This window comes from Oncorhynchus nerka, linkage group LG2 (assembly GCF_034236695.1).
Source record: "Oncorhynchus nerka isolate Pitt River linkage group LG2, Oner_Uvic_2.0, whole genome shotgun sequence".
Classification (NCBI taxonomy): domain Eukaryota; kingdom Metazoa; phylum Chordata; class Actinopteri; order Salmoniformes; family Salmonidae; genus Oncorhynchus; species Oncorhynchus nerka.
Window position 1 is genome coordinate 57,815,238 of NC_088397.1, and position 121,896 is coordinate 57,937,133.

Here is a 121,896-nt window from a genome sequence, read left to right on the forward strand (position 1 = left end):
CCTGTTGACCATGATGCAAACTTCACTTGATCAGCCTAATGCAGTTCAGGATAAACACATGCAGATGGCAGAAAAACCCCAACCCCAAAGACAACATCCAGAGTGTCAGTAGAGTTGCTGCAAGTGGTTGTTAATGCTGGTACCAACCTTTTATTGATCGTCACATTACTGTGCTGCAACCTATCCTTCTTGTGGAACCTCTGTCATCAGTTAGGCCTGAAAGACAACCTTTTTAGAGATACCTACAGTAGCAACATAAGCGTAGGAACAGAAACCTGAATGATGGGGGTAACAGTTCTGTTGGTGATCTGCTCGCACCATGTGTCCTCGGTTCCTCACTGTCTTGATGAGCCTTATGGTGGACAGCAGGAGATGGGCCAGATTTTGGCCGGGTTTTGGGCTCACCATGACCACCACAGGGCTGATGCCGGTCCTAACCATGACCAGAGGCTGGCCCAGGGAGAAGTAGAGGAAATAAATCCTGCCCCTGACAAGAGAGAGAAACACAGGGAACATGGATATTAGACAAGTACTGTCTGTACCTAATATATAGTTTAGACAGAAACACAGAGCAGAAACTATAATATTCTGATCACTATACAACATTTGAAATACCTATGCCTAGGTTTCTGCTATTGTTTGAGCCAAGACAGTTGGCATTCATTGGGGTTGCAAAGAAATAGTTTGTATATACTGCATCGTTCTGTATATGCTAGGCCTTACCTGTTCAGTGCCACCTCGTGAGGATAGGTGAGCAGGTAATAATGGTTTGGATTTATATAGCACCTTTAGGGCTGGGTGATATGGCCAAAATATCATATCACAGTACTTTATGTTTTTGATACGGTATTTGACAGTATTTTATGTTTTTGAATAATTCTAAGTAGTTCTAAATTTGCTTTATGGTCTTATGATAGCAATATATACATTCTAAGTGATTCCAATGGGTCTTTCTCCATTCTGATTGGTTTATTCTGTTCATTTCAACCCAAAAAATGTTTGTGCATTTGAGATCATTTCTCATTTGAAATCATTTTCACAATGCCACGTAGGTATGGGCAAAAAAACTAGGCCTTATTTTTAACCAAATGTTGCAATTATGATTTGACTTGCCATTTAGATGAAAACATTTGGGTGAACTGTTAGAATCATGGAAATAGAATGATTATTATAATTCTATAGTTAGAATATAATAGTGGGCACATTGAATACAGTGTTGACATGACAACAAATTAAAATGCTAGGGAGGAGTTATTGTGACAGTTTAGGGTCCAAAGTGTTTCTTAGGTGAACCTATAATCTTTGGCTACATGAAATGTTTCTTACTTGTAGCCAACATATTCATGCTTTGTCTATTCGTCTTTGAATCAGAAGATACTGTTGCACAAGCACCATGCTCATTAAGGCCTACACCAACACTGGCATCAGGCTGTGTTAGCTAGCTGACTCAGTACATTTATTAGCTAGCCAACGAATAGCAATTAGCATTAGCGTATGTTCCCAGTTTGCTGGGACTAGCCAGATTGCCTTCAGAATATAGCCACAGAAGATTTGGGTTTCCAATCATACAAGACAACAGTAATAAAGCACAGTTTCTCTGATTAAAACAGATAAAAACTCCATTCCAATTATTGTGTTTTTTAAGGCGTGTAAAAACCCACTTTAGACAGTGACCTTAGGATTTGATTCAATGTAATTATTCACCATTAGGTACCTCTTTTCTAACATAATAAAGGTCTTATGAAAAATTTTACCAATGCTAAAGTTTAGTTTATTGTATCCAACTGGTAGTAAAAACAGCACTACTGTGTGAATTCTTGGCTTTAGTTTAAGTATTACAAACTACTCTACGTTTTTTTTTTACCATAGTTCTAATGGGTCTTAAACAAGTGTTCACATCTCAAGGTGCTACATTACACTGCATTAAAACATCAAACTCCATTTGAATAACACTTTGTTTTTTGACATTTTATTAAACACTAGTAGAAATAGCGCTAGGTTATCAAGGAGCCAAATCGCTGTCTGGACAAGTTGGATTCCTACAAGCGTAGATGCCATAAAGGCAAATCCAGACTCGTATTTTACCCTTAGCGTCTCTCAGCGCCTCAGGTCATCCATCATTCCCAACACACCCATGGTGATTGGGTTTGGTGTGAAAGGAAGACCGGGGGAGAGGCAGTTTTTCATCCCTTAGCAGAATACTATTATGATGATGAAATGGGATGTTGCTGTTGACCTACACCTCTGTCACTCTGCTTTAGTCATCCCCTCACTCTCCAACACTATTTATGGCTTTTACAGACACTGTCCTCCAATCCATTCCCAAATGGTTTGTGCAGTACTATGCACTGTACCGTATACTGAAAGGAAGACTGCAGCAAGAGTAATGGAGTGTGTGTGTGTTTATTTTTGGAAATAGGCACACACAGAGGTTAAATAAAATTAGATGTTTATTAAAGTGAAAGTTTATCTAAAATCTTAAATGTTCTAAGTGATTCCATACATTGAAACTAGTTTGCCTTCTCCCACTCTCTCTCCCTACAGTCTAGAACTGGAAATCTGCACAAAAAAACGGGCTTGGCTCCATTGTCAGTCAAAGAGCGATTGAGAAATCCGCAATTTGTTAACACATTTTTAGTTGTTTTGAAAGCGTACGGCCGAATTAGCTGTTTTTATCGCACATACTCGGAGTCAGGAAATGTGTACTTTTCCACCTAAAACGATTGCGATTATTTTGTTATCATTATTTTATGTGGCCGACTGTAACAACAGCAGAAATAGGGCTAAAAGTAATTATATTGTTAGGATACTCATGACCATTATTGACAGTAGGGGGGACCAGACTACATGCAACCAAATAGGCCTACCCCAGGAGGTTCCTGGGGCCATGTGACTCACGCAAGGCTATATAGTTGTTATAAGCATGCAAGGCTGGAGCCTGGTTCCCATCTGAGGGTGAGGCACAGCAGGGGCTGGCCATGGCGCTAAAATAAAGTAAATGCCACTGCCGCCCACTACAAAGGAAAATGAAAGAGGGCAGTGGCACTTTGATGGTGTGACTGAAGACGAAGGCTATTGGAGGGGGCAGGGTGGAAGGACTACAGACCTATCACAGGGATCACACTACGCACAGGGGCCGTTCCACTAATGTACTGTCCATACCTTCAGCAATACAGCTGTCATTGAAAAGCATCAGGTTCATGATCTGGGAAATAGTCAGGGATAATCCCTACCACTAGACTAACATGTGTTTTGTTTGTGAGTGTGTGTGTGCGTGTGCGTGTGTGTGTGTGTGTGTGTGATTTAAAGAGACCTACACAGTCCTTGGTGCTGAAACACACTCCAGCCATAGAAACAATAGAGGCCATTGTTTAGCAAAACCCAAAGAGTGGTGTGTTGCCAGGGAACAGCACCTGTCATTCTTCCAAAAGCTCACAGTGAGATCAGTCCTTTTGAAGCAGTATTATTTTCAGCCTCTCCTTTTCCGTGTGGTCTGATCCACTATTGCTAGTGTAAGTCGCTCTGGATAAGAGCATCTGCTAAGTGACTAAAATGTTTCCAGGGATTCAGTTGGCATTTTGTGGAAGTTCTGTAGTTGATTGCTTTTTCATTATGATTTTCAAAATGTATGTGAGGCTGTTGCATTAGGTATAAGCAGCTCAAGGTTGTAAAAATATCTTAATTCATTAATAACGCAGTGAGAGCTAGTAGGCAAGCCTGTGTTATTTCAATAAAGCAGTGTGATGAGACATCCCCACTGTGTCTGTCCCTCTCTGTGTCTGTCCCTCGCCTCTGGATAAATGAAAATAGGTCTCAAACTGTGTCCTTCAAGTCTCTGTGTTTGCACAGTCATTAACCCAGGCTTGTGGTTGCTCTCCCTAGTTGAGCTGAAAGAAAAATCAGCTCTGGTCTTTTCTCTCCCTATTCCTCCCTTCATATCTCTCTGTTGTTTATCCTAGAGGCCTCTGCCTCTCAGTATTCACCTCAGAGAATGTGTTGCGTGTGGTGTGTATGTGTTATACTGTAGTGTCTGTGTGGGTTGGTCCAGTTGAGAGACAGGCAGGCGGGGATTCTGTCCATGTCTCTCTGCAGTATTGCTATAAAAGATTATGCCATATTCCACGTGCCCTGCTGGTGAGAGGTGAGAGGAGGAGAGAGCATGGATGCGAGAAGGAATACAAAGTGGCTGTGTGTTTACACGTGATCAGGGGTTATTAATTCCGCCAATTTTGTTAAAAAACGTTTCTTAAATGGAACAAAACAGGCGTAAACATACTTGAATTTGTCCAATAGAACTTTTGTTTGCAACTGTTGGACTAATGGCTACATCCTATATCAGCTAGATGCAGGCAAGAGTGTGCAAGGCGTTATTGAATGTCACTGTCTATCCAAACTTGTCTCTCGACCTGAGTGCACCTACATTGTAAACTTTCATTCACAGGCTATGTTGTAGCAACCTCATGATGGGTATAGGGAAAATTTGAGTATCATGTAGTAGCCTAAACCTATCGATGTTGCATTGAACTGGGTGAATGGAATATGAATGACAGTCATCCAATATGCTGTAATAGAAAGAAAAGGAAAGAAAAAGGAAAGAAATCATCCTTTCTCATCTTAAACGGCACTGACCGCCACTGATTTCTTCCTACTGGAAACTGTCTGCTTTGATGACAGGATTATTCAATATCTTTCTGTTAATCTGTGTTTTACAATTTGAGACAGGCAATAATAAAATAGCTACTATTTGAATATCATTTTCATCTCTGGCTTTGTCAATTAATGGGATATATTTTCTCAAGATGTTTTCCTTCACCTGGATCATTATTCTAATTCTCCTCTTGTCACGTTTGTTATAATGAGTGGACCAAAGCGCAGCGTGAGTAGAGTTCCACATATTTATTGAGGTCAAACAACAAATAAATAAACGATCGTGCAGTTCGTAGCGCACATAGCACTAAACAAAAACAATATCCCACAACGTAGGTTGGAAAAGGACCACACTAAGTATGATCCCCAATTAGAGGCAACGATTATCAGCTGCCTCTAATTGGGAACCACACTCACACCAACATAGAAATTAAAGACTGGAACACCCCCTAGTCACACCCTGACCTAAAACACCATAGAGAACCCTGAGAGCTCTCTATGGTCAGGGCGTGACAGTACCCCCAAAGGTGCGGACTGCGACCGCAAAACCTGAACCTGGATGGGGAGGGTTAGGGTGGGCAACTAGCGTTGGTGGCGGCTTCGGTGTGGGACGTAGCACCCACTCAGACTGCGGATCCGGCCATGAAGTTGGGATGAACGCCGTGCCCGGACTGGGCACCGGAGCAGAGGAAGGCTCCAGCCATGGAGCGGGACTGGACGCCGTGCCTGGACGGCACCGGCGCAGAGGAAGGCTCCGGCCATGGAGCGGGACTGGACGCCGTGCCTGGACTGGGCACCGGCGCAGAGGAAGGCTCCGGCCATGGAGCGGGATGGATGCCGTGCCTGGACTGGGCACCGGCGCAGAGGAAGGCTCCGGCCATGGAGCGGGACTGGTGACACACTCTTCAGGGCAAGTGCGGGGAGCCGGCACAGGACGTACCGGGCTGAGAAGGTGCACTGGAGGCCTGGTGCATGGAGCCGGCACAGTTTTCACCGGACTGATGACACACTCTTCAGAGTGAGTGCGGGGAGCCGGGCACAGGACGTACCAGGCTGGGGAGTCGCACTGGAGGCCTGGTGCGTGGAGCCAGCACAGGGTTCACCGGACTGATGACATGCTCTTCGGGACGAGGGCGAGGAGCCGGCACAGGACGTACCGTGCTGAGGAGGCGCTCTTCAGGGCACCAACATAGAAATGAAAGACTAGAACACCCCCTAGTCACACCCTGACCTAAAACACCATAGAGAACCCAGAGGGCTCTCTATGTTCAGGGCGTGACACTTCTGTTGGTATGGGGTGTGTCGGGGCCTCTGACAGCATCTGTTAAAGCAACGTTAAGAAATCTATTGCAGTTTTGGAGTTTCTCGCAAGATCTTTTTGTTAAAAGACAACAAAGAACTGTAGCTTGCAAGTGACTCATCACATAGTGCATGAAATATGGCTCAACACAGCTTTTGAAATAGCCTCTAATACGATCGTCTCCGTTGCACATCTGAAATGGAAAGTAGTTCCTCTTCTGAACAGAGGGGGTGATGGTGCTCTAAGAGGACTGCATTAGTCCACTCCTTGACTGGTAGTGAATGCAACTTCCAAAAATGAACACTCGGATTATAATAATATTATTTTTGATCTCGCAAACAATGTAAAGTATGTTTAGATAGGTGTAATCTAGAACAGTTTAGTGTTGCTGCCTGCACTGATGCTGTTGTACATCCTGTGTGTAGTTGAGAAATCCTGCAAGACAGACGTTGTACTGCAAGACAGACGTTGTCCAACCATGATGTATGGCGATTCTGTGTCAGTTATCAGACCTTTCAGATTGCATCATGGGTGTAGTTGTGTGGACAGAGTAAATATATATATTTTTTAATAATAATTAAATCTATCTTTTTCTTTGTTTTCCTTTAACCCCATCTCCCTTCCACAAATTGGAGTAAACTAATGGACAACAACATTTAGGCTTCTACTTCCAGCTTATACACACTATATACATTTTATGGACACAGTATATTTTACATAAGTTATCTTTTGTTTGTTTTTAGTCCCATCCTTCAGCTCCACTCAATTCCCTCCCTTTTATCTCTGAACACCATCCAGTATTTGCCATATATGTGCTGTAATGTTTCTCAAGGGTTCTGAACCTTTCCATTCTCATAGTTTCTACACATTGTAAATTAAAGATAAACATTTTCGCTAAGAGTATAAATATATTATTGATTAATTGACTATGACTTTTCAAATCACTCAGCAGTGCTATTTGTAGAATTAGCTCCAGGTAAATGTTGCAATTCTTCAGCCATTCCTGAACCTGCAATCAAAAACAAGCTACGTATGGACAGTACCAAAACACATTTTCTAATGATTCTGTCTCTTTGCAGCAACATCTGCAGAGGTGGGATGGTTGTATTACCCACATACAGTTGATGTCAGAAGTTTACATACACCTTAGCCAAATACATTTAAACTCAGTTTTTCACAGTTCCTGACATTTCATCCTAGTAAATATTCCCTGTCTTAAGTCAGTTAGGATCACCACTTTATTTTAAGAATGTGAAATGTCAGAAAAATAGTAGAGATTATTATTATTTCTTTCAGCTTTTATTTCTTTCATCACATTCCCAGTGGGTCAGAAGTTTACATACACTCAATTAGTATTTGGTAGCGTTGCCCTTAAATTGTTTAACTTGGGTCAAACGTGTCGGGTAGCCTTCCACAAGCTTCCCACAATAAGTTGGGTGAATTTTGTCCCATTCCTCCTGACAGAGCTGGTGTAACTGAATCAGGTTTGTAGGCCTCCTTGCTCGCACATGCTTTTTCAGTTCTGCCCACACATTTTCTATGGGATTGAGGTCAGGGCTTTGTGATGGCCACTCCAATACCTTGACTTTTGTTGTCCTTAAGCCATTTTGCCACAACTTTGGAAGTATGCTTGGGGTCATTGTCCATTTAGAAGACCCATTTGCGACCAAGCTTTAACTTCTTAACTTATGTCTTGAGATGTTGCTTCAATATATCCTCATCATTTTATTTCCTCATGATGCAAATCTATTTTGTGAAGTACACCAGTCCCTCCTGCAGCAAAGTACACCCACAACATGATGCTGCCACCCCCGTGCTTCACGGTTGGGATGGTGTTCTTTGGCTTGCAAGCCTCCCCCTTTTTCCTCCAAACATAACGATGGTCATTATGGCCATACAGTTCTATTTTTGTTTCATCAGACCAGAGGGCATTTCTCCAAAAAGTACGATCTTTGTCCCCATGTGCAGTTGCAAACCGTAGTCTAGCTTTTTTATGGCGGTTTTGGGAGCAGTGGCTTCTTCCTTCCTGAGTGGCCTCTCAAGTAATGTTGATATAGGACTTGTTATACTGTGGATCTAGATACTTTTATACCTGTTTCCTCCAGCGTCTTCACAAGGTCCTTTGTTGTTGTTCTGGGAAATACAGGTGTGCCAAGCATGTAGCGTCATACATAAGAAGACTTGAGGCTGTAATCGCTGCCAAAGGTGCTTCAACAAAGTACTGAATAATGGGTCTAAATACTTTTTTAAATGTGATATTTAAGTTTTTAACATTTGCAAAGTGTTGTAAAAAAATATTTTTTGCTTTGTCATTATGGGGTATTGTGTGTAGATTGAGGAGAAAAGGCGATTTAATCCATTTTAGAATAAGGCTGTAACCAAACAAAATGTGGAAAAGTCAAGGGGTCTGAATAATTTCCGAAGGCACTGTATATACAGTTGAAGTCGGAAGTTTATATGCACTTATGTTGGAGTCATAAAAACTTGTTTTTCAACCACTCCACAAATTTCTTGTTAACAAACAATAGTTTTGGCAAGTCGGCAAGGACATCTACTTTGTGCATAACACAAGTTATTTTTCCAAAAATGGTTTACAGACAGATTAATTCACTTATAATTTACTGGATCACAATTCCAGTGGGTCAGAAGTTTACATATACTAAGTTGACTGTGCCTATAAACAGCTTGGAAAATTCCAGAAAACGATGTCATGGCTTTAGAAGCTTCTGATAGGCTAATTGATATCAATTGAGTCAATTGGAAGTGTACCTGTGGATGCATTTTCAGGTGTACCTTCAAACTCAGTGCCTCTTTACTTGACATCATGGGAAAATCAAAATCAGCCAAGACCTCAGAAAAAAATTGGAGACCTCCACAACTCTGGTTCATCCTTGGGAGCAATTTCCAAATGCCTGAACGTACCATGTTCATCTGTGTAAACAATAGTACGCAAGTATAAACACCATGGGACCACGCAACTGTCATACCGCTCATGAAGGAGACGCATTCTGTCTCCTAGAGATGAGCGTACTTTGGGGCGAAAAGTGCAAATCATTCCCAGAACAACAGCAGAGGACCTTGTGAAGATGCTGGAGGAAACAGATACAAAAGTATCTATATCCACAGTAAACCAAGTCCTATATCAACATAACCTGAAAGGCCGCTCAGCACGGAAATTATAACAATTATAAAAAAATATTTAAAGAAATCTTGCATATCTTTAATTTAGTTCCACAATTAACTAATAATATGCGCAATAATGTTGGCAGTTCATACGAAGGGTTGTTACCTGTCACCAGGAATGGCATTACAAAAAATACATTTTTGGCAAGGAATTATTAATTTGGCAAACAATTATTATGATTCATCCTATTGTCCCTAACATCATTACGCTATAGCAACAGATGTGGGATACACACACACACACACACACACACACACACACACACACACACACACACACACACACACACACAGACATACTGTACACACTCCCCACTCTTCCACCACAAACAACCCCAAGCTCAGATGTTCAACAGTTGTTCCATCCCTGAGCCCAACTCAAGAGAAGACTTGTTGTGCAAGTTTATATACAGTTGGAGCTGTTTGAGAAGGCATGCAAAATTCAGCAAGATTAGGGAGATTTGATTAACCAATGTCAAGTCCTAGCTGATGGAGCTCAGATACACCCCTTTCCCCTGAACCACACACACGCTGGTCCCCCGTTGGGACCATTTTCCCAAGCATCTCTGTGCAGTCAGACCTTTTGATTCTTTTGTGCCACCAGGGCCACAGTAATTTGCCCCCTCTCTGATTCTCTGTGTGACCCCCTCCCAATGGGTTACTGCAGCTTGTGTTGCCAGCACTTCCACTACCTGGGTGGAGGCACCCCACCGGAATTCCCACTGGCTAGGTACAATATTTTCAAGGTTCTCATTAGCAGCTTTGAAAAATTCCTTGATTTGTTGTGCAAGTTTATATACAGTTGGAGCTGTACACCTAGGTGTCTGTAAAGTCCATGGAGAATAAGAGCACCTCCTCCCAGCTGCCCACTGCACTGAGGCTAGGAAACAATGTCACCACTGATAAATATATGATAATCAAGAATTTCAATTAGCATTTTTCTATGGCTGGCCATGCTTTCCACCTGGCTACCCCTACCTCGTTCAACAGCTCTGCACCCCCCACAGCAACTTGCCCAAGCCTCCCCCATTTCTCCTTCACCCATATCCAGACAGCTGATGTTCTGAAATAGCGGCAAAATCTTGACCCTTACAAATCAGCTGGGCTAGACAATCTGGACCCTCTCTTTCTAAAATTATCCGCCGCAATTGTTGCAACCCCTATTTCTAGCCTGTTCAACCTCTCTTTTGTATCGTCTGAGACCCCCAAAGATTGGAAAGCAGACGCGGTCATCTCCCTCTTCAAAGGGGGAGACACTCTAGACCCTAACTGTTACAGACCTATATCTATCCTACCCTGCCTTTCCAAGGTCTTCGAAAGCCAAGTTAACAAACAGATCACCGACCATTTTGAATCCCACCGTACCTTCTCCACTGTGCAATCGGGTTCCGAGCTGGTCATGGGTGCACCTCAGCCACGCTCAAGGTCCTAAACGATATTATAACCGCCATCGATAGAAGACAATTCTGTGCAGCCGTATTCATCGACCTTGCCAAGGCTTTTGACTGTCAATCACCACATTGTTATCGGCAGACTCAACAGCCTTGGTTTCTAAAATGACTGCCTTGCCTGGTTCACCATCTACTTCTCATACAGAGTTCAGTGTGTCAAATCGGAGGGCCTGTTGTCTGAACCTCTGGCAGTCTCAATGGGGGTGCCACAGGGTTCAATTCTCGGGCCAACTCTTTTCTCTGTATACTTCAATGATGTCGCTCTTGCTGTAGGTGATTCTCTGATCTACCTATACGCAGACGACACCATTCTGTATATTTCTGTCTCTTCTTTGGACACTGTGTCAACAAACCTCCAGATGACCTTCAATACCATACAACTTTCCTTCCGTGGCCTCCAACTGCTCTTAAATGCAAGTCAAACTAAATGCATGCTCTTCAACTGATCGCTGCCCGCACCTGCCTGCCCGTCTAGCATCACTACTCTGGACGGTTCTGACTTAGAATATGTGGACAACTACAAATACCTAGGTGTCTGGTAAGCCTGTAAACTCTCCTTCCAGACTCACATTAAGCATCTCCAAGTCAAAATTAAATCTAGAATCAGCTTCCTATTTTGCAACAAAGCATCCTTCACTCATGCTGCCAAACATAACCTAAAACTGACTATCCTACTGATCCTTGACTTTGGCGGCGATGTCATTTACAAAATAGCCTCCAACACTTTACTCAGCAAATTGGGTGCAGTCTATCACAGTGCCATCTGTTTTGTCACCAAATCCCCATACACTACCCACCACTGCAACCTGTATGCTCTTGTTGGCTGGCCCTCGCTTCGTATTCGCCGGCAAACCCACTGGCTCCAGGTCATCTATAAGTCTTTGCTATGCAAAGCCTCGCCTTATCTCAGCTCACTAGTCACCATAGCAACAACAACCCGTAGCACGCGCTCCAGCAGGTATATTTCACTGGTCACCCCCAAAGCCAACTTCTCCTTTGAACTCCTTTCTTTCCAGGTCTCTGCTGCCAATGTCTGGAACGAATTGCAAAAATCACTGAATCTGGAGACTTATATCTCCCTCTCTAACTTTAAGCATCAGCTGTCACAGCAGCTTACAGATCATTGCACCTATACATAGCCCATCTGTAAATAGCCCACCCAACTACCTCATCCCCATATAGTTTTTTTTTTGTTGCTCCTTTGCACCCCAGTATCTCTACTTGCACATTCATCTTCTGCACATCTATCACTCCAGTGTTTAATTGCTAAATTGTAGTTATTTTGCCACTATGGTCTATTTATTGCCTTACCTCCCTAATCTTACTTCATTTGCACACACTGTATATAGACTTTTCTTGTCACGTTCTGACCTTTATTTCCTTTGTTTTGTATTTATTTAGGATGGTCAGGGCGTGAGTTGGGGTGGGCAGTCTATGTTTGTTTTTCTATGATTTGGGGATTTGTATGTTTCGGCCTAGTATGGTTCTCAATCAGAGGCAGGTGTCATTAGTTGTCTCTGATTGAGAATCATACTTAGGTAGCCTGGGTTTCACTGTTTGTTTGTGGGTGATTGTCTATGTTAGTTGCTTGTGTCAGCACAGGTCTCATTTATAGCTTCACGGTCGTTATTTGTTTATTGTTTTTGTATTCAGTGTTCAGTACTTTCTTTAATTAAATATTCATCATGAACACATAACACGCCGCATTTTGGTCCTCCGATCCTTCTCGCCTCTCCTCTTCAGATGAAGAGGAGGACGACCGTGACATTTCTACTGTGTTATTGACTGTATGTTTGTTTATTCCATGTGTAACTCTGTGTTGTTTGTGTCGCACTGCTTTGCTTTATCTTGGCCAGGTTGCAGTTGTAAATGAGAACTTATTCTCAACTGGCCTACCTGGTTAAATAAAGGTGAAATAAATAAAATAAAATAAAAAAAGGTGGACTGGGACAACATTCCACAGACAACAATCAACATGTATTTCCATTGACTGCTTTCCTTCTAGAAACTGTAACTCTTTGCATTTATATTTTTAAGGCTTTTCTCTCGGCATGTCCAACCACTCCATTATCTCAGCCAATCAGGACTAGCCAGGGACGATCCTGTCTTTTTCCTTGTTTAGGTCGTTGCTTTCTCCTTGGCTAAACTAGGCTACTAATTCAAAATGTTTATTCATATTTACGGATCTCTTGCAATTTTTTTATAGATTTTTTTATCAAACGATCCTACTGTGGAGTAGGAACTAGCGTCAAATGCCTCATATCATGTAACCGGTCACAAATGACATTTCACTAGCTATGGTTATCAGACACAGCACACAGACAGCATAGCTGGAATCAAGGCTATATTCCCCCAGAGCAACATGTGTTTTCCTATCAGTTTAATCTTGTAAATATGATCGATTATGCAAATACTTTATCATGTTTTTCTGTCTTTAGCTAGTTCATACAGGACATATTAACACTGGTCAAGTTAGATGAAGACAAAGAGGATAATCATCAGTTGTCAAATGAAATACTTTTTTTATTCCCCATTTTTCTCCCCAATTTCATGCTATCCAATTGGTAGTTACTATCTTGTCCAATCGCTGCAACTCCCATACGGACTCGGAGGAGGCGAAGGTCGAGAGCCGTGCGTCCTCCGAAACACAACCCAACCAAGCTGCACTGCTTCTTGACACAATGCCCACTTAACCTGGAAAAACTGTACACCTGGCGACCGTGTCAGCGTGCGCTGCACCCGGCCCGCCACAGGAGTTGGACAGGAGTTGGGACAAGGTAATCCCTGCCGGCAATGAAAGACTTTCTAACATGGCTAACTAAAATCCAACACAGCGCCTGGGTATTCTTCTTTTTATTACCTCAGTCCACTTTAGATAGATACTACTGAATACGGCCCATTGCTCTGTGGCCCAGCTGTGGAGAAGACACGTCCTAAAGTCATATCTCCCTTGGAGGTTGTCTGATGAATCTCCACTCAATGACAAGAGCAAGCATTTGCAAGCGTCAGGCAGGCGAGTGGAGGGAGCAGACTGGTGCGGGCAGAACACTCCTATTCTGTGCATGTTTGTGATTTGATTAAGAACCTATGTCTAGCCTCAGTCCATTCTGGCCTAATTGAATAAGAGAAGGTGCGACAGGCACCAGGGCACCCCAACACCACAGCTGATAGATGGAGAACAGAGGAGTAGAGGTCACCCTGTACCACTAGATGTTCCTGGACAGGACACTTTGACCATGGTACAGAGGGCAGGTAGGAGGGGAATCCACTTATATAGAGGGCAGAGCAGAGGAAGGGAGAGGAAAAACGTGGGGTGGCCCATCCCTCATCCTTGGTTGACCTTAGGACAGGCTTAGGACCCACTCTGTCAGCAGATCAACTGACATACTCCACCAGCACCACGCCCTTTTCCAGCTTTCTGTATGATCAACATTTCTGCAAGAGATGCAAGTGTGTTTGTTTGGGTTTGACCTCTTTAACCTTTTGGTGTACTGGGTTACTTTTATATAGACTCATCTGACTTGACTGTAGGATAGGAAAAGGTCAATGGGATTCCAATAGGGGTAAGCTGATAAGTACAAGGTCAATACAGGTCATTATCTTACTTACACTGTTCAAACTTTTTGTCAGAGCCTTGAATCTGTCTGCTCCTGCTAAGGAATACAACATTTCCCTTGTGCAATATTAAGACTACTTGAGTAAAGGACATATTCTATTGAATAACTCAGTGAGAATACAACTGAGGATTTAAGCTGGCACAAGAAGTTACCTATTTAGGTTGGGGATTGAAATTGAGGACATCCCACTGGGCACACACTGGTTGAATGAATGTTTTTTCCACGTAATTTCAATAAAATTACATTGAACCAACATGGAATAGAAGTTGAATTGACGTCTGTGCCCAGTGGGATGTGGGTTCTTTCTTTCTGATAGCCTGGAAATTAATTTAGAATCAGTATAAGTGAGGAAGAGGAGCACCTGCTCGTTACCTGGGCAACGGAATGGTCGGACGCACCTTTCTCTTAATCTGAGGGAGATATGACGTACTGAGAGAGCGGAGTAGAGAAGTGAGGAGGAAAGGAAGGAGAGAGGGAGGTGGAGGGCAGGGATGTTTACAGATGGAAATGTACTCTTGCAAAACACATGCACCCTCCGTCAGCCTAGAGGGTTTAAAGAAAATAACTGAGGGAGGGAGGGAGGAAGAGAAAGGAAGGGAGGGAGGGAGGGGAGATGACTGCTCCCATTTCTTACTTGCTGTTGAACTCCGCTGATGTGGACAGTCTCCCCAGAAAGCCTCAGCAGCCCCTAGCTAGCAGGATGTCACAAAGAAAGAGGAGCTTCACTTTCGGAGCATACGGAGGGTAAGGTTGAAGCCCATTCGGACAAAAGATAACATTTACTCATGTCTGTCTCTCTGCATGCTAGAAATAGCCGGTGGGGGATAGTAATGGGGAGATGTTACAGACAGTAATACCTGGTATGGAATTCACTCCATCACTGAAGAATTGATGACTACTTAGGCCTGAGATCTAATGAGATCCCCTGTGGAATCATGCTTTACATCTTCAGCAGGCTAGCAGTGAAAGGATAATAACAAGGTCAGACAACAGTGTCTGCTCTAAACTACAGCTTGTTAGCGTCTATAGCTTGTTAGCGTCTATGATAAGTGCTGGAAGTTAATGAAGTGGTCTCATAAGGAGGTCAATGAAACCAAAACATCATTAGCTCTTAAATGACTTTGTCAATGTTTTGGTCAAGCTGCCCCCTTTCCTAGGTTTTAAAGACAAGGTCAACTTTACCAAAACAAAATAGTCATGTGTAGAAGAATCTGTTTAATTTATGACCAACTAGTGAGTTTTATTGTTTTTATTCTCAGCACCACAAAGATAGGAATGGTGGAGGTGTGTAATGTTTATTAGTTTGCCTTTGAGAGGTTCATGATAGGTTTTAGATTTGATTGTTTATTTGGAGAAATAAGTGCACTTCAACCTGTTGCTTTGGCTCTTTGGGGTAGAAGGATGCTTGGAATTTGTTGCATTGATGAGGTCAAGAGGACGCTGTAAAATGGGTCTATATGTTATGTACGGTTTCTGTGTAAAACACACTCTGATGTTACAATGAATTCAATGTTATTGTGGTCTGTGGATAGGAAACAGTATGGTGTATGAAGAGGTTAGCTAGACAGTGAATGTGGCTCATGCATTATACAGGTCTATTTCTACTGTAGATGTGTAAATGATACACTTCAGCACAGCACTGATGTGCATTCAATGAATGCAATGTATGATGCTGTGTAGACTAGTTGCATCGAAAACCCCTTGGGACTGGAATAACTATAACTTCCATCATTATGTTGACCCTGGCCTTGGGCACTAACAGCTACACTCAGGAAAACATCTCACTCACGAAACAGAGTACAACCTCACCACTTTGGCTGACCCTTAGGCACTGTGTGAATAGAACAGTACAGTGTGCGTCGAGTTCCATGGACACTGTTTGATTCAGAGTTGGATCATCAAAGCTGATAATCCTCCAGACCAGCATCAACCGATTGTTTAGGCTCTACATGCTATGGTTGGCACTGTAGTGAATTCTATGGAGAGAGGGAGATTCTTAGGATGTTTAGTTTATACAGCTATAGACGTGGGGGAGGAACCACATTCACATGATGTGTTCGCCCACATACACACACACACACACACACACACACACACACACACACACACACACAGTGAGGATGTGCTCTGAACTATGGAGCACATTAGATGACCGCCATATGCACTCTGAGAAATGGACCTTGTCTCCTCCAAATTAACATTTTATTCTTCTCTTTCATTTTTCTGTCACATCTTTATAACTGCATGCATCTTTTCATACACAGCATCCCCGAGCACATAAATGTTTAATGGAACTCAGGACATAGGAGAAGAACAATACATAGGGACATTATTTTTTTTATTTTTTTATTTCACCTTTATTTAACCAGGTAGGCTAGTTGAGAACAAGTTCTCATTTGCAACTGCGACCTGGCCAAGATAAAGCATAGCAGTGTGAACAGACAACACAGAGTTACACATGGAGTAAACAATTAACAAGTCAATAACACAGTAGAAAAAAAATGGGCAGTCTATATACAATGTGTGCAAAAGGCATGAGGAGGTAGGCGAATAATACAATTTTGCAGATTAACACTGGAGTGATAAATGATCAGATGGTCATGTACAGGTAGAGATATTGGTGTGCAAAAGAGCAGAAAAGTAAATAAATAAAAAATAAAAAAAACAGTATAAAAACAGTATGGGAATGAGGTAGGTGAAAATGGGTGGGCTATTTACCAATAGACTATGTACAGCTGCAGCGATCGGTTAGCTGCTCGGATAGCTGATGTTTGAAGTTGGTGAGGGAGATAAAAGTCTCCAACTTCAGCGATTTTTGCAGTTCGTTCCAGTCACAGGCAGCAGAGTACTGGAACGAAAGGCGGCCAAATGAGGTGTTGGCTTTAGGGATAATACTAATACAAAGAAATGTTGTCTATAAACAAGACATAAAACACAACAACACTGTTTAGGGCCTCTTTTCTCAGAGCCTTCGAAGCGTTAAGATCATCATTAGAACCTTCTTACGATGTATCTTTAGTAGCCAAGGTGTTTTCCAGAGCCTTGGTTAGTAATGTGGCTCTTAAAAACCTTTGCCGTCTACAAGTGATCCAGACCACTCGAAGAGCAGCCAAACGGCATCATTAGAATCCTTTTTTCTCTTCCACATCACTTTATTCAGATCTCCGCTAAATGTAGAGTCAAGATGTTTAGGCTTTCTGTCTGACTGTGACTGCCGATCTCCTCAGAATGAGGTTTACTCCAAATACAAAGTTGCCAAATTATTTGCAATTGTTACAAACAAGTGAAGCATAAAATGATGCTTCAAATGAAAACAGAGATGACGGCATTAAAAGATGCAAAGGCTACGTGGGTCTATATAGGCCATTTCAATTATATTTAAATCGATGTCATGTTCAATCAATTGAGTTATATTTTGGGATTTGCAGCAATATGTTTCAACGCATGCGCAATGATGTACCCAATCTATGATTTAGTGCAATATTATTGGGTAAGCATAATAAACCGCCTCAATAACCTATTTCAGCCATAGGTGGTAATATCTCTCTAGGAGCTGATCCGTCATCAGTATTGTGGAATAAGTCTAATGTTAAGGTACAATTTGAATGGAGAAAGCTGATCCGAGAGCTGCGCTGCTTTTCTTACGATCCTATGCGTATGGACACATGGTTTAACAATGCACCTAGCGAACGTTCTCTATGCGTGTTTCTTTGGGAAACACTCTTAAAAAGTTAGTGGGTAAATAACGATGCATCTGATACGACGATCATTGTACTGCTTAAGTTACATCGCAACTGGTAAACGAGACCCAGTTCAGTCTCATGGTTCAAAAGCCTATACTCCACCCTTTTGCGTACACAGTGTGGGCCTCAGGTAAAAATAAGGAATACTGTATGTCATGGTGAAAAGCCATGCTGTCATAACTGTACTGTATGTACTTGTTCAGGCTGGACAAGGTTTTCTGTTTGTTTTCTTTGACTGTATGCTTTTAGTATCAAGAGAAATCCTTGAGAGGAGAAAGGCCCTGAAAATTCAACCACGGACATCTCAACCTTCAGTTTAGTCAATAGCTGTATTGGACTCCATTCTACAGAGAAGTGAAAAGACCTGCAGGGATTGTTTTTTTATTAATTAGAAATCCTTTGAACATCACTTAATTGACACTTAATATTGAGAAACTATATGAAGTAATAAGCATAGTCACTTTGCTTTAGGGATTGTCCATTCCTAACATAGACATAGGCTACACATTGAAAGGTTTGTTTGTGTCTTTGTTTGTGACTGCACATATTTCAATTAGATCTTTAGTTTTATTCAAGGAGAAAATATGAAGACTGTTGCCGTGACAATGCCCCAACTTTCAAAAGAAGCTGTGAAAGGAAATTACAATAAATAGCCTAGGCGACAAATGCATTGCTGTCAGGAATAGAATTCAGGCCACAAAATCACTTATCTTTATGTGTTCTGTCTTTGCGGAAATTACTTTGTCACACGTACACAAAAAATAGAAATTGCCATTAGTAGATAATGCTTCCTACAGCATGTTCAATACTATAATACATGCCGTAATTTCAAACCGGAAGATTTAATCAATGAGAAACTAGAAATGCATGACATCTATTTGGGCCACGCAAAATACAATTTTTCATATGGCATTTTATGCTCTGTTTTGAGGGTATAATTTAGCACAGGCCATAATTTTGGGTAGATGAAGATGTAAAAGAAAATGATCCATATTTTAAATGGGAGGAACCGCATAAACACCTAGTATATTTAAGGAGTGTCAAAAAAACTCATCTTACCGAAAACTATCCTTTCATCTCTGACATTTGAATGTTATTGTCGGTTTACACTTTATAGTACCACACCCTCTCAACACAGAGAGGTTAGAGGGGAGAAGATGAGGACATTGACCTCTTGCACATACAGAAAATAGCTATTTGATGCAGGTTAGGTGTGTATTCTCCATTCAGTGAATAGGGCTGGAGTTGTGTTTGTAAACTGAACATTTGGACAAGTACACTAAATACTGGTGTGTGTTGACATCACTGTGTAAGCTGTTGGCTACTGAAAACGGTCATTGTCTAGCCAAGTGCAATTACACACACACACACACACACACACACACACACATGCATGCATGCATAAACACGCATGCACGGACACATACAGTTGAAGTCGGAAGTTTACATATACCTTAGCCAAATATATTCAAACTCAGTTTTTCACAATTCCTGACATTTAATCCTAGTAAAGATTCCCTGTCTTAGGTCAGTTAGGATCACCACTTTATTTTAAGAATGTGAAATGTCAGAATAATAGTAGAGAGAATGATTTCTTTCAGCTTTTATTTCTTTCATCACATTCCCAATGGGTCAGAAGTTTACATACACTCAATTATTATTTGGTAGCATTGCTTTTAAATTGTTTAACTTGGGTCAAACGTTTCAGGTAGCCTTCCACAAGCTTCCCACTATAAGTTGGGTGAATATTGGCCCATTCCTCCTGACAGAGCTGGTGTAACTGAGTCAGGTTTGTAGGCCTCCTTGCTCGCACACGCATTTTCAGATCTGCCCACAAATTTTCTATGGGATTGAGGTCAGAGCTTTGTGATGGCCACTCCAATACCTTCACTTTGTTGTCCTTAAGCCATTTTGCCACAACTTTGGAAGTATGCTTGGGGTCATTGTCCATTTGGAAGACCCGTTTGTGACCAAGCTTTAACTTCCTGACTGATATCTTGAGATGTTGCTTCAATATATCCACGTAATTTTCCTGCCTCGTGATGCAAATCTATTTTGTGAAGTGCACCAGTCCCTCCTGCAGCAAAGTACACCCACAACATGATGCTGCCACCCCCATGCTTCACGGTTGGGATGTTGTTCTTCAGCTTGCAAGCCTGGTTATAGATACTTTGTAGCTGTTACCTCCAGCATCTTCACAAGGTCCTTTGCTGTTCTGGGATTGATTTGCACTTTTCGCACCAAAATACATTCATCTCTAGGAGACAGAACGATGTCTCCTTCCTGAGCAGTATGATGGCTGTGTGGTTCCATGGTGTTTATACTTGCGTACTATTGTTTGTACAGATGAACGTGGTACCTTCAGGCGTTTGGAAATTGCTCCCAAAGATGAACCAGACTTATGGAGATCTACCATTGTTTTTTCTGAGGTCTTGGCTGATTTCTTTTGATTTTCCCATTATGTCAAGCAAAGAGGCAATGAGTTTGAAGGTAGGCCTTGAAATACATCCACAGGTACATCTCCAATTGACTCAAATGAGGTCAATTAGCCTATCAGAAGCTTCTGAAGCCATGACATCGTTTTCTGGAATTTTCCAAGCTGTTAAAAGGCACAGTCAACTTAGTGTATGTAAACTTCTGACCCACTGGAATTATGATACAGTGAATTATACGTGAAATAATCTGTCTGTAAACAATTGTTGGAAAAATAACTTGTGTCATGCACAAAATAGCTGTCCTAACCGACTTGCCCAAACTATAGTTTGTTAACAAGAAATGTGTGGAGTGGTTGAAAAACGTGTTTTAATGACTCCAACCTAAATGTATGTAAACTTCCGACTTCAACTATATACTGTTTACATGCAATTTTGCACACGCTCACGTTTTATCCATACATTTACAGATAACAACACGCTAACATTTAAACAAGGTCATTTGCATAGAAATACATGCTCCCAATGCCAGTGAACACACACACACACAGAGTGAACACACACACACACACACACACACACACACACACACACACACACAAAGATAAAAGTGTCATGCAAGACACAGTTTGATTCCCTAGACGAACCTCTAGGCTTTGCAGGCTTTAGATATCACTGTCTAAGACATGCTCGTTGCCATTTATTTGATGAGACATAAATAAATATGTTTTTTACTCTTATGGTTGGTTTGATACCATGTTCTGTATTTTTATTGTTGTTTAGATCTTTTATTGTTATGGTGCCTGCCCGGTAACATTTACAGCCAGTGTGTTATGGTTTATTATTTTGCCATTCAGTAATATTAGTGTATTTAAAAAGGGTTGACTGTTCATAGTATATGAGTAGGCCTACATGCGAGTCCCGTGGTAGAATGTTGTGACATTGTTTTTGTGTAGGTGTGTTTTCCACTGTGGAATGTTAACACCAAAACAGAGGTTATTCCTCAATCAGCAGAAAGTAGAGCAGAGATACCCCTGAAAGACAACCTGATATTTTTATTCCTATCAGTCAAACACAAAACGGGAGAAAGAGCATGGCCATTTCCTGTTGTCACACACGACGAGGTGGGACGACTTGTTCGTATGATCAACTAATGGTACGATCCTGCGAGGTTTGTTTAAGAAATTACACAGTTGGTACTGGTTATTGGATTGTTAAGCAAATGTTGAATTTTTTCACATTACTTATCTCATACTAGAAGTCTCTCGGTAGTTCCTCTTCTCCTCAGCCATAGTTACTCATATCTTCAGCCATTTAGAGACCAAAAAGAGATCCCAAGGGAAACCATGGCTCTTCTCTACAGACTGAACCTTCAGCTCTACTGAGCCATCCAGTAGCACCAATACATCTAAAGCATGTTGCACCACTCAGGATTTCTCTGATTCTTTCCGTCAGAGACTGCTGGGTATTTGATTGCCTGTTTGTTATTTTCCATGATGGATGGCTTTCATTTGAGTTTGATTTGCTATGAATGACAATGTAATTTGTTTGATTGGCTTAGTATTCAGGGGGGCAGGGATAAGTGGTGATTAGCAGTTGATCGATTGACCCATTTTTAGCATTTATTCAGCATCAACCCCACGACGGCTCCTGTGATTGATCCAGGCAGAGCATTTGCCAGTTTGATTTGTATGCAGCGCTGTAAATGTAGTCAGAATTTAAACCGCTCTTTTCCTACGTGCAAACACCACAAACAAATCCATGGAAAATTTGCCAAGATGATAAAACGGGATGTTGCTCCCTCTATCTCATCAACCCTATTTGCTATGGTTTTTCTCATATCTTGGCTGGGTGGGCTACGGCTGAAAACACTTTCATTTGAAGTGTGCCGGTATTACTGAGTGGGTTTGTGTAATGATGTGCCAGCCTTGTCAGGGTATTACAGTGGGCTCTGACTGTCTGACTGGCACCTCAACCAGTCTGCCTACTCACCTAGGAGACTGTGTCAGCCTCGGCCTGAGAGCGTGCCCATCGGCTGGTTGGCAGGCAGAGGAGGGAGGGAGGTAGAGATGGAGGGAGAGAGAGAGGAGAAGTGGTGAGAGGAAATTATAGACTCATTCATCTGGTGCCATAGGGGTCCATGGAGGTTGATTCTGTTTTAAATACACACTATGATTAAAAGTCCATTCTGAATTATGATTTTTACAGGTATATTAATGTTGTAGATTTTATTTTCAGCCAAAATTGTCCCAGATGCTTTCACCTCATAGTTTCACCTAAAACTCTGTTTTGATATTGTAGTCTTTGGTTAATGCGGTGTTCTAGACACTTCATCAGTCTTAGATGACCTTACACACTCAGTGGGACCCCGTTGATTAAACCAGACCAGGTGAAGTGGGAGTGGGACAGAAAACTGATCTACTATCTCTCTTTGTTCTCTCTCTTTCTAGTGTCGACAAGACCTTTTCCAGGACCAGAAGTCTATGGTGAGTTTACTCTCCTCTTTGACATTAAGAAATTTGGTTAATGTTGTGTGGGATAACTTAATTGTATGCATAGTTGGTTCTAGATCACTCTTAAAAGTACTGTAGATTACCATAGAGTTTTTAAAGATAGAGGTCACCTCATAGCTTCCTTTTTCCAGTGATGCTGTCCACCCCTGGTTAAGTACTGATTACAGTCAGAATAACAGGGCATGAAACATCACATGGATGTCAGCCAATGTCTTTATTTACTGTTTATATTGTACCAAATATGTCTATGCTCAATGTTCCATCCTGCTGTTGTAGCCACGCTTGGGTTTCCTTAGTGAAGTGCTACATCAGACAGTTACATACACTGAGAGTATACAACATTAGGAACACCTTCCTAATATTGAGTTGCACCCCTTTCTGCCCTCATAACAGCCTCAATTTGTCGGGGCATGGACTCTACAAGGTGTCGAAAGCGTTCCACAGGGATGCTGGCCCATGTGGACTCCAATGCTTCCCACAGTTGTGTCAAGATGGCTAGATGTACTTTGGGTGGTGGTCCATTCTTGATACACACGGGAAACTGTTGTGCATGACCCAGCAGCTTTGCAGTTCTTGACACAAACAAGCTGGTGCACCTGGAACCTACTACCATACCCCTTTCAAATGCACTTCAATCTTTTGTCTTGGCCATTCACCCTCTGAATACACAATCTATGTCTCAATTGTCTCAAGGTATAAAAATTCTTATTTAACCTGTCTCCTCCCCTTCATCTGCACAGATTTTAGGTGGATTTGACAAATGACATCAATAAGGGATCATATTTCTCACTTGGATTCACCTGGTCAGTCTATGTCATGGAATGTTTTGTATATTCGCTGTATATTGACAGTGAGGAAGTCTAATGTCATGGCTGTGGATCAGGGCATCTGGTAACAAAATTAATATTGAGAAGGAGGGCCATGTAATATTCCGTCCTTGGCAGTATGAGAAAAAGACGTGTGAATGCAGCAGGAGAGGGGTGTAGATGGGGGGGGGGGGAATAGATGAGCAGAATGATTCTGCAGAATCATCAGACGGTAAAATTTAGCCCGTACTTCTGCTGAACTGAATTAAGAGGGGACTGGGGGTTAATTCTGTGCCGTGTTCCAAACAGGTCTGTAGCGCATGCTAATGTAGCGGGAGACCAAAGGGAAGGAACGCCTTCTAGCCACTGAACAGTGCAGCTCTGAACAGGGCTCTCGCTGCACTCAGTAAGTCATTATGTACTGGTGAATACTATCAGCCTCTACGTACAGGCAGATGAAAATCCCAAAGTCATGAAAGCCTTGTTTTTTTAGGTTTGTTTGTGAGAATTTCTCTTATTTCTTAAAAATGAAACTAACATTGATCTGCATTTATTAAATTCATTCATCACTGCTATCAATCATTTAGAAGGGCATGTATGACTTACTAAGAAGGGGTTTAATCCTCAAGTCATAGGAAGGATGTCCGGACTCCATCTACATTATACAGGTCTGATAGGTGTCACTGTGTAAGACTAGCAGCTTTTCGGTCAGAATTACGATAGCAGGTCTAAATCAGACACAGTATGCCATCGCATCCCTCTTGAATCCATCATAGCCTCAGTCATCCTCTCTCTCAGCAGCCGGCGAGGTGTGTGTGTGTGTGTGTGTGTGTGTGTGTGTGTGTGTGTGTGTGTGTGTGTGTGTGTGTGTGTGTGTGTGTGTGTGTGTGTGTGTGTGTGTGTGTGTGTGTGTGTGTGTGTGTACACGTGACAAGGGGACTATGTCCAAACACTCAGTCACTGTCTCTCTTGCTTTCGTTATTATGGCAGCAGTGATATTGGTGGATCGTTCTGCAAAATGAGTGCCTTTTTGCGTCCCTTTGATATTGTACGGTGAAATTGTGCACAAATATTGCACTTTAAAAGCCTGTTATATTAAAAGAAGTGCCCTTTAATATTAAATGAAGTGCCCTTTAATATACCACATGAAAATTCAATAAATCAGATTTATTTATATGAATAAAGACTTGCTAAAGTGCCAAAGAAAATTATCCAAATGTAGATTTTGCTATAGCCTTGTTCTGTTCAATGTCCTCTACATACACTACAATGTCCAAACGTATGTGGACACCTGCTTGTCAAACATCTCATTCCAAAATCATGAGCATTAGCATGGAGTTCAACCCCTCTTTACTTCTATAACAGCCCCACTCTTCTGGGAAGGCTTTCCACTAGATGTTGGAACATGTCTGTGGAGACTTGCTTCCATTCAGCCAAAAGAGCATTAGTGAGGTCGGGCACTGTTGGGCGATTAGGCCTGGCTCACAGTCGGCTTTCCAATTCATCCCAGAAGTGTTTGATGGGGTTGAGGTCAAGGCTCTGTGCAGATCAGTCAAGGTCTTTCACACAGATCTTGACAAACTATTTCTGTATGGACCTCGCTTTGTGCATGGGGGCATTGTCATGAAAGAGGAAAGGGCCTTCCCCAAACTGTTGCCACAAAGTTGGAAGCACAGAATTGTCTAGAATGTCATTGTATGCTCTGGTGTTAAGATTTCCCTTCACTGGAAATAAGGGGCCTAGCCCGTACCATGATAAACAGCCCCAGACCATTATTCCTCCTCCACCAGACTTTACAGTCTGATTTTTCCATCGGACTGGTGATTGATTCATCACTCCACAGAACGCATTTCCACTTCTCCAGAGCCCAATGGCAGCGAGCTTCACACCACTCCAGCCGACGATTGGCATTGCGCACTGTGATCTTAGGCTTGTATGCGGCTGCTCGGCCATGGAAACCCCTTTCATGAAGCTCCCAGGGAATAGTTATTGTGCTGACGTTGCTTCCAGAGGCAGTTTGGAACATGGTAATGAGTAATGCAACCAAGGACAGACTATTTTTACGAGCAACACACTTCAGCACTCGGAGGTCCAGTTCTGTGAGCTTGTGTGGCCTACCATTTTGCGGCTGAGCCGTTGTTGCTCCTTGACATTTCCACTTCACAATAACAGCACTTACAGTTGATCGGGGAAGCTCTAGCAGTGCAGAAATGTTATGAACTGACTTGTTGGAAAGGTGGCATCCTGTGACAGTGCCACATTGAAAGTCACTGAGCTCTTCAGTAAGACTATTCTTCTGCTAATGTTTGTCAATGGTCATGGATTGCATGGCTGTGTGCTCACTTTTACACACATGTCAGCAACGGGTGTGGCTCAAATAGCTGAATCCACAAATTTGAAAGGGTGTCCACATACTTTCAATTGTGTGTATACAGTGCATTCGAAAAGTATTAAGACCCCATGGCTTTTTTCAAATGTTGTTACATTACAGCCTTAGTCTAAAATGGATTAAATGAAACATTTTCCTCATCAATCTACACACAATACCCCATAATGATGAAGCGAAAACAGTTTATTAGAAATGTATGCACAGATGTGGGGAAGGGTACAAAAACATTTCTTCAGCAAAAACACAGTGGCTTCCATCATTCTAAAAATGGAAGATGTTTGGAACCACCAAGACTCCTCCTAGAGCTGGTCGCCTGGCCAAACTGAGCAATCGGGAGAGAAGGGCCTTGGTCAGGGAGGTGACCAAGAACCCAATGATCACTGACAGAGCTCCATAGTTCCTCTGTGGAGGTGGGAGAACCTTCCAGAAGGACAACCATCTCTGCAGCACTCCACCAATCAGGCCAGATGGAAGTCACTCCTCAGTAAAAGGCACATGACAGCCCACTTGGAGTTTGCCAAAAGGCACCTTAAGGACACTCAGACCATGAGAAACAAGATTGTCTGGTCTGATGAATCCACGATTGAACTCCAAGATTGAATTCAAAGTGCCCTGGATGGTGCCCTGGCAATATATCCACATAATTTTCCTGCCTCATGATGCCATATATTTTGTGAAGTGCACCAGTCCCTCCTGCAGCAAAGCACCCCCACAACATGATGCTGCCACCCCTGTGCTTCACGGTTGGGATGGTGTTCTTCAGCTTGCAAGCCTCCCCCTTTTTCCTCCAAACATAATGATGGTCATTATGACCAAACAGTTCTATTTTTGTTTCATCAGACCAGAGGACATTTCTCCAAAAAGTATGCTCTTTGTCCCCATGTGCAGTTGCAAACCGTAGTCTGGCTTTTTTATGGCGGTTTTGGAGCAGTGGCTTCTTCCTTGCTGAGCGGCATTTCAGGTTATGTCGATATAGGACTCGTTTTACTGTGGATATAAATACTTTTGTACCTGTTTCCTCTAGCATCTTCACAAGGTCCTTTGCTGTTGTTCTGGGATTGATTTCCACTTTTCGCACCAAAGTACGTTCATCTCTAGGAGACAGAACACGTCTCCTTCCTGAACGGTATGATGGCTGTGTGGTCCCATGGTATTTATACTTGCATGCTATTGTTTGTACAGATGAACGTGGTACCTTCAGGTGTTTGGATATTGCTCCCAAAGATGAACCAGACTTGTGGAGGTCTACAATTTTTTTTCTGAGGTCTTGGCTGATTTCTTTTGATCTTCCCATGATGTCAAGCAAAGAGGCACTGAGTTTGATGGTAGGCCTTGAAATACATCCACAGGTACCACTTCAATTGACTCAAAATGTCAATTAGCCTATCAGAAGCTTCTAAAGCCATGACATAATTTTCTGGAATTTTCCAAGCTGTTAAAAGGCAAGTCAACTTAGTGTATGTAAACTTCTGACCCACTGGAATTGTGATACAGTGAATTCGAAGTGAAATAATCTGTCTGTAAACAATTGTTGGAAAAATAACTTGTGTCATGCACAAAGGTGATGTCCTAACCAACTTGCCAAAACTATAGTTTGTTAACAAGAACTTTGTGGAGTGGTTTAAAAACGTGTTTTAATGACTCCAACCTAAATGTATGTAAACTTCTGACTTAAACTGTATATATTTACATACACATACATACATACATACATACATACATACATACATACATACATACATACATATACACCTTTTTATATACCTTTATTATTCCCCGCAAACCCTACCACCCCTCCAAAACAAGCTACATATGGACAGTACCAAAGTAAATGATCCAATGACTCTGCCTCCTCCTCGTAGAAAAATCTGCAGAGCTGGGAAGATTGTTTCCCTCATATAAATAAAATTATATTGGTTGCAAGAATTTTTTGAATCCGGTGTCGTTTTGCTTTTCAATTCACAAAAATCTCTTGCCAACTATTTTGAAATTTATTTGGCCCAGCTGTCAGTATTTTGGTCCTTAAATGAAACTGGTATATATTTTTATTTATCACAATTTTCTTTAACCATTTTTGGTCTTTAATGCAGGGCCGACGGACAAGTTCCTTACTTTTCCCACCTTCCACTTCCATTTTTCTGGTAATGCTTCAATTAGTTAGTTGTAATTTTGGGTAGAGCAGACATTTCCACATGTCTGAGTTAGCTGCATGTGTGACATAACTCCACCAGTTCGATGTATGATACAATTTCCAAAGATTATTCCTTTTATTTATTTTTTTTATCGAAAAAATAATGTTGTTAAGTTCAAAAGAATACTAGATAGAAAATATCTACCACCCTTCAAACCAATTAGGGTTCAGAACTTAAAAGCTTAATTATCTCAGAATCATCTTTTTGCAGGTAAAACCTTAAGGTCCCAAGCTCTCAATGTCCTCCTGTGGATCCTCTGTGACTTCTAGGAAGATTTTAACCCTCAAAAATTTCTCCAAGTTTTCACCATCACTGTAAAGCCATAGTTATTTTGTTGCTTTGACAATGTCATTTCTGAAGATTATTATTTATTTCATGTTACTAGTGATTATTTTTAATCTAAAAAATACACTCTCCCTTATTTTAAGGTCAACCCGGTTACTGATCTCTCGTTTTAAAGGGATACTTCAGGATTTTGGCAATGAAGACCTTTATCTACTTCCCCAGAGTCAGTTGAACTATTTGGTTACCATTTTTATGTTTCTGCGTGCAGTTTGAAGGAAGTTGCTAACTAACATTAGCGCAATGACTGGAAGACTGTGGGTATCTGCTAGCATTGGCTCACAAAACGACCTCTAACGTCCTTCATACTGGACACAGAGGCATAAAAATGGTATCCACAAGTTCATCTGACACTTTGCAAGTAAAATATCCCGAAGTATCCCTTTAATATGGTGAAACTATTCTCTTTTAAATATTGTTTTCAAACGAGACATTGGACATCTAATAGTCAAATCATAGCATAAAAGCAGTTGAGCTGGTTCCAGACTTTATGGCCATTTTCTGGTGTTTTGTGGTAGAAAACTGAGTGGGTCAAGCATAACACATCAAACCTGTTACCCATAGATAGACAGGCTAGAAATGTTTTAACAATTGAAATATGTTTGTGAAGCTTGCATTCAAATGCTCATCACTATTGCACATAACAAGCTTACATTCCCTCTGTCACAAGAGGATTTATGTCTGATTTAAGATGAAGTCGTCAACCCTGGTACTTTATTTGGCACTTAATAGACACTATAGGTTTTTAACAAAGTTACACAACTCAAAAGGCACCTAATTGGTGGAATGACCCTGGTAACCTGACACTCACTACCCACTTACATTTAATTGAGTTGTCAACTAATGTGAATTCAACCCAAAATCATTGGATTTAGGTTTAAAGTTGTGGGGGGAAAAAGTTCCTTTACGTTGATATGACATGTACCATTTAGCAGATGCTTTTATCCAAAGCGACTTACAGTCATGTGTGCATACCTTTTACATATGGGTCCCTGGCGGAAATCAAACCCACGAGCCCTGGCGTTGCAAGCACGATGCTCAACCGACTGAGCCACACAGTACACGTTGATGACTTTTTGCATATCCTGTCAGTTTTCCACATCGATTCAACATCACATACATTTTTTTTGTTGAATTGAAATGCAAACAATGTTGATTCAACCAGTTTGTTCCCAGTGGGTAAACCCAATCCAGTAAACCCAATCCACCTCGGTTCATCCCTCAGTGTATGTGTGGCAAGTGCCCTCTAGTGGTTCATTATCAATCATCTCCATCTCAGACCGTCTACCCCTCAATAACTGTTTTGGGGTAAGCCAACATACTGTATATCTTACAAAATCCTTTCAAGATGTTGAAATTCTAACAACATAATGTTCTGTAATGAAACAGTTGTAAACTTTATTACTCTTGATTATGGAACCGCTTACCCTCTAAATCTTTTTCACTGCCATGCTGAAAATATAACCATCTCGACTCTTCTGAATGTCATGACATTTTTAGAGTTAGTCTTAGCTGTGCTTTTGGAAATAACACTTCCCCAAGGACATAACCCAGCTATAAGCAATGGCAAGAACTTTGTCCTCAGTGTGTGTGTGTGTGTGTGTGTGTGTGTGTGTGTGTGTGTGTGTGTGTGTGTGTGTGTGTGTGTGTGTGTGTGTGTGTGTGTGTGTGTGTGTGTGTGTGTGTGCATGCTTGTGTGTATTTGCAAGTCAATGAGCCCAATGGGTATCACCTCTGACTGCTGCCAAAGCCTTGTTCCCGTTCAGACCCCAGAGCGCTGTGTCATGAAGTCATGAAGTACTTGTCTGTGGTGAGTGATGAGGAGGACTTCATTAACAGGATGTTCCCCCACTCCACCCTACCGCATGCTGGTAGTAGCAGCAGCATGTCGTGAGGGAAAAGCTGAACTGTGTCACAGTGTGTCTCACCTGTTAAACTGCTCTCTGTAGTCCCCTTGGCATCTCTAATGGCACAGAATGAAGAGGAGGACGGAATTTGCTCATTCAATTGCTAATGGGAGTGCTTAGGATCCTGATTACTTGACTGATTCTGATTATGCATTGGAATGGGGTCTGGTTATTTTGGGTACTGTAAGTCACTGAGCATGTACTCTTGGCCTCATGAGGACAACAGAGAAAGCTGAACATTCATTAAGCATTCCGTTTGTCTAAGTGGTGATCCAGACGGGTGTCGTGTCTACACAAGTTAGATCGAACCCATTCTACTGTATGACCTCCATTACCACGAGGGGACACTGGTGGAGATTGTACACGCTTAGAAAAAAAGGTTTCCAAAAGGCTCATTTGCCTCGCCCCATAGGAGAACCCTTTTTGGTTCCAGGGAGAACTTTTTGTAGTTCTAGATAGCACCTTTTTTACTATGTGTAGATGTCTTTACACTTCACTTTTAGTCAAAGTGCCTTTTCTGTTTAATGCATAGTAGAGAGCAGGCAGCTGTAGGCACACACACACATCCACCCATTTCCAGATTTGTAATTTACACCAATCATACCCTGTTAAAATAATGTCCCACCCCCACATTACCACTCAAGTATGAAATATTATATGACCAACTTGATATCCCCCATCTTCCCTGCTATAGTTGTATAGGCTAATGTAGATACTATAGGGGAAAACTCCCCTGTCCTCAGTATTTGTCTCCACCGTAACACTTACCTTAATCATTGCAATAAGAGAAATTAGAATTGAATTGAAATCATCATCTACTTACATCATCACATCTTTAGGAAGATGATGTGTTGAAGGGTGACAAAGGAAGGGAGCTGTCTAATGTGATTTCCCTCCCCATTCCTTTTAATGACTCAATGCCAATCCATCACATTACCTCTCCAGTTTCCCCCTCATATCCGATGACATGATAATGCATGGGACTGTGAATACCATCCAATCATGCAGGTAAATGTTTCTCAGTGATACCACATACACCACATGGCCAAAAGTAGGTGGAAACCCCTTCACATTTGGATTTGGCTATTTCAGCCACAGCCGTTGCTGACAGGTGTATAAAATCCAGCACACAGCCACGAAATCTCCATAGACATTGGCAGTGACTTTCAATGTGGCATAGAATGCCACCTTTCCAACGAGTCACTTCGTCCTACTAGAGCTTCCCCCGTCAACTGTAAGTGCTGTTATTGTGAAGTGGAACTTCTAGGCGCAACAACGGCTCAGCCACAAAGTGGTAGGCCACACAAGCTTGAAAATAAAAGAGAGCCGCACACTCTAGGAGCTCAGATGCAAAAATGTAATTACCAACGTTTCGACAGCCAAGCTGTCTTCATCAGAATGGGACTCACAGAATGGGACCACTGAATGCCAAGCGTCGGCTGGAGTGGTGTAAAGCTCGCCGCCATTGGACATTGGAGCAGTGGAAACGCGTTCTCTGGAGTGATGAATCACACTTTAACATCTAGCAAGCCGACTGATGAATCTGTTTTTTAAAATTGTAGTTAACTAGGCAAGTCAGTTAAGAACAAATTCTTATTTTCAATGACGGCCTAGGAACAGTGGGTAAACTACCTGTTCAGGGGCAGAACGACAGATTTGTACCTTGTCAGCTCAGGGGTTTGAACTTCCAACCTTCCGGTTACTAGTCCAACGCTCCAACCACTAGGCTACCCTGCCACCCCACTTTAGCAGATGCCAGGAGAACACTACCTGCCCAAATGCACAGTGCCAACTGTAAAGTTTGGTGAAGGAGGAATAATGGTCTGGGGCTGTGTTTCATGGTTCGGACTAGGCCCCTTAGTTCCAGTGAGCCAGGCCTAATCGCTCAACATCAGTGCCCGACCTCACTAGTGCTCTTGTGCCCGCAGCGATGTTCCAACATCTAGTGGAAAGCCTTCCCAGAAGAGAGTAGGCTGTTATAGCAGCAAAGGGGTGACCAACTCCATATTAATGCCAATGATTTTGGAATGAGATGTTCAACTAGCAGGTGTCCACATACTTTTGGCCATGCAGTGTATGACTAAGAAATGCTTCCTTCGCGTGTCTAGTTGAGTGGATTGAAGAGGAAACTCATTTCGCGCATCAGTGTTTTCTGTCCTCTTCACCACCTCCCTTCCATCCGTAGAGGCTTGTTATGAATTGTGTTGATTTGCGGCATCTTTCTGCATTAGCATGTGAGAGTGCATTCACTTAGCTGTGATCTAGTTAATCAGTCAGAGTCCCTCCACTAAGGTTCCATACATTCATGCAATTAATCGATTAGATGAAACTCATTGAGGGAGTAATGTCCCCTGCAGTTGTGAGCCTTCCCTATAGTCATTCTCATCTAATCAAGGGTTGTTGTAATCTGTTTAGTATGAGCTCAGGGGATTGGCTAAAGGAGCTACCGCTAGATGAATTGAAGTGTGTAGGCTACCTCGATGAAGATACAAAGGGAATGTCAATTTCAACTTGTTATTAGTGCGTTGTCATGCCTTTGTCATTCACAGACTAATTAATGCGTCAGTCAGAAGGATCTGGCCTGGTTTGACGCAGTTTGAAGAATATTGTCCACCCACTTGGAACAATGAAATTAAACTATTCACAGTTCTTATATTGTTCTTATTCAAATCCCAGTGCTTTGGGCATTGTGTGCATCAGCATAACAATACCTGAATGATTCAGATCCATCTCCAACAGTTCTTTTGAAGCCAGTTTCTATATTTAACTCTGCTGCTTTCATCTGGTGGTATATTCATTGTAGAATAGCGTATGGCTGGCCTTGCTGTTTGCTGCTGCTGTTGGAGTATAATGCACTTCAGTCAGCCACTGAGGTCCACCTGGAGCACCTGCTGAGACCACTGGCTGTCCACTTAATGACAGTAATCACCCAATTAGTCACCTTGTCAGCAGAGGAAAAGCCACATAGCGAAACGTCTGAGCGTAGCTCCCCCTGGACCAAGACCAGTGAAGAGCAGAGCAGAACAGAACAGTACACTGAAGCACACGGACAAAGGATCACCTGGGTTAGGCTGGGGCTCATTACGGAGCAGAGCAGCCTCGCTTCATCCCCAGAGGTCCGGGTGACTGGAGCTGACACTGTGAAATGAACCAGGATGCTGCTGCCTGCCTGTGTGTAATCACGTTGAGCTGCAGGGAACTGGGGAAAGGGGCAGCATTCTGGTCTGACTCCACACTGTGTTTCCAGCACAGGGCTGCCAAAATCAATGGAGGTAGAGTTCCAAACACAATGTAATTATGAGAAGCAGAGGAGGGAGGCAGGGTTGACAGAGTTCTCGTTTGCTGTGCGGCAAGCCATATGTAGTCCTAGTCCCAGCAGACTCAGAGGGAACGATGAGTCAGAATTCCACAGCCCCAGGACAGGCCAGACAGGACTTACTTATTCTGATGAAGTTACTCCTTCAGTCACACTCAGTGAGGAGGCCATTGCCCCTCTCCTCACCGCTCTCTGCAACATACTCAATATAGTGTCTGTGCCTCCGGCAACAATTTATTTGAATAAATCAAATCAAATTGTATTTGTCACATGCTTTGTAAACAACATTTGTAGACTAACAGTGAAATACTTACTTATGGGCCCTTCCCAACAATGCAGAGTGAAAGAAAATAGAGAAATAGTAAAAAAGTAAAACATGTAATAATAAATACACAATGAGTAACAACAACGTGGCAATATACACGGGGTACCAGTACAAAGTCGATGTGCAGGGGTACGAGCTCATCTGGAGATGCTTCTACAGACTATCATTAACATTTCGACTAACTATCAACTAACCCAAGCCCCTTATCCTAACCGTAAATTAAACCTACCTTAACCCCTACCCTAAACCTTATTCTCACCCTTTTGTAGGATCAATCCCCCACAATCTTTTTTTAAAGATTTATAAAATTGCTAAATCTTCTCTCCATCCCATGGGAAAATGTGTAGAATTGCAGAAAAATGTACTCTAAAACATCAATTGTTTTCTTTCCGCTGTCAAATTATTTTGCCTGCAAGGTAGAGTAGCAACACATTTTCTTTTAAGGCCCTGTCATGCCAAATAGTGTCCCCCTGCCAAAAATTATGCAAACAAAGCTGATTTCCGTGACAATTTCATGTTTAAACAAGTTTTTTGTTCAGCTAATATCATGAAAACATTACGTCAAGCTACTTGTGGGTACCTTGTTATTATTTTAACAACATGAAATACATGTCTTAAACGTTGCTACATTTCGGAAATAGCAAAGAAAACGTGTAATCAGCTTGACACATTGTTACTTACCTTACAGATCACAAAGTCAGTGAGTTTCCACGCCATCCATATGCAAATACATTTCATTCATACACTGGCGTGTCTGGCTAGCATGTTTTTATTTTAAGCTGCCCTTCCCTTATCTACACTGAAATAGTATTATTTCAGTACTCCTCTATTATGCTGCATTTTCTTTCAATCTCTCCTATCTCATTAGTACCCCCTTGTGGTTGAATATGTGCATTCGGAAAGACCCCTTGACTTTTTCCACATTTTGTTACCTTATAGCCATATTCTAAAATTGTTTAACAAAAACGTTTCTCCTCATCAATCTACACACAATACCCCAAAATGACAAAGCAAAAACAGATTTTTAGAAATGTTCGTAAATGTATGAAGAATTAAAAACAGAAATACCTTATTTAGATAAGTATTCAGACCCATTTTTATGAGACTCGAAATTGAGCTCAGGTGCATCCTGTTTCCATTGATCATCCTTGAGATGTTTCTACAACTTGAACTAAATTGAGTCAACATGATTTGGAAAGGCTTACACCTGTCTATATAAGATGGCGCCGGAGAAGAAGGCTGCCGTTTTACGTGTCCCCAACCGCTACTGTTTCTTATGAATGAAAATAACTTCAGGACTGCGATTACTCACCACGGACTGGCAGAATCCTTTTTTTCCTTTAACGAGTCTGACGAGCCCGATGTGAATGATATACTGCTCTTCCGGGACAGTCCCAGATGCCTGTGATTTGCGTGAAGAGAAGGCGGAGATAAAGGGGCCAAAGGGTGGGCTGCCTTCTGAGAATTCGTAGGCGATTGAATAAACTCCCACTTCCTTCCATTCTGCTAGCAAACGTGCAATCTTTGGAAAATAAAATAGATGACCTACGCGGAAGACATTCAAAACTGTAATATCTTATGCTTCATGGAGCCGTGGCTGAATGACGACACTATCAACATAATGCTGGCTGGTTATACGCTGTACCGGCAGGATAGAACAGTGTCATCTGGTAAGACAAGGGGCGGCGGACTATGTATTTTGTAAATAACAACTGGTGCACGATATCTAAGGACGTCTCGAGCTATTGCTCATCTGAGGTAGAGTATCTCATGATAAGCTGTAGACCACACTATCTACCTAGAGAGTTTTCATCTGTATTTTTCATAGCTGTTTTACATACCACCACAGACTGAGGCTGGCACTAAGACCACATGAGTTGTATTCCGCCATAAGCAAACAAGAAAACGCTCACCCAGAGGCGGCACTCCTAGTAGCAGGGGACTTTAATGCAGAGAAACCAAATTTCTATCAGCGAGTTAAATGTGCAACCAGACGGGGAAAAAACTCAGGACCTCCTTTACTCCACACACAGAGGCGCATACAAAGCTCTCCCTCGCCCTCCATTTGGCAAATCTGACCATAATTCTATCCTCCTGATTCCTGCTTACAAGCAAAAATTAAAGCAGGAAGCACCAGTGACTCGATCAATAATAAAGTGGTCAGATGAAGCAGATGCTAAGCTACAGGACTGTTTTGCTATCACAGACTGGAATATGTTCCGAGATTCCTCCGATGGCATTGAGGAGTACCACTTCATCAATAAGTGCATCGATGACGTCTTCCCCACAGTGACCGTATGTGCATACCCCAACCAGAAGCCATGGATTACAGCCAACATCCGCACTGAGCTAAAGGCTAGAGCTGCCGCTTTCAAGGAGCGGGACCCGGAAGCTTATAATAAATCCCGCTATGCCCTCCGAAGAACCATCAAACAGCCAAAGCGCCAATACATGGCTAAGATTGAATCGTACTACAATTGCTCTAGCGCTCATCGGATGTTGCAGGTCTTGCAAACCATTACAGACTACAAAGGGAAGCACAGCCGAGAGCTGCCCAGTGACACGAGTCTACCAGAAAAATTAAATAACTTCTATGCTCGCTTCGAGTCAAGTAACACTGAAGCATGCATGAGAGCACCAGCTGTTCCCGGAAGACTGTGTGATGACACTCTCCGCAGCCGATGTGAGGAAGACCTTTAAACAGGTCAATATTCACAAGGCCGCAGGGCCAGACGGATTACCAGGACGTGTACTGCGAGAATGTGCTGACCAACTGGCAAGTGTCTTCACTGACATTTCAACCTCTCACCATCACCTCTCACTACTCCACCATCATTAAGTTTTCCGATGACACAGCAGTGATAGGCCTGATCACCGACAATGACGAGACAGCCTATAGGGAGGAGGTCAGAGATCTGGCTGTGTGGTGCCAGGAGAACATCCTCTCCCTCAACGTGATCAAGACAAAGGAGATGATTGTGGACTACAGGAAAAAGGAGGACCAAGCACGCCCCCATTCTCATCGGTGGGTCTGTAGTGGAGCAGGTTGAGAGCTTCAAGTTCCTTGGTGTCCACATCAGCAATAAACTAACATGGTCCAAGCACACCAATACAGTGGTGAAGAGGGCACGACAAAACCTATTCCCCCTCAGGAGACTGAAAAGATTTGGCATGGGTGCTTAGATCCTCAAAAGGTTCCACAGCTGCACCATCGAGAGCATCCTAACTGGTTGCATTACTGCCTGGTATGGCAACTGCTCGGCCTCCGACCGCGAGGCACTACAGGGGGTAGTGCGAACGGCTCAGTACATCACTGGGGCCAAGCTTCCTGCCATCCAGGACCTCTATACCAGGCGGTGTCAGAGGAAGGCCCAAAAAATTGTGAAAGACTCCAGCCACCCTATTCATAGACTCTCTCTGCTACTGGATGGCAAGTGGTACCGGAGTGCCAAGTCTAGGTCCAAGAGGCTTCTAAACAGCTTCTACCCCCAAGCCATAAGACTCCTGAACATCTAATCAAATGGCAACCCAGACTGTTTGCATTGTCCCCCTCCCCCTTTTCACCGCTGCTACTCTCTGTTGTTATCATCTATGCATAGTCATTTTAATAACTCCATGTACATGTACATATTACCTCATCTAGTCGGTGCCCCCGCACATTGACTCTGTACCAGTACCCCCCTGAATATATTGTTATTTTACTGCTGATATTTAATTACTTGTTACTTCTATTTCTTATTTTTATCCATATTTTTTTAAACTGCATTGTTGGTCAGGGGCTCGTAAGGAAGCATTTCACTGTAGATTTACACCTGTTGTATTCGGTGCATGTGGCTAATACCATTTGATTTGATGAGGTGGAAGGAATTGTCCGTAGAGCTCCGAGACGCGATTGTGTTAGCACATATCTGGGGAAGGGTACCAAAAGATTTCTGCAGCATTGAAGGTCCCTAAGAACACAATGGCCTCCATCATTCTTAAATGGAAGAAGTTTGGAACCACAAAGACTCTTCCTAGAGCTGGCTGTCTGGCCAAACTAAGCAATTGGGGGAGAAGGGCCTTGCTCAGGGAAGTGACCAAGAACCCAATGGTCACTCTGACAGCACTCCAGATTTCCTTTGTGGAGATGGGAGAACCTTCCAGAAGGACAACCATCTCTGCAGCACTTCACCAATCAGGCTTTTATGGTGAGTGGCCAGACAGCAGCCACTCCTCAGTAAAAGGCACATGACAGCCCGCTTGGAGTTTGCAAAAAGGCGCCTAAAGGACTCTCATATTCTCTGATCTGATGAAACCAGGATTGAACTCTTTGGCCTGAATGCCAGCGTCACATCTGGAGGAAACCTGGCACCACCCCTACGGTGAAGCATGGTGGTTGCAGCATCATGCTGTTGGGATGTTTTTCAGTGGCAGGAATTGGGAGAGTGGTCAGTACAGAGAGATCCTTGATGAAAACCTGCTCCAGAGGGCTCAGGACCTAACAGGACAACGACCCTAAGCACACAGCCAACACAACGCAGGAGTGGCTTCGAGACAAGTCTCTGAATGTCCTTGAGTGGCCCAGCCAGAGCCCAAACTTGAACCCAATCGAACATCTCTGCAGAGACCTGAAAATAGCTGTGCAGTGATGCTCCCCATCCAACCTGACAAAACTTGAGCGGATCTGCAGAGAAGAATGGGAGAAATTACCCTATTACAGTTGTGCCAAGCTTGTTGCGTCATAACCAATAAGACTCAAGGCTGTAATCACTGCCAAAGGTGCTTCATCAAAGTATTGAGTAAAGGGTCTGAATTCTTATGTAAGTGTGATATTTTGTGTTTTTAATAAATTTGCTAAAATGTCTAAAAACCTGCTTTTGCTTTTTCATTATGGTGTATTGTGTGTAGATTGACTAGGGGGAAAAAGGCTGTAACTTAACAAAATGTGGAAAAAGTCAAGGGGTCTGAATACTTTCTGAATGTACCATACGTATCTATTGTAGGTGTTAGGATACAACAATGTATCATTTTGAACTAACAAATACCATCAAGGGATACCTTATAATTTGCAACAATGAACACCATCTGAAACAGCTGTGAAAACCAACCTGGCAATATTTAAGATTTAAATATATAAACATTGATATTTTTTTGGTTCAGGTGTGTCATTATTTTATGTTCACAGATTTTTTTGAACACTTGCATGGCAAACAGAGACTGAAACACTGAATTATGGTGTGTGGAATAGAGAGGAGGGTTGGTGCTGTGTGGGTGGGAGGTTCTGCCTGTCATTTGTTCTCGGAGACTGCGAAGTCCAGGCACTGCTGCTCCCTTTGTTCTGAGTGTTTGCAATGCTAGTGTTTTTGTTCATCTTTTTATCTCTCATATTATGTGCCCATTATGATAGACCAAGAAATGTTACAAGCAGATAATGACAACATGACAACAACAGTAGCTGTAGATGATGTAATGAAAAGTTGGAGGGTGGTTGGTAATGGAGGACATCAGGTGGATCCACGTCTGGGTGTTAGGCAGAAAACCTAGGTCCTGGAGAACAGGAGCAGAGTTAAAGGGAGTTAAAGGGAACCGGTTAGGAGACAGAGACATAAGATCAGGTGTGTAAAAATACAGTTATTGAATTATTGAATTTAAATTAAATGTTAGATTAAACTCTGGGGTGGTGTCATGATCACTGGAATCATACACCATAACAGTACTTACCTGGCAGCGGAGGTTACTTAACGTGACCCAGTGGTTAGCCTTTAGATTCACTATCTGGACAAACCCCTGGGCCAGTGTTGGTACTGCTGATGGCATGGCCATGCCTTCCACCTCCAGTCTGACACAAGTCACCTGTGAGAAAATTTGATGGATTAGTGCAGTGTTATAACTGGGAGATATGTACTTTTTAACAGTTTTTGAAGGTATAGCCTACCTCAAGCTGGTCCTCCTCCGGCTCTTAGCTCAGAGAATCAGACTAATCTTAACTCACTGGCTCTGATGGATGGGATACCACATGGGGGGTTTGGACACCCGATGGTCCTAAAGTCAATTGAAGAGTTAAATTGAAGAGGTACATAATGGATGGTGACCCCAGCTTGGAGTGAAAGAGCAGCGAGGTTTCCTAGGTCTTGCCTTCCTTTCGTCCTTCTTCCAAACCGTCATTCGCCCGGATGTGGAAGCACTTGGTCCCCATCTTGATTCTCCTCTGGTATCTCTTCTGTTTCTCCTGCACCTTGTCGATGTTCAGTCTCACCTTGATTGATAACAGAAATAAATGCAATTATATTTAATATTATAAATATCTTTCATATCTCTTGGAGATAATAAATTAATAGCGGACAATCATTTTTACCTGCTCCAAAACCTCCACATCCTTCTTAGCCCATGCCTGAAGATGGTTCTTGAAGGCGTTCTGATCTGGTTCGACAACCTTGAGCACCACCGGTGGAGTTTCAGTGATCTGAAACTATTTTATACAAAAATAGCAATAGACAAACAACAACAATAATTCAGTAAATCACAAATTACAGATGGCTAATTCTGATTACTAATAAAATGACAAATTACTAATTCAGTAGTTCACAAATTTGAAAGACAACAGAGACGATATACAATAATTGTATATACAATTGCATTGTTTACCTCAGTCAACAGCTGCGGCTCCCGTCCATACAGCAGGCGATAGGGCGAGTACTTGGTGGAGGCCTGGACGCTGCTGCTGAGTGCAAAGAGAATTACCTTCAGTTTGTCTTCCTGGTACCCATCAAGGGACTCGCTCCATGGTATTCGTGAGGGTTTGGTTGGGCCGTTCATCCAAACCTGGAGGAGGGGGTAGGAAAGGGATATCTATTGACACTTTTTAATTTTTTTAATTTAACTTTTATTTAACTAGGCAAGTCAGTTAAATTTGTGTTTACAATGACGGCCTACCGGGGAACAGTGGTTTAACTGCCTTGTTCAGGGGCAGAATGACAGATTTTTACCTTGTCAGCTCGGGGATTTGATCCAGCAACCTTTTGATAACTGGCCCAACACTCTAACCAACCAAATATGTCTGACTAACGGAAAAACTAAAACAAATTGTGACAAAAAAAACACTCCCCAAAAAACATTGGTGACAGAATATGACCTACAGTTGAAGTCGGAACTTTACATACACCTTAGCCAAATACATTTAAACTCAGTTTTTCACAATTCCTGACATTTAATCCTAGTAGAAATTCCCTGTTTTAGGTCAGTTAGGATCGCTACTTCATTTTAAGAATGTGAAATATCAGAATAATAGCAGAGAGAATGCTTTTATTTCTTTCACCACATTCCCAGTGTCAGTTTACATACATACACTCAATTAGTATTTGGTAGCATTGCCTTTAAATTGTTTAACTTGGGTCAAACGTTTCGGGTAGCCTTCCACAAGCTTCCCACAATAAGTTGGTTGAATTTTGGCCCGTTCCTCCTGACAGAGCTGGTGTAACTGGGTCGGGTTTGTAGGCCTCCTTGCTTGCACACGCTTTTTCAGTTCTGTCCATACATTTTCTATGGGATTGAGGTCAGGGCTTTGTGATGGCCACTCCAATACCTTGACTTTGTTGGCCATTTTGCCACAACTTTGGAAGCATGCTTGGGGTCATTGTCCATTTGGAAGACCCATTTGCGACTAAGCTTTAACTTCCTGAGTGATGTCTTGAGATGTTGCTTCAATATATCCACATACTGTTCCTGCCTCATGATGCCATCTATTTTGTGAAGTGCACCAGTCCCTACTGCAGCAAAGCACCCCACAACATGATGCTGCCACCCCCGTGCTTCACGGTTGGGATGGTGTTTTTCCGCTTGCAAGCCTCCCCCTTTTTCCTCCAAACATAACGAAGTCATTATGGCCAAACAGTTCTTTTTTTGTTTCATCAGACCAGAGGACAAAAAGTATGATCTTTGTCCCCATGTGCAGTTGCAAACCGTAGTCTGGCTTTTGTCTTGCCGTTTTGGAGCAGTGGCTTCTTCCTAGCTGAGCGGCCTTTCAGGTTATGTAGATATAGGACTTGTTTTACTGTGAATATAGATAATTTTGTACCTGTTTCCTCTAGCATCTTCACAAGGTCCTTTGCCATTACATAATTTTTGGGAATTTTCCAAGCTGTTTAAAGGCACAGTCAACTTAGTGTATGTAAACCTCTGACCCATTGGAATTGTGATACAGTGAATTATAAGTGAAATAATCTGTCTGTAAACAATTGTTGTAAAAATGACTTGTGTCATGCAAAAGGTAGATGTCCTAACTGACTTTCCAAAACTATAATTGTTAACAAGAAATGGTGGTTGAAAAACGAGTTTTAATAATTCCAACATAAGTTTATGTAAACTTCCGACTTCAACTGTATAACATCCGTACCTTGTTCTATAGTTCACGACATCGGTCACTCAAGATGACCTCAGCTTCAACCGTGGGTGTTGAAGATGTCCATCATCATCTTGAAGGTGGCCTCGCCAGTCTTGTCCTTGATGGGTATTACAAAATGAAGATACATTTTTTTGTTCCAAGCACCCTTTTAATGGGTTACAGAATGGAATTTCAGAGTTAAGCTTACTGACCTTAATGGATATTGCCTCCACCCACTTGGTAAAATAATCGGTCGCTGTCAGACACCAGCTGCTGTCATTCCTGGATTTCGTGAAGGGTCCGATGAGGTCCACTCCTAACAAATAAAGTGTTAGAGAGAAGATTTCTTCATTCTTATCCGTATCTGTCATATAGTATGGTGATTTTCATATTTGTAAGGATACTGACACACACACACACGCACACACACACACACACACACACACACACACACACACACACACAAAAGCAAAACAAAATCTAGTCCTTAGGAAACTATGCAGTACTTCATTTTTTTATGTATTATTTCTTACATTGTTATCCCAGAAAATCTTAAGTGTTATTACATACAGTCAGGAAGAACTATTGGCTATCAGAGCGACGTCAACTTACCAGCACTATGACCAGGAATATGATTTTCCCAAAGCGGATCCTTTGTTCGAACCACCCAAGGCAATCAAACTGTTTCCAGAGGCTGACCCAAAACAACATTGCCGCAGGAGAGGTAGACAGAGCGGCCTTCTAGGCAGATTTTGGAGGCGCACACACCACCCACCGCTTCCAAGTATTTTACTCGCTAATGTCCAGTCTCTAGTTAACAAGGTAGACGAAATTAGGGCTAGGGTTGCTTTCCAGAGAGACATTCGGAATTGTAACATACTTTGTTTCATGGAAACATAGCTCTCTGGAGACATGCTGTCAGAGTTTGTACAGTCACCTGGATTCTTTGTGCGTCACGCCGACAGGAATAAACATCTCTCAGGGAAGAAGAAAGGCGGGGGTGTATGTTTCATGATTAAGGACTCATGGTGTAATTGTAACAACATACAGGAACTCAAGTCCTTCTGTTCACCGGACCTATAATTCCTCACAATCAAATGCCGTCATTATTATCTCCCAAGAGATACTCGTCGGTTATTGTCACTGCGGTGTATATCCCCCCCTAGCTGACACCACGACGGCCCTCAAGGAACTCCACTAGACTCTATGCAAACTGGAAACCATATATCCGAAGGGTGCATTTATTGTATTTGGGGATTTTAACAAAGCAAATTTGAGAACAAGGCTACCTAAATTCTATCAGCATATCAATTGTAGTACCCGGGCTGGCAAAACTCTGGATCACTGCTACTCTAACTTTCACGATGCATACAAGGCCCTCCCCCGCCCTCCGTTCGGCAAATCCGACCACAACTCCATTTTTCTTCTCCCCCACATAGGCAGAAACTCAAACAGGACGTACCCATGACTAGGACCATTCAACGCTGGTCTGACCAATCAGAATGCTTCAAGATTGTTTTGATCACGCGGACTGGGGCGTGTTCCGGGTAGCCTCAGAGAATAATATAGATTTGTACGCTGATTCAGTGAGTGAGTTTATAAGGAAGTGCACAGGAGATGTTGTTCCCACTGTGACTATTAAAACCTACCCTAACCAGAAACCGTGGATAGATGGCGGCAGTCGAGCAAAACTGAAAGCGCGAACCACCGCATTTAACCACAGAAAGATGACCAGGAATATGGCAGAATACAAACAGTGTAGTTATTCCCTCCGCAAGGCATTCAAACAAGCAAAACGTCAGTATAGGGACAAAGTGGAGTCACAATTCAACGGCTCAGACACAAGACGTATGTGGCAGGGTCTACAGGCAATCACAGACTACAAAAAGAAAACCAGCCACATTAAAGACACCGACGTCTTGCTTCCAGACAAACTAAACACCTTCTTTGCCCGCTTTGAGAATTATACAGTACCACCGACACGGCCTGCTACCAAGGACTGCATACCCCCTCTCCTGTTAACCCTCGCAAGGCTGCCGGCCCAGACGGCATCCCTAGCTGCGTCCTCAGAGCATGCACAGACCATTTGGCTGGTGTGTTTACGAACATATTCAATCTCTCCCTATCCCAGTCTGCTGTCCCCACATGCTTCAAGATGGCCGTTGTTCCTGTACCCAAGAAGGCAAAGGTAACTGAACTTAATGACTATCGCCCCATAGCATTCACTTCTGTCATCATTAAGTGCTTTGAGAGACTAGTCAAGGATCACATCACCTCCACCTTAGCTGTCACCCTAGACCCACTGCAACTTGCATAAGGCCCCAATAGGTCCACAGATGATACACAATCTCCATCACACTGCACACTGCTCTATCCCATCTGGACAAGAGCTATGTAAGAATGCTGTTCATTGAATACAGCTCAGCATTCAACACCATAGTATCCTCCAAGCTCATCATTAAGCTTGAGGCCCTGGGTCTCAACCCCGCCCTGTGCGATTGAGTCCTGGGCTTCCTGACGGGCCGCCTCCACTTCGCTGATCCTCCACACTGGGGCCCCACAAGGATGTGTGCTTAGCCCCCTCCTGTACTCTCTGTTTACACATGACTGCGTGGCCATGCACGCCGCCAACTCGATCATCAAGTTTGCAGACGACTCAAGAGTAATAGGCTTGATCTCCGACAACGACGAGACGGCCTACAGGGAGGAGGTGAGGGCTCTGTGAGTGTGGTGTCAGGAAAAAAACCTCTCATTCAATGTCAACAAAACAAAGGAGATGATTGTGGACTTCAGGAAACAGCAGAGGGAGCACCATCCAATCCACATCGACGGAACAGCATTGGAGAAGGTGGAAAGTTTCAAGTTCCTCAGTGTACACATCTCGGACAAACTAAAATGGTCCACCCACACAGACAGTGTGGTGAAGAAGGCGCAACAGCTGAAGAAATGTAGCTTGTCACCTAAAACCCTCACAAAGTTCTACAGATGCACAATTGAGAGCATCCTGTTGGGCTGTTGCCTAGTACGGCAACTGCACCGCCCAGCACCCGATGTCACAGGAAGGCCAAAATGATCATCAAGGACAACAACCAACTGAACCACTGCCTGTTCACCCCGCTACCATCCAGAAGGCAAGGTCAGTACAGGTGCATCAAAGCTGGGACCAAGAGACTGAAAAATAGCTTCTATCTCAAGGCCATCAGACTGTTAAACAGCCATCACTAACACAGAGTGGTTGCTGCCTACATACAGACTTGAAATCATTGTCCACTCTAACAAAATTATCACTAGCTAACCTGCTAACCATCTGTATGTAACCAATAAAATATGATTTGATTTGACATTCTATAATATTTAACTCTGCTGTGGTCAAATAAAGCAACCATTACAACAAAAAAATGTATTAGGGCGAAATATGAATTGTGACACTTTTTGATGGGCTTCAACTACAGCGCCACAGTCTTCACTCACTCAAACTTCTAGCAGGCTAGAGAGGTACCGACCTTTAGCCACAGTGACAAATTTAAACATTGTGTGCTTTCTGATATGAAATCAAATAATTTCAGATAAAATGCAATGTGATTGATAAACAAAAGGCTATTTCACTTTCCCAGCTATCCACATCCTTGACAATCCCACACCAGAAGATGCGTAGGTTGATTTTGGCAATCATGTGCTTCACTCCCAAATGGCCAGCATGCTTCTCGGTCAGCACGGCCTCCTTCTCTTCAGTGAAAATCACCCTCCTGTGTGGCTGGGTATCCTTTCCAAGGTAGATGTGATTTCCTAACAAGTTCAAAGACAAGCGTTTTCTAAATACTCAAGTCTAAGTACATTTGCACGGATTTTTCTCTCTGTTTCTCTCTCTCTATCTTTCACTCTTCACACACCTCTCTCTCCCTCTCATCCTTTCTTTCTCTCTTTCTTCCTCCTCCCCCCTCTCTCTGTCGGTGTCTGTCTAGCCAATATACCTAGTTAAATGATGTTGGAATTACCATAATTGCTTACACCTATCCATTTGATTGATCGGGGTTAACTTATAGCTAGATACAAGTACCTCAATATGACATACATATAACTAAATGCAGAGCTAGCAACATGTAGATGTTGGGTGGTGAGTGGTGGGACACAATGCAGATAGTCCGGGTAGCCAATGTGCGGGGGCACCAGTTAGTCGGGCTATTTGAGGTATTATGTACAATGTATTGTGTACATGAATGTATATTTAAAGTGTCCATGCATATATGATTAACAGAGAGTAGCAGCAGCATAAAAGAGGGTTTGACCCAATGCAAATGGTCCAGGTAGCCATTTGATTACCTGTTCAGGAATCTTATTGCTTGGGGGTAAAAGCTGTTGAGAAGCCTTTTGGTCCTAGACTTGGCACTCCGGTACCACTTGCCATGCGGTAGTAGAGAGAACAGTCTATGACTGGGGTAGGTGGGGTCCTTTTTAGGGCCTTCCTCTGACACCACCTGGTGTAGAGATCCTGGATAGCAGGCAGCTGAGCCCCAGTGATGTACTGGACCGTACGAACTATCCTCTGTAGTGCCTTACGGCCTTCAGAGGGCATAGCAAGATTTCTTATAAGCTTCCGGGTTAGATTCCTGCACCTTGAAATCGGCAGCTCTACCCTTTAGCTCAGTGCGAATGTTGCCTGTAATCCATGGCTTCTGGTTGGGGTATGTACATACAGTCATTGTGGGGACAACGTCCTAGAGGCACTTATTGATGAAGCCAGTGACTGATGTAGTGTACTCCACAATGCAATCGGAAGAATCCTGGAACATGTTCCAGTCTGTGATAGCAAAACAGGCCTGTAGTTTAGCATCTGCTTCATCTGACCACTTTTTTATAGACCGAGTCACTGGTGCTTCCTGTTTTAATTTTTGCCTGTAAGCAGGAATCAGGAGGATTGAATTATGGTCAGATTTTCCAAATGGAGGGCGAGAGAGAGCTTTGTATGCGGCTCTGTGTGTGGATTAAAGGTGATCTTAATTTTTTTTTCTTTGGTTGCGCATTTAACATATTGATAGAAATAAGGTTACACGGATTTAAGTTTCCCTGCATTAAAGTCTCTGGGCCACGAGGAGCGCCACCTCTGGGTGAGCGGTTTCCTGTTAGCTTTCCCACTCGCCTTCTCCGGATCCTTACGAGGGACCCCACTCTGTGTCCTCTGTATCTGCGTCTCTTTCTCTTGCCAATAACGGGGATGTCGACCTTGTCGGGTGTTCGCAGTGTATCCTGTGCTTCCTGCTTGTTGAAGAAAAAATCTTTGTCTAATTCGAGGTGAGTGATCGCTGTCCTGATATCCAAAAGTAATTTTTTTGCTGTAAGATACGGTGGCAGAAACATTGTGTACAAAATAAGTTACAAATAACTCGCAAAAAAAACACATAATAGCACAATTGGTTAGGCACCCGTAAAACTGCCTAAATGACTATCGACCCGTAGCACTCATGCCTGTAGCCATGAAGTGCTTTGAAAGGCTTGACATGGCTCACATCAACACCATTTTCCTAGAAAACCTAGACCCACTCCAATTTGAATTCGCCCCAACAGATCCACAGATGATGCAATCTCTATTACACTGCCCTTTCCCACCTGGACACCTATGTGAGAATGCAATTAATTGACTACAGCGGAGCATTCAACACCATAGTGTCTTCAAAGCTCATAAGATAAGGACCCTGGGACTAAACACCTCCCTCTGCAACTGGATCCTGGACTTCCTGACGGGCTGCCCCCAGGTGGTGAGGGTAGGTAACAACAAATCCTCCACTCTGATCCTCAACACAGGGGCCCCTCAGGGGTGCGTGCTCAGCCTCCTCCTGTACTCGCTGCAGACCCATGACTGCGTGGCCAAGGACGCCTCCAACTCATTCATCAATTTTACCGATGACACAACAGTAGTAGGCTTGAATACCAACAGTAAAGAGACAGCCTACAGGGAGGAGGTGAGGGCTCTGGGAGTGTTGTGCCAAAAAAAGTACCTCTCACTCAAAGTCATCAAAACAAAGGAGATCATTGTGGACTTGAGGAAGCACCCCCTTATCCACATCGCCATCAGTGGAGAAGGTGGAAAGCTTCAAGTTCCTTGGCGTACACATCACTGACAACCTGAAATGGTCCACCAACACAGACAGTGTGGTAAAAAAGGCGTAACAGAAATGTTGCTTGTCACCTAAAACCCTCACAAACTTTTACTGATGCACAATTGAGCATCCCGTCGGGCTGTATCACTGCCTGCTATGACAACTGCACCACCCGCAACCACAGGGCTCTCCAGGAGGGTGGTGCGGTATGGTCAACGTATCACCGGGGGCAAACTACCTGCCCTCCAGGAAACCTACATCACCCGATGTCACAGGAAGGCCAAAAAGATCATCAAGGATAACAACCACCCGAGCCCTTACCTGGTCACTCTGATATCATCCAGAAGGCGAGGTCAGTACAGGTACATCAAAGCTGAGAGACTGGAAAACATATTCTATCTCAAGGCCATCAGACTGTTAAATTGCCATAACTAGCACATTAGAGGCTGCTGCCTATATAAATAGAATTGAAATCACTGGCCACTTTAATAATGTTTACATATCCTGCATTACTCATCTCATTAAAAGTAGTTTTTCAACCACTCCACAAATGTCTTGTTAACAAACTATAGTTTGGGCAAGTCGGTTAGGACATCTACTTTGTGCATGACACAAGTTATTTTTCCAACAATTGTTTACAGACAGATTATTTCACTTATAATTCACTGTATCACAATTCCAGTGGGTCAGAAGTTTACATACACTAAATTGACTGTGCCTTTAAACAGCTTGAAAATTATAGAAAATGATGTCATGGCTTTAGAAGCTTCTAATAGGCTAAATGACATCATCTGAGTCAATTGGAGGTGTACCCGTGAATGTATTTCAAGGCCTACCTTCAAATTCAGTGCATCTTTGCTTGACATCATGGGAAAATCCAAAGAAATCAGCCAAGACCTCAGAAAAACAATGGTAGACCTCCACAAGTCTGGTTCATCCTTGAGACATTTTCCAAATGCCTGAAGGTACCACGTTCATCTGTACAAACCATAGTACGCAAGTATAAACACCATGGGACCACGCAGCTGTCATATTGCTCAGGAAGGAGACATGTTCTGTCTCCTAAAGATGAATGTACTTTGGTGCGAAAAGTGCAAATCAATCCCAGAACAACAGCAAAGGACCTTGTGAAGATGCTGGAGGTAACAGGTACAAAGTTTCTAGATCCACAGTAAAACGAGTCCTATATCGACATAACCTGAAACGCCGCTCAGCAAGGAAGAAGCCACTGCTCCAAAACTCCATAAAAAAGCCAGACTACGGTCTGGAACTGCAAGATCGTACTTTTCGGAGAAATGTGCTCTGGTCTGATGAAACAAAAATAGAACAGTTTGGCCATAATGACCATCGTTATGTTTGGAGGAAAAATTGGGAGGCTTGCAAGCTGAAGAACACCATTCCAAGTGTGAAGCACAGGGGTGGCAGCATCATGTTGTGTGGGTGCTTTGCTGCAGTAGGGACTGGTGCACTTCACAAAATAGATGGCATCATGTGTAAAGAAAATTTTGTGGCTATATTGAGGCAACATGTCAAGATATCAGTCAGGAAGTTAAAGTTTGGTCGCAAATCGTTCTGGACAAATGGACAATGACCCCAAGCATACTTCCAAAGTTCTGGCAAAATGGTTTAAGGACAACAAAGGTCAAGGTATTGGAGTGGCCATCACAAAGCCCTGACCTCAACCCTATAGAACATTTGTGGGCAGAACTGAAAAAGCTTGTGCGAGAAAGGAGGCCTACAAACCTGACTCAGTTACACCAGCTCTGTCAGGAGGAATGGGCCAAAATTCACCCAACGTATTGTGGGAAGCTTTTGGAAGGCTACACGAAACGTTTGACCCAAGTTTAACAATTTAAAGGCAATGCTACCAAATACTAATTGAGTGTATGTAAACTTCTGACCCACTGGGAATGTGATGAAAGAAATAAAAGCTGAAAGAAATGATTTTCTATACTATTATTCTGACTTTTCACATTCTTAAAATAAAGTGTTGATGCTATCTGACCTAAAACAGGGAATTGTTACTGGGATTAAATGTCAGGAATTGTGAAAACTGAGTTTAAATGTTTTTGACTAAGGTGTATGTAAACTTCCGTTTTCAACTGTATATACTGTCTTCCACACTATTCTACTGTATCTTAGTCTATGCCACTCTGAAATTGCTCATTCATATATTTATATATTGTTAATTTCATTCCTTAACTTAGATTTGTGTGTATTTTGTATATGTTGTAAAATTGTTAGATATTACTACACTATCAGAGCTAGAAACACAACCATTTCGCCACACCCCCAATAACATCTACTAAACACAAACTTTGAAAGTTACTTCATGTGAAGTCGTAAAAACCATTAAGCGCTATGATGAAAAGTGCTATGATCATGAGGACCGCCACAGGAAAGGAAGACCCAGAGGATAAGTTCATTAGAGTTTCCAGACTCAAAAAACAGCCCAAAAAACTCCTTCACCGAGTTCAAGTAACAGACACATCTCAACTTCAACTGTTCAGAGGAGATTGTGTGAATTAGGCCTTCATGGTCCAATTGCTGCAAAGAAACCACTACTAAAGGACACCAATAATAAGAAGAGACTTGCTTGGGCCAAGAAACACGAGAAATGGACATTAGACCGGTAAAAATATATCCTTTGTTCTGATGAGTACAAATTAGAGATTATGGGTTCCAACTGCCGTGCCTTTGTGTGACACAGAGTAGGTGAACGGATAATCTCTGCATGTGTGGTTCCCACCATGAAGCATGGAGAAGGAGGTGTGATAACACTGTCAGTGATTAATTTAGAATTCAAGGCACACTTAACAAGCATGGCTACCACAGCATTCTGCAGCGATATGCAATCCCATCTGGTTTTCACTTAGTGGAACTATAATTTGTTTTTCAACAGGACAATGACCCAACACACATCCATGCTGTGTAATGGCTATATAATCAAGAAGGAGAGTGATGGAGTGCTGCATCAGATGACCTGGCCTCCACATTCACCCGACCTCAACCCAATTGAGATGATGGTTTGGGATGAGTTGGACCGCAGGGTGAAGGAAAAGCAGCCAACAAGTACTCAGCATATGTTGGAACTCCTTCAAGACTGTTTGAAAATAATTCCAGGTGAAGCTGGTTGAGAGAATGCCAAGACTGTGCAAATTTGTCATCAAGGCAAAGGGTGGCTACTTTGAAGAATCTAAAATCTAGTTTGATTTGTTTAACACTTTTTTGGGTTACTACATGATTCCATATGTGTTATTTCATAGTTTTGATGTCTTCACTATTATTCTACAATGTAGATTTTTTCTTTTTAAGTAAAGAAAAACCCTAATTTTAGGTGTGGTAACTTTTGACTTGTACTGTAACTAAATCCTTCCAGTTATCTAATGTAAGTTAACTGCTTAATGTTAACCTGAATTGTGAATTTCTCAGCCTTCTTTGAATGTTGCGCCTCTTGTCGAGATCAGTGGTGCCTTCATAGTACTTTGTCTAGTTGGAAGATAGAAGAAAATCTGCTCAAGGTATGCCATTGAAGTGCAAGCTACATACAAACAGAAAGCTACAATAACAGTTATCTAGCTAGCTAACGTTAGCTAAATACAACTGTCTGGCTAGCTAGCTGACTAGGCAGACTGAGGTAAATAAGTACAGTAGCTAGCCAAGTCAATCTAAAAACAGCTTAAATGATTTATTCCTATTTTACAATATTTTCTTATGTAAAGACCGATATATGGTAAAGAAAGAGTGTTCTCTTTCCAGTCTTTTCGGTCTTCTGAAGCAGTAGGTAGTCAGCAATTAGTCACTGTCAAAAATGCTGTCCTTGGATAGCGATTATGAGGTAATAATTTTGTGACAACTAAGTGGGCGCTTATGTAGTGATATAGAATTAAAACTGCTAGGTAAAATAAAGCCAAGCAACCAGAATAGCAACGTACGCTTTACTTCATTACGTAGGCCGGTCAGAATTTTGAAAGTTCTAGCAACTACCCTAGCAGCGGAAGCTAGAACTCATCAAATCCCATTGTGAGGCAGGGAAGGACACTTTTTGGCAGGGGGACACTATTTGACATGACAGCCCCCAAAAGGCTAGGCCCGGCTCTGAGTGCATGTGTGGGGATGGATGTGGGTACGCTAACCCGAAAGCCACTGCAACCTCTCATGATGAGTTCAGATTTTTTGTGGCCCTCGACCCCATCAAAGTTGCCCATACTTGTTCTAAATCTAACCCTAACCATAACCTTAGTGAGCAGTTGTTTATCAACAGATAGTTTGTTGATATGACCATCTGTAGAGCTTCTACAGATGGACTATTCAGACTATCCAAATAAAGTGTGACTGTGCTTCCTCCTACATTGTCATTGTTAGTCTCTCAGCATGGAGTGAATTATCTGCAGTATGACAGTGTGTAAATGTAGAGTTTAGCCTAGCTGCCTCCACAGTTGACTGCTGGGACTGAAAAGACAGTGACAAAGGGATAGGGAGTGAACGGAAAGGGAGAACATGAACAGAGGGATGAAAATAGAAACTGACGGGAGAGAGAGGGAGACAGTAATCTCCAGTTTAATCTCCAGTCAAATGGGGTATTGTACATTCCTTTAATTAGCAGCACAGTCCAAAGAACATACTTTTTCTAAATGTTCCTCAAATACATTTTGTGGATCCCTGCCTGGGCTGACAATGAGAGTGATTTGGGATATTGACTCCCCATGAGCTGGTTTTACTCACTCATTCCCTCTGTTTGGAAACAATGATCCCCTGCTAATCCTATTGCAGCCATGCCAAAATCTGAGAGGCCCAGATTGAGATGTGTGTCTAGCCTCACACACCACGTGCCTCATCAGCCCATCCAGGCTGCCTGAGAATTGGTCTGGTCATTGTCTCCTGAGAGGAAACGTTATCTGAGGTAAAAGGATCTTCTCTGTTTGCGTGCCAAAGTAGTTCATCTGGGAGAGAGACAGGGGGAAACCACCGGCTGTTAAAAGCAAATTGTAAAAAAGTTTTGAGAGGGGTGTTCTGGATGGGCTTTAGGGAGTTCTGGACTGACTTGTAAGACTACACTCTGAACTTGGTGTGGGCCGCAGGACTAAGACCTAGATTCAATCAGATCAAGCATCAACTGCCGATAGCAGACACCCACATAGTGGATGTTTTGCCGGTGTCAGGAATGCATTTGAGCCGTCAAATAAACCGAGCAGCTGCTCTTGCAATCATTTTCAAGAAGCCACACCTACCCCACTCGTGTTAGAATTTAAAAACGAGACAGTGTAGGCTATATATAAGAATAATTAAGCTCAAATTGAAAAATCATTCAATGAAATAATGACGATTTCTATCATCCTAATCGAAGTGTAGATTAGTTCTCACATTCCAGTGTTTGAACTTGTAAACAAGGCTGCATGGAATTTCTGTTAATGTGACTCCATGCAGCCAATGGCAATGTCCACTTTAGTTATAATGCCAGGAACAGCTTGTGGATTGACAGCTTCAATGCAGATCCACATCTGACACCCCCAAAACAATCAGCTAAATGTCGGCTAAAGTGGATCTGATTGAAAAGTGTCTTCTTTCCGTCAATGTCCTTTGGTTTCCTTTGGCATCCAACATGGTCCTTTGTCTAGCTGAGTTTCAGTGGTCCAGGCAGGTCCAGGTGGACCCTCCTCCAGTGTAGAGCTGCAGCAGGCAGCAGCCAGAGAACATGCCTCAGAGCAAGAGGACAGGAGCAGGCACCATGGGCCTTGGAACCAGGAGAGGGAGCTTCTCTGATACTATCCTCTGTAAGTTGCAGCCCATCTGGTAAGGACTGATAGGGGAGGTGGAAAGAGACATCAGTCTGACTCAGTGGGGGATGAGATAGGTTTCTAGACCTTGTAAACATAGTAGTTTAATGATGATGCGATAGAGTGAAAGAGAAAGAATATAGCGGGAGAGTGAGAGAGAGAAAGAGAGAGAGAATCTGGAGGGTCCTTTGACTTTGAGAAAGAGGAGAGAGAGATAGAAAGGAGAGAGAGGAGAGAGTGATAGAAAGGAGAGAGAGGAGAGAGTGAGAAAACGAAGAAAGAGAGAGGGAAAAGAAAGTGAGCAGCTCAATGCAGAGCTGTTCAAAATCGATCCAGTATTGGCTGCAAACATCCTTTTCCCACTCTTCACTAAGATCTGGATGAAGGGAAAGATACCTTCAGACACCAAGGGTACCTAAGAAGGGCACACTATCCGATTGCAACAACTGGAGGGGCATCACACTGTTATCTGTTCCCAGCAAGATCTTTTGCAAGATTATCGTACAACAGATGTCTTCCTCTGTAGACAAAATGCTTAGGAATGAACAAGCTAGTTTTAGGGGAGGTAGGAGCTGTACAAACCTGATCTTTGCCCCTCAGGAACATAATTTAGCAATGTAGTGAGTGGCAATGGAAACTCTACATCAACTTCATTGACTTGCAGAAGGCTTTTGACAGCATCCACCGGAAAGGTTTATGGAAGATCTTGAGAATTTATGGATCCCTACCCATGTTGTTAACATCATGAAACTGTTCTACAGCAACTTTTCATGCAATGTGGGAACGAGCGACATGAGCTTTGCTGTGAAGTCTGGAGCTCGTCATGGTTGTGTTTTGTCAGCTGTACTCTTGTGGCGAACAGAAGATCAGGCAAGAGGAGAACGATGGACCTTGTATTCTACTCTAGAACACCTTGACTTCACAGATTACCTGGCTTTTTTATCACACACCAACATCTACAAGACTAAACTGACAGAGTCCAGTCCTTTGGCTAGCAAGTCAGCCTGGTTATCAACTGCAGCAAGACAAGGTCATATCCATCAACATCAACACAGCAAAAGCAGTCAAAATCAAGGAACAGGACCTGGAGTTCACCCGCAGTTTTACTTACCTTGTTAGCACAATATGCAATAATGGAGGCACCAGCAAAGACATTTGCACCAGAATCAATAAAGCAAAAGCTATTTTTATGAAGTTTGGGAAATCTGGACCATACAGCACAAATAAAACCACAAAATATACCAGAGCTGTGTACTGGCAACTCTACTTTATGGTTCAGAATGCTGGAAAATAACAGAAGCAGACCTGAAAAAACTATCTTTCACACAACTTGTCTCTGGAGAATCATGCACATCTTCTGGCCAAACACAATATCAAAAATACTTAGACAAATGAAGCAGGAAGCCATGGATTCCATACTCAAGAGATGCTGCTGGAGCTAGATTGGACACTTCATGAGAAAGAGTACAGACTCTATCCCAAGAATAGCTGTCCTTTGGACTCCAGAGGGCAGACGTAAGAGTGGGAGGCCCAAGACAACGTGGTGGAGAATAATCAAGATCGAGCTTCAACAACATCAGCAGAGCTAGAGAAGATGGCCAGAGACAGACAGAAATGGAGTGGCTTTGTTGCTGCCCTATGCGCCAGCTGGCGCAGCAGGGATGAGTGAGTGAGTTAGCACTTCACATCATGAGTCTCCGCCACTCCATACACCCACTGCACTCTCGTCACTCATATGAACATTGCCCTTTTATCGAGGAGTCAAAGTGAGAGGAATTCCAAATTGAACCAATAACTAACAGCTTGGATGGACATGCTTCTCCGTCTCCCTTGTTATAGTTAGAGAAAGGAGAGAGAGAGGGGGAGGGGGAGAGAGGGAAAGAGAGAATATGTGCATGTGGTGTGTGTGTACATGTGAGAGTGCGTGAGGAAAGAGAGAGAGAGAGGGATGGAGAGGAACAAAGAGAGATAGGGAGTATATGTGTGAGAGGAAGGTAGGGGGAGCTTTCCACAGTATCATCTGACAGGAGAGGCTGAGCTCTGACAGTAGGTGTCAGAGCACTACGACTGAGTCAGACAGAGAGGTAGAGTCACAGAAGGAAAGAGAGAAAGTGGGAAGACATTTGGTGGTGAGGGATAGTGAAAGACCACTCTGTGAAGCAAGTAAGTAAAAGAGGGAGGGAGAAACTAAGAGCAGGTGAAATACGGAGAGAGCGAGAAGGAGAGAATGTAGGTGTCTACAGCACTTTCCATCAACGGTCTCCTGGCTAGGTTCTGCTGCATAGAGCAGTGCTGATCTTCAGCTGATTTCTTCATCCGATGCTGGACCCTGCCTCTGCGCTCTGCTCTCTGCTCACACACTGATGCCTAGAGTAAGTAACTCTGCTTTCATTGTGCATTAGCTGCTGCAGTTGATTTGATTGCCTCCTGTCTTTTTGTGTCCTGGCTGGCTGGATTGGCTGGATAAGCTCCGGTAACTATAATGTGTGTGTGGGTAGATGACCAGTGGAGTGGGGCAGAGGGAAAGGAAGACAGCAACATTAACTCTAGCTGTTGTTAGCTTTAAAATGGCAGGGGATTACTGAACATGTTGGCGTAGTAGAGTGGTTGTATACATGATAACGATCCAATAATCTGATGATAGTGCTTGGATTCATGGTTTTATGTCTGTAGGCTACGTTTGCAATCCAGATGAGATAACAATTTGTGTCAGAGACACATTCAATACCTTTGGATGTAAATGTTTTATACTCTGTGTCTTGATTATGCTTTTACTATTATGCTTTGATGCCTCATTCATTAAGTACATGTTGGTATCAAACTTTATAATATAAGCAATCCTCAACAGACTTGATTTTGCTGCTGAAGTTAATCACTAGATCAAATTGAATTTTTACTGCATCTTGAACCATGGTATCAATCTCTTGGTTGCACCAATAATGAGTGAGAATTTGCCCTCCACATTGCAGGCGTATCAATGGACTGCAGGATATGTTTATACAGTATGACTGGTATGGATTATACCCAACTGCGAGCATTGGACTGAGGATATTGAGCTATTGTCTTGGCGCAAACATGTTCTTGCTCACTTTCTTTTCCCTCTCTCTTTCTTCTTTTCCTCACTCTCTCCTCTCTCCTTTCTATCTCTCTCTCTCCTCTTTCTCAAGGTCAAAGGACACTCCAGATTCTCTCTCTCTCACTCTCCCGCTCTCTCGCTATCTTCTTTCTCTTTCACTCTATCGCCGCAGCTCAGGGACCAAAGAAATTAATGTCGTTCCATTTTGTTGTAATACATGCAAACCTGTCCAGTTAATTTGTATTTCCAGGTGTACTCCACACCCATCAGGGGAGGAGAGCGAGCTAATTTGCATTTTCTTATCAGAGCCCATGACCCAGCAGTACTGTGAGGAGGAAGGCTGTCCAGGTTTAAAATGCTCTCCCTGACTGGAAGTTTCCACGGTCGGTGTGGGACACGTAAACAAACACCCACACATAGCATTCATGGTAGTAGTGGCATCTTAATCAGTTGTGATTGAAGGTTGGTGACCTCTTGTCCTCTTCGCCTGGGGCTATTTTTGGACAGCTGTATTATGTAATGGTTGCATGACTCATTCTCTGTTTCAGTTCCCCAGATTAGCCCTGGACCAGGACATTCCCTCTGTCTGCCAATCACTCCTCCGTTAGAGAATGTTAACTGAGGCACGCATGGATGACCACTAGCACCAATCTGTCAGTTAGGCCAGTGTCACTATTAAATAAAAATAGATTACATAGTGCTAACTCAGAGGTGCGCAAAACCATTGATCTGGACTTGGTGTATCAGTGTATTTTTTAGAACATTCATCGTATGGTAGTTGTCCCGGTAATTGGTATTGTGATGTGACACATATAGGATAGTATTGGTGCTGTCATCAGTCACACTGTGAGACCATCATCTCTTATCTCCGTCAAACTCGCCCTCTGTTAAAACTCACCCTTAGTGAAATGATGATGATACACTCCCTGTATGTGTGCGTTGTTAGGTTGCTTTTAAGCTGCCATTGATAGGCACGCGCACGCACACATTCTGCTCCCGCGATCAGAGCCATTAAGCAGGCTTTGTGTGTTCCTGGGGTGAGGTGACAGGTTTCAGGCTGATCCTTCTAATCGCTCCGTACCTGTAGTGACTCCCTGTGTATTAGTGCCTGGGCTTTACCCAGCCTCTATCTAAACCAGACTAATACCTGATGCCAACGTGTTGCGCTGTTGTTGGTTGGCATAAGCGCAGCAAGACCCTGCTTTTTAATGGGACAGTATTATGACGGCCATGTTTTTGGTTTAGAAAAGCTTTTGACATGAGCTCTCTGTCTTTCTACTGTGTTTTCATATTGAATCTATGAAATAATTATAGTAAAGGAGCATTTCTGTCTAGGCCTGCCTAGGGTGACGTAGAAACTGACAACCACTTTCAGCCATCTGAAAATACTATAGAGCCAAAATGAAAAAATCAGGCAAACAAAGAGCATCATAATTGCTGTAATAGGGTCATCCTATGTTATAAGAACTACTGTTCATGAAATCTCTTGAATGTCCTCTGTTTACATAGGACAATGTGAATCACCAATGCATTCTAGCCAACTACTACTATACTACCCATGTTCACTTCTGGCAAGTTTCTTCCCTGCCCCCTAATTTTGGCAATGAATGAAATGGCCTAGACATTAGTAGATCATATTCTATCCCAAAAAGATCAGACTACAGCAAGTATGCCAATAAAACCAAAAGAGATATGCATCATTTTTCATCAAGTGGTGATTGAATCCATTATACGATTGATTGGCATTATCTAATGCAACATTTACTAATGTAATGTTAAAGAAAACAGAGTATAGTTAACTTTATTTACAGGATGATCTATAATGATGCATAAACCAAACATGGGATGACTTTATGAAATGTGAAGGTGTAGAGCGAAGATGTAAAGTGAAGATGTCTCTGTTTCCACCCCTCTCTCTACCCTGGTGCACTGGAACAATGATGTATTCTGGATAGCTGAACTCCTGTAAATAGTGAAAGGACATTTAGATGTCTATGGAACAGTTTTCCAACCAGAAAACTGTAAAACACTCACAGTGGGCTATGAGTTTTTCTAATCAGGTCACTACATTTAAAAAATCTTCTGGACCCTAGGGAGGATGAATAGGGACACAGAGATAACAACTGCAATTGGACAATAGGGAACAAATAGGGCTGAGCTTGCTTTATGCAGGATTGCAACGTCTATGCACCTATAATTAAAAAGGTATTCACATAGTCTATGTCATCACTATGTTGATAAATTAATTTCAGTCAATAATTTGGAATGAAAAGGTCTAGGTAGCCTAACCAGCCGAAGCTGGTAAAATTCACAATTTGTACCGAAATCAATGAGATTATATACCTAAATGCGTGATGTAGCGGCTTTGTTTTCCAGAGGCAGAGGGGACAGGGCGCATAGGCTGTAGGCTACCTGTTGTTAATCAGTAGCCTACAGTTTGTCAGACTGAAAAGGATTTATCCATTGTGCCCATGTTGGGCAGAGGTGTGAATGGTATCAAGGAAAGACATAAAGGAAAGGGTTGCATTAGCTTGTGCAAGCCGGAACGGCTCATATTATCTACTCCTGTTTCTGTAGCGTCAGGCAGCTTGATGTACAAGTATAACCCCTGGATAGGACAATAGTCTATCGCAGGGCCTCACCCCCAATCTATCTTCTTAATACTGAGTGCCAAGCAGAGACGCACCAGGTCCCATTTTCAGTCTTTAGTATGAATCAGCATACTGAGAACCACAGCTAGCTATCTATATCATAATGTATCTAGCAAACACTTTGCATAAAAAGCTGTTCATTTAGAAAGCCAATCAAAAAGATGCATTGAAATCGACCAAGGTCGCACCTAACCTTCTGATCTTTGCAGCAGCTTGCTCTAATGTCGTCGTGGCACACCACAGATAGCTGTACCACAGATTATCCATTATATTGACCAGATACTCAAGTGGCCTCTCATATAATTAAAATAGCAAGGCAGTCAGGAAGAAGCAAGGCAGGTGGGACCATTCTAGCCAATGAGAGGGCAGATACGCATGTGAACAAGAGGAACAACTCTGATTTAATGTGTTTTTTCTGAAAGTTGCCGGGATGTCACGTCCTACTTACGTACACTTGTAACAACCTTAGCATTACAACACTTCTATTCGATCAAATAAGCCTCACATAGCAAATAAGCCATACACATTTTTGTTGACCAAATTCGACACTCTATCATTGACCTCCATACAAAAACGTTTTAAAAAACTAAACAAACGCCACCTGCTGGAGAAGATGATTTTGGGCACAGTTATCCCTCTCGCTTCGCCTATCCTCTCTCGCTGTACACATCCCATCTTACATATTTCCCTCATCTTGATTCCTAGACAAGACCAAGCTAATGTTAGACATACTAGCCAAAAAAAAAGCTAGTTAGCAAGTTACTTGAGTAGAGACTTCAGCCACAGTTTCTAAATCAGCTATAACTAGCTAGATACAAAAAAATATATATCCAGTAGTTTAATAGCTAGCTAGCTAGCAAAATAACATGAATGGCTAAAGCTAATTCACTAGCTAGCTAACAATCGCTAACTAGCTAGCTAAATAATGGATTTGAGCTGTCCAATTAATTAATTCACTCTGGCGGCTAACATGTTATTGATGTGTTCAATAACTTTAGCTAAATAGTAATTACATCTTCAAAGCTGACATCAAATTATTATTACTATTATTTATTTATTTTTTTTGTGGAATTTTTACCCCCTTTTCCTCCCCAATTTCGTGGTATCCAATTGTTTTAGTAGCTACTATCTTGTCTCATCGCTACAACTCCCGTACGGGCTCGGGAGAGACGAAGTTTGGAAGTCATGCGTCCTCCGATACACAACCCAACCAAGCCGCACTGCTTCTTAACACAGCGCGCATCCAACCCAGAAGCCAGCCGCACCAATGTGTCGGAGGAAACACCGTGCACCTGGCAACCTTGATTAGCGCGCACTGCGCCCGGCCCGCCACAGGAGTCGCTGGTGCGCGATGAGACAAGGACATCCCTACCGGCCAAGCCCTCCCTAACCCGGACGACGCTAGGCCAATAGTGCGTCGCCCCACGGACCTCCCGGTCCCGGCCGGTTACGACAGAGTCTCTGATGGCACAGCTGGCGCGGCAGTACAGCGCCCTTAACCACTGCGCCACCCGGGAGCCCCCCCTGACATCACATTTTGATAATATGCACCGAGTGTAGAACAACTTTGTGACAGACAAGTAGATAGCTATTTTCCAGTGTCACAGGAAGTAGGCAGACTGGCTAATCGGAATGTGGAAGTGCTGCCAAAAGTGGGCGTAGCTAAAGGCTATAGAGGAGATTAAGAAATGTATTCACACACCTCTGCTCCAGGTCAACAGTGTATTGTCAGTGATGTTCAGTGGTGTGCACTGAGGGATGCAACAGGGTTAATGGACAGGGAAACCTTCAGAGTAGAGCTGCAATTTGCAGATAAAGTATTTCTGAGAAACAAGACCGCTTGGTAAATTGGCTTATTGAACCTCCAAACCACCCCCTGTGCCATGTGATGGAAATGTGTGTGTCTGTGTGTGTGTGTGTGTGTGTGTGTGTGTGTGTGTGTGTGTGTGTGTGTGTGTGTGTGTGTGTGTGTGTGTGTGTGTGTGTGTGTGTGTGTGTGCGAACGGAGTGTGTTCATGCATGTGACCGTATGTGCTGTGAATGTGTGTGTGTGTGTGTAAGTGGGGGGGATTTATATATTAGCAGCTCACCTTCCCATGCTAACCAGAGATTGGTTGTTGTGACAATCCTTATTCCTTAACTTTAACCCTTTTCTCAACCGGCTGGTAGAGCATGTTTTGACAATGGATTTAGAAGTGGATATGAAAAGAATCTTCACTTGAACTTGATTCGTCAATTGATTTGTCAACTCCCCCAGCACTCCTGCATCAATGTATATATCATTTTTATCCTTTTGGGTTGTTGTAGTTCAGTGTTGTGGCACTCTAACTTTGCCCACTCAGAGGTCTGAACATGTGGGAAACATGGTTTAAGAACATGGATCATTTGAAATTTAAGGGACATTCCATTTGGGATGTGACAAATGGACAATTTTGCTTAACGTTTAAACGAAAAGTTATATTTAACGCAGTCATATAACCCTGAAAACACCTTGGCTACAACATGTTTGTCTATAATGGTACACTACGGCTTTTTAAATGCAGACACATAACCTTTTCTGCATTCGGAAAGTATTCAGACCCCTTGACGTTTTCCACATTTTGTTATGTTACAGCCTTATTCTAAAATAGATTAAGTAGTTTTTCCCCCCTCATCAGTCTACACACAATACCTCATAATGACAAAGCAAAATCAGGTATTTAGAAATGTTTGCAAATGTATAAATAAATAAAAACTGAAATATCACATTTACGTAACTATTCAGACCGTTTACTCAGTACTTTGTTGAGGCACTTTTGGCAGAGATTACAGCCTCGAGTCTTCTTTGGTATGACACTACAAGCTTGTCACACCTGTATTTGGGGAGTTTCTCCCATTCTTCTCTTCAGATCCTCTCAAGATTTTTCAGGTTGGATGGGGAGCATCGCTGCACAGCTATTTTCAGGTCTCTCCAGAGATGTTCAATCGGGTTCAAGTAGGCCTAAGCTCTGGCTGGGCAAGTCAAGGACATTCGGAGATTTGTCCCGAAGCCACTCCTGTGTTATGTTGGCTGTGTGTCGTTGTCCTGTTAGAAGGTGAACCTTCGCCCCAGTCTGAGGTCCTGAGAGTTATGGAGCACGTTTTCAAGGATCTCTCTGTAATTTGCTCCGTTCTTCTTTCCCTTGATCCTGACTAGTCTCCCTGTCCCTGCCACTGAAAAACATCCCCACAGCATGATGCTGCCGCCACCATGCTTCACCGTAGGGATGGTGCCATGTTTCCTCCATTACATTTACATTTACATTTAAGTCATTTAGCAGACGCTCTTATCCAGAGCGACTTACAAATCCTCCATACGTGACACTTGACATTTAGTCCGAAGACTTCAATCTTGGTTTCATCAGACCAGAGAATCGTGTTTCTCATGGTCAGAGTCCTTTAGGTGCCTTTTGTCAAACTCCAAGCGGGTTGTCTGGTGGATTCCAATGAAGTCGTAGAATCATATCAAGGATGCACCTGAGCTCAATTTCAAGTGTCATAGCAGAGGATCTGACTACTTATGTAAATAAGGTATTTCTGTTTTTTTATCTTCAATATATTTTTTCTTTGTCATTATGGGGTATTGTGTGTACATTGATGAGGGGAGCAAAATAATTGAATACATTTTAGAATAAGGCTGTAACGTACCAAAATGTGGAAAAAGTCAAGGGGTATGAATACTTTCCGAATATACCGTAGTTTTGAAGTGCCACTGAACTGGCATTTTACTTTTCTGTAAAAGAATGCCGCTTCTGGAGCAGGACTAACATCCATCACTAGGCAACCAGAAGTCAAGCAAATAATCTTGAGCTGCCTACACTCTCCTAAAAACGTACTTTAAAATGTGTTAAATACCGTGACTTACCAAGCTTTTTAGTAGAAAAATAACACGTCTTCCGCTAAGAATCGACTCCTAAGATTCAGTAATTTTGGAACGGGGGAGACTGATTAGTACTTCAGAGAACACAAGCACTCGCATCTTTCATAGTGAGCTAGCGAGGGACAGAGAGAGTGGGGAGGGACACACTATAAGCATGTCAGCCACCAGGCAGATGGATTCAGAACCGTGCAGTAGGCCTATCTTCAGGCAATCTTGCAATGGAATGCTTTTTTTCATAATTTCTTGGCTTACAATGTCTCACAACTTCAGTAAAGCAGGGCCTGTCATCAAAGAATAGGCTAGGATATTCTATACGCAACAGACCGAAGACTGAACACACACTTGCATCATTAGCAAAGAGAAAAAGCAGGCGAGCCAGCTTCACTGTGATTCAAATTTTGTGGGGGAAAATAAATAAATAAATATTAACGTTAAAGATCCCAATTTCGTCTAAACGTTATAACGTTAAAACATTTGTACCTCCACATTGCACTATACACCACCTGATGGCATTGCTGGTGTGACCTTCTTCTAACTGCTTAACCGCCTGATAGAACATTGTTATTGCAACAAAAAAAACATCAAGATGCAAAAAATAAATGTTGGAAATTCTTATTTGAGTTGTTAGAAATAGGAATTTAAGGTGAAATCATTTTTTCGACATGCTTTTCAAGAAGAGACAGCTAAAGTTAATAGAGCGTTTCCAGCTTAAAGGCTCAGTAATGGTGCCCTCTGCTCAAGGTTTGTGTGCAGAATGCAGAGAGGCTCATTAATTGATTGTATATGGGCCGTTGAAAGCCTGACTGCCAGTCAATCCAGCAGTTGACTGCTTTGTGAGACGTTGTGTGAAGTAACATGTTTTGACTCAGTATACAGCTCTGGCCAGGATGCTAATAAGATCCTGTCACCAGAGAAAACGTGCACAGACAGAGGGAGGGAGTAGGAGATTTTAACCTCCCTTTTCCCTCTGTGTTGTTCAGAAAGTACAATTAGAATTACTTAGTAGTTATTTTTCAATGGTTCAGACATCCCAGTTTCCTGACAGCCCTAGTTATAGCCTGTCCTCACCACTTCACAGGCTCAGGAAACAATACTGTAGGCTAGTGGAACAAGGCAGAAAAACAAGTCTGGTTTAACCCCAAGTATTTACTGTTGAGAGACTGGAAAGACATTCAGCTCAGTCACATGATCCACAGTGTTAGCATGTTCCTCTCTCTAATGTGGTGAGGGCAAAACTTGGAACTCTATAATGGCCAGAATTCACACTACCATATATGTGATCTCTACCAGAGATTTTCCACTCAAAAGCAACCTAACCTGATTTTTCAACTGTAATAGACTCTAATCGTACCCACATAAAGTCATGATATATAAATGTCAATGACTCTGACTTTTCCTCTGTGCCCCACAGGAAAGAGGATGGAAGGATTCCTCGTATCTCTAACACACTAGAGCCCTCGCTGTCTCACTCCCACCCTTCGTATCGCACTCGCTCGTTATCAAAGGTAAGAGGGGGGTCCAAACCGCCCACTGCACCCACCCTGTCAGCTCTTCTATTCAGCCATGACTTCTTACCTCTCTTCACAAGCCTCTCTCTTACCTGTCTCTTTCTCTCCTGTTTTCTATTCATCCCCACTCCTCTCTGTGTTGTGTTCCCTTGTGCTGCTCTGTGTGCAGGTGAAAGGTGTCACCAATCAGATCGCTCCAGATCCAGTCTCATGGACAGTCTGCTCTGATATTTTTTTTCTTTCTTTCTTTTTTTGTTGTTGTTTCTTTAACCTTTATTTAACTAGGCAAGTCAGTTAAGAACAAATTCTTATTTACAATGACAGCCTACACTCACATTGAGTGATGGCCTATATGCCACAAGCTCCCGGGGTTGGGTCCGGTATTCATTGAAGTCACTATAAATTGGGCCTCCCAAGTGGCGCAGTGGTCTAATGCACTGCATTGCAGTGCTAGCTGTGCCACTAGAGATCCTGGTTTGATTCCAGGCTCTGTCACAGCTGGTTGCGACCGGGAGACCCATAGGGCAGCCCACAATTGGCCCAGCGTCGTCTGGGTTTGGGGAGGGTTTGGCCGGCATCACGCTCTAGCGACTGTGGCAGGCTGGGTGCATGCATGCTGACACGGTCGGCAGGTGTACGGTGTTTCCTCTGACACATTGGTGTGGCTAGCTTCTGGGTTAAGCAGGCATTGTGTCAAGAAGCAGTGCGTCTTGGCTGGGTCATGTTTCGGGGGCGCACGGCTCTCGACCTTCGCCTCTCCCAAGTCCGTACAGGAGTTGCAGCGATGGTACAAGACTGTAACTACCAATTGGATCCCACGAAATTGGTAACATTTTTTAAATAAAAAATAAATGAAAAAGTATACTATAAATTGTACATATAGAAATACACATTTCATAGCATACTGTTTTGGCTCTCGGATCCCAGCTCTTCATAGGCACATAGCTAGAGTCTCATAAAGAATATCTGTCTCTCAAAGACCCACACATTACAGAACTGGAGTGTTAGAGTGAGGTAAACAGTTCCAGTGGTCTAGATTCTAGTGGTCCTTCCTCAACCTCTGCAAACCCGCTGTCACTCACTCTCATGGTGATTCATTTATGCTGCTCTATGAACACAGGTGCTGTGACTCAATTGGACATGAGGAACACTCAATGATTAGGTCTGCAGTAATGCGCACGTTTATAGGTGAGTGACCTCATCAAGAAGCTGTCCATTATAGTCATGCATAATGTCCATGATTATGCATTGCATCCTTGTATAAAACATATTCGGCAGAATATAAATCACAGAGTACTTCAGTAGAACTGTATCCGGTAAATTCTCTTGGTCCAGACTGTATTGCCATAGTGTCTATCGGTCCATATTCCCACTGCTGTGTTCTGGGGCACAATGCCTCAGCCTACAGATGTCTCTCTGGTGGTGTTGGTGGTCCTGGAGACACTGCTACCCTCTGCATCAGTCAAGCCCTCTGATGGATGGATGTGTGAAGAGCAGAGGAGAGCAGACCAGAGCAGATGCTGCAGTGGAGACTGAGGCCTCTTTGTGCTCCTCAGCTCGGCTAGCCAGAGGAAGGTCATGTGGGAGTCTGCTGCTGACAGCCACAATGAATGGATCCTGATGCATTTTCTCCGGGCCCGTGCCAATTGGCTTTTGTGCACACTGAATACTCCTTTAGTCAATCAGAGAGCATGATTGCAGAGAAGTGGACGGAAGAGTGGCGTGACCAAAGCATTGTCAGGTCTCTCCACAGGTCTGGGATGGGAAGTTCAGGGATCTGGTGTTGGAATAAGTGGTGGAAGTGAGCTGAAAGTTGTGATGTGAGCTATGGGTTACAGTGGTGATGGGGGATTCAGGTCCATCTTCCTCAGCCCAGTTTGTCTGATCTTACCAACATCCCTGTTCATGTCCTTGTATGCAAAAGCCTTGTAGCGATTGTAGTCATTGATTCATGGTCAATAGGGTCAATGTTATTGCTGTGTAACTCATTGGTATCAGATGAGCCACAGCGAATCGTCTCTCCCTCAGGCCCTGGGCCTATCAGGCGCCTTCTAACTGAAGCTTTGCCACACTGTTATATTTAGGGTTGGAGGGAACATCATTGCACTCACACAGAGTAGCTCTGGTAATCAAGTCAGAAAACAAAAATGGGTAGCGTGTAGACCCCCAGGCAAGGGAGGGCAGTGAGAGTGCATCAGTGGGAGAGAGGCTCCTTATTGCATCTATCCTAGGGCACTAACCTGGAGTGCTTAAAGGACTTGTAAAGGGAAATAAAGGTAAAGTGTACTTGGACTCTCAATATAATGTTGGGGCTTGAGAAAGAGAGCTCTTATCTATTCACTATGCTGGTTATTACTTTTCTACAGTATTTCCCTTTTATCATTAAGCCCACATCCCTTCTCTGTGTGTATGCATGGTTTCCACATGGTTTCCATTGAATGCTACTTGTATTTGACAATGAGCTAAGATTTTAACAGTTTTGACAGTTTTGACAGTTTTGTTTATTACATTCACTTCCCACATCCAGTGTGAATTCTAACTTCCACTTGAGTTTAATTTTTACTTATAATTGATGTAAATGGAAAAGGAAAGTGTTATGCAATGACCACATACAGTGCATTCGGAAAGTATTTCCACATGTTGGTACGTTACAGCCTTATTCTAAAATTGATAAAATACTTTTTTTCCCCTCATAAATCTACACCCAATACCCCATAATGACAAAGTGAAAACAGGTTTTTAGAAATGTTTTCAAATGTATTAAAAATACATAAGTATTCAGACCCTTTCCTGTGCGACTCAGAATTGGGCTCAGGTGCACCCTGTTTCCATTGATTATCCTTGAGATGTTTCTACAACTTGATTGGAGTCCACCTGTGGTAAATTCAATTGATTGGACATGATTTGGAAAGGCACACACCTGTCTATATAAGGTCCCACAGTTGACAGTGCATGTCAGATTAAAAACCAAGCCATGAGGTCGTATTACAGAGGGTAGTGTGCACTACAGAGGGTAGTGCCTGCGGCCCAGTACATCAATGGGGCTAAGCTGCCTGCCATCCAGGACATCTATACCAGGCGGTGTCAAAGGAATGCCCTAAAAATTGTCAAAGACCCCAGCCACCCCAGTCATAGACTGTTCTCTCTAAGCGATACGGAGGGCCAAATCTAGGACAAAAAGGCTTCTCAACTGTTTTTACCCCCAAGCCATAAGACAGGTATGAAGGTATGAAGGTAAGACCCAGATGCAGACCATGTTGAGGAAACAATAGTTTAATATTCCACCAGGGGCAGGCAATAGACAGGTCAAGACAGGCAGGGGTCAGTAAACCAGAGGTGGGGCAACGGTACCGGGTGGCAGGCAGGCTCAGGGTCAGGGGCAGGCAGAGTGGTCAGGCAAGCAGGCTCGGAGTCAGGACAGGCAAGGGTCAAAACCAGGAGGGCGAGAAAAAAGACTGGAAAAAGCAGGAGCTGAGACACAAAACGCTGGTTGACTTGAACAAACAAACAAACGAACTGGCAACAGACAAACAGAGAACACACAGGAAATAATGGGGAAGATGGGTGACACCTGGAGGGGGGTGGAGACATTCACAAAGACAGGTGAAACAGAGTCAATAATAATTCAACCCCTTTGTTATGGCAAGCCTAAATGAGTACAGGAATAAACATTTGCTTAACAAGTCACATAATAAGTTGCATGGACTCATTCTGTGTGCAATAATAGTGGTTAACATGACAACTCCATCTCTGTACCACACACATACAATTATCAGTAAGGTCTCTCAGTAGAGAAGTGAATTTCAAGGACAGATTCAACCACAAAGACCAGGGAGGTTTTCCAATGCCTCGAAAAGAAGGGATGGGTGAAAATACAAAAAAGCAGACACTAAATGTCCCTTTGAGCCTGGTGAAGTTGTCAGCTACGCTTTGGATGGTGTATCAATACACCCAGTCACTACAAAATGCAGGCGTCCTTCCTAACTCGTTTGCCGGAAAGCAAGGAAACCGCACAGGGATTTCAACATGAGGCCAATGGTGATTTTAATACAGTTACAGAGTTTAATGGCTGTGATAAGAGAACATTTAGGATGGATAGTTACTCCGTAATACTAACCTAAATGACGGAGTGAAAGGAAGGAAAAATATTCAAAAACATGCATCCGGTTTGCAATAAGAGGAATAAGAGGAAAATCTGGTTCAGTCTTGCTTACCAAGAAGACATTGAATCGGTTTGAAAATCTATGGTAAGACTTGAAAATGGCTGTCTAGCAATGATCAACAACCAACTTGACAGAGCTTGAATTTTAAAAAGAATAATGGGCAAATATTGTACAATCCAGGTATGTAAAGATCTTAGAGATATACCCCAAAACACTCACAGCTGTAATCAATGTCAAATGGGATTCTAACATGTATTGACTCTGGGGGTTGAATACTTAGCTAACCAAGATATATTAGTGTTTTATCTTTCATAATACATTACATTACAGAGTATTGTTTGTGGATCGTTGACAAAAAAGGACAATTAAATACATTTTAATCCCACTTTGTTACGTAACAAAATGTGTACAAAGTCAAGGGATGTCAACACTTTCTGAAGGCACTGTATTACCCTGTAGCCTTGCGTCTAATAATAATACACTGATATGTTCTCAGACATTTGCACACATCTTTACAATATCGACAGGGTTTACCTTTTTTAGGATATTACTGCAGAACCCAAGTTTGGTTATTTAATATAAAGTCTGAGTATACAGACTGACAAATGAGATGTAATACATTCTAAAGAGCCTATACCAGGGATGGGCAACTTCATTAGTTGCGGGGCCCACAAAAAGACTGCATTTTATAACTAATTTCATGCAATGCAATAGCTGACATGGGCTAATTGAGTGACTGCTTATGCACAACGAAATGTTGAAATTGCACCTGATGTATTCTACTACTCTAACTCCCAACAGTAATTAGATACCCAGTCTGAATTTTTTAAATTGTATTTATAGGTCCGTGGTTCGCCAGTTGCCCATCCCTGGCCTGTACAGTGTGTTCTCCTACAAAATCCAACTTTATCTGCTGCCATTAATGCAAATGTACGCTTCGCTCAAAGCTCTTCCTACAGTACAACAGTCCTTCACAGTAAAGTGTCTCCATTTTATATAAAGACATCAATCGATATTAGAGGTTTAATGCTGCATACATAGCCTCCTCATCATAGAAACTCAGAACTCTCCCCTCTAGTGTTTTGTCCGTTGATTTTCTCTCTGCAGAAATGTATTTTGGTGGATGAACTGACAGTGTTCATATTCTTGTACAACTGCAGTGCCATTAGAAAATTAACCCAATCAGTTTTCATTGAGAGGTTTCTGAAATGTGTTTCCCTGTGGCAGGAAGTAGGTCAGTATTGGTTGTAAATGTGATAGTGGGAGAGTACCAGAGAGGAGGAGTTCCATAAAATACACAAGTGTACACTTTCACATAATAATACAACTAGACTCTTCCCCTTTCTCTCCTCCCTATTTCTCTTTCTCTTCCTCTTACTCACACATACAACCCAATATACTACATAATGTTTGCCCTTCTTGTTGTTCTGAAAGTTGAAGAGATGAGATGTTGATACCCTGATCTCAGACCCTGGACCTTGCAGAATCAGCAGACCCTCTTTGGGCTCATGCAGCCTGCTGAGTCATCTGAGACCAGGCCCATTAAAACTTTCACAGGGTCAATAAAGGCCCCTGGAGAAAAGGGCTGTGTCTCAATACAGGAAGAAGGAGGGTCTTACTGTAACATCAAGAACCATGGTCTTTACAGAGCACACCAATAAATTGAGCATTTGCTTCTTCAGTTCATGGAAGGCAGTTTATACACGTTATTCAGACTGGAAGGTAGACTTACTTTACAGTGTAAATAAGCTCGTTTTGAGCACAGACTACTGTATGTACAGAATGTATATTTATGATATGTGTTTAGCTCAGAGGATGTGTGGACTATGGCACTCGTGGACTGTATGTTTGCATAGTTTGACAGCCGTGTGTATGATAGTTTAGACAATGTGTATTCTTGTTATATTCAATATAGTGTTTATTTTACCTTTATTTGAACACGGAAGACATATTGATACCTATGTCTCAATTCCAAATGCGCTCTGTATAATACTATATAAATATACGATATGCATACACATTTAAATACAAAAACACAGTCATTGTTAGCACAAATAAAACATCACAAATCACCAGTGTGATAATTCATTTAGCTAGACCATTTGACTTTGTAGTTGTTTGTAGTGTGTGGTGGAGAAACAAGCTTTATTTGATGTGCATTTATTGGGGAAATGCCGTAGAGTGGGAAAGGCCTCTGATGATTGTTTATGAGTTCAGGGTGCTTTTGTCCTCAGATGAGAGAGGGAGAGAGAGAGAGAGAGAGAGAGAGAGAGAGAGAGAGGACATTTGAAATGGCTCTATTCCTTTGGAACTTTTGTGAGTGTAATGTTTACTGTACATTTTGTATTGTTTATTTCACTTTTATTTATTATCTATTTCACTTGCTTTGGCAGTGTAAACATATGTTTACCATGCCAATAAAGCCCTTTGGATTGAGAGAGGGGGGGGGAGAACAGAAAGAGGAAGACAGTATTTTCACCATATGAAAGGGTAAAAAAAGAGAACTGCACAAAGCAAGAGAGGCAGGCCAAATAAGCCAGAGAGAGGCATAGTTATTCACAGTGGGAGGTGGAGAAACGCAGTGCCTCTCTCTCTCTCTACTTCCTCGAGAACAGACAGAGTGTGTGAAAAGAGGAAGAGAAGGGGAGGATCTTTACAGTCAGGCACATGCTCACACAAATATAGTACATACAGATCTATACCCACAGACACACCCATGCATTCTAATGGGCATGCAGAGCTATTTAGACCTGAGACACAGCAGCAGTTCCTGTAGTGTTTTTAGATGCAGTAGAATGCAGAGTGTAAAGTGACAGTAGTAGTCAGGCCTCTGACCATCTGGTCACTACACACACAGAGAGACAAATATACCAGTACACTGTTTTTGGGAGTCTGAATTTTGAAGTTATGACTGACTTCAGGATGACTAAGAGTGGCCATGTGTTCCTCAGTCCTGCGGTTATTACACGGGGCCAGAGGAGACGACACAGCGATGTAAGTATTTATTCCTACTGTTGTAAATGAGTAAGAGACTGAGTGATACTGTAGTGCAGATCAGTGTGATCTTAGATATCTTTCAGTGTAGTGTTACTCTAAATGCATATCTGATCGACATTACTCTGTAGCAGTCAGAACAGCTGTTCTCACTTGAAGGCACAGCTGTGTCTTATCATTTATATTAATTTGTTGATTTCTCATGTGCACAGAGATTGGTTGAACATGACAGATGTGTGATCAACTCATTTGGTTTGCTTGGTTTCGATAGGACAGTTTACAGTAGCCACAGAGACAATTGAGAGTATAGGAGGCCATTAGGTCAGGGTTGGTCTTTAGTGCAGTTTCCAGTCCCATCACTGTTACTCATTATCATGTCAGCACCTCTCAATGGTCGGTTTTTGTCTGGCAGATAGTTCAGTCATCCTGCACGTGCAGGCTAGGTTATTATTGCACAGTCACAGATTTTGAGGTGAATATTTGTGTATGAAAAACAGTAATATCTTAGTATTGGGTTCCGATACACACTGGCAATTTGGTCCATGTTGGTTTGCACTTGTGTTTGTTTTCAAGGCGGCAGTAGGATCTGCCAGCGTATCATATGACACTGTTTGTTCACACAGGGAACAATGGGTTGCACCCATGGCTTTATTGAGACAAGCCAATGTTGGTCAGTATGTGTGTATGTGAGTAGTGTGTGTATGCACCCTTTTAGTAAGTCCTGGTGTGACCATAGTAAATGTATGTTGTCATGTGGAAACATCAGCTTGACACCTCATTCCACATTTGTTACATGGTACAGAGAGGGCCTCTCTGCACAACAATCTGGGCTATCATTGGCCATGTGACGCTCATCATTGGCTATGTAGCTCACAAAGTGTTTCATTGGTAACTCCCCTAGCCGATGCGTTGTGGTCAGGGTGGAGCTGCCCAGCATCTATATGAATGTCTCTTATCTGGGATAGAATGGATCCTGCAGTTAATGGGAGCTGATAGTGAATGGAGTTTGTAAAGAGGTTACAGCATTGGTGTTGATTTTTGGTTAGAGGAGTATGAATCTGATGGATCTCTGCCTCACTTCTTGCAGGAGTTGTACAGTAGACTTCTATTGATTAGAAATGAACAGGGCTGGCAGATGGAGGGTAATATTAGAACCAGTTTGTAAAGCCAGGTATCTCATTTGTTTTCATTTGCTGACTTATATCTACTCTCCCCATTCCATGTTGATCTAATGGGCTAAGTGTATTACGGTCACTCATCAACACACCTTGAGTGCCCAGAGTTAACACACAGGGCCAGGAAGTCAGCTGAGGTGGTTAGTGGCTGTTTGCAGCCTTAATATTCCTCCACCGCCTTCAGAGGCACTGGGCTGCACTCCTTCAGAGGCACTGGGCTGCACTCCTTCAGAGGCACTGGGCTGCACTCCTTCAGAGGCACTGGGCTGCACTCCTTCAGAGGCACTGGGCTGCACTCCTTCAGAGGCACTGGGCTGCACTCCTTCAGAGGCACTGGGCTGCACTCCTTCAGAGGAATATATATGTGTTTCCAGGAGATTGTTTTCCAGTGTGGAGGAGCAATTCAGTGAATACTGAATGGTGTCTCAGTTGGGCTGGGGTGGTGTGACAGGCCTGGGAAAGAAGTGCAGCACATCGATGCCATGGAGGAGTCAGAGGCCGGTTGTAAATAAAATAGGACTTGGATCAACAGAACTCCCAGCTCCATATCCACAAATGGGTTGGAATGAACACAAGAGAAATCTCATGTGAAGAACACTGCAGAGCCAGCATATTTTACCAGTCAGTAAACCACTCTCCCTCTTCGGTTTGTCTCTCCCTCAGACCTCGGACCTATTTGCAATGATCGAGAGGATGCAGGTACAGTAAGTGGTCTGAGAGCTCTGCTGTACACTATCGTCACTGCTTTGTCTTCTTTGTCGTTTCTCCTCTGTGCTCTGAGAGGCCGAGATGGAAAGTGTCTTCGTCCTGTTTCCTGTTTACAACATTTGTGATTTATTTGTTGTGTAACACTGTTAGGGTTTAGGAGACAAAACCAGCTCATATTCTTATTCATTTGATGAGCACAGCGAAGTAGAGTATATAAGTGACACAGATCTTAGATGGTTTGATGAATTATGAGTGCTACTACTATACTGCATACTGGGTCGTTGTATTGGAATATTCCCTCTTTATCTACGTTATCAGCTCAAAGAGCTATCAGCCTTTGAGAGCCTATCAATATCTCGATCTCTATGTGTAGCAAAACTAATTCTAAGCTATAAACTGTCCCTGTTGGAACAGTGACCAATTAGCTCCTTGTGTGAAGCACTGGGCCTTTTAACTGCTTCTGTTTCAGTTACTTTACTCACTCTGATTATCTCAATGCTGTGTGTTTATATGTATCTCCATTAGCTGTTGCATAAGCCCCAGTTACTGTATTCTTCCTGGGGTCCACAAACATAAAAACATTTTAAAAATAATACACTATAAAAGAAAAATATGAAAAGATAATAGAACATAAACAATTACATATCATGCATATTATGCAAATCCAAAACCAACTATATACAGAAAATGCGGGAAGTTAAGGTAGTTTGCTGTGAGGTGCTGCTTGATTTGTCTTGTAAAGCTCGTCTTGCTGTTCGCTTGAGCAAGCTGCGACGGAGAAGTGTTGCATGACACCACTGCTCTATATAGTACTGTTCGATGCCCCAAACACGTTCTGAACATGGGTCCTGTGAATAGACCCCTGGTCTGTGTAGTCTGGGATCTGGCTGTTGATGACACCTTCCCTGTTGTCCCCTGTCTTTCACAATGTCACTCCTCTGCTTCAGTTGCTACCCTCTCTTTTCTCTTCCACTTACATTTGAATTCTCTCCGCCTTTGCTTCCTCGTGATGCTACGTATGTCTAGTTGATATGTTGAAACAATGTATTGCCCTTCATCTGAAAGCTTCTCATGTCTCTCTTTTCCTTTGTACCTGTAATGCCAAGGTTCGTTATAGAGGAATGTTTGATACATTATGAACTTGAATATTACATTTTTTTTTAAAGTGAAATTGGAGTAAGAAGTCTAATATTTTGTGCAGATGTGTGAACTGTGTATATCACCTGTCCCCTGGCATGCCTCTATCTCCCTCCACAGGGCAGTAGAATGGACGAGCAGAGATGCATCCTCCCTCCACCCCTCAAAGTGAGTCTAGGAACGGTAGACTTTGTAACATATCCTCAGCGGGTTGACAGTCTGTATCCAAACAAAGGGATGCTTGCCAAGGCAGCAGGGTAGCCCACTGGTTAGAGCGTTGGACTAGTAACCGGAAGGTTGCAAGTTCAAACCCCCGAGCTGAAAAGGCACAAATATGTCGTTCTACCCCTGAACAGGCAGTTAACCCACTGTTCCTAGGCTGTCATTGAAAATAAGAATTTGTTCTTAACTGACTTGCCTCGTTAAATAAATTTAAAAAATAAAGGCCCTGAGTGTCACAATAGGGGATAATTCAGATGTGAATACATTGTTAAGTTTATTGTGTTGGCCACTCTAAAAATGGTGTTGTTTTAGTTGGGTTGCACACTCAGAGTTAAAGTGGTTTCAGTCTCTGATGTAATGTAGGTTCCTTTCATTTAAGTAATGGGCATTGTAGATTGAGCATTTGTATATTGATTGATTGTGCTTTGAACACATCAGTCACATGCTGCATTTATGAGGGCACTATGATGGGAAATAGAACAATGTTGTTCATAAGTATGACATGTGATTTTCTCTGCAGACAGAGGAGGACTATATCCCTTACCCCAGCGTTCACGAGGTACAAACAATCTGAAACTGAAATCTGTCTCGCATATAGAGCTTTGTGATACGTCATAAACATTCTGTGTGAACCCACCGTGCGGTAACCCTTTATCTGCTGTTGAATTTAATTCCATGTATGGTGTTTATTGTCATGTAACCATTAGCCTGTGTCATCATGGTTGATATCAGGTCCTGGGCCGTAGGAGCCCCTTCCCCCTTATCCTGCTGCCTCAGTTTGGAGGCTACTGGATCGAGGGGACCAATCACAAATCCAGTGCCACACCTGGGCCTGAGCAGCAGCCATGTGCTTCCTCCCACATCAAGCTGGAGACCAACAGCATTGCCAAGATCTACAGGAAACAGTTCATGGGCAAGGTGAGCATAGTCTTATAGGCAGCATTCTGCTCCTCGTGTTTTTCTGGAGTATTCATTCCAGCTGAAATTGGAATAGATTGAAACTGAAATGGAAATAGAAGGAAGTATGTTTTTTTGCTAGCTCAGATTCCCTCAGGTTGCTTACATCACAGGGTGAGCCGACATCCATTCATTCTCCTGGGGGGAGACTGTGTTTCTAACAAATGAAAGTATTTTCTGTATTTACCACTGTTAGGTTAGCTGGAGGAGCTTCTGTCTGTTTGAGCAATGGAGCTGAGGGGGACTAGGCCAGTCAGAGAATTAATGAACAAGTGCCTGAGGCATGAATGAGTTGTAATCTGAGGGGATCTCCTGGTAATGTCTCTATAGGAACACTTTAACTACTACTCCATGGACACTGCCCTGGGCCACCTGGTCTTCTCCATGAAGTATGACGTCATCGGGGACCAGGAGCACCTCCGCTTGTTGCTAAGGTACCAATTATCTTTATCTCTCCCCTGCCACCTCCCTCTCTACACATTACCTCCTCTCCTGTTTCTTTTCTCTATTGCCCACTGCCGTTCTCCCCCATTCTCTTCTGTCTCCAGCACTCTCTTTATTTCTCTCCCCATGTGCCGCTCTTTTCCTCTCTCTCTCTTTCCTTCTATTTCTTTCCCATGAACCTCTCTCTCTCTCTCTCTCTCCCTCTCTCTCTCTGTCTCTCTCTCTGTGTATCTCTCTCTCTCTCTCTCCCTCTCTCTCTCTGTCTCTCTCTCTGTGTATCTCCCTCTCTCTCTCTGTCTCTCTCTCTGTGTATCTCTCTCTCTCTGTGTGTATCTCTCTCCCTTTGTGGCCTCCTCTCAGGCTCTCTTCACCTAGTGTGCAGTACAAATACTGTTCTAGGACAGTATAGTCAATAATGGACTGCAGGCGCTTGACCACCATGTAGTGCTCAATAACACCTGACCCAGAGTAGAGGAGAGGGCATCGGTCTGCTTCAGCCTCTAAGCAGTCCTGTCCACATTTCCATCCCTATCGAGGTCCACTATGTGGTCAGAGAGAGGTTAATTTAGCTCAGGGTTAGCACTCTAGCCTTAAACAAAGGCCACTGAAATTCTCAACTCCTCCCCGTTATAACACTAATGATAAAGTAGCAAGGCGGGAGGCAGCACTCAACGCTCCATAAAAGCTGTGAATTAATTTTACGACCCTAGAGAGAGGACTCCAGCAGTAGCAGCTGTTTATCCTCCTCCCACTTGATGTAAGAAAGAAGCTGGCGAGCGGATGGCCCACCTGCTGTCTAATGATCAGCTGGGCAGTTTCCATGCTTCTGGTATAGTCACCACCTCAGTTACGTCAAATACCAACATTCACTGAGTTGGCTCAAGACCTATACTGAGAAATGACCCATGAAGACAGAAAATATTGAGACGAGGCTCTCTATTCCAATGTGGCCTGAGTTTGCAGGTGGTGTATGGCTGAGAGTAGTTGTGTTAGTTAGTGTGCTCGGTTTGCAGGTGGTGTATGGCTGAGAGTAGTTGTGTTAGTTAGTGTGCTCGGTTTGCAGGTGGTGTATGTCTGAGAGTAGTTGTGTTAGTTGGTGTGCTCGGTTTGCAGGTGGTGTATGGCTGAGAGTAGTTGTGTTAGTTAGTGTGCTCAGTTTGCAGGTGGTGTATGGCTGAGAGTAGTTGTGTTAGTTAGTGTGCTCAGTTTGCAGGTGGTGGTGTTTCACAAACACTAATATATTAAGTCCAGCATAAGAAAATGGCGAAGATCAACCTAATTTTATCAAATCTAGAACTGATATTGTACATTGGATCTACTTAATATTTCTGATGAGATCCTTTTATTGATTGTGTCTTAGTGTTAAACATGGCTTTAAATATTTCATCACTTTACATTTGTATCCAGGAATTGTTGAGCGCAGTGCTCATTCCACTAACACTAATTGGAGGTAAAGCTGAACGCATTGTAGCTTAATGTAGTTTCCTCTGTCAAAAGTGGCTCACATGATGTTACTAATTGTGAGAATGGGTGGTCTCATCATTGATTGTCAATTTCCCCAACGGTTTTGATATCCGTTCATCATGATCCATTACACCTCAAATCATATCAAAATGTTTGATACTAATATAGAAATGTGCTTTTCATTCTTCAAACATGCATACAACATTGTGTAAAAGTATCGTAAAGTTGAACAAAACAAAATGACCCACAATCCTCTGAAATGAGAGCCACATGGCAAGTTGTTAGAAGAACTTAAAATTCCTAAGATGAAAGGAAATATTATGAAAATTGAGTAAGTTAAACACAATTTCCCTTGTAGTTGTTTTTACACACAAATAGTTATTTATATTATGCGTTTATCTTATGTTGAAATCATTTTTAGAGTAAATGTTAGGGTAAAGTAGAGTAAATTACTAATTATATTCAAGTAAATGTTTTTATGGCAAAATAATGATATTTTCAAGAATAATTTACTAACCACCTGAATAATTTTGTACAGTGCCGGTCTGAACAGTTTGTGTTGCTCATAGTTGGCTGTGGCAAGGCAGGCTATGCAAATCACCATTGTGTCTCCACAGCATTCAAGGAAAGATTATCTACAATAGTTCTGCATCACATTTGCATCAGCAGAGATGTCAACAAAATGGGAAGGAAACGGATTTGAAATGGCACCAAAGTGTTGAAGGTTCTTTACATGGGAAACAAATATAATCCCCTCTATAGAAACAGAATGGTGAATATCTATGTGACTGTTCTAACATTTTGTATTTTAGGACCAAATTAAAAACCCACCATGATGTGATTCCTATCTCCTGCCTGACCGAGTTCCCCAACGTGGTCCAGATGGCCAAGGTAGGATGACAGAGTGCAGAGGGCATGTTGTGGACAATGGTTGGAAAGGGACTTCTTAGATGTGGAGTTGAAACAAAAGTTATTGTATAAATTTGCAATGGCCGGAGGAAAAGTTGAAAGTACATTTTTATTTTGCAGCTGGTGTTTGAAGAGGTAAACGTGGACAGATTTTACCCAGTCCTCTACCCGAAGGTAGGCTCTGTATTCATCGTGAAATGTTCAATGGAGTAGCAAACTATTTTATTACTTTTTTATTATACACTAATATTTTGGTCCAGCAAGGAGCATTTATTAATGTTGTATTTCTCATCTATTTATGGTCCCCCCATCACTGCTCTACATTGATGCTACACTATTAGAAAAAGAAAAGGTGCTACAGTATCTAGAAGCTAAAAGGGTTCTTCGGTTGTCCCCATAGGAGAACCCCTTTGTAGAACCCTTTTTGGTACTAGGTAGAACCCTTTTGGTTCCAGGTAGAACTCGTTTTGCTTCCATGTGGAACCCTTTCCACAGAGGGAACCCTTTTTTCTAAGAGGTAGTCACCTTCACCTTGACTCTGCTAAATGTACTATCATTTTCCAGGCCTCAAGGCTCATTGTCACCTTTGATGAGCATGTCATCAGCAACAACTTCAAGTTTGGAGTCATTTATCAGAAGTTTGGCCAGGTGAGTGGTATATACCCTGTGGTAGTAAAATCATATAAAGTCATATATACTGTATTTATAACAGTTGATGGGTTCCTGAATTTGGAGTATTATTATGACTGTGCTACTCATCATTGCATGGCAGCTTGGCCACTTTTAATAGACTGTAGGTGTCTGAGCTTCTCCCTCCCCAAACTAAGAGGACTTTCTGTGCTTCCTCCGGTGGAACTGTTGAGTTCAGATGTCTTACTTCCTCTTCATGGCCTTGTATTTCTCCCTGCAGACCACTGAGGAGGAGCTCTTTGGGAACAGCGACGAGAGTCCTGCTTTTGTGGAGTTCTTGGAGTTTCTGGGCGACAAGATTGAGCTCCATGACTTCAAAGGGTAAGAGTGGGCTTGCAAAGGCATTGGCATGGCAGACGATAGACTGGTCATGTCTCTTATTGATTACAATTTACTTTGACATGACTCCCTGGGTGATGACACTGCAGTCTTTCAGCCATGGAAATAATACATCTATGTTTATTACTGTAGTTCTGCTCTTATTCTCTCAATTTAGAGCAATATAATATTCTTAGTGACATTATGATTAAGTGGAAGGGAATAAAGCCCTTCAGCATTCAATGCATGATGGATGAGACAGAGTGGTGTGGATGGGCTGTCTGGTTGCACAAAGACTGAGACTACCTGTGCTGCTGCTGTAACAGTCTGGTTCACACTGGCTCTGCAGGTTCAGAGGGGGACTGGACGTCACCCATGGCCAGACAGGAACAGAGTCAGTCTACACTAACTTTCACAACAAGGAGATCATGTTCCATGTGTCCACCAAGCTGCCATACACAGAAGGAGACACCCAGCAGGTAACTGTCTCCGTCAACTCACAGGCCCTATCCTGTTTGTCATTATGTCTGTCAGTAGCTGTAGATTGACTGTAGATTCTAACAACTTAATTTCTATTGAGTAACATAACTGGGTAATAAGTACCGGTTTGTAAAATCTGTGGAAAATATTTTTTGCCTGAGGGACTAGCCACCATGAATTATGATGCTTTTTTACTGTTATTTTCTCCTGTTGGTGTCCTCAGTGACCCTGTCTGCTTTGACCTGAAAGGGTTATTTTTCATGACAAGTTGTAACTTCCGTGAAGATGGGTGTGGAGTAGCTAGGCATGAGCAACATGTAGTTTCCAATTTGATGACAGTCTGGTGGCTTAATGCTTTATCCTGCTGTTTTGAGTGATTTTAGCTACCTCACCTGCCCCCCTGGGAGAATATTCCCAAGGAGAGTCCATATTCTCAGCAGACGAATGAGTAACAGAGCTGAGCCATGTGGGCACACAGAAGATAGCCTTGTAGGCAAAGACGAGCGGGGATTCAGTGTGACACCAAAGAGATACAGGCAAAGATGAACAGACACAATGTGTTGAGAGGAAGAGGAAGGAAAACAACTAGCAGTCCAAAGTGGAGGTTTACTTGGCGTTGAACCTGTGTTGAGATCATTATTGAGTGTCTGTGTTTCACCATGGTTATACATGACAGCGCTCACTCCCTTGTTGTCCATCTGCCCTCATGCATAGTAGCTGTTCTGGTACCATCTGGCCCCTGTGTGTGTGTGTGCGTGTGACTATTGAATAGATATATAGCCTCTATGATAATAACAACATCGTCCTTATTTCTTTAGAGCTTGAAACAGATGGTTGATTGTTCTCATGTGTAAAACACAGTGTCAAAACACAGGACTATAAAGCAATTCAGCAGCTAAAGCCCTAAAAATAAATATTTGCCTTACTGTTTTATGCATACAATCAATATGCTCTGTGCTATTTTATGGCAGAGCTTAGCTCTGCAGGGAATGTCATTAATCAACAGGTGTCATGAATATCTCCCCAATGTTCACAGGGGTGTGCAGATTAACATGTCAAACTGGTGACTGATCAGTGAGTCAACATGTTAGAGAGCAAGTGCTAAGCTGTAGAGGCCTATAATCACAGTGCAGGGAAATATGATCTCCCAGTGACCAAAATGAGGTTGAAAAGAGGCCCAAAAAATTGTCAAAGATTCCAGTCACCCTAGTGACCCAAGTCATAGACTGTTCTCTCTGCTACCGTACGGCAAGTGGTACCGGAGCGCCAAGTCTAGGTTCAAAATGCTCCTTAACAGCTTCTACCGCCAAGCCATAAGGCTGCTGAACAAGTAATCAAAAAAAGACTGCTCAACAATGAATCAAATATTTTTTACTTTAGTTTATTTAGTAAATATTTTCTTAACTCTATTTCTTGAACTGCATTGTTTGTTAAGGGCTTGTAAGTACGAATTTTCACAAACGCTCTGTGGATAGGCACTGTTTTAGATAATGAATTGTCTCTAAATGATTACGTTGATTTTAATTTCTGTGGTAATTGGCGCATGTGACAAATAAAATTTGATTTGATTCGATTTTCCAGACATTGAAATTAGGTTCATTTTTGGTTCTGAATTACAGTTGAAAATAAGTATTTTACAGACATTGAAAATACGTCTTTTACATTTTTTCTTATTATTGTAATGAGCTCCACTCCCAAACAAGACCAATTTTGGTCGGTCCGGAAGTCTGTGTCACAAGTTTGTACAGCACAGTACAGCAGAACACAGTAGAGTTTAGTTCAATACAGGAGAGTACAGTAGAGTTTAATTCAATAGAGTATAGTACATTAGAGAACAGTACAGTAAGGGACAGTAGTGCTGAGAGATTACTACTTTTTAAGGTCGGTTCAGTTTCGGAAAATTATCACAGTTTTCAATATTGGTTTCGCAAATTCTGTTTTAACATTAAATGTACTATGCATTATGTGGGTTGAATACTGTAACACAGAATAAAACAATTGTAGCGGTTTTCTTGAGGTGAAGGAGAGGCGGACCAAAATGCAGTGTGATTTCTATTCATGTTTTTTAATAAGACAACTAAACATGAACATAATACAAAACAACAAACGTGGAAAACCAAAACAGCCCTATCTGGTGCAAACACAGAGACAGGAACAATCACCCACAAACACACAGTGAAACCCAGAATACCTAAGTATGATTCTCAATCATCAGAGACAACTAATGACACCTGCCTCTGATTGAGAACCATACTATTCCGAAACATAGAAATACCCAAATCATAGAAAAACAAACAGACTGCCCACCCCAACTCACGCCCTGACCATACTAAATAATGACAAAACAAAGGAAAATAAAGGTCAGAACGTGACAGTACCCTCCCCCAAAGGTGCGGACTCCGGCCGCAAAACCTTAACCTATAGGGGAGGGTCTGGGTGGGCATCTGTCCTTAACCTATAGGGGAGGGTCTGGCGCGGGACGCGGACCCCACTTCACCATCGTCTTAGTGCGCTTTATTGTCCGCCCCCGTGGCTTCCTAACCACGGCGACCCTACTAAATGACCCCACTAGACAGATGGGCGGCAGCTCGGGACAGAGGGGCAGCAGCTCGGGACAGAGGGGCTCTGGCACCTCTGGGCTGAGGGGCTCTGGCGCCTCTGGGCTGAGGGGCTCTGGCGCCTCTGGGATGAGGGGCGGGAGCTCTGGCAGCGCCGAACAGGCGGGAGACTCCGGCAGCGCCGGAGAGGAGGAAGGCTCTGGCAGCGCCGGAGAGGAGGAAGGCTCTGGCAGCGCCGGAGAGGAGGAAGGCTCTGGCAGCGCCGGAGAGGAGGAAGGCTCTGGCAGCGCCGGAGAGGAGGAAGGCTCTGGCAGCGCCGGAGAGGAGGAAGGCTCTGGCAGCGCCGGAGAGGAAGAAGGCTCTGGCAGCGCTGGACAGGCGGGAGACTCCGGCAGCGCTGGAGAGGAGGGAGGCTCCGGCAGCGCTGGACAGGCGGGAGACTCCGGCAGCGCTGGACAGGTGGGAGCACCTGTAGGGATGAGACTGAGAGACAGCGTGGTGCGGGGGGCTGTCACCGGAGGGCTGGTGCGTGGAGGTGGTACCGGATAGACCGGACCGTGCAGACGCACTGGAGCTCTTGAGCACCAAGCCTGCCCAACCTTACCTGGTTGAATGGTCCCGGTTCGCCCTGCCAGTGCGGCGAGGTGGAATAGCCCGCACTGGGCTATGCAGGCGAACCGGGGACACCGTGCGCAAGGCTGGTGCCATGTAAGCCGGCCCAAGGAGACGCACTGGGGACCAGATGCGCTTCACAGCATAACACGGTGCCTGCCCGGTCTCTCTCGCCCCCCTGGTAAGCACAGGAAGTTGGCGCAGGTCTCCTACCTGGCTTCGCCACACTTCCTGTGTGCCACCCCCCACGAACTATTTGGGGCTGACTCTCGGGCTTCCATCCACGCCGCCGTGCTGCCTCCTCATACCAGCGCCTCTCTGCCTTCGCCGCCTCCAGCTCTTTGGGGCGGCGATATTCTCCCGGCTGTGCCCAGGGTCCTTTTCCGTCCAATTCGTCCTCCCATGTCCATTCCTCCTCGCGCTGCTCCTGCTGCCGCTTCTCCTGCTGCACCTTGGGACGGCGACACTCCCCTGGTTTTGCCCAGGGTCCTCTCCCGTCGAGGATTTCTTCCCAAGTCCAGAAGTCTTTATTTCGCTGCTCCTGCTGCTGCCCGTTACCACGCCGCTTGGTCCTGTTGTGGTGGGTGATTCTGTAACGGTTTTCTTGAGGTGAAGGAGAGGCGGACCAAAATGCAGCGTGGTTTCTATTCATGTTTTTTAATAAGACAACTAAACATGAACATAATACAAAACAACAAACGTGGAAAACCAAAACAGCCCTATCTGGTGCAAACACAGAGACAGGAACAATCACCCACAAACACACAGTGAAACCCAGGCTAAGTATGATTCTCAATCAGAGACAACTAATGACACCTGCCTCTGATTGAGAACCATACTAGGCCAAAACAGAAATACCCAAATCATAGAAAAACAAACAGACTGCCCACCCCCTACTAAATAATGACAAAACAAAGGAAATAAAGGTCAGAACGTGACAACAATTAATAAGTCCCATGATGGTAGTGACTGCCCATTACTTATTAAGCATAAATTATTCACATTACTTTAATAAAAATGTTCAATTGTTGTTTATATTACATTTATTTTATTTCATGAATGTATTATTTCATTCCAAATCATCATCATCTCTCTATAGAGCTGCTGTCTATGCTGTCTGACAAAATCACTATTTTAGTCGTTCTTCGAAGCAAATAAGGCATATTTTTATGACTGCTGAATACCAACTATCAATCATTTAGATCATGTATTTTCAGGCAGAGATACCTTGTGAAGCAACTGCTCTCTATCCCTCTCCATCACACATTCTTCTGTCTCTCCTCTCCCTCTCCATGTCTGCCCCACACTAACGTAGCAGGCTTAAAATCAACATACAGACCGGACAAGTAGGCGTGCAATGGATTATGGTCATTGAAGTTAATTACCACATTTTCCGCACCTGTTGGAATCTACAACTCCCTACTACATGGCACAGTTCGAGCTTGATCTAATTTACCTCTATACGCAATGCACGCATTGAGCTCATAGAAAACGAAATGGAATTCAAATAATTAATCCGACGTCGATCAAATAGTTGTTTAAAATAACCGAAGTGTTAGTAATCATACTCTGCTGTGCTGTGCTATACTGTACTGTACTGTGGTGTACTGACTGTCCAAACTTCTGAAACCTAGACATCTATGATTTGTTCAAATTTGGTCCGGTTCAGATTTGAAGGGACGTCTGTGGACATTGAAATCAAGGCCAGTCAAGGTCTTTTCAAAGTCCATGGACACCAGACGGTGCTCACTGAGCTGTCCCTTTTAGTCTCCACTCACTGAATGGGCTATAGGCTGCCCTATGCCTTTCAATAAGCACATGACTGCAATTGTTACTTGAAAACTGCTTTTAGAGAGATGTTTCATACTTACAATTAGTAAGCACAAATTGTTTCTGTACTATGCATTTAGTGGAGTTTTTACCCATTTAATTAATCAAGGTGTTCCTGGCTGATCTTAATGCAGTGGTAAAGTTTATGTCCATAATGGTGACACTGTTGTTTGTGCTGTTGTGTTTGCAGCTGCAGAGGAAAAGGCACATAGGCAACGACATCGTGGCCATCTTGTTTCAGGAGGAAAACACGCCCTTTGTGCCAGACATGATAGCCTCCAACTTCCTGCATGCCTATGTGGTGGTGCAGGTGGAGAATGCCTGCTCAGACACCGTCACGTACAAGGTACTATAAGCCTAGGGACACTCACAGTCTATAACCCTGCTCAAGCCTGCTATTTCAATACATAGAGACTTGGCCCAAGGCAACCTACATATGCCTTACTAGAAATCAATCAGTAACTGACTGCCCATTATCTTCCTCATAAAGGTTTTTAGGGGCTAGCCAGTGTTATGTGATTTAGTGGTAGCATAATGGGCTGTTGTCATTTGGATACATTTCACCGCTCTTCTTCCCCTCCAGGTGTCTGTGACAGCGAGAGACGATGTGCCTTTCTTTGGACCCGCTCTACCGGACCCGGCCATCTTTAAAAAGGTGAGAAGTCATGAATCTAAGTAATGCATAAACTAGGTGAGCCCATGAGAGGGACAACATATTCATGTAGCACTTCCTCCTCCCCTTCCTCTCTAGGGACATGAGTTCCATGAGTTCCTGTTCACTAAGCTGATAAATGCGGAGTACGCCTGTTACAAGGCTGAGAAGTTTGCCAAGCTGGAGGTGAGAGCATGAGCGTGCCACGGCATGCTGTGCAGTGTGGGGGCCGAGTCACACGGCTCTCGCTGCACCACTTTACTATGACGTCTGTTTGTGTGTTTGTAGATGCTGTATGTGATGATGAATGACTGGATCGTGTCGGTTCACATACTCATTACGTGTGTGTGTGTGTGTGTGTGTGTGTGTGTGTGTGTGTGTGTGTGTGTGTGTGTGTGTGTGTGTGTGTGTGTGTGTGTGTGGAACAAGTGCACAAGTGTTTACATACGATTGATTTCTATAGTTCTGACTGGCGTAATGTGTGTTGTTGTCAGGAGCGCACACGGTCGGCCCTGTTGGAGACACTGTATGAGGAGCTACACATCAACAGCCAGTCCATGATGGGCCTGGGAGGGGACGAGGACAAACTGGAGAATGGGGGTGGAGGGGGGGCTTCTTTGAGTCCTTTAAGGTAACCCTCCACTATACGAGGTGCAAGCTTAATCGGGCACATGACATGCATGAGAGAGGTTGAATATTATTTCCTGGAAGGGATTCTGGGTATTCAAACATGAAAAATAATGCACAGAAAAGAAAGTGCTCTCTGGCAGTGCTCTGGTGCTGTTGAAGATTCCATAATTAGCTGTTACCGTATCACATCCCACTTTTAGTGTCATGTGACCAGGCGGGGATCAGGGAGTTGGGAGCATCCCTGTCAATGTGCATCCTGCAATCTGACTCTATGTCCTTCATCAATGACCATTAGGGTGGCTGAGCGTGGAGTGTGGGCAGGACAGTGTGCCATGGCAGTGGAGGAGCTGTGATTATGTGTCTCTGAAGAACACTGTAATGGACTCTCATTAGCGAGCTGATGACGCTGCTCGCATGGCAACCCATGTGCCACTATGCTCTTTTCTTCTCTGGCTCTGTCTTGTCTGTCTCTCTCTCTCTCTCTTTCTTTTCTCTCTCTCTATCCAGCGCCACACATTTTATTTAACTAGGCAAGTCAGTTAAGAACAAATTCTTATTTACAATGATGGCCTGGGAACAGTGTGTTAACTGCCTTTGTCAGGGGCAGAACGACAGATTTTTACCTTGTCAGCTCAGGGATTTGATCTAGCAACCTTTCTGTTACTGGCCCAAGGCTTTAACCACTAGGCTACCTGCCACCCCACATCATTCATGGATGAGTCTACTGAGCACCTGCAAGACATTGAAGGATTATATCACTCTCCTCTGAACACCCACTCTCAGACCTCAGACTTATTTTACACTTTCCTGTCAGTGTGAAGCACTGGAACTGTCTTACACTAATAGACATCTTCTCTCTTTTGGCCTCTCTTTCCCTCTCACTTATCTACACTGCCCCCAAGTGTTCAAATACGGTCCTGCATGATCTCCATCACTGGTTATCATTAGAATCAGGGTTAGTGTGGTTAAGGCGAGGGTTAGGGTCCATACACACTTACCGACCGTGTCTCCTCGTCTCTCTCTGTACTCTGTAGCGGGTGATCCGCAGCAGAAGCCAGTCTATGGATGCCATGGGCCTCAGTAACAAGAAGCCACACACTGTCTCCACTAGTCTCAGCGGCAGCTTTACCGAGACCCCCAAAACCCCAGGGATAGTAAGTAACCCTTTTGGTTTTACCAGAGGCCCACATGGGCCTAAGTACTGACTCCCCTGTAGTAAACACTGACCCTCCCCTAACAACACTCAATACATTCATACCCTATCCTCTCAGCCCTGTGGGATTGGCCTAGACTGTCTGTAGCAAACACCTTATTCCTCCCATCCTTGTCTATCCTACCTGTGCTCAAACCCCTTTATTTAACACACTGTTTCATATATGTGCCCCCCACTTTAAACCTCATATCCGTCACCTCTACAGTTTGCCATTTTCCATGACTTTTTCCATGGCCTTTTTAAATGAACCACTGTTAATTCCACAGTAATGATTGTCATTTTCATATCATGATAATGTTATACAGTCATGCTTAATCTCAAACCATATTTATTTTCATATGGTGAAACCCAGTTCCCAGATCTGTTGAGGCATAAAAATAGGCGCTAGTGCACCTTTTTAAACGTTTTTCTTATGTGAATGATCCCTTTCTGCCCTTTTACAGACTTAGTGGGCTTTTGACTCAGACTCTCATAACATTTTGAATCCAGATTTGCTTTCTCTGACAACCTGAGAGCCAGTTGAGAAGAGATGAGTTGAGCTGTCTGACTACCCAGAGTCCCTCCCTTGTTACCTTGCTGGCATGAGTGTTGCATGTGCTGCTGTAGCCTCTTTATGCAGCATTGTCGCTGCATGAAGCCTATCCTGTATGGAGCTGTGCCTGGTGGCCAGTTGTGAAGACGAGAAGTTAGTGCACAGTCTCCTGTATGAATGCACCCACCTATTTCCACTTTGTGACACACACTATTGCAGAATACTCTGACTGGCAATCCAAAGAAGCAGCTGCTCTTTTTCAATTAGTTCGCCAAAATAAATCTGCCCTTTCACATACTAACTTTTTGGATTGTGACAGACCCTTCTGTATCTCTCTCTATCTGTCATATTTTATTTTTAAAAGCCACAATCACGATAAATTGACTAAAGGATCACGATAACGATCAATTGAAGGAAACGTTTATAGCATTGTGCACCACAATGTTTCCCTTAAAACTAGTACTTTGAATGTTGTTCCATTAACGATCGGCCATATTAGCAAACTGATTTGATTTTAAACATCACACTTCTCTAGTGATAAGGCTACTTATCGTAGTGAACAATATCTGCAAAATGTCCACGATAAGCTGTCGGTATGGTCGGTGTCGATACCTTTTGGTTTATCATCCCAGCTCTACCAAATACAGTATGTTATGCCTCTCTGTGGTCTCGGACTCTAGTCGAGCTTTCAATATGAATGGCCTTCCAATGTGTGTTCAATATGTCGCCTGTCTTCTCTGTCCTATGGTATACTGTGAGCTCATGTTCTAATTTGCAACTTGCTGTTCCAATGCTACATGCTGCATGAAATCTCATGGTGACTTTCGTTTCTCTGCAACTCTCAATCTCTTTCTATTTATCCCTCTTTCTCTTTCTCTGCTTTCTACTGCCCTGTGTGATTCAGTCATTACTTGTCCCAGGGAAAAGTCCCAGTAGGTATCATGGACGTCGCGGCAGTGCCATAGGGATAGGAACAATAGAAGAGGTTCATGTATAATTCTCACTTCTAATTCGCTGTTTCTCTGCTGTTTTCTTTGCTTATTTGTCTGGTTATCTGTCTCTTTGCATAACTCAATTACTGTTGCTTTCTGCCTCAACCAATATTTTTAGTTTCATTTATGAAGCAATCATTTTCAACATCTCAAGTGTGTGGGGTAAAACCACTAATAAAGCTATAATTTAGGTAATAAAGTGTTTATGAAGAATATCCATCGCAAAAATGGAAAGGTTTGTGAGAATACTTACTGGTTTATTACCTTACAATTCCTCTCTTTCACTCATGATGAAGTGATGGACTATCTCAAATTGTCTTTCACCAACATGCTGCTGTCACTTCATTTTAGTCCCCCCATAACGTTTATCATGTGTTGTAGATAGCAAGTATCATATACTGAAGGCATTTGAGTCATTGTGCAGACTCTCAATGACATTTAACAAATGCCTTTCACTCATATTTGAATGGAATTCACGTTTTCACTGGCTGTAAAACAGGCCAAGTAATATCTTAGACAGTGTACTACAGCCTCCATGTTTTACTATAAGTCATGCTAGAGGAATATAGGACTGTGGCTGACTAACCTATCCACTACTCCCCAGTCTCTGATCATTCCTGGGAAGAGCCCCACCAGGAAGAAGTCTGGGCCTTTTGGCACCCGACGGAGCAGTGCCATCGGGATCGAGAACATCCAGGAGGTGCAGGAGAGGAGGTGAGAGGAGGGCTACCTGGAGATAAAAGAGGACAATGGGAGTGTCAGAGAAAATGGATAGAAAGAGGTGGAGAAATTAAACATATCAGAAGTGTGGGCCAATACCACAAGTCACTATAAATTGCTGTCAGTTGTTACGTGGTTGCATTTTACAGAAGTGTCTCAGTTGCGTTAGCATTAGTGGCTAACGGTAGATTAGAGGTAGGGATAGGTTAGGGTTGGGTTCATGTTAGGGTAGGGTTAGCTAACAAGTAGTTGCAAAATGCTATGGTTGTGTTTAGCTACATTTTATAATTAGCTAAGATGCTAAAGTTGTCCCTGAGAGGATTCAAACATGCAACGTTTAGGTTGCAAAACATTCGCATTTTACGCCTACCTATCTTCCTCAACAACCTCCTTACTTTTGTTTCTGTCTAAAGTACCTCCCACAACATCAGATTGCCTAGTGGTTTTTTTTGCCAATGGTATGACGGGTTCAAACTAGTGGTTTTGTCCTGCGAATTGGCACGGTTTTATGCTTCAAGAGATGGGAGACAACGGGTAAAGAGAGAGATGAGGCATTCAAAGATACAGGGCTGCCAACTTTTGAATAAATCTTGGAGTGAGGTTTGTTATGTGAATTTCATTGCCCCCTGGCCCTTTAAGGGGGACTGGGGAAATTGTTCTGTTTTAAAGCTAATTTCCTACAAATCGATGTATTTTAACAAGGCTTAGGTTTATGACCAGAGTGAAAAATAACAAAATAAAAACCACAGGTCAGGTGTATTCAGGATGCTTTGAACATTAAATGAACACTCAAAATTCGACAACTTTGTTACTTTGAGATTTTGGGGGGATCAATTTTAAAGTATGCTAATATTTTTTTGGGGGGGGATATTTTTTAGGTGGTTTGACACTTCATTCAGATAGTAATGAAATGAAATAGGGAGACAGGCAAATGCTAGAAACAGTGGGAAGGTTGGATTGGTCCCTGTTCTCAGCTAGAAAGTTATATGCAACATGTGCCAGGGAGTGTTACCACTACACCAAGACTCTGCACAGCAATTGTGTTATATTAATGGTTGATGGCAGAAGGTAACCAAATCATAGATTACAATGTCTGTCACGTTCATGTGGAGAGACAGACCAAGGCGCAGCGTGATTGGAGTTCCACATCTTTATTTATTTTGAGTGAAACTTAAAACAAACCAAGAAACAAACAATGACTGTGCAGTACTGAGGTGACATGAATCTGCCCCTACACCCTAACCAAATTATTAATACATGTTTCTCCCCAAATAGAATCAAATATACACTTTTGGGATCACAACCTGTTTGACAAAGTTATTTTCACAGTTACGAATCAGGTCACCCTAACTTCCCTGCTAAAACATAACGTAGGTCTGCGTGGATTACATCGATTTTAGTACATGCTGTCAAAAGGCTGCATTCTGCAATAGAGTTATGGACGGGAGTAACAGCAACCTAATTTTGTTCACAACATTTTACATAAAACAGTGCTACCATGCTACTCTTTTTACAGGTCAAATATCTTGAAATAATATAATTTATTTGTATTTAGCCTGTTTTAGGTTAAAATAAGACAAATATAAAATCAGCGGAGAACGTCCTCTCTCCATTCAGCGGCACCCTAATCTGAAAGGCATATCTGTAAAACATGCATCCAATCCCCTTGATCTCTCACATAACTAGACCAATCATGTGCTTTAATGTGCCGCTTTTCAGAGTGCTGTGAATCGCAGGAGCAGATGGTTTGATTTCAAAACGATTTTGAGCACAGTTGAAAAGTAAACGCGCTAATGGACTAATTAGAAGAATAAAAGCAGTAGTTTTCAATAAGTGACATATAAGGTGTGTCGTGAGAGCGTGAGGGTCAAGTGCGTGTGTCTCACGGCCAATGTGTGAGAGTTGGCAGCTCTGAAGATATGTGAGGTCACTGGAGAGACATGTTGGTGTTTGACTCTTCCAATCAACAAACCGATAGGCTTTAGCATCCTGATCTCAATTCAAGGGGCTTTATTGGCATGGGAAACATATGTTAACATTGCCTTAGCAAGTGAAGTAGATAATAAACAAAAGTGGAATAAACAATTAAAATGAACAGTAAACATTAGACTCACAGACATTCCAAAAGAATAAAGACATGTCAAGTGTCGTAGTATGTATATACACTGCTCAAAAAAATAAAGGGAACACTTAAACAACACAATGTAACTCCAAGTCAATCACACTTCTGTGAAATCAAACTGTCCACTTAGGAAGCAACACTGATTGACAATACATTTCACATGCTGTTGTGCAAATGGAATAGACAACAGGTGGAAAGTATAGGCAATTAGCAAGACACCCCCAATAAAGGAGTGGTTCTGCAGGTGGTGACCAGACCACTTCTCAGTTCCTATGCTTCCTGGCTGATGTTTTGGTCACTTTTGAATGCTGGCGGTGCTTTCACTCTAGTGGTAGCATGAGACGGAGTCTACAACCCACACAAGTGGCTCAGGGAGTGCAGCTCATCCAGGATGGCACATCAATGCGAGCTGTGGCAAGAAGGTTTGCTGTGTCTGTCAACGTAGTGTCCAGAGCATGGAGGCGCTACCAGGAGACAGGCCAGTACATCAGGAGAGGTGGAGGAGGCCGTAGGAGGGCAACAACCCAGCAGCAGGACCGCTATCTCCGCCTTTGTGCAAGGAGGAGCAGGAGGAGCACTGCCAGAGCCCTGCAAAATGACCTCCAGCAGGCCACAAATGTGCATGTGTCTGCTCAAATGGTCAGAAACAGACTCCAAAGAACACCAAGATTGGCAAATTCGCCACTGGCGCCCTGTGCTCTTCACAGATGAAAGCAGGTTCACACTGAGCACATGTGACAGACGTGACAGTCTGGAGACGCCGTGGAGAACGTTCTGCTGCCTGCAACATCCTCCAGCATGACCGGTTTGGCGGTGGGTCAGTCATGGTGTGGGGTGGCATTTCTTTGGGGGGCCGCACAGCCCTCCATGTGCTCGCCAGAGGTAGCCTGACTGCCATTAGGTACCGAGATGAGATCCTTAGACCCCTTGTGAGACCATATGCTGGTGCGGTTGGCCCTGGGTTCCTCCTAATGCAAGACAATGCTAGACCTCATGTGGCTGGAGTGTGTCAGCAGTTCCTGCAAGAGGAAGGCATTGATGCTATGGACTGGCCCACCCGTTCCCCAGACCTGAATCCAATTGAGCACATCGGGGACATCATGTCTCGCTCCCATCCACCAACGCCACGTTGCACCACAGACTGTCCAGGAGTTGGCGGATGCTTTAGTCCAGGTCTGGGAGGAGATCCCTCAGGAGACCATTCACCACCTCATCAGGAGCATGCCCAGGCGTTGTAGGGAGGTCATACAGGCACGTGGAGGCCACACACACTGCTGAGCCTCATTTTGACTTGTTTTAAGGACATTACATCAAAGTTGGATCAGCCTGTAGTGTGGTTTTCCACTTTAAATGTGAGTGTGACTCCAAATCCAGACCTCCATAGGTTGATAAATTTGATTTCCATTGATAATTTTTGTGTGATTTTGTTGTCAGCACATTCAACTATGTAAAGAAAAAAGTATTTAATAAGAATATTTCATTCATTCAGATCTAGGATGTGTTATTTTAGTGTTCCCTTTATTTTTTTGAGCAGTGTATATACACAGTGTTGTAACGATGTGCAAATGGTTCAAGTACAAATGGGGAAATAAATACACGTAAATATGGTTGTATTTACAATGGTGTTTGATCTTCACTGGTTGCCCTTTTCTTGTTGCAACATGTCACAAATCTTGCTGCTGTGACTGCACACTCTGATCTCTCTCTCCCTCAGTCGGGAAGTGTCCCCCAGCACACAGAGGACCCCAGACAGTGGACACATCTCCCAGGACCCCAAATCAGAGAACTCATCCAATCAGAGCTCACCAGAGATGCCCACCACAAGGACCAGGTGAATAGACAGCACTCAAAAGGGCTCAGTTGAACCCAGGCTGAAGAATGTGTGTGTGTGTGCACTGCAAAAAATAATTTATAATATTTCAAGATATTTTTCAAGATAATTTACCTTCATATGATGATTAAGGTCAAATATCTTGAACTAATATAATTTATTTGTATTTAGCCTGTTTTAGGTTAAAAAAATAAAGATTATATGACAATGACGATAGATAATTTAGCTTGATAAGAAACAACTAGAAAAGGGAAAAAAGTGAATTATCACTCAATATAAGATTTTTGGCTTGTTTAGTTTGTACTTTTTGCAATGTGTATTAGAGTGGTCATTTACATTTTAGTCATTTAAGCAGACTCTCTTATTCAGGAACAATTCGGGTTAAGTGCTTTGGTCAAGGGCACATCGACAGATTTTTTTTACCTTGTCGGCTCGTGGATTTAAACCAGCACTTTTCAGTTACTGGCCCAACGTGCTTAACCGGTAGACTACCTGTCACCCCAGAGTGACCCAGGTGTGTAGTTCCGCCATCTGTTGCAGGGCTCCATACATCCCTGAGGCCCAGGACCTGTCCCGCTCCTCATCCAATGCTAGCAGCTTTGCCAGTGTGGTGGAGGAACACGATAATGTGTGCATCGAGGAATACAACACTGGACTGGTAGGTGCCACTGTTTTCCCACCCACCCTCACTCACTAACATACAACACACCGTAACATAGAGGTTCATGTCTATATAATTGTGACACACACTCGAAAAAGATCCTGACTGACATTTGCTCTTGTGTTTTTGTTTGTTGCAGGAGAGTCTATGCTCTTCTGGAACACCACACAAGAAGGACTCATTTGGGTACGTCTCCTGGGTAGAGGATAGTATGAGCAATACTAGTGCAACCAGCCAGGTCAGCTCTCCAGGTGAGCTTTTTAATAGTGTTTTCAATACTGCCATAAGGCTTCAAAAGTTTAGTTTGTCATGAAGGCCCATCGTCTGCCCCTCCCTGACAGCACCTGCACTGACCCATCAGACTGAGGGGGGCAAGAGGGTAGAGCTCAAAAGGGCAGAGAGCCGAGACAAGACGGAGAGGTCACAGGATAAGTCATCATCGGTAAGATTGGTTATACTATTTTAATAATCAGATCCACTGTAACATCTACGCTCGTTCACTGTACTAGATGTGTACAATGGAATACAATCAAATACAGATTTCATTCTGCTAACATACAGCACAGGAGGTTGGTGGCACTTTAATTGGGTTTGTGGTAATGGCTGGAGTGGAAAAAGTGAAATGGTATCAAACCCAAACACATGGTTTGATGCCATTCCATTCAGTCCTTTCAGGCCATTATTATGAGCCGTCCTCCCCTCAGCAGCCTCCACTGACATACAGGTATATATTGGTGTTAATAAATGGGCTTATAAATGTATAAACTTACCCTTCATTGTTGTTCAGTAATTGTGGTCTTTGTTAACCTTGTCATTCTCTTTCTGTGTCTGTCTGTGTCCAGAATTGTTAGCCTCTCCCCATTGATCACTACATGGGTGTCCATTAGCAGGTACCTGGAGTTTTCCAAGTCACTAGATGTAACTAACCATGTGTTACCCATGTCAGTTTTTGGATTGGTTATGTGTGATGACCAGATAGGGTCTGACCCCAGTCTCTCTCTCCTCTCACAGCATTCCCATAAGAGGCACCCCCTGCAGGAGATGAAGCAAGCACACGTGTTTTCCACCACAGATGCAGAGGAGGATCAGAGCTAGTTGCTGGGACAGGCAGACCTGGTGTAATGCTGGTCTAGTCTGTACAGCCAGGTCCATGGACATGCACTTACAGCCCTCGCTCATTCCAACTCCATGTGGCTGACTCCCAGCATGCCTAGAGGGGTGAAGGAGAGGAGTGTCCCGCACCCCACCCAAAAGGAATGCCACTCACACAGCATCGCCTCTGGCTGTCGTCTGTTGGCTCGCTTAGCCTGCATCTGTTCATGTGGTTTCTCATTGTATACTCTCCCTTGTCTTCTCAATGGCATTGTTGATTGTTTTGAAGGTCGAAGCAGGGGTGGATCTTATGCATTCAATAGATTGGTTTTGCAGGAGATCCGTTGACCATGTGTGAGGTACAACAGGACATTCTGTTAGGCTAAGGAGGACTGCATGAGGAGGATATAAGGGTGTTGTCATGTTGCCATTGTGGGAAGAAATTACATTATTGCACCCATCAACCTCACATTCCACCATGATACTGTACATGTGTTACTCTTGGTGTCCTGGATCCTTTTTTGTCACATCAATCCTTGTGTTTCAATTATGAGTGTAATGGTGGGTGTTGACTAGAAACGTTTAGTAAATGTTACATGTTTTTAATAGAAGGTACTTTTGTCATCATGCTGCTGCTGGTTTCAATTTCACTACTTCCCCTGACAAACTGTACAATCACAGTTGATGTTGGAAAATCTTTTACTGACTCAACAATTATGCTCATCCTATTTCATGCCATTTAAGCTGAGCAAAAAACATGAAGTATTGAATTACTGGATAAGGTCCAGTGTCCAAACTAAATGACTCATCAATCTTCATCCCTGTTCCATACTGTAGATAATACCGCACAGACATTCCACCAAGGTGACCTAACCAAAGCAGACAGCCTCCAAAGTCAAGCTACTGTCCAGTGACTATAGTCTTCAGCTTTTCATTAAATCAAGCTTGTGGTTTGGAATAAAGTATGTGTTTGGATGTGTATACAACTGTGCATGGTGTAAATCTGCTTGCAACCCCCAGTCAACTGGTACCATGCTCGAAATAGGTGTTGTCCCTGGACTGTTCCTGTGATGTGTTACTCCAAACCAGTCAAATCAGTCAACTTCTCCAAATTCAGTGCACAATGCAGATATACAATCACTTTATCAGTTTCATATAGGTTTTGATTGAGAAAGATGGGGCTACATTGTGTAGATGTGGACACCGGCACTACGTTTTCAGATTGCTGATAGTTTGAAAATCGGACTTATTTCTAAAAAGAATTACACTGTGACAAGTCTTAATGTTGCCTTTTTGAAGATTGTGTTAAGCTGCTTTGTAGGAGGGTAACCCCCTTCATATAAGGAATCTATCCAACGGTGGACTTTGCCAACTGGAATCTATCACCAACTGGTTTGAATGTAAAACTAAACAGATGTCTATGAATTTGTACATATCTGCTCTCTATGAATGGAACCTGGGTCTCGTGAAACATCTAGACATTTTCCCTCTGATGTATGTGATGAAAATAACTGATATGAAGGCATGGTTTTCATTACTTTTTATTTCAATAAAATGAAGAGCCAATGTGGAATTTAGTTGTGCTTTCTCTGTTGTGACATTAGTACATTCGGTTTTCATACAAACTTTTTGAAATCTTTCAGTTGAATCTTAAGGATCCCTGTCTAAGTAACACTACACCAAAATACAGTTATTCTAGCATTTAATCATAAAAACACCATTCTGAAGATTACGATGAAACAAAATACTATTCATTGGAAAGTCATTGGAAAGATGATAAAGTTTCATCATGTTAACAGAGCCTTTGGAGTCAGTGTGTATTGCAAACAAACTCAAAATATATTTTAAAAAAACTTTATCAAAGGTCTCACTGGTCTTTGTAAAATGCTTGAATAACAGTAGTTGGATTACACCCTCCGGTGGCTCCAGATTATATTTGCACATTTCTCTGTGGTCCTGTTGTTCTGTTTGTACATGCAAGACATTTGGATTGAGCCCCCAGCCAATTCAAACAACAGATCTAATTTGCAATGTGCTTGATTCAGGTGATTGTATTGCTCTTCTCGTTGACAGTCCGCTTAAGCCCTTGTTCAAGTTCCAAAGTCTTGTTTGTAAATATTGCTTTTCCCCCTTTTGTAAATTAAGCCAAATATGTTTAATAAAGACAAAGGTGTAATACCATTGGAGGACTACTGTGGTTGATTGAAGGCAACTGCTGCTGGTGATTGTTACTGCTGTTTATTTCAAGCATGATTCCCTCTTTCTAACTACAACCGTTCCTTCCCCCCAAATCCTTCACATCTCCAGGTTCCACCACTTGAAGGAGAACGGTTCCCTGCGGACGTTGGAGCCACAGTGAACCTCTCCCAGCAGTTTGTGGTAGGAGGCAAAGTCATCAATGTATGTGCAGCTGAGTCCCAGGCCCCCCATGAGGGAGGTCATCTCTGCCTCCAGGGCACAGCGGCCATCCACCTTGGGCCCAAATGGCTTAGGGATGCCCAGGTTCTTTCCCAACACAATCATGTTTACCTGGAGGTAGAGACATATGCCTCATTTAGGAACTGCCTCTTGGCTAGTAGATGACTTGAACATACTCCTTAATCACATGTAGAAAATCATCAAAAGAACTACAAAGCTGATTTGGCAGCATTTTTGAGAGGTTTGCCATTCTGTAAGAATAATAGGTCCCAAAAAATTAAGTAAGAAGTACTTTGGGTCTGGGTTAGGGGTCAGCATGAGGTGTTCTAGTGTAGAACCAATGTATTCTCACCATGTCTGGGTAGTAGGCCACCGCCCTGTTCTCCATCACATGGAAAAGGATGGGCAGGTCAATGATGTCATCGTCGTCTAGACCCAGCTCCCTCTTCAGGACATCCCTGTTCCAGTCTATACAGCTCTGTAGGGTGGCAGCATTATTATACCAAGCCATGCAAAGCTCTGCTTGCTTCTGAGTAACTAGTCATTCTGGCCTCACCTGGACATAGTTGTTTTCTGCCTTGAGTTTCTCATCACTCAAAATCTCATCTACTGTAATCTCTTCTGCTCCAAGACCTGTGGGATCGAAAAGCTCAAGTTGGTGTTGATGAGTGACAAATACAATTATTAATACAGTGAAACACACACAGACACGCTGAAATGAGCCCCCTAACACAGTGGTTCCCAAACTTTTTATAGTCCCATACCCCTTCAAACATTCAACCTCCAGCTGTGTACCCCATCTAGCACCAGGGTCAGTGCACTCTCAAATATTGTTTTTTGACATCATTGTAAGCCTGCCACACACACTACACGATACATTTATTAAACATAAGAATGAGTGCGTTTGTCACAACCCGGCTTGTGGGAAGTGACAAAGAGCTCTTATAGGAACAGGGCACAAATAATAATATAATAATCAATCATTTTGCTCTTTTTTTAGACATCTTATTTATAAAACCTTATTTGTTCATCGAAAAATGTGAATAACTCACCAAAGGTTAATGAGATGGGTGTGCTTGAAAGGATACATATTATCTGCAATGTTGGGTTGTATTGGAGAGTCTCAGACTTCAATCATTATCCACACACAGTCTGTGCCTGTATTTAGTTTTAATGCTAGTGAGGGCCGAGAATCTACTCTCCCATAGGTAGGTGGCTGCAAAGGGCATCAGTGTCTTAACAGCACGATTTGCCAAGGCAGAATACTCTGAGCGCAGCCCAATCCAGAAATATGTCAGTAGCTTCTGATTAAATAACATTTTCAGAGAACCGCTTGTTGCAATTTTGTTGAGACTTTCTTGTTCAGATATCGGTAATTGGACTGGAGGCAGGGCATGAAAGGGATAACGAATCCAGTTGTTAGTGTCATCCGTTTTGGGAAAGTACCTGAGTAATTGTGCACCCAACTCACTCAGGTGCTTCGCTAGATCACATTTGAAATTGTCCGTAAGCCTGAGTTCATTTGCACACAAAATATCATACAGCGATGGAAAGACTTGTGTGTTGTCCTTGTTAATGCAGACAGAAGAGCTCCAACTTCTTAATCAGTACCTCAATTTTGTCCTGCACATTGAATACAGATGCGGAGAGTCCCTGTAATCCTAGATTCAGATCAGGTTTGCCTGTCCTAGCCACTCGGTAGCTCACCATATAAGACGCTTCTGGCTCCTTCTTATTAATGGTATCTGTTGCTTTTATACATGTCTTACTACACGAAAGTCATCTTAATTCTTGCTCAAAAAACTCCTGTTGCTTATTTTTCAAATTGGCATGTTATGTTTCTAAATGTCTGCGCAAGAGTGAAGGTTTGTGAGATAGTACTTTTGCACATATAACACACTGTGGCTGAGGAAAGGCACTACTCCCAATATAAGTGAACCCCAAATCAATGTAGTGATCATCATATTTGCGCCTCTTCGTTGGTCCAACGTCCCGGTCTGTTGTTTGGTGCTTTCCTGGGTAAGGGGGCAGTAGCTCTTCGGCTACATCAGATTCACAACTGTTAGTGTCCATGCTAGCTGGGCTAACAACAAATGTTGAATTACTGATGATAGCATTGGATGTGCTCGTGGAAGCAGAGCAACTTGTGTCGTCGACAGATGCTTGTAGTAGCAGTACTGCTCGTAGTAGCAGTACTGCTCGTAATAGCAGTACTACCAGTAGAGCTGGTATGTGTCTCTATGGACACAGCCTTACTTTTTTTAACCATTTATCAATTTTTGAGCAAACGGAATGAGCAGCAGCTACGTTTGGCTACATACAGACCGTTAGTGGAATTCCCGCAAGAGAGTAACAGTTAATGTGATTGGATGTTAATTATTTGACTAGGCTACCTGTATTTGACATTGTGGTGTTATTTCTCTGAACACTAGATGGTTTAATTTTATTTTTGGCAGTGAAATGAGGCTACTCAAGCGAGAAAAAAACCTCACCCAAATGTTTAGCCCTGTTGGAAAATCTAAATGGACTGTTTGAAAATGTCGGCGTACCCCCGACGGCATTGCGCGTACGTACCCCAGTTTGGGAATACCTGCCCTAACGGAAGGCCTACCATCAAACATTTTGGCTTGTCCATGCCCGCCATTCTGTAAGCCCCTGAATAGTTTGTAGCTTGCATCGGGGCTGGCGAGCAGAAGCCGGAATCCCTGCAAAGAAAAGGGAGACAAAGACAACATTGGCAGTGCCCTTCCTTTGACAGCCTGAGAGCTGTACACTATCACATAACCACAGGGCAGCCAAAGTCTGTGTCATGTCCAAGTGCAAATAGATGGGATGAACAACTCTGGTGCTCAAAGGATCTCACTAATGTCTACTCTAGATTACAGAGCAATGTCATTTTACTAGAATTTACTAGAGTGAAAAAAAAATGTTTTCCTTGAGAATATTTGTACCTTTTTGTCCGGAGCTGGGACGAAGGTCATGAATTCATCCACATGCCCAACCAGGAGCCAATCAGAGAACAACGCAATGGGCTCCTGGACTTTCTGGGCCCACAGGAAGTCTTGCACTACTTTAGTCATGTTGCGGCCCTTAGTAGCCCTGAAAAGTCAAACAGCCTTATCACCACTGGCCACAGACTTATTTGAATGTTCCACATACTCACCATTACAATGAAATCCATTATTAATTCATCTTAGGTCCTAAGAAACATAAGTAATAAAATATAGTTTCAAAAGAATAGAACGGCAAATTTAGAGTTTAATTATGTTATACTGGTCTGTGTAGCCTATATACTACATGGCTACGCCATGCATGAAATCAATATTTATTTTGTTAATTAAAACAGACAAGACACTCTTAGCCTACCCTAATCACAGTCATCACACATAGGCTATTGTATAGTAAGCTAAGAATATAATGAAATACAACACAATAAAATACAAATAACATTTTTCCCACACAACTTGCTTCAAGGCAACATGTGGAACTGCTGTCATAAAAAAAATAAAACATATATTTTGAAACAGAGCCCAAGGCAAGCCAGTGCTTTTTAAGCCATGCTTCATCTGTCCTACCCTCATTCCACTTTGTTAGAGAGCAGGCGTAGGGTCTTACATTGAAAGTAGGCCATCTTCATATGATACTGATAGAAAATAATAGCAATCTCGTTTTTCAAAAGCATGAGAGCCTCAGGATCCTATTTTCACGACATCTGCGGTACTGAAATAGTTGACCACATGCAAGTAGGCTTTTGCTTCAAATGTAGGCCTATTATAACAATTGGATTACTTTGAGAGTTTCAGTAACCAACAATTTGATGTCTTCAATTGCATTAGCGTATTTTATCCCAGAATTTTCATGATTTAGGCATATTTATTCCCACAGTAATTCTTTATGAATCCATCCAGTGGTGGTTAAGAAAACAAGACATGTGGTGTGCATAGCTATGCATAGAGATGGGTGAAGTGACATGCCTTAGTACATTTCAAGCTAAGACATAGGCAGAACTTTACCACAATCATGGCTAGGTCATTTGGCGGAAATAAAAGTAGAGGCTTTGTCACCGGCAATACCTTTCACATATAAATAAAAGTAGAGGCTTTGTCACCGGCAATACCTTTCACATATAAATAAAAGTAGAGGCTTTGTCACCGGCAATACCTTTCACATATAAATAAAAGTAGAGGCTTTGTCACCAGCAATACCTTTCATATATAAATAAAAGTAGAGGCTTTGTCACCGGCAATACCTTTCATATATAAATAAAAGTAGAGGCTTTGTCACCGGCAATACCTTTCATATATAAATAAAAGTAGAGGCTTTGTCACCGGCAATACCTTTCACATATAAATAAAAGTAGAGGCTTTGTCACCGGCAATACCTTTCAAATAAAAGTAGAGGCTTTGTCACCAGCAATACCTTTCACATATAAATAAAAGTAGAGGCTTTGTCACCAGCAATACCTTTCATATATAAATAAAAGTAGAGGCTTTGTCACCGGCAATACCTTTCATATATAAATAAAAGTAGAGGCTTTGTCACCGGCAATACCTTTCATATATAAATAAAAGTATGCAAAAAGTTGGTAGGGTGCTAAAGTTGGTGGGAAAATGTCTTGGTTTGAAAAGTGTATTATGTTACACTCACGTAGGGAAGGCCACTCCAATGATGATCCTACCCAGAGGGTAGTTCTTTCCATTTACAGTGACTGGAGGGCTAACCTCCAGGTTACCAAACGAGTCCAGGCTGCTCACTTCTTTGCCATATGCTGTCCTAGTCACATATCCAAAGTCTTGGCCCTGAGGGCACCAGGTAGAGAGCGGTTAAGACACAGGTCCACCACACCGCTCACATTTCAGAGATAAGAACATTTTAACTCTAGGTGTTGTGAATGCCTTTTCTTACCAGTAGCACATCATAAGGGAAGTCCTGTAGTTCTCCGTCTCGGGGGGAGTCCAGAACAACAGGGAAACGTTGGTGAGGAGAATCAATGTAGCCAAACTCAATCTCATCCTGAGAGAGAAACCTCCATTACATTTCTATACATTTTTTTAGAGCAGTTAGAAACAAGACACTGGTCTTTGTTCTGATGTCTTTCATTTAAAGAAGAGGGTATCTAGAATTTAAATTGACAATGGTTAGCAGACATATGGAAGAAAATGTTGTTTTGATTGAAAACAGGTTGGAATTGTAAAGTGTTCAAATGACAAAGATGTCAAGCACAAAACGGCTTGAAAGATTACAAGCTGAATCACACGGCTTACAGTACCTGCATCCAACGGTCTCCTCTGTTCATATCCTCAGGGCAAATCTTCAGTTTGCACCCACTTTTCTCCACCAGCCTCCTCATTCTCTTTAAGAACTTGTCATTATCAGTTGTGCTGGGTTACCAATGCACAAAAACACTTGTCTCAGTACGTTTACAGCTGGCATCATTATTTCCATCAACATCAATGCCATCATTATACATTTCTTCATCATCATCATTGCCTCTCACCTGCAAACAAAAACCTCTACAGGGTCGAGTGTGTTGGGTGTCATGATCCAGGGAGCCACTCGGAACACCACCCTGTCTGTAAAGATGGGCGTCTCAGGAAAGCCCTGGCAAAAGGAAAAAAACAAGAGAGTCCAGGATAGAGATATATAACCTTGGAAGTTTTAAACTAGAAAATGACATTTATTGAAGTAAATGTGGTGTGCTTGCTCGTCAAAGTATTTATGGTTGTGAAATGGTAGTAATAGTGGTAGTGATGGCAGTAGTAATAGGCTGTGTTAGTTATTGACCTATTTTGGGGTGGTTTGTAAGTGTGGAATTAATATAGTAGGTTATAGTGGGCTAATATAGTTGGCTAGGGTAAGTACTATATCATCACACACCAAGTGTTTTTAAGCTCTCAAAATATTTTAGTTTGAATATTCTGAGAGTTTTGTGGCAGTGATTTCAGTTTAGAATATTGAAGCCTGCATTCCGCCATTTAAATTAATGGGGTTACAACAAGCATTTTAGTTTATGAAGTAGGAATGGTAGCAAAAAGCTGTGTTGAAGAAATCTAAGTTCAGTCAGTCTACCCATGCTAACATTGGGGTTGTGTTTGTAGCTTTAACGGTTAAAGAGCAGAGGCGAATCCAAATACTTCCTATTCAAGCCTATGGAGCTTATAAGTACATATAAAATGGTTATAGTTCAAAAGCATAAATGGTGTCAAAAGCTGTATACAAGCACACTATTCCAGATCGGTCTGCACCTTTTAAAGTTTGAATGGTGTTCCTAGGTTAAACGGTAAAGACTAGTTATGACCTGAATTATGTCCATTAGATAAGAAGTATGAACAGTTTCTAATGTTGTGCTTTGCTTTCAGCAAGCACACCTAACAAACAAACAATAAAAGTGTTAAATTACACCGTACCTGAGAGCTCGGCTCCAGCATGCTGAGGTTGATGCTGATTAGGCCCTCAAAGTCTTTGTCAGGGAACCTCAGGCCTTCAACGTAAAAGTTCATCTCAGCGTTTCCCCAGAGGCAAGGTACCTCCTTGGACAGATCCTCACCTCCCACCACTAGTGGGTAGTCCTTCACAAAGCTCTTGTAAAACAGGTTTTCTGCTGCAGTAAAATAATGTTTTAAATGTAAATAATAGGGCTGGCATAAAGCTGCAATATGTAACACTTTGTATGAACTGACAAAATTAACATAGAAATGTGAGTTAAAGATCTGTCATTCTCATTAAAAGCAAGTCTAATAAGCGGTAGATCAGGTCTATGTGCGCTATTTCTATGCTTCACGTTTTAAAGTTTAGTTTTTGCATCTTTTTCTTTCAGTTTTGTACACCAGCTTCAAACAGCTGAAACAACAATATTTTTGGTTATGGAAAATATATTTCCCAGTTGTTTAGATGGTACAAGGATTCTCTACACTATACTTACTTGTTTTGCCACATAAACTGAAATTAACTATTAGAATATTAGCAACCAGGATATGGCATAGTGATCTTTATGCTATCAAGTTAATCACAGGGCGGCATGTAGCCTAGCGGTTAGAGAGGCGAAGCAGCAACCCGTAAGTTTGAATCCTGGGTCTGACAGGGATGTGAGCTGGCAACCAGAGGGTTGCTGGTATCAAAACCTAGATACTGTTGAGCCTTTGAGCAAGGCACTTAACCTCCCACAACACCTGCTACACAGGCACCCAGTGTGGTGCCAACATGTATGTGTCTCTTTCAGAGACAGAGGGATCAACAAAGAAAAATAGGTTGGACCTGAACTCGATCGCAAATTCAGAATTTGCTCCAATTAATCTGTAATTTAAAAATGTTTATACAAAAAACATTGCAAGAATATTGACATCTTGATTTTGTCTTAATTGTCTTAAGTAACGTTTAGCAAATTGGGGTAAAATGATAAAGCACACTTTCTTTAACCTCTAACCTCCGATTAATATAATATTCAGCCATAAAACTGTAATTGTACATCACGTGTCCAACTCATTCCACAGAGGGCCGAGTGTCTGCGTGTTTTCGTTCCTGCCTTGTACTTGAATTATGAATTAAGGTCACTAATTAGTTAGGAACTCCCCTCACCTGGTTGTCTAGTTCTTAATTTTAAGGAAAAAAATAAAAGCAGCCAAAACAGGCCCTCCATGGAATGTTTTGACACTCCTGTTGTACATGCATGGACAGCCACACACACCACATACAAGATCTTAACAGACTGGACTCATTACATAATTTATTTGACTCACTCAGGGTTTGGTGCATGCCTGCTGTGGACCTGGTCCTGAAGACCCTCACACACTCTGCATCACCCTGGGAGATGTGCATGGTCAGCTTGTAGCCTTCTGGGAGCTTGGCAGGGCCACTGGTCCGCAGCACCATGGGGGACATATCTTTAAGATCTGACATATCGAAATATTGGAATTATTGCACATCAATTGTCAACCCATCAACCACACAAGACACAGGGATCCATCTAATCAAACAAGACACTCCTAGCTCAGGAATGTTGTATTTAGCCAACACAAACATAACTGCTGCTCCTCTCTAATGAATCCACACAAGAGACCTGCAGCCTTTAAATGTTTATTTATTGCAATGCCTGCAACACTGTCAGCAAGGCTGTCAGCTCAGTAGACCAGGATGACTTGGATGTTGTTATACCTGAGACTCTGGTGACCTCAGCATGCTCACTGTCCAGGCTCTTCTGAGAGGTGTGTTCTGAGTCACAGTTGACCAGTAGGATGGCACCATGGCCATTAGGCCCCCACATCCAGGATCCCTGAAGAGAGATGAACAATCTCATTCAGGGACAAACAAACACTTCCGTGTCAACTTAGCTTTTCCCAATTTGTTTGCATGAGGTTAGATTACATTTACAGCTGAATGGAAAAGTACAACGTTTTAATATCCTATGAATACATTGACAATCTTCCAGGATTATAGCATGAACACTAGTCTTCTGACATGCCTATTCATGTTAGAGCGTCTCCTGTGTCCTGCTGTGTTAGGAGACAGAGATAGTGACATCTGTGCTGAAAGCGACCAGCCTGGACAAACCCTGCAGATATAACTAACCTTGTTGGGGTTGTTCCTCTCCACCTGGCCATCTCGATCAGCATCAACATCCAGGGAGATCTCTGTAAAATAGACAGGGCCTCTGTGCCATTGAAGCTCATAAGCTGCTTTGGGTCTAGAATAGACCAATGAAATATACCTTAAAGGGGCCATCTGCAGTTCAAACAAGGCCACTGGTAAAAAGTTGAGGGATGGGGCTAAAGAAATGTAACCACTAGAGAAATGTAACCACAAATTCATAGAGATGACCATCCATTATATAAAATTATAGTTTTAACCATGTTTCGAGACCATACAGTGTTCATTTACATAGCTTACAAACACTGGAGCAAAACCAAGCTTATATTTTGGGTTCTGATGTAGTACGATAGTAGACCTTACGCTAATGAGGTTATATTCTTCAAGAATCGATGGATATACCGTATATCATTATTTTAAAAGATTTTCTCTAACACGAAAATGTACACCCGACAGATTTACAGTACAAAAGGTATGGTATTAACGGGGTCAGAGTCGTTTATATGTGTTTGCTCTCCGGTCATCAGCATGACATGACATACCAAAAGCAGTGAGGTGAACGACAGCTTTCCCCAACACCTCCGTCTTCTTTCCATAATACATGACCGATAGCTGCAACAAAGGAGAACATTTACGAAGTCACAGGTAAAGTAATAACATCTCTAGACCAAAGCAGTGGTTGTGTTTTGATGGGGGTCTTCAATGTTATATTCCTATCCAGATATGTACAGTACATTACTTCAGTGGAGAATCTGGACACCCGGCCCATTTTGGAATTGGCACTGGCTTAACATAACCCTGGAGTCCCTTATCACCCTCTGAACCTTTCACCTATTACTACCTGTCAGGGCAAGGAGATTGAGGTTGTAACCTCATATAAATATCTTGGAATTTTAATTGATGACGGCCTCTTTTAAATTGCATATTCAACATCTTACAAAAAAATTTAAGCTGAAATTGGGATTTTATTTTAGGAATAAGGCCTGTTTTTCTTTTGAAGCCAGAAGGAGGCTAGTATCAGCTACATTTATGCCTTTACTAGACTATGGGGATATTTTATATATGAATGCTTCCACTCAGTGTTTGAGATCAGTTGACACTCTCTACCATGGCACTTTGAGATTTATTTTAAACTGCAAAACCCTTACGCACCACTGCACTTTGTATACCAGGGTTGGCTTGCCTTCTCTAGTCACTCGTAGGCTCAGTCACTGGTATACTTTTATTTACAAAGCCATTTTGGGTTTACTACCTTTTTATTTGTGCATTTTTATTGTTCAGAAATGTGGTGGGTACTCTCTTCGTTCGCTGGACTTTATCCTGCTAACTGTTCCAAATGTCTGAACTGAATTTGGTAAAAGGGCTTTTATGTACTCTGTGCCATCGTCTTGGAACACCTTACAAAATACTTTTAAACTGGAAGAACTTGTCCCGATTGGTGTTTTTAAATCACTGATGAAGGATTTTGAGGCTGATTCCCTAACCTGTCAATGTTTTTAATTTTCTGTTTTATACTCGTGAATTCAATAGTTTTTACTAGATTACTTGTAGTTTCATGTTGTCTGTCTAATTTTTTTTAAATGACTTGGTGCTGCCTATCTTGGCCAGCGCGCTCTTGAAAAAGAGATTTAAATCTCAATGAGCCCTTCCTGGTTAAATAAAGGTTAAATAAAAAATCAATAGGACTTTCACTGTGGTGTACCACTTCACTTTCCAACGTTTGACATTTCTCTGGTATCAGGTTGAGACAGGGCCATATTGGCATTATTTCCATGTGGTTTGCACGCCACTCTTGAGGAGCTGTGGATACTTGTCTTAATTAAATACTTCCCTGCAGCATGTTCAGTCACAAGAGGGAATAGTCAACTCTGGATTATTTTAATATGATTTCACATACTGACGTCTCAGGGTAGTTTGGCTGTGCCTGTGGCCTACTTTACCTTGCTATCATTTTCCACTTCGCTAGCAGTGTCCATGGTGAGAAGAAGCACTGTATTCCCATTGAAAGGGGTGGGGATTGGTCCACTCTTCGCTGGGGGTGGGGTAATCCTGTACTGCACGTTGGGGCTGCATTTCACAGAGAAGTACGTGGAGCTGGGAGGGGCACTCCTAGGGGAAAAACAAATACACGTGACAGTTACACGTCACATCCTGATGCTTTGCTTGCACAAATCTATAGCAATAACAGAGACAACACTATTTATTTATTTTTATTTCACCTTTATTTAACCAGGTAGGCCAGTTGAGAACAAGTTCTCATTTACAACTGCGACCTGGCCAAGATAGAGCAAAGCAGTGCGACAAAAACAACAGTTACACACAAACAAATGTACAGTCAACAACACAAAAGAAAAGGAATATAAGAGAACAAGTGCAGTGGACCACCAGCAGTGAGTACAGTTCATAATCTCCTATTTCCAGAGGCAACGGATGGTAGTGCTAGTTCTACAGTCATCGTAGAGGTATGATGTCGTCTACATCCCTCTAAAATGAGTAACATACCAAAGGGGGAGAAATACTGGACTGTCAACCTACACTAGTATAATTTCACAAGAATACTGGCAATAAGGATGTACTTACAGTATATATATCTATGTATCAAACTACATCACAAGGTGTTTATACTAAGTATACACCTGTTTATAAACATTAAGCTTGGGCTGTAAAACCTAATACCCGAAGTCCAGGGCTCCAGGCTGGACCAGGGAGTTGGTCCATGCTAGAGGTCGACCGATTAATCGGAATGGCCGATTAGTTAGGGCCGATTTCAAGTTTTCATAACAATCGGAAATCTGTATTTTTGGACACCGATTTGCCCGTTTAATTTCTTCTTTTTTTTTTCACCTTTATTTAATCTTTATTTAACTAGGCAAGTCAGTTAAGAACACATTCTTATTTTCAATGGCGGCCTAGGAACGGTGGGTTAACTGCCTCGTTCAGGGGCAGAACGACAGATTTTCTCATTGTCAGCTCGGGGGATCCAATCTTGCAAATTTACAGTTAACTCGTCCAACGCTCTAACCACCTGCCTTTCATTGCACTCCACGAGGAGACTGCCTGTTACGCGAATGCAGTAAGCCAAGGTAAGATGCTAGCTAGCATTAAACTTATCTTATAAAAAACAATCAATCAATCAATCATAATCACTAGTTAACTACACATGGTTGATGATTTAACTAGTTTATCTAGCGTGTCCTGCGTTGCATATAATCTGACTGAGAATACAAGCATACAAGTATCTGACTGAACGGTGGTAGGCAGCAGCAGGCTCGTAAGCGTTCATTCAAACAGCACTTTCGTGCATTTTGCCAGCCGCTCTTCGTTGTGCGTCAAGCATTGCGCTGTTTATGACTTCAAGCCTATCAACTCCCGAGATTAGGCTGGTGTAACCGATGTGAAATGGCTAGCTAGTTAGCGGGGTGCACGCTAATAGCATTTCAAATGTTACTCGCTCTGAGACTTGGAGTGGTTGTTCCCCTTGCTCTGCATGGGTAACACTGCTTCGAGGGTGGGTGTTGTCATTGTGTTCCTGGTTCGAGCCCAGGGAGGAGCGAGGAGAGGGACGGAAGCTATACTATTGCACTGGCAATACTAAAGTGCCTATAAGAACATCCAATAGTCAAGGTTAATGAAATACAAGTGGTATAGAGGGAAATAGTCCTATAATAACTATAACCTAAAACATCTTACCTGGGAATATTGAAGACTCATGTTAAAAGGAACCACCTACTTTCATATGTTCTCATGTTCTGAGCAAGGAACTTAAACGTTAGCTTTCTTACATGGCACATATTGCACTTTTACTTTCTTCTCCAACACTTTTTTTTGCAATATTTATTAAACCAAATTGAACATGTTTCATTATGTATTTGAGGCTAAACTGATTTTATTGATGTATTATATTAAGTTAAAATAATTGTTCATTCAGTATTGTTGTAATTGTCATTATTACAAATACATGTAAAAAAAATAATAATAATAATTGAAAAAAAAAAAAAAAACGGCCAATTAATCGTGTCGGCTTTTTTTGTCCTCCAATCGGTTTCGACGTTGAAAACTTTTCTTCTTTTTTAAAAAATCGAATAGAAATGTCCCTTGAGAGGAAGCATTTCGTTTTTACACACACCATTGTTATGAAACCATCTGTATCTGCTGTGTAATAATATCTTGTGGAGTCTCCGATATACTAACCACAGCCTCAGAGGCACGACAGTTCCACAATATTGTAGCGACCTTAACTCAACACCTAGCAAGCTCATCAACAGGTTCTTACCTCTTGGTGTAACGGTTAACGTGTTGGCTTGATAGTCGCTGGACCTAGGTTCAAATCCCAGTTGGAATTCCCTACGAATGGTGGTTTGTGTTGGGCTTAACACTCTTTTCTATTCTGTTAACGTCAAAATCATAGGCCATAATTGTTCATAACACGTCTAATTCAGTTGCACTGTATCTTTGCCCTTGATTGGCAAGACTGGTGTCATATGAATTGGCAGCTTGTAAGAATAACAAAAGAGTCTGTTGACTAGCAGAAAGACATCACTAATGCAGACTCCCTCTTAAGAACATGTGGTCCGACTCCTCCGGTGAATACAAATGCCATCCACAAACAGTACTTTCAGTGCAATAGAGGGAATGATCCAACTATTTATGCAGTTGGAATATCCCAAATATATGACAACAAAATCAGTTGATCATGTCGCCTAATTAGTCATTTGAAAACACATCATCATCATTTGATATAACTTCTCAGGCTAATGAAATGTAAATAATGGCACCACCACTTTACATGAGATTAATTGTCTATAGTAACTATTCCAATCTTGTGTGCCATCTTAATTTTACTCATAGCTGAATAATAAAACAAATGGGATACATTTTTCCACAAACAATAACAGAGATGATTGTATATTAGCCTCAAATCAACCATTTTTACCAACGCATGACATTAGTAAATATTTTTAATCCAATTCAAATGAATTAATAAATAAAACACGACAAGCCATATTTGAGCACATGGGCAGTTCGGTGCAAGACGACCGTTAGAGCCGATGACGTGTTAGACCCAAAGACGTGCTTCTACGCATGAGTATAACTAGCCAAAGTCACCATGACATTACCTATAAATGTGATCAGGGATTTCTATTGGAGAAGCAGTTTTAACCCACATTCATACTGTACTGTCTTTGATTGTATCTTAAAGCTACAATACGTAACTTTTTGGGTGTCCCGAACAAATGCACATAGAAATATGAGCTATAGATCTGTCATTCTCATTGAAAGCAAGTCTAAGAACTCGTAGAGCTTGCTCACGAGCTTCAAAAACAGCTGAAAATAAAATATTTTTGGTTATGGAAAATATATTTCACAGCTGTTTAGATGGTACAATGATTCTCTACACTACCCATATGGGAAAGTAATATGGCAATATATGTATATTACTTATACTGTATGTTTTATATTGGCATATATTGTGGAAACATATGCCCATATATGCTTATATACTGTATGTATTGTGGCAGACGGCAGTGAGAGGAGAGGAGAGTGGTTATTGAGGGGAGATATTTTGCAGCCCGCTAGCTCCACCCCCTGAGCCTTATATGGACTTCCTGCCCCAACAGGCAAGGATGTCGTTCGTTAAGCCAGGGAGTGCTTGGGGATAAAGGAGGAATCAGCCTGAACAAAGTGCTATATGAAGGGAGGGAGTAGAGAGAACAATATCTGTGGGATTACCTGTTGTGACCTGGACTGTCTGACTATTTGGGCTGCAATCTGAGGCTGGTAACTAATGAACTTATCCTCTGCAGCAGAGTTAACTCTGTCTTTCCTGTGGCGATCCTCATGCGAGCCAGTTTCATCAGTGCTTGATGGGTTTTTGTGACTGCTCTTGAAGAAACTTTCAAAGTTATTGACATATTCTGTATTGACTGACCTTCATGTCTTTAAAGTAATGGACTCATTTATTTGCTTATTTGAGCTGTTCTTGCCATAATATGGACTTGGTATTTTGCCATAATATGGACTTGGTATTTTACCAAATAGGCCTATCTTCTGTGTAATACCTTGTCACAACTGATTGGCTCAAATGCATTATGGAAAGAAATTCCACAATTTAACTTTGAACAAGGCACACCTGTTAATTTAAATGCATTCCAGGTTGATGCTGGTTGAGAGAATGCCAAGAGTGTGCAAAGCTGTGAAGGCAAAGGGTGGCTACTTTGAAGAATCTCAATATGTTTTGATATAACACCTCGGTTACTACATGAGTCCACGTGTTTTCTATTCTACAATGTAGAAAATAGTACAAATAAAGAAACCCTTAAATGAGGTTAACTTGACTGGTACTTTTTTTTTGTATGGGAGTGTAAGATGTGTGTTAAAATACACCACATTTAAAATATTTCACGTTTATATGGTTTATAATTAAATCACATGGCCACATTACTTTTCCGTATGGGTATACTTGCTTGTCACAATTTCAATGTCTGAACCAAAACCATTTTAGCAACGAGGAAATGGCGGCACGATCTGTATAGTGCACCTTTTAATTGCATCGTAGCATAGCCAGTTAGCCTACAATTTCGTTAACGAAATACGGCAATAAGGATTTATGCCGCGTTCATGTGATAGTCGGAACAAGGAAACCGGGGACAAACTGGGCTACTGTTAATTCAAAGGTAATCAAATTGTCACATGCGCCGAATACAACTGGTGTAGACTATACTGTGAAATACTTGCTTACCAGCCCTTAATAATAGGGCTACCCAGCTACTACCGCCTGAAGAGACAATTCTGGGTCGGGTAGCATGAACACATACCTGTTCAGGTTCACTTTCAACACTGTGCCGACGACGTAAAGAGCCCTCAAAGTTTTCTCAGTGTCGAGGCGAAATGTCCGTTGGTACATCTGGTCTACTGGTTTGTTGGTGGCTATTCTATTAAAGTGCTGGAAGAGATTAGGGTGCCCGGTCAAAGAAACTTGCTCCTGTGAAACATTCATGGTGATAGGCTACGTTGCAGTGAATCCGAATTATGGAATGAGACATGGCGGTGTAGTGTATACAGGTCTAAGGATTGGCCCTATTGTTGAGGGGGTGTTTTCCTGCATGTAATTTGAGGCAGATGAGGCTGCAATTACCCAGCAAACCGAACGTATGCCAATTTGCATGAATCTTCTAGAGTATGATGGTGTACGCAACAATTGGATGTGCATTCCACCACCACCTGTGCGGGTGGATAATAAGGATCCCAAAAATAAAATTAATGTGGCTAAAATTGCATTTGTCACATGTGCCGAATACAACAGGTGTAGATCTTAACCAACAATGCAGTTTGTCTTTTTTTTTATTTCACCTTTATTTAGCCAGGTAGGCAAGTTGAGAACAAGTTCTCATTTACACATGCGACCTGGCCAAGATTAAACAAAGCAGTGTGTGACAGAGTTAAACATGGAATGGAAAAAACAAAAAATACAGTCAAAACAATAGAAAAAAAGAAGTCTATATACAGTGTGTGCAAATGAGGTGAGATAAGGGAGGTAAAGGCAATAAATAGGCCATAGTGGCAAAATGATTACAATTTAGCAATTAAGCACTGGTGTGATAGATGTGCAGAAGGTGAATGTGCAAGTAGAGATACTGGGGTGCAAAGGAGCAACAAACAAAAAAAAATGTATGGGGATGAGGTAGTTGGATGGGCTGTGTACTGGTGCAGTGATCTGTGAGCTTAAAGTTAGTGAGGGAGATATGTCTCCAGCTTCAGTGATTTTTCTTTGCAATTCATTCCTGTAATTGGCAAGCAGAGAACTGGAAGGGAAAGCGGCCAAAGGAGAAACTGGCTTTGGGGGTGACCAGTGAAATATGACTGCTGGAGCGGGTGCTATGGGTGGGTGCTGCTTTCCTTTAATTTCTTAAGGTATCTATAGACTCTATTCCTTTTAATCGGGCTGTTAAGACATTTTATGTTGAATGTGACATATTTTAGTGGATTAAGCAGGTTGGGTTTCAAATATGTAACCGAATGGAAATATCTCATATGTAAATAGTCAGGAAATGTTTCAACTTTGGTTTTAACACAGAAGTGACCTATGTGTCTCTTTAGGAAGGAAACGACAAAAAGAAAAAAAATCCCACCCGCCCGATTGTCAGACTAAAACAACAATCCCAACAATCAAACATGAATACACTTGTAGAGATACATTGGTGCTCGCTTTCCATCTTGCTCTGACTAGCTAAACCTTGGTGTAAACTAAAACCTGCGAGCTCTCTAAGTTGAAAACAAAAGTTGTGAATAGACATTTAAGGCTGAATATTTACTGCCCACGGTAAGTGCTGCTTAAATCTCTTTTCAGAAGAGAAACATAAATGGCGGGGAAAGCAGTCATATCTGGGAAAAAGCTGACCCTCTTGCCATCGATGGTTATGTCCCCTTTGGCTCTTGCGAGTTGCAGTATCTTCTCTCTGTCTTGGAAACGGAGGAACCCGATCAGGACGGCCCGTGGGGGCTCATCTGGCCGGGGGTTTCGGCACTGATGTTCTGTGGGCGCATTCGATTTCCAGCGGCTTAGTGAAGTTGATTATGCCTAGGACATCAGGGATCCATTGAGTGAAGAAACGGACCAGGTCACAGCCCTCGCTGTCCTCTTTCAATCCAACCACACGGATATTACTACGTCTGCTCTGGTTCTCCAGCTGGTCTACCTTGTTTTGAGGTAGGCATTGTCCTTCTGCAGTTGTATCAGAACCTGGTCATGTCGAGCGATGGTATCTTCAACTGTGCTAATGCGCAACTCAGTCGTTCTCAAAAGGAGATCATTCATGGAGGATTTTTGGGTCGTCAATGGAAGAATGGAGTTCAGCCGATTTCTTGTCAATTTTCATAGAAAGACCTTTGTTACCATCCTGAATTTCCCGGAGGAGAGTAGCCAGCATGTCGGCAGGCTCGCAAGAGTCTGGAACTGTCGTCTGAGTTATGAGGGCTAATGCTAATCTTGCTAGCTGTAGCGTTATCGTTATCTTAGGAATCAACAATGTTTTGGTTGTCCTTCTTGCCTCGCGGTAGGAGGTCCATGGCTCTTTGGGAAGGTAAGTACTTGACAATTTATCAGCCGATGTTAGAATATTGTTTCAACGTTGTTATTTAGGTAATAATATAATAACTTTGAAGAGCTCTGTTTGTCAACGTCTGCTCAGCGGCGTCACGTGCTCCCGATGTCCACATATTCTAAGTCAGTACCGTCCAGAGTAGTGATAATGGACGGGCAGACGGGTGCTGGTAGCGATCGGTTGAAGAGCATGCATTTAAGTTAAGTTGGAGGCCACGGAAGGAAAGTTGTATTTATTTTTTATCTTCATTTAACTAGGCAAGTCAGTTAAGAACAAATTCTTATTTTCTATGACGGCCTAGGAACAGTGGGTTAAATGCCTTGTTCAGGGGCAGAACGACAGATTTTTACCTTGTCAGCTCGGGGATTCAATATTGCAACCTTTCAATTATTAGTCCAACGCTCTAACCACTAGGCTACCTGCCGCCCCAAATGGCATTGAAGCTCGTCTGGAGGTTAGTCAACACAGTGTCCAAAAAAGGGCCAGAAGTATACAGAATGGTATCGTCTGCGTAGAGGTGGATCAGAGAATGACCAGCAGCAATAGCGACATCGTTGATTTATACAGAGAAAAGTGTCGGCCCGGGAATTTAACCCTGTGGCAAACCCATAGACTGCCAGAGATCCGGAGAACAAGCTCTCCGATTTGACACACAGAACTCTGTCTGAGAAGTAGTTGGTGAACCAGGCGAGGCAAGTCAAGAAAATACCAAAAAAGTAAGAGGTAAGAATAACAAATAATTAAAGAGCAGCAGTAAATAAAACCAGTGGGGCTATATACAGGGGGTACTGGTACAGAGTCAATGTGTGCGGGCACTGGTATGAGGTAATATGTAGGTAGAGTTATTAAAGTTACTGCATAGATAGCAGTAGCAGCGGGGGGGCAATGCAAAATAGACTTATGGCTTGGGGGTAGAAGCTGTTTAGAAGCCTCTTGGACCTAGACTTGGCACTCCGGTGCCACCAGTCTATGACAAGGGTAGCTGGAGTCTTTGACAATTTGTAGGGCCTTCCTCTGACACCACCTGGTTTAGAGGTCCTGGATGACAGGAAGCTCAGCCCTGGTGATGTACTGGGCCGTATGCACTACACTCTGTAGTGTCTTGCAGTCGGAAGCCGAGCAGTTGCAATACCAGGTAGTGATGCAACCTGTCAGGATTCTCTCGATGGTGCAGCTGTAAAACCTTTTGAGGAGCTGAGAACCCATGCCAAATCTTTTTAGTCTCCTGAGGGGAATAGGTTTTGTCGAGCCCTCTTCACAACTCTCTTGGTGTGCTTGGACCATGTTAGTTTGTTGGTGATGTGGATGCCAAGGAACTTGAAGCTCTCAACCTGCTACACTACAGCCTCGTCTATGGGAATGGGTGCGTGCTCGGTCCTCCTTTTCCTGTACTCCACAATCATCTCCTTTGTCTTGATCACGTTGAGGGAGAGGTTGTTGTCCTTGCACCACACGGTCAGGTCTCTGACCTCCCTATAGGCTGTCTCATCGTTGTCGGTGATCAGGCCTACCACTGCTGTCTCATCAGCAAACTTAATGATGGAGTTGGAGTCGTGCCTGGCCGTGCAGTCATGAGTGAACAGGGAGTACAGGAGGGGACTGAGCACGCACCGCTGAAGGGCCCCAGTGTTGAGGATCAGCATGGTGGATGTGTTGTTACCTAATATTTACCACCTGGGGGTGGCCCATCAGGAAGTTCAGGATCCAGTTGCAGAGGGAGGTGTTTAGTCCCGGGGTCCTTAGCTTAGTGATGAGCTTTGAGGGCACTATGGTGTTGAACGCTGAGCTGTAGTCAATGAATAGCATTCTCACATAAGTGTTAATTTTGTCCAGGTGTGAAAGGGCAGTGTGGAGTGTAATAAAGATTGCATCATCTGTGGATCTGTTGGTGCTGTATGCAAATTGTAGTGGGTCTAGGGTTTCTGGGATAATGGTGTTGATGTGAGCCATGACCAGCCTATCAAAGCATTTCAATGCTACAGATGTGAGTGCTACGGGTCAGTAGTCATTTAGGCAGTGTTCTTGGTCTGCTTGAAACATGTTGGTATTACAGACTCAGACAGGGAGAGGTTGAAAATGTCAGTGAAGACACTTGCCAGTTGGTCAGTGCATGCTCGGAGTACATATCCTGGTAATCCGTCTGGGCCAGCGGCCTTGTGAATATTGACCTGTTTAAAGGTCTTACTCACATCGGCTGCGGAGAGGGTGATCACGCAGTCGTCCGGAACAGCTGATGCTCTCATGCACGCTTCAGTGTTAATTGCCTCGAAGCGAGCATAGAAGTTATTTAGCTTGTCTGGTAGGCTCATATCACTGAGCAGCTCTCGGCTGTGCTTCCCTTTGTAGTCTGTAATAGTTTGCAAGCCCTGCCACATCCAGTGTAATACGATTCGATCTTAGTCCTGTATTGACGCCTTGCTTGTTTGATGGTTCATCGGAGGGCATAGCTGGATTTCTTATAAGCTTCCGGGTTAGAGTCCCGCTCCTTGAAAGAGGCAGCTCTACCCTTTAGCTCAGTGCGAATGTTGCCTGTAATCCATGGCTTCTGGTTGGGGTATGTACGTACAGTCACTGTGGGGATGACGTCCTCGATGCACTTATTGATAAAGTCAGTGACTGATGTGGGGTACTCCTCAATGCCATTGCAAGAATCCTGGAACATATTCCAGTCTGTGCTAGCAAAACAGTCCTGTAGTTTAGCATCTGCTTCATCTGACCACTTTTTTATAGACCGAGTCACTGGTGCTTCCTGTTTTAATTTTTGCTTGTAAGCAGGAGTCAGGAGGATAGAATTATGGTCAGATTTGCCAAATGGAGGGTGAGGGACAGCTTTGAACACGTCTCTGTGTGTGGAGTAAAGGTGGAATGATGACTTTTCCTAGATTGACCCAAACATTTTGGGTTTGATAACCGTGAGTCAAGACCTGCAAGATGTTTGAGAGACAAACTGGAGGCCATAAGAGAGGTCTGGGAGAAGTGGGTGGAGCATCTGCCATACCTCTACAACCCTGTGCTTGAACTAACAGTGGATGAGCAACTGGTTCCATTCAGGGGAACATTTTTATTTTTCATATCTGTAATGTAAGTGATTTGCACTGTTAATTGTATTATGTATTGCTGTAATATCATTGATTTATGTGATTGTTTTCTGTGACACTGACACTAATTACTGATAGCAATCTCTTTTGTCAAAAGGTCGCTGTCCTTTCCGGCAGTATATGCCCAGCAAGCCATTAAAGTATGGCATCAAGATATGGGTGGCCTGTGACACACAATCCAGCTACGCTTGTAAGATGCAAGTCTACACATGGAAGCCGGCCAGTGGAGGCCCGGAGAAGAACCAGGGGATGCGGGTTGTGCTTGATGTGACAGATGGACTGAGGGAGCACAATGTCACGTGTGACAATTTCTTCATCTCTTATGAACTCGGCTAGCATCTCCTGAAGAGGAATATCACCATGGTTGGCACAGTTAGAAAGATCAAACCTGAGCCCCCCCTGCACTCCTCGCAACAAGGGGTAGAGAGGCCTTCTCATCAAAGTTTGCCTTCACCACCACTCTAGTTTCTTACCTCCCAAAGAGGAACAAGAATGTGGTCCTCCTGAGCACACTGCACAAAATGGCTGAGATCAGTGATCGTGAGGACAGGAAGCCAGCCATCACCCTGGACTACAACCACAACAAAGGAGGAGTGGACAACCTGGACAAGGTGATTGGAACTTACAGCTGCAGGAGGATGACTGCCTGCTGGCCCCTGGTTATCTTTCATAACATCATTGATGTGTCCTCATACAATGCCTTCGTGATATGGAACAAGATCAACCCTACCTGGATGCCTGATAAGCGGAACAAGGGGAGGGTGTTCCTGGAGCAGCTGGGAAAGGCATGAAAGGCATTTGTAACTCCACACATTCAAAGAAGGGGGCACCTCCCCCACACAGCAGCTTCTTCAGCGCTTGTGAAAGCTGTTCAGGGGGCTGAATCTTGTCCTGATCCACCCGAGGCTGCAGCTGTGCCAGGCAAGAGGAGGAGATGCCAATTCTGCCCCCCAAAGAAGGACTGTAAAACAAATGCCATGTGCTACACATGTGAGAAATACATCTGCAAAGTCCATGCACACACACTTACATACTGTCCTGCATGTGCTAATTAGAGTTGATTGATTTATGTTCTTCACATTTTTGTTTTGTATCTATTATCTTATTTTATTCTTATTTGTTGTTGTTGTTTATACAAGGAAATGGGAGAAGTTAAGAAAATGGGAGAAGACTAGTATTTTGTAGATGAATTCATCATTGTACAGTATATAAGAATATAACACTATGTTGCCAAAAACGTTCAAGACTATTATTGTTTCCCTTCAATAAAATGCATTTCTGCTACTTCCTTAGGCTATACAAGTGCTATCTATTGCTAAAAAAATTGTTAACACCTATGCAGTACCTGTAGCAATAATAATAATAAACCTCTACTTTAGTAAAGAAAACAATTATGACAGGTGTGTTTTAATAAAAACAAGTGGTGTCCACTGATTAAATGCAGTCTTTCTGTATTGTGAAGAGGGAAGACCCAGATATTCAAAGTTTGTGATGAATGGCTGGTTGTTCCTTCATGCAAAATAGATTTGGAGTTTAAAATTCAATTAAGCTGCTTTATTTTAGGGGTTTAGTGAAGGAGGGTATTTTTTACCATTGGGACAAGGGGAGTATACAGAATGTTCGACTACACAAGGGTTAAGTTTCCCTGTATTAAAGTCCCTGACCACTAGGAGCGCCGCCTCTGGATGAGCATTCTCCTGTTTGCTTATGGCGGTATACAGCTCATTGACTGCAGTTTTAGTGCCAGCTTCGTCTGTGGTGGTATGTAGACAGCTACGAAAAATACAGATGAACACTAGGTAGATAGTGTGGTCTACAGCTTATCATGAGATACTCTACCTCAGGCGAGCAAAACCTTGAGACTTCTTTAGATATCGTGCACCAGCTGTTGTAGGCCCCTGTCCCGTGTCACCAGAGGCTGCTGTACTATCCTGCCGATAGAGTGTATAACCCGTCAGCTGTATGTTCTTAATGTTGTCGTTCAGCCACTACTCGGTGAAACATAAGATATTACAGTTTTTAATGACCCTTTCGTATGATATACCTGATTTCAGTTTGTCCCA

The 121,896-nt window shown here is 42.7% G+C and overlaps 1 protein-coding gene and 1 pseudogene across 2 annotated transcripts; one reads left to right on the plus strand and one right to left on the minus strand.

Moving 5' to 3' along the window:
• The first annotated feature begins 14,864 nt into the window (after positions 1 to 14,864).
• LOC115138499 (rap1 GTPase-activating protein 1-like) lies at positions 14,865 to 98,814 on the plus strand (annotated as a pseudogene).
• Positions 98,159 to 114,720, minus strand: LOC115138487 (protein-arginine deiminase type-2-like). 2 transcript variants are annotated; one of them, XM_029675383.2, is made up of 16 exons: positions 114,450 to 114,720; positions 109,575 to 109,743; positions 108,177 to 108,246; positions 107,617 to 107,678; positions 107,203 to 107,320; positions 106,788 to 106,940; positions 105,459 to 105,649; positions 104,549 to 104,652; positions 104,321 to 104,432; positions 103,957 to 104,064; positions 103,699 to 103,850; positions 102,003 to 102,150; positions 101,663 to 101,756; positions 99,608 to 99,684; positions 99,404 to 99,529; positions 98,159 to 99,162 (listed from the first exon to the last, which is right to left on the minus strand). In XM_029675383.2, the coding sequence occupies exons 1-16, from the start codon at positions 114,629 to 114,631 to the stop codon at positions 98,929 to 98,931; spliced, it is 2,100 nt and encodes a 699-aa protein (XP_029531243.1). In that variant the 5' UTR covers positions 114,632 to 114,720; the 3' UTR covers positions 98,159 to 98,928. The 2 variants fall into 2 exon arrangements, with proteins under 2 accessions (XP_029531243.1, XP_029531233.1); XM_029675373.2 differs by having other exon boundaries at positions 105,459 to 105,652.
• Between the last annotated feature and the right edge of the window lie 7,176 nt (positions 114,721 to 121,896).

Coding starts and splice junctions, on each gene's coding strand:
- LOC115138487 (XM_029675373.2), bottom strand. CDS start 114,631: ATGAATGTTTCACAGGAGCAAGTTTCTTTGACCGGGCACCCTAATCTC. Junction 107,321..107,616: donor AGAGGAACAACCCCAACAAG/GTTAGTTATATC, acceptor ATCTCTCTTCAG/GGATCCTGGATGTGGGGGCC. Junction 101,757..102,002: donor TCCCAGCTCCGGACAAAAAG/GTACAAATATTC, acceptor TTTTCTTTGCAG/GGATTCCGGCTTCTGCTCGC.